This window comes from Gasterosteus aculeatus, chromosome 2, assembly GCF_964276395.1.
Source record: "Gasterosteus aculeatus chromosome 2, fGasAcu3.hap1.1, whole genome shotgun sequence".
Classification (NCBI taxonomy): domain Eukaryota; kingdom Metazoa; phylum Chordata; class Actinopteri; order Perciformes; family Gasterosteidae; genus Gasterosteus; species Gasterosteus aculeatus.
The window spans coordinates 12076991-12198127 of NC_135689.1; the positions used below are offsets into that span (position 1 = coordinate 12076991).

The 121137-nt window shown below is 48.1% G+C and overlaps 1 protein-coding gene across 7 annotated transcripts; it reads left to right on the plus strand.

Annotated features, from left to right (window-relative positions):
- Positions 1–1233: 1233 nt before the first annotated feature.
- rerea (arginine-glutamic acid dipeptide (RE) repeats a) lies at positions 1234–107887 on the plus strand. 7 transcript variants are annotated; one of them, XM_040192439.2, is made up of 23 exons: positions 1240–1584; positions 24301–24375; positions 47108–47609; positions 54466–54536; positions 77244–77349; positions 78190–78286; positions 79607–79711; positions 83340–83388; positions 84214–84338; positions 85414–85513; positions 86192–86290; positions 91737–91817; positions 100140–100302; positions 100391–100483; positions 101015–101214; positions 101420–101581; positions 101676–101789; positions 101882–103260; positions 103870–104092; positions 104182–104902; positions 105282–105455; positions 105573–105753; positions 105853–107887. In XM_040192439.2, exons 3-23 carry the CDS (start codon positions 47252–47254, stop codon positions 105884–105886), a joined length of 4635 nt encoding a protein of 1544 aa, XP_040048373.2. In that variant the 5' UTR covers positions 1240–1584; positions 24301–24375; positions 47108–47251; the 3' UTR covers positions 105887–107887. The 7 variants fall into 7 exon arrangements, with proteins under 7 accessions (XP_040048372.2, XP_077949188.1, XP_040048373.2 ...); XM_040192438.2 differs by lacking the exon at positions 24301–24375 and having other exon boundaries at positions 1234–1584; XM_078093062.1 differs by lacking the exon at positions 24301–24375 and having other exon boundaries at positions 1234–1584; positions 101679–101789.
- The last annotated feature ends 13250 nt before the right edge of the window (positions 107888–121137 follow it).

Genomic DNA, 121137 nt, shown 5'->3' on the forward strand with positions numbered 1-121137 from the left:
TGAACGTGACATGGTTGTTGGTGCCTGACGGGCTGGTTTGAGGACGTCACAAACTGCTGATCCACTGGGATCTTCGCGCACAACCGTCCATGTACAACCGTACAGAGGATGGTCCGAAAAGAGAAAATATCCAGTGAGCGGCAGTTGTGTGGACAGAAACGCCTTGTTGATGTGAGAGGTCAGAGGACAATGGGCAGACTGGTTTGAGATGGCAGACTGGTAACAGTAATTCCAGTAACCCTTCGTATCACTCCTGTCAGCTAAGAACAGGAAAATGAGACTACAATTCACACAGGCTCACCTATATTGGCCAATAGAAGATTGGAAAACGCTGCCTGGTCGGATGAGTCTCGATTTCAGCTGCAACATTCAGGCGGTCGGGTCAGAATTTGTCGAAAACCGCATTAAAGCGTGTGGACCGATCCTGCCCTGCATCAAGGGTTCAGGCTGCTGGTGGTGGTGTAATGGTGGGGGGGATATTTTCTTGGCACGCTTTGGACCCCTTAGTACCAATTGAAGAATTAAGGCAGTTCTGAAGACAAAAGGGGGGTCCAACCTTATATGCTTTGGGTATGTTTTCTTTTCAGAAAATTGGACATGAAACACTTATTGTCGTCAAAAAAAATTTCAATGAGATTGTCTTGTCCCAGGTGATAAAATGTATTTTGTCTATTGTTATTACTTAATTTTGTTATAATAGCTCTAATATTTAATGAATTTTTGTCATATATCAGTCTTCCAATTCTATTATTTGATCACATTTGATTTCATTTAAATTTTGCCTTGTGTGGTGCCAGGTCTTAACATCTGACGTCCTGGTGTCTTTAATTCCCCAGGAAGGAATTCTATTCGGCTCTCCTAATAAATCACATCCAATATATTTACTTTACATCCAATGCTGCAGTACACTCAGATCACCCGAGAGAGAGTTTTCTATTGTGTTCTTCTTGGCTCACTGACAGTCACTAAATATAGTCTCACACTATCACAGGTTTATAAGGATGAAGATAGACCAAGTGTTACAGAATAGACACCCCGAGGACTCCCACGCCGGCTCCTCTCCTCCCGTCTCCTCTCCTCTCCTCTCCTCTCCTCTCCTCTCCTCTCCTCTCCTCTCCTCTCCTCTCCTCTCCTCTCCTCCCCTCTCCTCTCCTCTCCTCTCCTCTCCCTCTCAGTGGATGTTCCCAGTTCTGGCCAGTGGGTGACGATATTTCACCGGTTGAACTTTGAGAACCCCCCAACTGTTCTCACCCCAAGATGAAGAGGGATGCTGTCATGCTGAGTGCACCTCACACACACTAGTCAGAGCATTCCGGCAACGATTACTCCCTCTTTATTCTCAAGTCCATCATTTATGACAGCATTGTGTGAAACGAGGTCCGCTCCGTTATAGGTAACGTACATAAAGAGAAGATACACAGGTGGCACTGCAGCTGCTGTGCCACTCTGTGCAACGTTAGTGGCGACACTTGGCTAACTAACGTTGGCTAATTGCCTCTTGCTGCTGCTGCTGCTGCTGCTATTGTTTGTTGTTGCAGTCGCTCATCAAACAAATCACAGATGTTGTAGATCAAGCCCTCTAAGGTAAGTGCTGTGAGCTCCAACCAGCCGTCTTCTTCGCCTTTAACGTTCACCAGTAAACGAGCGAGAAAATGACAAATATAAACAGTTTGGAGAAACGTTGGGACCGTTAACGTACACACTGGCTTGGTAGCTATGTGGCTAATTTGCCCATTAGCATCCGCTAGCTAGTTAGCTGCTGGACTTGTTTGCCCATTACTATTGCTGGTTGCCATGAACTAACGTTAGCGGCTAGCGCCAGTGACTAGCACTGATTGGAAATGCCAGCAAGGAGAAGGCTAATGTCTGGGTACCAACAGTTCGTTGACACCGGTTAGCACAGTGCACATGCCACACACACTCAATATGGCTTAATATTATTGAACGCTTTGTGTTTTTAACGTGCACGTACCCTCGCATTGCGTTACCCCAAAGCAAACGTTTTCCCATTTTTAAATCAGCCACTGTAGTAGCTCTTGTTCCAGGGAGTAGTCTGAGCCCACTCAGCTATTGTCATTAGCTCTTGGATACGTTAGCTGGCGGAGCTAACTTGCTGTCTTTGTGTGCTCAATTATTGTGGTCTGGTTTATGGTTTGTCGTTATTGACGAGCTTGCTTGGGGACGGTTTGAACATATAGTAGCACTAGATAACGGCACATTCAAGCTGACCTATAGAAACAAAGATGCAAGGCTTGTAACATCTTCATAGGAGGCATTTGTCAACAAATAGATTGGGCAGAATTGGCATGAGCACTTTTCACCTCTGGCAGGCAGAGAATCTCAACACATCTGAGCTGCAACATTGGAGACCACTTGGGTTACAGGGATAGTGCTATTTCTGGTGTTTCTACTTTCATCTGAGGCTTTGCGAGGTAATGTCCAAGTTATTATGAATTGTAAGTTTAAAAATAGTTAGGAAATAAACTACAGTCACACACACCCTGCATAAACTGCCCTATAAACAAGATTCCAAAGACGGTTTCTATTCATTCATTAATAGCTGTAACGTGATGCACTGCCATTAATAGCCTGTGATTTATATTTATTGAGCGCTTATGACTCCCTACTTGTGACTAGTGCTTTATGGGCTTTATAGCCATGCACAATTGTGGACTTCAACATAACTAATGAATAAACACTGTTCACAAAGATCAAATGCGTGAAACACATTCAAACACATTCCTTACTGCATTAACGCCAATCTATTTTCAGTTGAAAGAATGTCATTTAGTCTTGCATCAAAGCCTGCATTTCACTACTTGTCAAAGTGCCACAACATAAAGCTGATTATAACGTGTTATACATTATCCGATAACCTGACAGCAATGCATTTTGAAGTGCTCAACAGCACATCATGTGTGTTGTTGACTGTAAACAAGCTAACATGCAGAGGTTTGGGTACTTTGCAGTCATCTGCAGCACAACTCTATTATCTACTCCGTGATTGCCACCTGCTATAATGACATGACTGTAAGAGAGAGGTCATTGACCTTAAACACGTTCATAAACACGTCATGTAATGTTTGTTACGTGTGCTATTGTTCAACAGTAGAGGGTCAGGTAAACAAAATATCACATACAGCCATATTTTTACACAGTGTGTTGGTTATTTGGATGTATCCACATGGACTGGTGTGTCCGGAAATAACGTTTAATACAAGAAAGAAGATTAATAACAGGTTAGATCTCCTTCTTCCTTTGAACAAACACAAGTGTTAACAAAAATTGATTTTAACCTGCTTTAGATTTTGATGGAGATATCCTTATATCAAGTCATTGCAGTCCTCCACTCCACGTTGTGCTTTGTGCAGAGGGCACATCTGATGTTTTGGGGGCTTTTCTTGCTGCCAGATGCTTAGTGGTTGTGATTTTGATTTTCTTAAACTACCACTTAGCCTGTAAACTGACTGGATTAGGTTACAGAGGTCTGCCATTACAGGCTGTGCTTTGATTACTACTCCAGCACAGCGCCCACGGAAAAGCACCTAGATGTTTGGATTATAGTTTTTGTATGAAGATCACTTTTTTAAGTTCATCCAAGAAGATAATCTAAAATACCGGAAAACGAGACGTCTGTGGTGGGGTTTTCTTTCGTATACGACTGTGTAAAGTCCTTTTAAAAAAAACATTTTTTAACGTCATTATCAGGTTATCTTGTAGTTCAGGGGTCGGAGGCGGTCAGGCTGGTTTTATAATGTTCCAATTTGAAAGAGTTCTCAAGAGCAGCTGTGGGTAAAATTACTTTGACTCATATATTCAATGACACACCCCATCCATCGAATGTTAATCTAGCTGGGTGTCTGTAGTAGGAGCAGCAGAATAATCATAAGAGAATTGTAATAACCCTGCTATTTCCCTTTAATCACTTCTGTGTGTTTGAGCAATGGCAGCTCTCTGTGAGTGATATTGAGTGGCAAATGGAGGGCCACATAATGTTACGGAAAATCCCCTTTTCACTGCGCTCTGACACCTCTTTGTCGGATGATTTGTCAATACACATGTTCGGGAATTCAGTGTGTACATGCTGCGCTCGAACGGCTTCTGGCTCTGATTCACCAAGAAGCCGTCGCTACATCTTTCCGTCGCCGTGAATTGTCCTGACGGATGATTCCTCATAATAATGTCTGGGACTAGTCTCAGAGCTACTTCATATGATGTATGCTGAGGTATTATGGCATTGTGTTGCTGCAGGAGTTGGTGCTATAACCTGTCATCGCTGTGTCAAGTCTGTTTTTTTTTAAAGGGGGCATTTTACTCTCAGCAAGGCCATTCTGCTTCGAATAAATGTGATTAAGTGGATTTAGTGTGCTTTCTACTCAAGGATTTTATTCTCTGTATAATTATGTTAGCTGTAGAGGTAGTTACGCTAGTCTTCAGATCTGTAGTTAAGAGAAAGTGTTGTATTTAGATTCTACTGATCATGCAAAGCTCCTGCAAAGACAACACAATAGGTAAGCGAGTGGATGCACGGATTTGCCTTCTTCTTGTGCAGATATCCATATTTCGCTGGAAGATATCTGGCTATTACGTAGCAAATTAATGCTCTGAACAAAGGGGCAATGTTCTCTCTAAGACCTCTTGATGGGCCATTCAAGTGCTGTATATTCATTAAAAATAACAATCTGTCAGCACTTACTGACAGCACGCACAACAAGCCAAGCTCTCTTTATTGTTCTCCAAAGATGTTTTTCAGTTCCCGTGCCAAGAGGCGGGTAATTGGCTGTAGCAAAGCCTTGCATGTGTTGTTTAAAGATATTGGACTGACACGCACAGGGCACACCAGCAGAAATGAGGCGAAAGCGCGCCCCCACCCCCCCCCCCCCATCTCATTCCTGGCTTATACAAGTCAGAGGAGGCAAGATGCTCGACGTGTTTTGTGTTCTTTGACAGCTTCCCTTCACCTCTCATAAGAGCAGATCTAAGCTCGCTGCATCATGCCTCATCTTTATTTGATTCTGGCCGAGCTCTGCCGCCGCACAATTGTGCTGAAGAGATGGTATCGGCGAGCGCTACCCGTGTTAACAATTGTGAGCTGTCTTGCCACATGCTGCTAGTAGTATTTGATGTCCTGGATGTGATCAAATCTCTTTGAGCTCAGCCACGGCGAAGTCGGTCTCACTTCGGTCCTGGGTTTTTATTGCGCCGCGCTTGGCGTGAATCGCGTTTCAGCCGATCAGGCGCAATGTGTTGTTGTGTTCTTGCCAGCCTCTTGGCAGGTCCTAGGTACAGCAACAAGAAGAGAGAAGTTCTCTTCATATTTTCAATGTTCAATTTTGTATGTGCCTCAGAGATAAGTGTTGCAACTCAACCCGCATTTCAGTCTTCAGTCCGTGATTAAGTACACGAAGGGTTGAACAACGAGCGTGTGGAAATGGGAATTGGAGGCCGTGATAACGTTTGTTAAGAGTCGTGAGGCAACAGCAAACACAGAGCAGTGAATACATTTAAAAGGTGTGAGGAAATTGACTGCAAAGCTGATTGTCTTTTGTCACCAGTATCTGGGAGTCTTACTCATGGTTGGACGTCTCATGCGTCTCACTACTTATTAATTGAAAAACACACCACATCGTGCAAATGTTAGCGTACGTTTTCTTTTCAGCATTTGGGCAAGAAAGGCTAATAATAGCATTTACGCCAATTACAGTGCCAACGACCAAGAATGGAAAGTGTACATAAAAACAGTCAGCCATTTGCCATCTCAGTAAAAAGGGGGGAAATGAAATGGTGTAGGATCAGCTGGCTGGCCCCTGAGGAGAGGGAGAGAAAAGGGGGGAGAGTGATGAGGAGGAGTAGGAGTGCTTTGTGTGTGCGTGTGTGTGTGTCAGCGCTGATTAGGTAAGAGATTGCCTCATGTAATGACACGGCATGGCGCTCGTGGTGCAGAAACAAACAATGCATACCAGTGTTTTACTGTGCACACCCCCTGCAGCTGCCTGCCTCAAGATGTTGATATAGACACACACACTCTCCCCCTAGAATATTTCCACATCTTTAGATGATGCCCCGTTTTCAGCGTCACAAGCCATCCGCAAGCCAACAGCTCTTTTTCTCGCTGCGCTCTTTTTCTTTCTGCAGCACGGAAGAAAGATGGAGGTGATTAAAGGAAAGGAGCACAATGGAGTCCGCGCCGCACTCTGTCAGCGCGCATTGTTACTATCAACGGTTGTATTTCTCAGCACGGTGTTGTGTTGTTGAATAGGCCACGCAACCTGACAAACCCGCTGCTGTTTTATCTGAACCTTCAGCTTGAGGGGCACGCGTCACACACTGTGTTGTGCCTTTGTGCCTCTTGACTGTTTTGCACACAGCCGTGTGGAGATATTTCATTGCTGAGCTCGGCTAACAATAGATAAATAATGCAGGCTGTTGTATCTGAGACAGATGTTAACGTGTGTGTAAAGCACTGTGCTCCCTGTCACATGGATGAAGGTAGTCACTTTGCCGGAAGAATCAAGAGAGCCACCCTTGATTAGCAAGTCTAAATGATGCAGTGGATTTAATTGGTTGCTTTATAGATAAGACGTGTCAATAACAGCTGTCTATTGTCCAGGCATGCATACATCTTTGTCTTTTTTTTAATTAAAGCCTCTGCGGTGGCGCGTTTGTGCCGCATGGCCTCCGCGACTAATGCGAGCATTGCACTTATGTTGTGACTGCACGTCAGCGGGGCGCAGGATGTTTGCGGAGCGGCAGAACCTGTGACTGGCGTGTTAATGCAGGCGGCACACGGGCCAGCGGCGAGCTCAGGGGTTCGCGCCGCCGTAGGGGAAACGACCCCGGTGACATTGTGGCGCGCTCCCGTTCACGAGGGGCCTCCAGTGAACTGCGTCCTTGCTCGCCCTTGCAGGTGAGGCGCACTCGCCGAGCCTTCAGTTTTAGGGCGCTGGCACTCGACCACGGATTTAAGGGTGGACGTCTTGACTCTGCGCGAACCCCAGGTTCCCGCAGCCGGCGCGGAGAAAATGAGTTCTGAGTTCTGAGGATTGGGTTTGGATTTGCCACTGTAGCACTTCAACTCTTATACACTCTAGCTACCATCAGGGCAAGGCTGTCAGAGGCTGAGAGGAGGAGGAGGAGGAGGCAGGGAAACAGCGAAGCACAGCAGTGCTATCTAATAGATCAATTTGTAATAAATCTGTTGCCTCAAGCTGTTGTTGTTCGCTTCGACTCTGTAAAAGGTGTCTGCGTTTCTCGGGCAAGAAAAACGCTTGTCAGGCAGAGTATACCGAGCTATCAGAGAATGAGACGCGCCTAAAGCACAGTAAATCATTTTCTCTGTGCTCAGTTTACACGGGTCGAACACCGCGCTCTCCTATCAGCACATTCCGTCGGTCAAAAAAACCCAAACAACAACCCCGTTTCCAACCAATTGATCGGACTGAGCACCGGAATGAGGAAGTAACGCTCGCCTCACATTACATTTCCCCATTATTCAATATGAGCCATTAATCACGATGAATGAGCCATTGATTAGGCTACGAGCCAAGGTTGGTCAATTTATTTGCCGAGAGTCATTCCACAATGTGAGGATCTGTTGAAGAAGAAAAAAATAAGAAAATACCCCAGCAGCAGAATGGAAATGGCCCCATTATTATGACAACAGTTTGATCTTTAAGGTAACAAAAGAGCAAACCTCCGAAAGGACCACACGGGACCCCTCCTGCGCCTCCTCCACCAGCAGCCATATGGACTGTACTAATTGTGTTTTACGCCAACCATTTCACCCCATCCATTGGGGACTTGTGGAAGTGCTGTAGCTATAATGTCACCAGCAGTGGGCTGGCTCATGAAAGAAACATTAGCGAGCGAGATGGGAAGACAGGAAGGCAGTACACAGCAAGTCAACACAATTATTGATTTTATTCAAATGAAATCTCCAGCTCTCTGTTCTGAATCTGCTGTCAACGCCTCTTAAAGAATGATTTCTATTATTCCCTTTCCCAATTGCCTTTGACGGAGAGCAGCGCGCAGGTCTGTCTCACACATGCACTTTTTCAAGTGCTATAATCTCTAATTCCAGGCATGACGCCAGTGTATAAAAATAAAGCTAAATCGAGGAATCGCTCTTGTAATCCCATACATCTCCAAAGAGGTTTTATGAGGATTTGTTCAAAGAACTCTTCTGCTCTTGATTCTGACCACTACCGCATTTAGCCGGCTGTAATTGCTGCGCAGAGAAATCGCGTGTCTTCTTTTCTTTGTGACGACGTGAATGCTAAGATCCGGATGTAAATGTGACATTCACAGTATTTGCTTCGCCCTTCAGAACAGGGGCGGGCTGAACGCCGCGTGAGGTGTGACTGAGGACAATTGTTGTGTGTCTGTTTTAACGTTTTTATAATACGCAATCATGAAAAGGGCACATCTATGGAAATTAGATCCTGTGAAGGAGGGGGGGGGGGGGGACGCGTTGGGAGTGGTGACGTTAGAGAGAAAAAATAAGTGTGTGTGTGTGTGTGTGTGTGTGTGTGTGTGTGTGTGTGAGCGAGCTGTTCATTGTGTCCCCGCTAACAGCTTTTCTTGTAATTATTGAAATGGATGTTTGCGGCGACGCTATAAATCTGCAAGATCGCTTGTTTATAAAGCAGCCGAGGCAGCCGGGCCGTTGGGCTGCAAAATAAAAGGCAATCAAGCCTCCGACGTCCTCCCAACGGCCAACCCTCGCCCCCAAAATGAAGCCGCAGAAATCCTAATTAACTGAGAGGACGAGCAGCTCTACCCCGGCGCTCGGCTACAGTTAGCCGCTGTACGCTAATGGAGACGCTCTGTTTGCCGCCTGCTCCCCCCCCCTCTCTCCCTCTCTTGCATCCTTCTTTCCTTCCAGCACTCCCCATCCGTCTCTGGCTGGCCTGAGGTCTTTTCTGCCCTAAAGCTCTTCTCCTTTCCTCCTCCTTCCTCGTGAGGGAAGTTATGGATGTGACTGTTGCACTGATGGAGTGAGCAATGCTTTGTTGCCCCGGAGGTGTCTGCATAGGAAATCGGTGAGCTAGATGATGGCCTCTGTGATGCTTGTTGCGGCTTATGTAAAGTGCTGCGAGAGAGTGCGAGAGGCGGCATTGATCTCCTCCCATTGATTTCATGGATCCGTTTTAAGATGACAATAAAGTTGTCTCTTGTGTCATCTTCAAGTGCTCCCATTTCAAATCGGCGATGTGGTAAATTACTCCTGTCGTCAGCCGCCCGTTTTCCAGCTGCATTGTGTGATCATTTGAGGGGCTGGAAGTCAGTTAAATGTTGCTCCGCACACATCCTTTTCCACGCACCGACACCGCAGGTCTTTGAACGTGTCACGGTCAGGTTGGTAATTAATGTGCAACTGCTTTGGTGTTAACCAAAGCTCTTCAAATAAGTTGGTACGCTTTAATAGCAAATAAGATCTGCCCAGTGAAGTGAGTGCTGTGTAATAAGCCGCGTCTTTGTTGTCGCGGAGTGAGTGCTGATTGATCGTTAGAAACCCGAGCCTGCCTCAGCTCCCCGCCAGCTGCCCCCCCTCACTATTTACCTGCATCCTTGTCCTTTCTGCTTTTGCTTTGTCTGTGGATGGCCGCAGAGCTCCCTCTCTCTCTCTCTCTCTCCTCTCTCTCTCTCTGTGGCTTCTCCCCCTCTTTGTTGTACCAAGCAGCCCAAAGGCCTCTGGGGATGAACAGACAAATAGACGACAGCTAGTGAGAGGTGAGGCTCGGTCCCCCCTCCCACCCCCCCCCGTTCGCCCATCCATCCTTTTCCCTTGCGAGCACTCTGCCAGACAAGTTTCCAGGCACTCAAAAGCAGCAAATCGACTCACTGTAGGAATCGCTGTCACTTAGCCGAGCCGGGGCAGAGCAAATCCTCCTCCTCCTCCTCCTCCTCTCCCCATTTCACCGCCTTCTCAAATGAAGAAAATGCCATTTGGCACCGAGGCCTGGTTCTCTGTGCTGAGGAGCTTATTCCCCCCCCAAAAGATTATTTTGTTCTGCCTCCTCAGTTATACATCACTGATGTTACTGGGTGTTACTGATGACAACCTGATTAACTGCTTGTGGAAGGGTTGGGGAGCAGCGGCCCCCCCATCAAGGGTTTCAGTGTCCTCCTTTTTCAATGTATTTTATTTTGTATTCTTGGCACAAATTAAATGATCTGATCGCCAGACAGCCAGCGCTCGCCGCGAAACCCCAAGCGTGGAAAGCCGAGCCGAGGTGGCTTTGATTTCATAAGTGCACAGGCGCTTTGTAATGAAAGCCCAAACAATTCTCCTCGCTGCTGGAGTTTAGATTTTCCTCCTCAGTGCGACGACTTTGTCACAGGGAAGAGATTCGCTGGCAGCCCTTGCCTCTCGGCTCCTTGTCCCCCTCTGCATTTAGCGCTCTGTCTTTTCTGTCTAATCAACAACGGGCTTGAGGAAAATATCTACATGAAAAATTAAAAATTAAAAAAAAGACAAAAATCCTCAGTGCTGCCTTTCTTTCTGTCTCCCTCTGCCCGACTCTTCCCCGGAGTGTTTTTTTGTCTTGCCTGTGCAGCTGCTGCTGTGAAGAGATAGACAACAGGCAAAGAAAAGTAGAAGGACATGTCGTCTTTACCACCTCCACCCCCCCCCCCCCCCCCCACCACCCCCTTTCTCTTTTTGGCTCCTCTGTAAGCAGCTGCTTACATTACACAGGGCGCCTCCACCTCGTATTTGCTGTTGCAGAGAGATAAAGACGATGAAAGTGGGAAATGCGTGTGACTTTCCCAGGGAATTTAGCTTGTAGGAATGCAGTGGTACGTGTTGGTGTAGGTGGGTGGGTTGAGGGGGGGTGGAGTGGTCTTTTTTTTAATTGTTCGTGACTCGTGAAATGAGAAACAATGGCAAGTGACTCGAGGACCCAGGAGATTACAATCCGGTCAGCTGCCTAAAGGAGTGTCAGAGAGAAGCATTACCGCATCTCCGTCTGCCCCTGTGAGCCACAAAGCACTCATGAGCATTTAGCCAGCAGTGATTTCTCCCGCGCTCACCTCCTCGCCCTGTTCCCGACCGATACCGCGGAGCTGCTGGTGCAAAACCTCCCGGGCTTCTTGAATGAAGCCTCTTTTGTGTGTGTGTGTGTGTGTGTGTGTGTGCGCTTGCATCCCTGCAAATCTCTGCAGCACCACCTGATTTGACTTGGTAATGGGGCATTGATGAGACTTTGGGGAAATCGGGAGTCGGTTGAGCACAAAACCAAACGGCAAAAAAAACAAACACTGAGGTGGTGGTAAATACGGCGTCAGGTTTCTCAAGAGCAATTGACAAAAAAGAGAGCGAGAGAGGGGGGGGGGGGGGTAAAAATGGAGGACTGTAAAGATAGCTGTCATCTCTTGATGCCCACGGTCGCCTGCTCTTCCTGCAGCGGGAGAAGAAAAGGAAAAAAAGGAGCTTAGAGGTGGAGATGGGCTTCAGCACCCGGGCTTCAGCTGGATTCTGTGTTTTTACTCTACTGAAAAAGCCGGCTGACGCCATGACGGCAGGTTATTTACATCTTCAGAGCTGAATATTGCGCTCAGCGTGCAGGACATAAAAGGTAGCCGTGCCAGGAGGAGTAGTAGTAGAAGAAGAGATAAAAGCAAGATGGCTTAAGCACTCTGTGTTTGGAGCACACGTCTACTGCTGTGGATCGAGCCACTAGACTAATAATTCATCTTGCCTGTTTTTTATCACCCTGTGCACGTCTATGCTCCCTCTCTCTCACACACGCGCCCACCCACACACAGTAACTACTCACAAACACAAATCCCCTTTGCCGGCGAGGTTAAGCCAGCTCTAATATAAAACAAGCGATTCAAAGATGAAATGCTCCTCATTCTGCAGCCTCCCCACCAATGCTGCCTTCGCACAGCTCCCTCACGGGGGCATCTTGTCCGTGTTATCACTCCAGCTACTGCTGCAATTAATATTAATGTGCTTTAGAGCACGCTCCAGCAGCCCTGCCTCCCTTTCTCTCTGTCTCATGTGTGTGTGTGAGAGAGAGATTCAGGAGGAAGAGAGCATCTAGGGTGGATCTCAGCGAGGATAAGAATCTAGGCAGGATATGACACTCCTCATGTCAGCTGTCTAAGAGCTGGCGGGGTACGTGGGTAAAGACCAGGGAGGAAACTGAATCCGAGGCAGCCAGGCGGGCAGGTAGCACGCCGCGTACGGACGTTTTTTGGGGCGGAGGCTGTGAGCGCTCACAGTTGCCCGGCGGGCCGGGGGCCTGTTTATTTAGTCATGTTGTAATAATGCTTTGACCTTTCCCTTCAAGTCCACGGCCTGACCTTTAGCACCTTGCTCCCTGGAAAGTGTGCGTGTGTGTCTCACACGTGCACACGCAGAGAGGGGAAAGGAAGGGCTCCTCTGCAGGGAGCTTCATGGTCTGCCAGCTCCAGGAGTGGATTGTTCCAAATTAGTATGCATTAGGTGGTTAGTGCAAAGCATTTAATTATGCGAGATGGCACTAAACTGTCTATGTTATGATTAGCCCAACACGTTACATCCTTAATCTCTTCATCCCCCCCCCCCCCCCCCCCCCCCCCTCTATCTGTTTCCAAGGGTGGGGAGAAGGTACGGGAAAGGGGTTGGGGGGGGGGCGCGGCAAGGAGGATGATGCGGGGGATTGGTACAAGTATCCCCAGTATCTCTGCAGCCAATGTTTTCTCCCCCCGAACCCTTCCTCCCCTCCTCCGGCAGCGCATGCCCCCAGATACCTTTTCAGACGATATTAAATCAAGTCGCTTCCTCTTTACGTGCGTTAGTACACGTCCCTACTGTCTGATTTGCTTTTCAAGGTAGGCTTTTTAAACCTCGGTGTCTGAAGCAGCCCGGGCAGAGTGTGAGCGGAACAGGCGGTCAGTCTGTCTGTCGCTGCAGTGGAGCCCCGGCAGCTCCCCGGAGGAGCCCATTATACAGGAGAGATATCAAACCATGAATCATTTACTCCCTCCCTCCCTCCCCTCCCTCCTCCTCCCCCTGGCACGCAGCATTGACGGCCGGCCGGCCGCCTGCTCGCCCGCTGTCTGCATCTTTAATGAGTGATTATTGCATTTCATAAACATGGGCTGGAGTAATTAAAGCATTATCGATCCTTCCCATGTTGGCTCCAAGGTGGACAAACATGTTTTTTTTGTGATCCACCTCTTTACACTACATCCTTTTTCTGCGACACTTGTGCTGGATGGAAAAAAAGTCCCCCGAGGGACATCAGACGGTGATTTAGCCTGTTGGGAGTTTGGTCCTTGGCTCTGTCTCACTGTCGCGAGGACTGTGTTGGTGTTTTGCTTAAAAGAATTGTGGGGAGACTGGGGTTAATGCGGTGGAAAAGAGCGATTTAGGTCAGTGGTCGTGTCTGCATCTGTCACCCTGACAAGCCGCCTGACCGGGTGAGAGACAAGTGAGGGGAGCGCCGGCGCTTTCAACGTGAAAAGAGGAAGAGGCAACAGCGACTGTGATTCTCGCCCTCAGCGATGGCCGCCGCGTTCCTTTATTAAGGATCATGGCGGTTAAAGTTTCTGCAAATAAGTGCACGTCTCCTTGCCTCCCTCCATCTGTTTTTCCCTCTGCGCCCCCCTCCCTCCCCCTCTCTCCTCCCCCCCTTGTTTTTGCTGTCTTGTCGCTCTGTGTTTATATTTCCCTCATCCGGTGCTCTCCTCCTTTTTCAATCAGGAGTGCACTTCAGTTTCTGGGTAAATATCACAATCACTGGTGAGGGGGGGGAATGTGGGACTAGAGGAGCCATTTTGTGTATTACTTATTAATATGTCCACCTCTCTTTTGCTTAGTTATGGATTGTTTCCTGTCATACGGGCAAACCTAGAAATCTATTTGTAGCACATTTTGACCTCCTGTAATGGTTCCAATGAAACGAGTGTTACATTTTGATGGGATATTGGTCGGACCTTATTATTGTCTTTTTTTTGTTTTTTCTTCCTCCCTAAGAATGCGCTATAATATCACCATGAAACCATATTGCTCATCCACCGATCGCGTAGATGGAACCATTACAGCTCGGCGATAGCCCGTGTGAACCAGCCCGTGCTGATTGCGAGCTTTCTCGCGCCGCCCTGTGCCGTGTCCCTTTTGTCTGCGAGCCACATGGCTCTCAACAGGGCTTAGTCTAATCAGCGCTAAATATTCAGCAGTAGCCCCGTATCCTAATCAGCTGCAGCATAATCATTGTCAACCAATTGCATTCCTCTTGACCTCCCAGATGGAGGTAAACTGCACAGCCTCTCCATAGCGCTGCCTCAATTACCGAGGCAGTAACGGTGATAAAGAAGAGCACAGGCTCAAATGAAAATGGCTGATTGATGTGGACACGCATGGCTTATAATTGGATTATAAGGTAGGACGTTAATGGTGTTAGAGGCGTCGCGGTGGAGCGAGCTCCTAAACACGGACCAGGTATTTAGGGATTGGCGCCTAAAGCCCAATCCTCTTGTCCCACCACCTTTGAATGTCAGGGGTGAATGTGTGTGTGTGTGTGTGTGTGTGTGTGTGTGTGTGAAGGTAAAATGCATATGTGTGCTGCCAGTGACAGCTGTGTGATCAGAACAAAAAGCTGTCTTATTTCCAAAGCTGCAGCAGCAGCCCCTCTTTCTTCTGTCTATCAAACACACACACACTCTGAATGAGTCACTGTGAGGATTTGGGGAATTGAGATATAAGTCTATTGTAAATTATTTGCATTGCTGGACAAGGCCGCAAATACATGTTATTTTTGTTATTGTTTTGATGACTGATCCACTGATGTTATTTATTTGGGCTGACCAGCACTATAAACACACCACGAAGGACATGAAGAAATATCCCCACATCTGCTAAGCACTAACTGGGCACTGTATTGTTCTTCATAATTACTTTATTATTATAAAATCCAAAGGCCATTTGCTCATAGTCATCTCTGTAGACGTCTGATTGCTTCGTCAACAGAACGAGAAGCTGTGGGGGCGGTTGGAGCTTTGCCCCCCTCCCCTCCCCCCTCGACCCCCACCTCCCTCTTTACCCTAATGGAGAGCGATAAGAGATGGATGTAATTAATTGACCCTGGCAGCTCAGAGGGGCTGCGTTTGGAGTCTGGGGGCAGGTGCTGACTGCGCTGCCCACCGTCCCTTCCACTCGCCCTCCCCTCCCCTCCCCTCCCCTCCCCTCCCCTCCCTGCTGCCTGTCCTCCCCATTGGCTCTCTGTAAGTGCGGCGCGGCACAATACCAGCGAATGCCTGCAGGAGTGCTCTCCCTGTTCCCATCTCTCCTCGCCCCTCAGCTGAGTGCCTCCCCTTTTCTCCTCTCACGCTGCTCTGCCTGGCAGTTTATTAAAGGGAACACTAGCTTCTGTCCCCCCCCCCCCCCCCCAACACACCTGCGCGCGCCCGGCCGTTTGATTTCGACAGCGGCGGAGGCTGTCGCGGCAGATAAAAGGCAGTGGGCCCCCAGAATTACGTGGCATACGGCATCTGTATTTACTGCGTCATTCTCCCCGACTCTGACAAAGGAGGAGGAGGAGAGGGGGAGAAAATGGAGGACAGGCTGCTGCATTCATGTGTCTTTACATTGACATGTCCCATCAGGGAGAGGGGTGGACGGAGCGTCCACGGTGAAGCCAATCCAAGCCGTCAATCAGCCCCTGTCAGTACGCCCGTCCAGCACACTGTAATGCTCCCACGTAAAGACGGGCAAAAGACGGCCTTATTGCTACTGCTGACATATTTATAATCCCCCTTCTCGGTTGGCTTTGTCAGAGGGAATAAAATAAGAGGTTGATTGTGGTGCGCTGGCTGAAAATGTCAAGAAAGCTGTTTTTATTAATTTTGCGAGTGAGGTGGTATGAATTGCTAAAAAGGTCGGTGTATAAACCGATACAATCATCATAAATGTTTCCCAGTTATGCTTCTGCTTAATCGTATAACTGAATTGTGTTTCCTCCAAGTCTCGCCTTGACGGGGACTTAGCGGAGGGATCTTTTTTTTTCCTGGCTCTTTTGCTCACTGAGTCCGTGGGTCATGCTAATTTTTCATCAATTCACTGAGCTTTAATTAACGCAACAAGGATTCTGTGTCCTCCAGTGCCATCCACTCAGACAGCTAATACCAAGTCATTAGCCTAACTCCCAGCGACTCTAAAACAAAATGTTATTATGCTGTTTTCCTTTTTGGTATATATTACAATTGATTATGTTGATGTATTCATCCCCACGAATTAGGCTTTTTCAGATGATCTCCTGTAGGCCATTTCATCTACTTAGTGCCAGAGGTCTAAAACGAGCCTTTAGTTACATCACAGACACAATAAAATGGGCTTCAGCAGCGTTTCCAAGCGGCCAGCTGTCCGTCTTCTTCGTGCGTCTCCGTGCCGCAGCCTGTGGTGACAGCGCAGACTAATGTATTCATGGTGCCGCCGCGGTGAGCCGCATTACTTTACCTTTGCTTAATTGAGGGGAGCACTCCCCTGACACCTGCTTAACACAGCACTGGGCCCGGAAAGCGGCCAAACTCAACCCCGGGAGCCCGGTGCCACTGAACCCTGACAGCGAAATAACACAAGCCGAGACCACCCGGGGACCGCCGAGGGGAGAAATGATTTAACAATGTTGATGAGTTATTACACCAGCCCTTCCTCCACCGTCTCTCTCTCTCTCTCATTACTACTTACCTGGGGAGGTGAGGCGGCTCTGACTCTGTGCCTGAAGGTGTATTTAGACGGGGCTGCTAAATATTTCACACCCTAAAGACGGACAAGCAAATAATGTGAAGGAAGAAGTCGACGAAGCCAAAAAGAGGAGCGAGGGCAGTGCAGAAGGTTTTGACATGGATTGTAGAGGGAGTGTAGTCAAGGGCAGTCAGGGCAAGCCTTTAATTGGCCCACACCAGAATATAGCTGTATGTCTTTGTGCGTGTGTGTGTGTGTCAGACAATATAGACTGAATACTAAAGGGCCGGGAATATTCCTCCAGCCAGACTGCATTGCCTTCAGGTGTGTGTGTGTGTGTGTGTGTTGATATGCTGCGAGTGCCCTGCACCACAGTGAATGTTGATCTCAAGCACAGCAGACGTAGCATATTATTTTCTTTGGGCTCCAGTACCAATCCCCCCCCTCCTGTCCCACCCGGCCCCCCCGCAGCCCCTCAACTCTGCAGCGCTACCAGCAAGGTCCCATATGAGACTCAGCACGACAGCTCCTCTGAGCTCCTGCCTCGTTTTCCTTTTAATTGTCCCGTGCCCCAGGGGCTGCTGGGAGCTAGCCGGGTGGGGGTGAACATTTTTCTCCGGGGAGGGAGAGGGGGGTGCGAGGTGAGGTGAGGTGGGTGACGGAACACTGGCAGTGTCAGCTGCAGGTGCGGGGGAAAGAGATGGAGAGGTAGCTGACAAGCTAACCGCGGGGAGCCGTCTAGTGGGAAGCCACTCACTCGGATTGGAGAGGAGTGAGAGCTTTATGTAAGAGGAAGGCACACGGGAGGCATCCATCAGCCCGCTGCACTCGCTGCTACATATTATTCGGCTGTTATCGGCCGCTCCATTAACAGACGCCGCTGCTGGAAATGTATGCAAATAACACCGCGTGGCCTCAGTGGTGAAACGGCAAGAGATGCTTTTGCACTGCGAGCGATGGGCTTTTTTTAATACGTGAGCGGGGAATGAGAACGTGCCCCTCTGGTCACAGCGAATTCCTTGCGCTTCAGGAAATAGGGATTTTTATTTTTGTCTCATAACAATTATGCAGATTACATTCATTAAAAATCCAAATAATTGCATATATAGTTGCAGGATTTTGGTTTTATTATCAACATTTGCATGCATCAATTTTACAATTTACCTGTTTGTGGGAGTTACTAATTCACATTTAAAAGCAAAGCGGCGTAGCCCAATAATTATAGATAAATATATATATATAGACAGCTGCTCCACACTATGTTGCAACATCAGTTTCCTTCCTGTCACCAGGTCCATACCACATCTCCCTGTCGTGTTGTTGCTCTTCTGAAGCCTTTGTGTGGATTCCGGAATAGCACTTGCTGAGGGCTTTGTACTATTCATCTTGCAGCTGCATGAAAGCTGAGTCAGATGGCGTGAGCCTGTTTTATCAAGCAGGTAGATTTCTTAAAAAAATACTGTCGAAGCTGTGATCATGATTCACCCTTCCATTAAGGTGGATCTTAAATGCCGCTGAACAAAGCCATCGGAAGGCTTAGGTCTTAATGTCGTTATGCTTTCTCTCGATGCGAGAAGTATTCAGGTTAGGGTGATTACAAAAGCATATCCACACGGTCATTTATTATTAACAGTCCCAATTGGGCGAGATTGTTGAGGAGCTGCGGCTCTTGTAAACAGCCTCTGAGCCGCCGGGTCTTTTTTCCAGTAAAACGAATAACATCCGATCAGAATGAAACGGCGTGCAGCCGAGGGGAAGCAGTGGCGTGCTGTCGGAGTCGCAGAGACGTGGTCTGCGCCGCGGTCAGAAGCTCTGGAAATCGCCTCGGGGGGATTCCGGCTGCAGAGATGGCAAACCTGCTGTTTCACCGAGAAACGCCCAGCTGCTTTGGATTGTTCTGCAAAACCTCACGCAACGGTGATGTAGGGCCAGTACACCTCTGGCTCTTTATCTCTCCCAGCAGACACACACACGCACACAGACACGCACGCAGACACACACACAGACACGCACATATGCTTACTCACACCTGCACAAACAAGCGTGCACGTACTTGCAGCCATGCACAGCGTCACAGCATTTAGGTCTCTGTATGTGTATGTTTTTCTTTGCACGTTCAGATATACACACACACACACACTAGTATGCAACCACACACACCGAACCAGATTATGCTGTCACCACAAAAAGCTTTGTAGCTACAGCGCAAGCAGGGTGTCTTTTTTTTTTTTTGCAAACGGGTCAGAGTTGACTGCAAATTACAGCTGGTGGCTGACCACGGGCGTGTTATGGATCTCAATGCCCCCCCCACCCCTCCCACACACACACACACACACACACCTGCAGCCCAGCGAACGGGAGAGACGGCAGCACAGCCGAGAGCACACAGCCATTTTGTAACACCTCGAGGAACTCTCTCTCCTCCCCCCTGTATGAGGAATAGATGAGGTGCTGCCATTAAGTGAATTTGCTGTTATTTCCCCAGGCTCTTAGCTGAAGATGTCAAACCTCAGCCGGTGAAGAAGCCAAGGATGACTGCCGGCTCAGGCAGACACACACACACACACACACACCAACTCTCTGCCATGCAAATGATCAGCTTTCATGCTTCTGTGTAATTTATCAAATCGCTTGGGCATGTGATGAATGGGCCCAGATCTCAGAAGGAAAAAGACATTTAGTTTGCATTAGGTCGCTGTCATGCCCGCGCAGCAGCTCACAATTTAATTACAGTAAATGGTAAACATCGTATTCACGTTTTACGAAACAATAATTCAGTAGGCCTAATTGCTTTGTAGTTTCACCGACTTAACACTTGAGCGATTACACAAGTGGAATCGGCTTGTTAAACAAAAACGGTTCAATCCCATTACTTCTACGGACTGCTATATTCTCTTAGCGTGTGGAATGAGCAAGTGGGCTTAATGCGCTCTCCTTTTTCTCCCAAATGCCCACACTCACACATCTTCACTGTGGAAGGGGTTGGTTCTCTCCTGGTGATTTGTCACAGTTCCTCTTTGTATTACACACCACCTCTCCTTCACACTCCACACCCCCCACCCCGGACCCCTCCCCTTCCCCTCTCTCCCCCTCTCCTCCCTCGCTTCCTAAATCATTTTTTAACATGTGTGTGGGTGCCCTCCCTCGCTGTGATCCTGATACTTCATAACGGCAGGAGGAAATTGAGCTGACCTTGAGGCTGCCGAGCTCCTTTTATAATGCTGATGTATGGGGGCCGTGGGCGCCGGCAGCCAGTAAGTGAGAGGCATGTTTTTATTTGCCGGGGAGCAGGGCCCGGTGTCAGGACACATAACGGGGTTCATTCCTCGCCCACTTGAGCTGGCTGGTATGCCGGGAAGCTTAGTGTCAAGCAGTTGAGTCCGCGAGGTGTGATTTACCTGCATTAGCCTTTGTGTACCTGAATATATATTACGTCATGCTGCCCCAAAGCCTCGAATAGATTCAACCCTCAGGATAGATTGGCCTCACTTAAATTTGATTTAGATTGTGTTGGCGAGTGGCAAAAGTGTTACGGTGGTCGATGCTGTTAGCTCAAGGTTGACTAGAGATTCATTTCAACGGGGTTGTTTCCGGCCGGTTTGCATTCGAGAAAGGGGCACCGGGCTATCGTTAAGAAGGAGATAAAGTCTCTTTCACTACCTCGTCGCACCCCGCCTGTCATTATTTTTTCAGTGTGGATGGCCCACTTTCTTCCCTTCGGTAGCTCTCTGCTCATCACGGCAATCAGCTCCCTCCTAATGCAATCAGCATGCTCTCAAATGGCATGATTGGGACCAAGTCGGTCGCAGGCAAAGACGAGAGCGCTTATGATCCAAGCACGAACGCTGTTCAGGAGGTGCGCTCGAAAAAAGGGGTATCTGCAAATATAATGCAATCCAATGGGCCTGCATGTAATGGCCCCTCTGTGAGGCTCGGAAGATGCATTTTACGAGAGAGGTGTTAATTCAGCTGGATCACTGAATCTGAAATGTCATTAAAGGGGTTATAAGCCCATTAAATATTTCTTAGATCCCGTTGGGACATTTACAAATTGTTTGCTTTGTTTGGCCAACAGTCCAACAACCAAAGGTATTTAGTGAGAGAACACAAAAAAGCCCTAAAAGCTGAATTTATTTGTTCTATTGTCTATCAACACATTTTTTAAATGAACATTTGTTAATAACCAGGTTTTCTCTAGTTTCACATACACATACAAATATCACTTTTTGCCTATTTCAGAATTCATAGATTTCTATGCAATTGGTCATTTTAAAATAGCTTTGTGGGAAATACACAAATGTCACTATGTCTCGCAATCCTAAAATCCCCAAATCACTGAAAAGCTGCTGGAAGAATCTTCATTTCTCAGATATTTTCCATTTTCCAGACAAAGATGTATTTCCTTCAAATACTTCTTTCAACGTGAAATGCAATCTGCCTTTGCACAGCATGTAACTTTCAACACATTTCTATTACTACTCGCAGGCTTGTTGCTGCTTACATGCTTTTCCAAACAGAACCTCTTTGATAGTTCGGCGCCGGGAGATTTTCACCACGACGAAAGGGAAATGGAAACGGTACACCGGGATCCGTTTTCACTTGTGCGTGAGAGATGTTAGAAAGCCATCATTTAGAGCTTTGTGGGTAATGGGTAGTGGGTCCGGTCGACATTAAGATGAGAGCAGGAAGCTCTTCAGGCAGCCAGTCGGGCTCACTTGTCACATGGCACAGATCCACTCGCAGAACCCCTCTGAAAACAGGCAGCCGCCCAATTCATTCACAGCCTGTCCAACAACGCGTTGACTGTGCACAAAAATATGTTTTAGCGGCTTCACAGAGGCCGACTAATCAATTGATCCAAAGTTCTGCCGTCCATTGATCTTGGCACGGCCTGCACCCAGAGTATTACCCCACATGTGTACTAATGATATCATCGGCAGCCCCCCGGACGGTCTATCAGTGCGGCGGAAATGCTGATAAAAACCACCAGAACCATACACGGAAACATTTGCACTGCCAAGTGCTGCGGTGAATGGTCCAAATCTGCTTTACTAATGCCTTGCTGTCACTCTAGCACCCCCCCCCCCCGCCCTCTCCCGTTTCCCTTCCCCACCTCATCGCAGTAACAGCGTCGTGGCGGAGCGGCAGCGAGCCGGCTGGTGCTGCTGACTGGCATTCTGTGTGGTGATGAATGTGCCGGCCCGACGGCTCAATGTGCTTACCTAACAGGAGCGGCTCTTCTGTCACACTGAGTTTCTCAGTATCTCTCTTAAAAAAAATATATATATATATATATCTCACCAGTCTTTTCTTTTTCCTGAGGTAGTAAGGAGAGCGTTCCACTTGGCGAGACTCTGCAGCCTCCACACTGTTTCTCAAAGGTTAATGGAGCCTCCTCACACTAATCACCGCTTGCTAGGTGGAAATTAAGGTCAGCTGTGATGACCGATACTGGACTTATGGACGAGGGAATCAGGTTTCCAAGAGTTTTAATCTCGACCAAATTTCTCCGGTCATAACGCAGTGGAGGTGCAGCACACGCCATCTTTGGCGCCCTGGTGCTGTGTTATGGAGGCGTTTTGGCAGTGGTCTTGGTTTAGAGAGGGGATTGAGGTTTGGCGTTTGGGGGAGACTTGCCGTGGGAGGAAAAGGTCTCTCGGGGGGGGCGAGCGTGTCCTGAGCGCATGCATATTCACTCAAGATGAAGAAGGAAGGGCCAGTTTGTCTTTGTCATCATCCACGTCGCCCCCAACGTCATCACATACAATAACCCTCAACTCGCAGAGCACGGAAAGCATTTTGCTCTCACATGAGCGCACTAGAATATACGAGTGGACATTTCTGGGCCCGTGGAGCTCGTCTTAGTTGCTGGACGGATGGGTGGTTTGATGAATGCTGTTGCGTGCCATTTGCCATTCGGATACAGCTTGTAGGGCCGAGATACGAGCAGATTAGACTGACGACGGGTTTGCCACAGACTGATTGAAAAACAACGACCGGGAGACGGACGAGTCGGCGTGGGCGGGTCTTTGGTGGCCACGTTGTCTCTCCCCGCGGAAATTCCAGAGTTACTGAGGGGGATTTCAAAAATGAATGGAAGCTATTCATACGTGGATCTAATCCTCAGATTTACTGCCATTTAATCTGTGGTTATGGCAGCGCTCTTGATGGCTCTAATGCCGTCAAGCAGATGTCCCGGCTCAGCCGTCCAGGTCAGGACACACCTGGCGACACCATTGAGCCGCGGCACTCTGCGGCCCGGCGCACATTTCACCTTCTCCCCGGGGGCCAACTATCGTACAAAAACGCGTCTCGGTGCGTCTGAAAGAAACTTGAGCCAAATGTTAACGTCAAATATTTTTGAACTCCAAATCCCCTTTGAATTTGGATCTTGGCGCGAGTATAAATTGTTATGTGCTCATGTGGAGGGTTTCCGTGTGTATTTGTGCTATTTTTGACAGTGCAGCCGGCTCGCCGTGCTGTTTGAGACCGGATGGAAAGAGATGCTTGGATTTTATTCACTGCACACCTGCCGTTCTCTTCAGGAGTTCAGGAAGGGAACAGACCATTTCACTTCGATACCCAGGCGGCGTTCAGGAGGCCTATTGCAGTATGAGTAGCCAGTGAATACTAACAAGTTGAAGTGTCATTTTGTACTTCTGGTAAATATCACCGATCAATTTTACCATGAAGAAATAATTGATCAGGAAACTAGCTGCATCCTCCTCTCGAGAGATGTCCGTTAGTTCCGCTCATCAATCCTGTCATCCTGCCGTTCTCGCAGTATTCAGAGCTTTATGACATGACATAAAACAAACACATAGGTTGTAATATTTTATTCTATATCTATATATTTTAAATCATGTAGAAATATATTCCCATGTTGTCCTCATCGTCATTAATTTTGCAACCAACCAAAAGGTGATTTGATTTGGATGTTGTATGTGACTGCGGGCACAAGCATGACCTGAATCCACACACGTAATACACCTCTCCAGTCGGTGCGCTATTGAAATGTAGCAGATTGATAGTGTGTGTGTGTGCGCGTGTGTGTGTGTTTCTGGGTGTTAAAGAGAGTTAATGCAGAGAATCTCCTGGTGTGCCGATGCTGAATGTGAAATGTCAATGTTATTGAACAGGTGCTGCGAGGCAGAGCTGTGATGTTTTTATTTCCGCGCTCTTGTCAAGCAAGGCAGAGAAGAGAGGGCTCATGGAATAAGGGTGGAGGTTCAGGGGGGGGGGGGGCGACTGTGTGTGAGTGTGTGTTTAATAGTGTGTGCAGCAGGCACGAGTACCTAGATCTGTGTGTATCCAGAAAGGTTTATTGTAAAGAGGAAAATGAATATGGGCTCAAAATAAATGTTCACAATCTCTTCATGAAAAATGTTAACTGCACTGTGAGGGGGCATTATCATTTTTTTTGTTCTTGCAGCGGCTTCGTTCACCAGGTGTTCAACGTGATGCCAAATATGGCTGCTGCCTTTATCTACTGTCAAGCTGTTATCACCTTGTTTGTTCCATTTGCACGTCATTTATGATTTTTTTTTTGTATCCCCCTTTCCTCTCTGTGTGTGTGTGTGTGTGTGTGTGTGTGTGCGTGTGCGTGCGTGGTCTTCCCCTTTCAGTTTTGTCGTTGCAGATTGTCGTTGTGTCAATACTTGTTGAGAGGCAGTGTGAGCTAAGAGGTGAATGCAGTCAAGGTTAGTCAACAATCCTTCGTGACACTGCAGCACCCACTAACAGTGTTTTCCCCTCTGCACAAACCCCACTGCCCTTCACCCGAGATGTTTCTATTCCCCAGCCGCTGGACGTTGATCATGTTCTCTACCTGCCCTTGGTCCTCTCAGCCTTATATCTCTCCATCATCATCAGCCCCCCCTCCTCCCCTCATTGTGCTTTGTCTTCTCCGCTGTGCTCCTCCTCCTCCTCCTCCTCCTCCTCGCAGCCATCTTTCTCACTACTTTCTGTTCCAGTGGAGAGAACAGCTCAGGCCTGTCAGCACTCATTCATCCCTCAACTGCTATCTCGCGCTAACCCACTCCTGTTTCTGTGTCCCGATGCATCATTTCCTATGTTTTAGCGTTAACCTAAGCCGCTCCTTCCTTTGTGATACTGGCATCAGCGTGTCTTTAAGCCGTCGATCTGCAATCGGCATCACTGCCGTTTCCTTTCCGCGTTGTGCTTGTATTTCCATTGCAAGCATGTGAAAATGTAATTACTGTTTTGCCATTTATGCTTTAACTCGTCCACCATTTATATAAAAGAAAAAAAGAAAGAGGGAGAAGCGGCAGGGAATCCAGTCATGATACGGGGGGGGGATGGTGGCGAGTGGGGCTGCAGTTCAAAGCCGACTAGCAGGTTACTTAATGAGTTTTGGTAATTGGCTTGCGGTGGCCTCCTCGCATCCCTGCCCTCCTGCTGCTGATGTATGCAGGAAGAGGGAGAGTGCTCTGGCTTCCACTCCCTGTCTCAGTCCTTCCTTCCATCACGCCGCCCATCCATCCAGCCATCCCTCTTCCACAAGCAGCCTCATGTAGACAGCGTTTCACCAAGCAGCCTCTGTCTTGTGTTAGCTTTCCACTCTGCTCAATGTCAAATATCAATGGCGTTAGCCCATCTCCCATTCCCACAGTCTCCCCCATCTTGTTTGCTGTCTCTCACAGGCATACTCCCTTCATAGCGCGCACACGCGCAAACACACACACACACGCGTTCTACGCTAGATGCTTCATGCATTATGCAGAATATGTGCATCCAAACAAGCAATTTGCAGAGTTTCCAGCTCACCACTTCTGAGAAGTAATTCTCTGTGTGTCCACAACAGCGTAATGCGAAACACATTTCCATGCTCAGTTGATTCATACGTTCAAACAATAAAAAACAAAGAGTTGCGGGATCGCCATGTAATCAGGAATGACACCGAACATATAATTCTCAGATTTCAGCACATTATCTCCTCTCCAGAGACATTAAAGGGACAGTTCTTCTTCTTTTTTTTAATCACTAGAGGAAAAAAACGCATCTAATCTGGTTTGAATCTCATTAACTCAACGTATAGCGATAGTCGTAGGAAAGAAAATCTTGGAATTGAGAGACCTTTTGCTTTTACTGGGGCTTGTTTATTGCTTTGTTTGTGTATAGCAAGCTTGTAGATGTAGTGCCTTTGGGGACCTGCACTAGTGAGGCTAAGCTAATATATGATCTGGCTAATGAGCACGCTTCCTACCTATTCCCATTAATTTCCATTTTGTACCTTTTTTAAAAAACCCTAAATGAAGCCGTTAGCAGTTGCAAGACTGCTGCCAAGCTTTTTATCTACTCCCACAGTTGAGCGGTTGATTCTGAGCGCTTTTGGGGTCGGGAGGCCAAAGCACAGCTAAGTGGCTCCTCTTGACCCCAGCACTGATCTCCCAACTGTCTCCTCCGACGGCACACAGACCGATTTTACCCATTCGCTCACACAAAAACAGTCCAACATCATAAACATAACCTCCGCGTGTCTCTTTGAACGACGACGCACCATCTTCTCGCCGCACTGTGTGTTGACATGCCGACAGCACATTTGCCTCCTGAGATTACTTCTCTGCTGTAATTCAGGGCCAAATTGGAAAGAGAATGAATGCAAGCGACGCAAGATGGAAAAATTCAAGATGTGACAAATTAGCTTCAGTGACTGGAGACTTTCTCAACTATAATGGATGTGCTTATTCTAGTTATCACTATGTATCCGTAAACTAGATGGAAGGATCATTAGCGCACACGGAGGGGCAGCCGAGTGCGTCCGGGGCAAAGTAATTGATTTCAGAAAAAAAAACACTAGAGATCCAGCTTTGTGGCCCATACGGTGCATTTTAACACGCGCGTTGTGAATTATAGCGTAGGGAGCACCTCATTTTTTCATTTTGTTCACAAGCCTGCCCCCTCCCCACCCCCCCAACCCCTCCAACCCCCGTCCCATCCCCCTCTTTTTAGCTCAGCAACAGCAGAGAGCTGCGCCTCCCCCGCGTGTCCATGCGGTGGCAGTGTGCGGAGGTGAGACGGCCCGTGTGCTCCACTCGCCGAGACGAGTAACCGCACAGGAATCACACACCCCAACCGCCACTCTCTCTTTTGTCCTTTACACTTTCATGATCCCGAGCCCCGCTCCCTCCGCCGGCCGCCGCCGGTTTTCACCGCGCAGGGATAGAACTGCACTAACTGCATCCAGAGCCGAGCTTCAAACGCCGCTTGTTTATCTTAGCCGGGTTTTTGTTCACAAAAGGGAATTGCCTGAAATGTAAACTTCCTCTTTCTTCGCCGCAGCCTGCGCTCCTTTCTCTCTGCTGCCCTCTTGGAAACGAAGTCTCATTCCTCAGAGTCGGTCGCCGGTGCAGCCGTGGCCGGCTCAACTGCTCTTTTATTCCGATGAATGAGGCCCTGTTTAGCCCCGAGAATCAGACGGACACAGACGGTCCGTGTGGAAGCTGGAAGAAAGTCCGTGGGAAATCGGGGCCTTTAGGGAAACGCCATCTGAGTTATTACACATGTGCACTTGTTTTCACTTTCCATGCGTGTGACCCCATCAGCGTACGTGACTTAGGTTTTTTTTCTTCTTCTCTTTCTTCTGGTTCATGAGCATTTAACGCGCAAACCTTCTCTCCCCCCCCCCCCTCCAAGCTCTCTGTGAGCCGCGGTTGTTGACAAACCGTTGACAGTGTGAGCTTTTATTAAAAGCAGTGGTTTGCTGTTCAAAACAGGCTGCATCAAAGCCTGCAAATCAGCACTCAGGTTTTGCTGCACTGTCAATGCTGGGATTCATCTCACTTAACATGCGATCAGTCTGGCTGCCAGGTGGCATTTACCTCCATCTGGAATAAGGTGCACTTGTTTTCATATAATCCCAAAAGAAAACACAACAGCAAATGCAATAGTTTCACCAAATGGCAGCTGCACGCTGGTTTCACTCTCTTGAGTAGCTTGTGTAGCTTGGCAGAGAGATTCGACATATGCAGCCTACAAGTGTCTTGGTTTTCAGCGATGCTGCCAAATGAGACTGTGAATAGCTCTGTAAACGAGATAGCTGTGTGAGGCCGGAGCCGCGAGGGCCTAAGGTGAAATGCCTTTCCTCGGCTTCTTTGAGGAAAGATCACAAGTGCGTTAATGATCACAAATAAAGGCTTGCAGGTTAATCACTAGCTGCCTGTCTGGATCGTCTCCAGAGGACGTTGTGGTTTTCAGTTAGTCTTTTGTCACCACAACGGGGCTTTTTGCTTGCGTAGTGAAAAGTGCAACCTCTTTCCTTTTTTTTAAATTTTTTTTTTATGGTGTCTGTTGTTGTTTTTTAACTTGTTTCCTATTTTCAGTCTGAGAAATGTCACTGTGTTGAATTCTGATCTTCTTAGCTAACGCGGCGGTCCTCGAGTCTACACTTTAAATACCAGCGTAGTTAAGCATATTTAGTTGAGTCATTTCCTTGAGTTGCTTTGTTGGGTGATTGGAGAAGGTTGTTTTATTGCTTCCCTTTCTCTCAACCCCCTCCAAGCAAAGTCTGCGTTTTAATTAGTCGTGTAAGACCCTATTTTCCCTCTGGATTCCCCCCACTTGTAAAGTGCTCTCTTAAGAATCCATGAAGGCTAAAAAGGCCACTGAATGATTTGAAGTCAGCTTTTTATTTCTCTCTCTCTCCTTTGCTTGCCTGCCAGCAGAGGAGGGGCGGGGGGGCGGCTATCAGCACTTGCCGTCAGTATGAGGAGCAGTAACTTCAAGCAGCAGTCAGGGTCTTTGTTCATTATGGATTTAGAAGGTGTGATGAAGACAGAGTCGCTGCTTTGAAAGCCGCATCTGAAAAAGCGCTGTTTGCTGTTTTTAATTTGAGAAAAACTGCCCCCCCCCCCCCCCCCCCCCCCCCCCCGCTCTTCTTTTTTCCCCGCCGTCCTTTGTCTTATGTCTTGGCACCAGGGAAGTTCGCCTGTTACACCGTAGAGATTTAGTCATGTGTTAAAGTCGGGCTTCTGAAGAACCGCCATCGCCCCCCCCTCCTCCTCCTGGTGTACGAGTCTGTTTTCTTCTCCGGATCCCTTTTTTCCTTCAGCTCGTCTGCTCATCCCCGGCCAGCGCATTAAATGAAGTTACTAGATATGAGTGCTTAAGAGGCCGGGGCCCTCCGAGGCTCGCCAAGTCATCCGTGTCACTCTTTTCTGTTGTTTCAGCTACCGGCTCGCGAGCACTTTCTCTCCTTCTCTCCTTGTTTGCTGCCTCCGAGTGACTTGTGTGTCTCTCTCTCTCTGTGTGTGTGTGTGTGTGTGTGTGTGTGTGTGTGTGTGTGTGTGTGTTTCCTCCCTCCCTTCAGTGTGGAGAAATCCGGCTAAAGCAAACAGTGTTTGTCAGGCACAGCTTTTGTTGAGGATTCATTTTTAATGAGTGCAAGTGGCTACAGAATCCTATAACCCATAAATGGTCAGACCAGGGGGGGGGGGGGCACGTTGGCCTTTAAGTCTTTTTGTGAAGTAACACTTGGACTGTTTGATGTGGACAATGAAAGAAAATGATAGTTTGTGGCGTTTCTTTTCCCTACACTCTAGTTTTGTTGGCCATTACGAGGAGTTGTTTCCCTTGTTTTTAACGATCTGTGGGGTAAAAAATTGCTGTCGCAGAAATGCCACCCCCCCCCCCCCTCCACGATTCTCGGGCGGCGCGCGGCTCTGTTTGATTTCATTTCTTCGGAGTACATAAAGAGGCACCAAATAACCGTTGTGTCGGGATCGAAGGCACTGTGGCTGCAGGAGCGGGGGGGGGGGTGTATTGTGATAGGCCCCTTGAATGCTGAGCAGAATTGAATAGACACAGTCAGCTTCCCAGATACATGCCTCGGCCTGTAGAATGCCGAGTGCTTTGCTTGTAACTGCACCGGTTGTCTCCTTTCATTATCGGTTAATGGTGCCCAACTTGACGGAGCCATGTGATAAACAGAGGAGCTGTGAAATCCTGGAGGTGGAGTTCTCGTCTGCCTGATAATGGGATCTCATCTGCCGGGGTGGGGGGGGGGGGGCGAATTCAGAGAGGATTCACCGCACACTCACCCTTCTCACCCTTCAGTGCTGCCTCGGCCCCCCCCCCCCCAAAAAACAACAACTGTGTAGCACATCTTAGAATCCAGCATTGGAGCCCGATGTACCGCTGCAGTGCTTTACTTGTGATTGAGCGTGAGATTCAGGGGGAGGTTTGTCTCAGTCACCTCAACCAGAACCCTCTGGATGTTTGTGTAACCCAGGAAAGGGCTCAGACTGTGTGTAAATATCATAAACACTGACGTTGGGAAATGTATACACACGGCGATAAGGGAGGAGCTGTGGTGTAGGGTTACTGTGTGGAGGGGGAAGTAGGACTTGTCAGGGCCGTTGCCTCAGGAGCTTGAACCCCCCCCCCCCCCCCCTCCCCTTCAACCAAAACCCTGCTATTGAAACGAAGACGACCGACATGGTTTGTAGCACACTGAAAGACCCCCTGCCCACCGCCCTCGACTCAATTGCTATTGATCCTTGCTCTCTTGTCTCTCCTGCTGCTGGTGTTCAAGAACCCGACGCTCAAACAATTTACCAACGTAGATGTGTGAGTTCATTGGAGGCATTTAGATGAAGAGGAAACAAATGATTTATTTGTACTACAAAATGATTACAGACCGTAGAAAATTACCAGGACCGTATTGGATCCCCCCCCCCCCCCCCCCCAAATATTGCTAATGGACTATTCTCATTGTCATCCATGCCTTTTTTTTAATGGTTGGGGGTGACTAATTAATTCATTATTCCAAAATGCAAATGAGGTGCACAGAGCCAGATCAGCCTTCGGTAGCTTTCCCTCTTATGTATTTTCCCGCAGATGGGCACGGTTTTCCCAAATACATCAGCCGCCTTTATTTAAGAACATCATTTATTTGTGTATTAATCAATAACACGTGCCATCGCTGTATCAAGCGCGCACACACACACACACACACACACACACACACAAAGATAAAACGTGCTGTGTGCCATTAAGCCGCTATTAACAAGGCACTGCCACTACTAGGTGGCAGGGCTGCAGTGTTTCAGTCACATTCCCATAAGCGTCGCCATTGATCGGCTCATGGTGGCAGTAGGTCACACACACACACACACACACACACACACACACACACACACACACACACAGTAGCTACACGGCATCAATCACCCCCCCCTCCTCCCCATTGGCACCCTTTTGTCCCTGACGACTGTTTGAATCCAGTCCATGTTTTTGTTTCGCTCGTTTTTTCTTTCTAGATTTCTTTCTCTTTGCTGAGTGTGTCCACTTCTCCCTCAGTGGTGTCTGGATAAAGAAAGAGCAGGTCAGCCATGTGGATGCGTCTGTTCAACAGCTGAAGAGGAGGAGGAGGAGGCGGGACGGGAGGGGGCGACAGGGAGAGAGCGTGGAGAGTGTGTGTGTGTGTGTGTGTGCATAGGAAAGAGAGACAGGGAGAACGCGAGCGCGTGAGAGAGAGCGAGTGTGCGCGCGCGCGTGTGTGTGTGTGCGCGCGTGCGGGTAAAGGGAAGCGCAGCCTGTAAGCGGTGAACTCGCTGGCTCTTCTTTTTTTTTTCTTTCTTCCCAACAACTCACAGCGCGGTGTTACTTTTCATGTGGACGCTATCATCGACTGCAACAACAACGCGGCCAGAAGGAATACGAGATTTTCCGGAGACGGGAGGGGGCACCGGGGGGGGGACTACCGGTTAACGCTATTGTGCCTTCTTCGCTTGGAGATTTCCGACGCGAACGAACGCGGCAGACAAATCGGTAAAAGTGAAACCGTCTTTTGTTGAAGCAAGTGCTCGTGCGGGCGGTGTGTGTCCGTGCGCGCGCGTGTGTGTGGAGGGGGGTTTAACATATAGAGAGAAGAAGAAGAAGAAAACCCCGTGCGGGTCCCGGGTCATGGATTTGGAGCATGCTTAAGTTCCGCGTGTCAACTCGGGCGAGGATCGCGTTTTGAACTGGTTCGCAGAGGTCTCTGGGACTCCCAACAAGCACCAGACTGGCGGGTGAGTAGTTGCATAAAAAAGGGAAAAGATTGCAGGTCGTGGTTGGGGGGGAGAGGGGGGGGGGGCACAACGTGTGGCTGGTAAAGAAGCTGCTGGCACTGCGAGCTAAACGTGTGGTCCTCTTTGTTTATAGTCGGGTGGAAGTTGCCTGCGTTGTGTCAGAACTCTGCTCCATGTGGACGGTGGAGCAGAGAGGCAACCTCCGTGACCCGGGCGGCCTGGGACGGGGGGGGGGGGTAGAATAAAGTGGCGAACTCATTCAGAGCGTTGCTGCCCAGGACACTTCATCCAACGTGTAAACAGTCCCAACAGCCGGCTGTGCGAGTGTATTCGAGCAATCGAGCAATAGTTTGAGGAGGGGAAAAAAAGTTGATTTCTTTGTTGTCTCTCCACACGGATTTCCCCGAGTTTAAAAGCATTGGTGTGTGTAATACGTTAGTTATTGGACTGTACTAATAGAAATACGTCTAATGTTCTAGAGGAAAAGCTATGTTAGTGGGTCTTTGTGCGGGAGACCCGACTGAGGCAGCAAACTGTTGAAGGACCATCAAATTAACTTGACCCCCCCCCACACACACACACACACACACAGCCCTCCTTCAGGGCACCAGAGGCTATGAACTCTGGCCCAAGCACATGCTGCTCTCACTGTGGGAGGAGGGGGGGGGGATCTGTGCCTGTTGTTGAAAAGAGCAAGGGGGGCTTATGTGTGTGTGTGTGTGTGTGTGTGTGTGTGTGTGTGTTTATGAGTTGCAGTTTTGGATTTGAAAGCAGACTACAGTTATTTGTCTGAAAGGCAGATTATGTCATGTTTTCTAGTTATAGTAGAGGGGGGGGGGGGCTTGTTTACTTAAATGGCGTTCATGTTGACTCATTCACGTGACTGCAGTCAGAAGCTGAATCCACTGTTTATGTGGCCACATAAAGCTTCGGCCCCAAAACAAGATATCAATTTGTGGTCAGCGGGAAGCTGTGATTGCCACTGCATCTCCGCCATGTAAAAACGAACCCCTTCCTGAATACCCCCCCCCCTACCCTCCACCCCCGCTGCTGCATTTTCCACAGAGCTATAACGCAGACTCAGATGTTTCACTGCTAATTGTAAGGAGCTAATCTCCCCCATGCTCAGCTTCTTGTGCCATTTATTTTCCCCCCTTCCCCCCACACGCCCCCCTCCTAGCTGAGAATTGACCTCTAGCTTAATGATTCAGATGTGATTAATCCACTTGAGTTGGACAACACCGCATGCGGGGGCTCTACCGCTGCAGATAAGGGATGAACGTTGGAGCAAAAAAGGACCTTTGCTTTAAACGTTTTAGGCTCTTTTTTTTCATGTGAGCATGGTATATTTTTTTCGTCTTGAGGGACTAGTTAAAAAGTCAACAGTGCTTGTTTTTGTCTGTGCTCCTAGAACTCTTAACTAATGCTGAACTGTGAGCTGGAGCTGCCTAGGCGTGTGTGATGATTGATTCAGGTGTCACGCTTTGCTTTCCTGTCCTTTTATTGATGAGTTTCAGGAGGCGTCACTTGCAACGTGAGTTTTTTTGGCCTTAAATAAAGCTGGAGGAAACAACACAACGTTTGACATTCCTGTCATAAAGGCAAAAGGGCCGTCTGTGGTTGTTTCTAGCGTTTAGAGGGTACACATCTTTTTCTGTTACTTGGTTGTCACCGAATCAAGTGACAGGCCCGTCTCGTAAGCGGTTACTAGTGCAGAGTGACACAAGTATATTTCTGAAAACAGCTTGTCTTTCTAACCCTAGAACACATTCAGAAAAGGCCTCCGCCTCACTTCCCCGGAGGTTAGGGGATCCATTTAGTTCCACTGCTTGTGGAGTGTATGAAATAGGAAGTGGTCAGCCCTCTTAATGGAGTCGTCCACAGGAGCAGTGTGGGATTTGTTTGGGACGATAACACTGACGGTCTCACGGTGAGGCGGCTATCCGATGAGAAAACCTGGAGTCTTAATCTCAATCACGCGCTCTGGCATACCGGTGGCGGTATCATTTCACGTCATCTCTATTTGCTGTGCTTCGCGCCACCTTTTTGTAGGAAATTAAACCTGATGTGCAAATTTGATCCGAGTCCGCGGCGTGCGTTGTTGCGTCGCGTAAACCAAGGGAAGCGGTGGGAGTCGCCCGCTTTCACAAACACACACACAAGCCCCCAACGCGGACAAGGCGCCGAGAGCCGGTAAAACATTCAGCTCACACACAGCACGAGTGTCACCTCTGAGGAATCTGAGGGGCGATATCCGGGATGAAAGAGGTTGTTTCCCAGCATACAGAGAGAGAGAGAGAGCTGCTTCATAGAGTGAGACTGCAACGGCTGTCTAGCTGCTCGGAGGCGACTGCGTGTTTGACGGGGCATTGGAAAAACGTTATTTAACCTGCTCGCATGACGGTCCTCGCACCATGCTGCGCCTCTGCCCCCCCCCGTTTGCCCCTCCCCGTATCGGGATGATGGTGGCTATTTACTGGGAGAAAACCCCTCCCGAGGTATTCCGTTTGTTTGTTTTTCATCGGCGTGATGTAATGCATAAAGAATCAGGGAAATTGTAATTGATGCAGTGTTGGCGGGACTCTAATTGTCTTTCTAATGAGCAAGTCTGCTGTGGTCTTGATATCTTTTCCATTGGGGTAATGGTCTGAATGACTCAACTGTATCCATTGTAATTACAAAGAAATGACCCAATTGTTATTATAATACGCTGCATAAATGAAAACAGATGCAAGGTTTGACCCCTTAAAGCAAGATGTAAGCTGCTGATCAATTGAATTCAGGTAGATTACAACTCTAGCCTGTGTGAATGTGGCTCCGTTGCTTAATGTCTCACCGACATGAAAGGATTTTTCCTTTTTCTCAACAACAAAGAAAGGCAACAGCAGCCTTTTCCTGAAGCCAGATGTAAAATCCAGGAGAAGTCATGTCTGCCATACCATTGTTATTACCCTATCTATCTTATCCCACTACACCAAAGCAGGCTCAAGGGTTTGAGGATACATCTCCAGGTCTTGGTGAGTTTTCACATGGGTCTCATTTCTCAATAGAACAATGCATCTCCACTTCCTGACCTGCTGTGGCTGCAGATAGTGGTTTACCAGCGACGCCTCTACAGTATATCATATTATATTACAGATCGACACGCATGAAACCGTGGCGGCACTGCGAAGGAGGTGGTACCCTCTGGTGGGTGACTTCTGAAATAGGGAGTCATAATCTGGGTCCTTTGCTAGTTCATCCGAAATGCCATCTAATTTGTCGTGTTCACAGATGAAGGGGCCAACAAAAATCTAATTAACATAACCATGGGAACCAACAACGAGAGAGAAATTAGGATAATTGAAAATAGGCCCCGACTCAACCCCCCCCCCATCCCTGTCTGTACATCCTTAAAGCAGCTGAGCCCATCGGAGGGCACTTTCGCACATGTTAAGTGGTGGGGACATCTGGCCTCGTTAATTCAGTGCATGGTAAAGTGGAATGGCGGCTCCCCGCAGCGCCGTCGGGGGCAGTCTGCGTGTCCTCGTCCCCCCCTGTTGAGCTGGACGGTCAACGCCAGCTCTGGGACTTCCAAGAGACATTTTTGGGGCTTGAAGAACGCCGGCGGTAGTAGTGTCGATGTCGCCTTAAACCTTGCTTTATGTTTGGATGTTTTTAATGGTTTTATTTGAAACACTTTGAATTGCCTTGTTGTTGAAATGTGCCATACAGATAAAATTGCCTCAACCTTAAACAGTCACCTACACAGGTGCAGCTTATCACCACACCCATCTACCCCCCCCCCCCCACACCATATAATGATGTCAGTAGCATGTGTCCATTAGGTGTACCTGTAGTGATGAGTGCGCTGTCAGAGTCAATATTGCAGTATCCACCTTAGAGCGCTGCAATGGCCACAGAGAAGCGCTCGTGCTGCGCTCTCATTTCCTATTTTAGCAAGTAAACATTTAATGTGTTTAAATGTATCACAGCTTTATTTATGCATAGAATCTGCTGGTAAGTCTGAATTATACATTAGCCAATGAATAATGCATCACTGGCATTCCTTAATGATTACTTGCCAGGCAGCGAATGGTAATATTTGCTGATAAATTTACCCATTGATCTTGCTTGTGTTTAACCAGGATTATATTTGCGATGTTGTGGAGGTTTTTTTTTTCTTTTCTTTTTTGTCTGGGATGTGACCAAAAGCCAGCTAATTGTCAGTTTTATTTTAATAAGATGTCTTTTAGAAATGACAACTGAGCCCCAAGGAGTTGAAGCCCACAGGACACAGTCTGAATCCTCCGAGCACATACTGCTGAGTACTTGTACCTCTCAATGCGGCCTTGCGTCTTCCATCCCACAAAGATTGGTGTGTTTACACAAGGCTTTCTTCGCGGCTGCTTTTAGGATGAGTTATTTATCCGCAGACCTTGACAGATCAATGTCCAATTACAGTTTTGTCTTTGTGGGCTTGTACCCATTACTCTGCAGAGCGTGTTTGTCTGAAGTACAGAGTCTAGACCATGTCTGGTGAGATGGTGATTTCGCCCGTATTCGGAAAAAGGTTGTCTTTGGAAACCTCGTCCTTATTCACGCTGGTCTTAACATCCGCACCGAGTCCGATTATTGGCACATTATCCGCATAATGCTGCGAGTAGCTTTGGCTAAGCCTTGAAGCGCAGCCCGTTATTGAGCAGATATATTGCTTGTCCACACAATGAGAAAATATTGACTTGTTGTCACTCATTCATTTGATTAGTTGTGCGGGTGATTCTGCTTTTCATTTGTCACCCTGGCAACGCAAATGGGAAAAAAACAGCAACAGCCTCTTTCTATCCAGTAATGAAGCACTGGAGCAGTGCAGACTATCACATCTGGAAAACCTCTCTCTAAGCACAAATGAATGTCTTTATCACTCCTGTCGTATCATTGGCACTTGTCAGCCCGGCTAGTATCCACCAGAAAGCCTACATTTGACAGCTTTCTCGCTGCAGAATTTGCAGCTGCGTGGGAGGGATGTACTCCAACAATTCCCCTTTTGATTTTTACAGCTTAGTTGTGTGAGATTTATCCGCAGTTACAGTGTTGGCGAGATACTCCATTTTCTTTTGTCTGTAGAACGAGCAGCTTAAAGCAGCCCGCCGCTGTGTGTGTGGGCCCGGTCACAGAGAGTGCACCTTGCGTTTAACCCAACAGGACCCATCAGCGGCCTCGTTCTTCCAAAAAGTAATGAGGTAGACTGTACGGACGGCCCCGGGCTGCATGTCGGGGGATGATCTCTCTGAACCGGCAAATCATTTCTGTTTTTTGAATGCTAAAAAGACAGGCGGATGATTATCCTTGATGTGTGTCAGTGCTTTAAGTCCACTAGCTTTAATTCACAGAATGTTCTAATGGGCTTGATTGTTGAGCAGAGGCAGTGGGTGAGAGGCTCGGGCTCGGGTGGTGGGGGGGTATAATTGTTTCTTTTGCTGGCGATTCTCTCTGGAAGGGATGACTGCACAATCCAGATATGTCAACCAGAGGAAACTAAAAGGCAATAGGCTGATAACCTTGTCCGATCAACCTCTTTGCGGATTCAATTTGGCAGCGGTTGCTTTACCAAGCCGTATCTGCGTGTAAATCATATGTGAGAAAATCTTGGGGAAATCATTAGCTGTGACGGCACGCCGACGCAACACAGAGACGGAGAGCTGAAGACAACAGATGCTCAAAGGGTTTGATTCTGATTATTAAAGCGTAACACTTATGTGGTGCAGGAGAGCATCGCATTGCATTCATGGAAGACAATGATGCAGCCGTTTGTTCTCCAGACGCATTCGCAGTGTTCATTTCATATATGTTTTTCATTTGCTTGAGCCTGGTGTCGTTTGTGGAAAAAACAAAACAGAATCGGGTTGCTTGTTTGTCCGCACTAGACGGCTCGTAATGTTTATCAGGCTGAGGCCGAGCACACTTCCAACCTCTTACCTTCCATAAAGAACAACTCCGCTCAGCCCTGTTCCGCTCAAGGAGAAAGGTTGCTACGACAAAGAGAGCCGACTCTATTGGCCAGATAGAGATCAGCCGAAGGCCCATCAGGAAACGGTCTGCAGTTGGCAAACACACGTGTTTTTTCGGGGCGAGTGTTTGAGTCTGTGTCGGGGCAAGACTGGACATCTGTCTGCTAGTGATCTATAACGCCCACAATCCCTCCCACAGACTGTCGGCTTTGGCACCCTAGCAGTGCACCGGTTGCTGTGGTGCACCCAGACACCCACAACAGTGGCTTATCTCTGGCGCATAACAGTACCCGGGCCTAACAAAGGGGACGGAAAGCAATAGGACACGCGGCAACAAAGGACCTTTTTAGAGCGCCGGGCCGTCAAAACTCCACTTTAAAATGGGGACCTTTTGTTCTGAGGTGGTTGGAGAGGACATCATAGCGAGGTAGCAGCACATCTTTTTTATCCACAAACACACTCGCTCCCACTCACTCAGTCAGGCTGTCAGTGAAGGAGATCCTCGGCCAGATAGGGCTTCAAAGAAAGGTATTCCTCTGAGACGGTTGTTAAGGAGGATATAGTCCTGCCATGCGCTGATTAAAGGGATACTTGTAGATAATCCTTTAGAGAGAAAAATAGCTCTCTATTGAGGCAGCGGTGGAGTGGGATGAGGGGGAGTACAAAAGCCCAGATTTAGATTTATTTAGCGGTTTTCACCTTGGTGTGATTGGCAACTCTGTTAAGATAAATATTTAATGACGGGCGGGCTGAAATAGAGCCGTTACTGACTGCTGCTGAGAAATGGCGCTCCTATTTAGAGCCCGTACTGTTCGGTAAAGTGGCAGCGTTGGTGGACAGCCCAAGGTTATTAGTGCGGTACGAGAAGTGTGTGTGTTTGCGTGTGTGTCCGTGGGTCGCTGCAGGTTTCTCCCTCCTTTCTTACTGCAGTGGAATCAAGTACAGAAACGCGCAGTGTTTGCGGTCGGGTTCTCACTGGTGAACTCTCGATGGACCGCGCGCCTCCTGAACAGCGCCAATGCAAGACAGCGATACCATTGAGGCGCACTTCAGTTGAACTGTTTCTTCAAGCAAAACAGCTGTATGTTTTGCCCTTTTACTACCTTAGTTTGTCTTTGTTTCATTTCACATTCTCCCTGCCCCCCCAGGTTCTTGTTCGATGTCATGCAAAATTGATGGCGAAGGCATGCATAAATGCTCCCCGCAATGACGTTAGCACGGTGTAAAGATCGAAATACCTCGATTTTTTTTCCCCCACGCAAAACGTGTATTTTCAAATGAATACCAGCCTTGCTTTTAGATTTCTGGCTTGGATTATTAAGTGCGGCCATGTTGGGATTTGAATGCTACCGCACTCATTTAAACAGTGATATTGGCTCCGCTTGGCTCATCCTGTTTACTCATTACATGATCGCTACGGCGAAAGCAATTACTTTCAGCTTTCAAGCACCTTCCTTTTGGTCGCAGCGCGACTCTCATGTCACCCGAGCTGCCGATGCCCCGTGGCCACCGATTGGTCCAGCGAGTGGCGGGCATTAAAATATTGCCTCTTTGTGTAGGAAATAGGCGGGTAAACAAGGCAGAGTCCTTGAAGCACTTCCCATGGCTACTATTGCATTACCCAATGCCTTTCCGTGTCTCATCTGCGCACATGAGTGCCAAGATCAATGGAGCTCTTAGTGCAGAGCTAATTTGATCAGGACTGGCTTTGCTGCTGATCAGAGATTCTGTTTTTTTGTACGTGAAACAAAAACTCAATCAAGTCGAGCACATGTCCAATACCCCTACCGTCCGTATTTTAAGCCGCCAATTATGAAGCGTTTGATATTCATTATTGAGCCGTTGAGCCGGCCTGTTGGGAAGAGGTGTGGAGATGGATGTAGTGAACCACTGCGTAAAGTGATCCGGCCAGCTTTGCTGAGTGTAGCAAGAATATGCTGCTTTTCTCCTGCCGAGCGACTGGCATCATAAATAAGCTACGAGCTGTTTTTTATTTAAGAGGGATGAGGTGTCTCCTGCTTTGACGGTGACCAGAGAGAAAAGGGTTGAAGGGCATATTGACCCGTCTTGTTCTGGAAAGCGAAAAGCAGAGGCTCCAGTGCCCCTTGTTCCCCATTAATTATTGTTTGATGCTAATAAAGGAGGGGGGGATGGGGCATGTTATGAAACATAATTATTCATTGCAGCATTTCCCCCTTTGACAAGCCCGCCCCCCTCCTCCCCACTCCCTCCCTCCCTCCCTCCCCTTGTGCTTAGCGAGGAGGCTGTCAGTTGAGCACAGCAGGCAAAGATGTCCCCTCAGCCTTTTAAGGGGGGGTGGTGAAAGGGGGGGGGGGGGGGGGGGGGGGGCAGAAGGGAGCAGGGTGAAGGGCGCCATTTGCCCGAGTGATATATGAGGAGAGACAGCAATATATGTAAGGAGCTGCTGGAAGAACGATAGAAGGTCAAGGCACATTACACTCCAGCCATTTATTGGCCGTACACATAGTCTGACCTGCACGGCAAATACATTTGGTCAGCAGCATCTTTTTTGGTTTTGTTGATATACGTTTGTGTGTTCTTGTAAATGTGCGTGTCAATGGCTTACACTTTGTAGATTGACGTGTGTGTGTGTGTGTGCGCACACTTCTATGAATGCTGCACTGTAGTGAATATGCTCTCGGTGGCTTTTTATAAGCTTGCAGATGCAGTGGGAAGCTATTTTAACCCGGCTGTAGCTCCTCAGAGGTGTCCACTCGGCGACCGCGATGGCAGAAGCACCACTGGAGGCTGATCTCCTATGCATGAGCGCAGCATATGTCACCCTATCCCAACGCCAGCGCGGGATTAGTCCACAGTGTTGTCTCATAACGTTGTGGTGAGTGAGCGCAGGGCAAACGGTGATTCCAGCAGTAGATATTCCTCCTGGTTTTCAGTCACCGGGCCTCTGCTACTGGCACAGTCAGACCTGAGTTTCATGAGTATTTTCATGAGTACTTCCATTGTCGTTAATCACAATGGCCCAGCGGCGAGAGGAGAAGTCGGTGAGACTGCCACGGTCACAGCCTAACATTAACATTCCCAGAATATCTGAGGCTTATTCGCAGCAACTCAGCCGCTCAGCCGGCTGCATTCACCTTCAGTTTAAAAAAAGTCCACAGGCCAGCAGTCAGTGTTGTGTTGGCTGGTGTTTTTTTTTTTTAAAGGTTTTCTGGGGAGTTTTTTTCACCTTTCCTTGACAGAGGACAGCGTACAAATGGAGGGAAGGGGGTGGAGGGGTAGGATATACACCAAAGGTCCGAAGGCCAGAATTGAAACCAGGACACTTGCAGTTAAATGGCAGGCGCTGTGACCACTTGGCTACCAAAGGCACTCCACGGTTTTTAATGTGGCATCGTTTTTGCACAGCGAGGGATGCAATGTGCGATCTAATATATTGCAGTTGCTAGGTGTTTGGGAGGATTAAAAAAGAATGCAGCTTGTGTTTGCTTTGCAAACATTGCACACTATCAGTCGGGAAACAAGTCTCCCATTTCACACATGAACAGTCAGAGTTGATCTGTGGATCAGTGCAGTACACTGTGTAATATCCAACTCCTATTCCCATAGTTTCCCCTTAAATAACATTGTTTCCCCCCTGCTAAGGCTTTTATATATATGGTGTGTGTTTATTTTGGATAATTCTCAGGTTAAGACTTAGTATTCGCCCGTGGGGCCTGGTAGTAAACCCCGCGACGCTGACTGCTTCAGACTCTTTTGAATGAATGGTGTGTATTTGCAACTCGTGTGTGTGTGTGTGTGGCCTGTGTGTGTTTGTCTGTGGCAGGGCGCATTAAATGCCACTGCTGTAAGCGGCCCAGTCCCAGCTGCTGCATGTTTTATGAGCTGTCCTCAGAGGGTATGGAGCTCTGAGCTCAGATCCCGGTGGTTCCAGCAGTGTTTCCATCACTCCTGGCCACTTCCGCCGAGATTTAGTTTCTCTCTTCTTGACGAGGGAGAGGAAATGCATCCAGTATAAGGAGCACAGCCCCGTCTGCGTGGAAGCCCCATAGAGCCGTGATTCATATTATTCTCCCATGCGCAATGCAGAGGGTGCTTCCCCCTCCGCCTGGATCACTGGCCTACACGACTGAGATGGTGGATGACAAGGCCAAGACCCCCCACCACTGGCTGCTTGCTGAAGCCGCCCCTTTTTCCCTTTGAACAAACACATTTGCAACAGAAGAACGTTTGCCGACGCTGTCTGTTTACAGCACATTGACCCGTGACTGACTCCTGGCTCGCGGTCAGAGACGACGCTGAAATGATAAAACGGAGGCTAACAAACCTAAAGGGGGGCGTTGTGCGTAAAATCCTTTGTTGTGTTCGTTTGTAATCTTGCGGCACTTGGGTCGTGTGGCGGTCGGTAGTCAGCGGAGAGGCGTTTGCATATGAAATAATCACCCTTCCTAATTAGTTTTAATACCATCCTGTGGTATCTAGAGTTGGAGGTGTTTTTTTGGCTTGGATCATCATATATAAGACGTTGAATAGAGGGATGCCCCCCCCACCTCCTTCCCACCTCCCCCCGCGACCATCTGCTCGGAAAGAGAGCGGCGTTTGCGGGTTGTAGCTTAATAATTTAGCTGGCGAAATTGGTTTTGTGTACTGACCTAATGGCTTTGTTTTTCGGAGCGGTTTCTGCAAGACATCCTTCACTGCGCCGACAGTCTGAAACCTCAGAGCCGTCACTATCTGTCACTCTGATCTATTCATGTTAGTTTTTTCCTCCGTGCTGGCACATCGCACCGTGTGGCATGCTGATTACAGTAGCTGCAGGATGTAGGGCAACCGTATGAATACATTTCCTTCTCACCCACGCTCATTTAGACAACCAGTCGGAGTTGAGCTGATGGGTACGATCGTTAAACTGATGGGCAGATCTTAAGGGGGAGGGGGGGGGGGGTTGATTGCTGGATATCGGTGCAAGTGGTGCATGATTGAGTGCTGAGGTATTAAATTCTCAAGAGTCCTTTCATTCCAGCCGACGACAAAATCAGTGTTGTCTCTTTTCCGACATGAAAACGTCATGTGCCCCCCCCTCCGCCCCGCGATATATTTTTACGTGCAAGTCAGGCCTGGATGTGTCCCCAGTGCATATTTATACCCCTGCTGACCTCAGTTTTACCTTTGGGTACATTTCCATTACAACGGCATATTCACCCAAAAATTGAATTGTGTAAAAGACACAAGAAATCCTTTTAAATCAGGCACTTTATTCACACAACAGACCAATCTTTGGGGTAAACTCAATCAAGAGACGCATTCATGATAGCGCTGCCTGCCCGCCACATACCTCGCATTCCCCCGCTTCTCTTATCAATGACACACTGGGAGAGGTCCATTACTGGCCTGCTCACAATTATATTTCTCAAGAGTGCCTCATGCCGAGGAAAGGGGATGGGCGACAATGGACAAGCGAGGCATTTCCCCCAGGAGCCGCGTCTAAACGCGGCGCCCGGCGGAGCGGCCCGGCTCGGGCCGCGTCGGGAAGTAGCCGCCTATCAGGCTGCGAGAGCGAAGGCCGCTCGCAGACCCTGTGGATAATGGACATCTCGGGTTGTGGAGCCGCCCCCTCAGGGCCATTTGGAGCTCTTGCAGAGTACAAATGGAGAGACTGGCTCTCGCAGTCTGATCCTGTCTGTGGGTGAGCGTACCTGTGGACTGTTGGAAAGAGAGAGCTTGTTTGTATTGGTGAAGAAAAACCATCCATTCCGTCGCCATCCCCGAGGATCCTTTAAATCCCCTTAATGTTTTTAGACAGTGTAGTTTAATGCTGCACACGGTGTCATTTTGCCCGAGAATGCGTTCCTGTGCAGCGGCGCTTTGCCTTTTGCCATCGGAGTCTCGATGCGGCCTTAAATGTTGGAAAGCCCCCAAGCTATCTTTCTCCAGCACGGCTTTTACCTACTAAACTAACCCCGGATGCCGACTAGAAACGGGGCCTTTGTGAGCACAGTTTGAGCAGAGGGAAGAAAGGGGGGGAAAAAAGAGAAAAAGGATGTGGTTACTCATCTGTGAATTGAAAAAAAAAACAAGTGGAGCAGACAAGTGTCTTTACCCTGCCGATGTGAGCTAAAACAGAGAGGGCCTCTGAGAATAAGGGAAGCCATGATTGCAGCAGGTAACACAAAGCAGGCAGCGCAAGGCGACCACAGAGAATCCCTCATGAAGTGGCCTACCCCTCGCCTCCAGCTGAGCCTTTCATTGTGCTGTTGTTTCTAGGGGGGGGCTTGAATGGCAGCTTAGATTAGATCGCACTGAGTAATGGATTGGAGCTGACGAGAACCTGCTGCAACATCGCCACAGCTCGGATCCGTCCAGTGCTCTGGATCATGCTGGTTTATTCGGATCAACTTGAGTCGCCCTCATTGTTAATAACGCTGTGTATATTCATGCGAACATTGTTCTCCTCTAATCTGTATTCATGCGAGTATTTCATTCAATCCCTTCGCAAAGCCGGCCCGAAATCCTTGCCAATCACATTTTGTTACTTCAATTCTCCAATTGAATACCCCGTGAATGACTTTTTCCATCTGTCACCCGAAACGGAGCGGATGACTTCGCTGGTTGTATTGTGTTTATTTTCAATTTTTCATTGAAACGTAGAAAAATTCCGTTTTTATCAAATTCTCTGTACATAAAAAGTCCTCCCTTTGCAAATTTGCAATCCCAAGATATTCAATTAAAAAAATCTGGTGGAATGAAAAAGAAACCGCACAGCTGTAAAGCTACTCAAGCAAAGCGTGTTAATTTGGATGTTTATCCACGAGGCGGGTTTTAAAATAAAACCACGCAGACCGAGCGTGGATTTGGGTAAATGTGAGCGCAATTGGGATGGATGAAACATTTTTGTTTCATACGGCTGTTTGTAGGCGGAAGGGAGCAAGAAGAAGAAGAAAAGAGCTGTTGAGTAACAGAAACCTGCTGTGTGGCCACTGTTGTGTATGATGTGTTAATCGAGGCACAAGCGGTGTGGTTTTTCAGTCCAGAGGTCTCATTTATACGGCCTCGGAAAAAAAAAGAGATGTATTTTAGCCGGCCGCTAGTCCTCGACTCCGCTGCAGTAATGTAAATGGTGGATTAGGTGACGCTGGCTTGGACGCCCCTCCACTGCCTCCTCCTCCTTCTCTTTTCCATTAGGACAGCTGGTATCTTTCAAAGGGTCCCGGCCCAGTGATTGATGTGTAATAGCTGCAAGCCTCACCTGCCCCCCCATTCGCCGCGTTATTCATCGGCCAGGCAGGCGGCGCTGCCTTCTACCGAGCACTTTGTTTTCCCGGGCCGTGGGTGGAGAGGCGTCCCCCTCGCTGTGCCTCTCCGTCTCCCTTTTCTCTTTCTCTCCTCCGTGTCAGCCATCAATACGTTATGACTTTTCATCGCCGCCGTGTTACTACTTCACACTGAATCACTCCTCTTTTCCCTCGCTCAATTCGTTCCGCTTCAAATTGCTCATTTATCTGCGTCCCACTGCAGCTACGTGCTCGCAGCAAATGTAACCACGGACACATTGTTCTTTTGACTGGTAAAAGTTTGAACACAATTACGAGCGAGCGCATGTTTGCGTGGGGAAATATTTTACGAATAAATGCAATTATGTTAACGTCATCAAGGTAATTGGAGACCCAGAGTTTGGAACGAGGCGGTTGTGTGTAAAGCGTAACCAGATGCAAACTAATAGCACCGAGATTGTTAAGACACTTACACGGGCTTATGGCGGCCCACGACATCAAAGGAGAATGGGCCGGCCCGCCATTTGCAACAGTTCAGGCTCCTCGTCGCTCTCGGTGGAAAGGCCTTATGTTACTGATTAGAGGAGAGTAGTGCTGCTCAGCTCACACACACATCGCCACTTAGAGCTGTGCAATCCAACGGTACCTTCATCAATGTTTGCGTGCTCCTCACACCTCTGCCACGTACCGCTGGACACGGGCACAGGAGGTGGCACCGTATGTCTTTCGGCACTCCATGTTGGCCGCTTCAACTTCCCCCGACGACCTCGCTTCCTGTGCCCGCGCTAATGTGTTCCCTGTGTGTGTGTGTGTGTGTGTGTGTGTGTGCGTGCCGGCAGCCCAGTGGTCGCCGTGGTAACTCATCATTAGGTGATTAATGGGGCTGTGACGAGGCTGCGGTTTAATCAGGCCCGGTGTTTGTGTAGAAGCCGACGACAAGAGCATCTGCCCTGTCAGTTGGTGTCTGCTCATGAGATGACAGCACCCGCTGCTGAGGAGCGCCGCTGTCAAACACGCTGCAGTGTGTGTGTGTGTGTGTGTGTGTGTGTGTGTGTGTGTGCGCTTCACACTCTCCCGCCCTTACAACAAATGCACTTCCACCCGAAGCCGAGTGTGCTTTACCTGGCTCAATCTTTACCCTTGCCTAATTTGTCCCCCTGCCCCCCCCCTGCTATCACCACCATGGTAACGCCGGTGCTGATTGCTTGTTCTGATCCCTCGGGGGGCCGTAATAACTATTTCCAGTTAATTTGTTGCAGTGGGGGTGGAGGGGTAAACACTGGCAGCAAATGAGAAGCCTCCTTTGTAGGGGCAGCGTGGTGCAGACAGCGTGCTGCTTCAGCTTTGCCCACTTAACTGTTTATGGAGGATTTCATTATGGCATGACAAAGTGGTGGCTGAGTTCATTTTATTTTGAGTGAACAACAGTAGAAAATGGCAGCGGCACGTCAAACGAGCGGCTGAGCCTCTCTTCTCTCCCTTTCCGCACCCGCTGGATTGCTGTGTTTGTCCCTCCAGAGCCGTCGCATCACATTAACACAGCGGCGTCTGTCGGACAGGGCAGAGGTGGGGTGTTGTCCAGTGAGCCAGAGTACACACACACACAGATGAGTAAAATTCAGCCTGGTGTCATCACAGATGGTCTGTAGAGAAGAAAGCCAGTTGTCTGTCTTTGAGTTGTACGCTGCGTCTCTCTCGTGGCATCGTCAGCGACCAGCAGCGTCTGCCCCCTCGACACGTCACCTCTGAGGAATTCCATTGGCCGCCTGCCTCGTCCTCAATGCAGCACCGCTTCTTCATGCGTATTCAGTTACGACTCCCCTTAAGCTTATTGTGTCACAAACACTGCATGTTGTCATCCTGCTTCTCTTTTTCCCTTTTAATAACTCTGTTTTACTGCCTTTCTGAACAAATGAAAATATCCTTTAGAGGTTCGACGCTTTGATGGAGCTGCTCAGTGCTCTCTAGAGTATACATGATTGTGGAGGGGAGTGCCAACAATTACTGTGCTGTTGAGAAGAGTCAGCACAGCTGCCTGATCTCTAGGAACTGATCATGTTTTTCTCCCCCACTCAAAACCATTTTGCTCAGGAAAGTGTTGCTTCCTATCGATAAGGATGAAATAAGTTATGCTAATTGTCCCTTTTCTTTTGTCCACAGCTTTTCTGAAACACTGGGGTTGTTGGTGTGGCCAAATTTTCCCTGGATTTGACTGGTAAATTCAGAAGACTGAAGCCCAGGCTCACAGTCTACCTTTCACGGAGGCCCAGCCGTGAGAGGACTGAGGAAGGCACGTGGCGGATCATGACGGCCGACAAAGAGAAGGAGCGGGAGAAAGAGCGGGACAGGGACAGAGACAGGGATCGGGACAAGAGAGAGTCCGGTAAGTCCCGCCGGCAGGACGGCGACCGCGAGAGCGAGAGCTCCAGGCCCCGGCGCAGCTGTACGTTGGAGGGCGGGGCCAAGAACTATGCAGAGAGCGAACACAGCGAGGACGAGGACAACGACAACGGGAGCACAGGCGGAGGGAGCGGCACGGCCGAGGAGGGCGGCAAGAAGGGCAAGAAGAAGACGCCGAAGAAGAAGTCGCGCTACGAGCGCACGGAGAACGGCGAGATCACGTCCTTCATCACAGAAGACGACGTTGTTTACAGACCAGGAGGTGAGTCCTGAACGCGGCGAACCCGAGCGTGAGCGCGAGTGAACGCGAGTCGATCCCCATTCATCAATTTCCTCAGCTGACTGATATTTAAGAACCATCTTCTTAACATCATTCTCAATAAGCCGTTGAGACCCATTCTAAACGAACCAAAGATAAATGCCGCGGCCCTTTTTTAAAGAAGCGGTCGTCTCTGTTGCAATACGCTGCAGGCGGATCGCAAATTCACCAGAGTAGCAACTCTCTTAACAGCAGAAGCACTTCCTCGGGCCAATACGTCATGCAATCAATTCCAAGTTGACCCACTCGCTGCTTTGTCTTGGCCTAAGTCAATAAAACACAAAGTGGTGCTTCAGTAGATGATGTGATAGTGACGACAGCCACGATAATGATTTCATCCCAACACCATCCGACTCACTGAAAACACGCAGTCTCCTCTGGGGCCAAAAAGGTGCTCTGGTTTCCTGCAGAGAGGTTTGAGCTGCGCTACAGTGTTTTTATTACGTCTGATGCAAAAGGCTAAAAGGGGAACCGACCTTTTCTGCAGCTGTAAACATGGCCTCTCTTTCACCTACTGTTTAGAAATGTGTTTTATTAGAGAGGGCGGGGGGATGTCAACACTCACTATCAGAAGGAAGCCAGACTAGCTAGACGTGCGTGTGCGTGTGCGTGTGTGTGTGTATGTTATCCGCCCAAGAACTGAATCATTGCAGCCGTGCGTTTTGGTTTATCCAGCAGATGACAAAAGGTCAAGTAGTGTACGGATGGAAGGAAATTACCAGCCGCGTGTCGTTGTGTTGTTACAGTCTTCTCCGTCTACCTGCCTATGAATACATCCGCGCTAAACACTCAAATACTAAAGAGACAACTTGAAGTAGGGGCAGTGGAACGCGCCGGACCTCCTCCCCCCGCCCTTCACTTACCGTCTAGCTTTCTTATCTTGTTGGCTAAATGATCTCTGTCTGCACTGGTACCAGTAGAAGTTGTCTAGCGAGCAGTAACCCGGGTCTCTCTGCTCCTCTAACTCTCTGCAACAGACTCCGTTCAAGCACTTTTTTTTTTGTGCGCTGCATTTCATGTTTAATAGAGAGAGCACCAGCGCTTTGTCTCATACTTAACCATGCGGATAGGGGGAGGGGGGGGGGGGGCGAGTGGGGGAGGAGGGCGGAGGCGAGTGGGGGAGGTGGGAGGAGACAGAAGCAGTCAGTCACATCGATGAAACATTCAAAAGGCACATAAACAAAGTCGACCGTCTCAGTGGATTAGCCCCGACGAATATTTATATTTCCACATCCGAGTGCACAGCACAGCCAGTGTCGGGGTGATGGGGAATATTTATGTTTCCTGTCCTCTCCCTCAATTAGTCTGACAGGTCTGGAACAGAGCGGCTCGAGAGTCACAACCTGCTCCCTCCAGCGAGGCGGCGGCTGCTGTTGGTTTGGTTTCAGATTGGGGATGAGCCCGGGTTATGTAGCTGGTGGCCCCCGGCACCAGTTCGCTAGTTTGTAATTTACCTCCCATTGTCAAAGTAGAAGATCCTCCACCTCAGCAACTGACCTCCTGCTGTCTCCTCTGCCCATTGTTCAAGTGATAAGCCCTGTGTGTGTGTGTGTGTTTTTCCTCCTCCTGCTTGGTCATTGGTAGCAGCCTTCTTGCAATCAGATTTGATGCGTGCAGCTTAGGCAGGCACAAAGCCTGCCATGGATTATGCTTTACTAAATGTTAAATCCTTTTATAGCCGTCTAGTGACACACAATATGTAAAACTAACCACCCCTGGAGAGGGATTTGCTCCGCCCCAGACATGTGGAGGGGGAAGAACCCGTTGATGGTAAGCGGTGCAGAATCGGAGAGAACTTTTGACGCGGGGAGCTTTAGAAGCATACAGGCCTGTGTCATCATACAATACATAATTGGTAAGCTGGTATTGAAACCGTCAGCAGCCACCTTCCAATCTCCCTGCTCAGCCTCTCCATCCCTCGGAGATGGGTTCGCGTGGCTTAGATCGATTGGAAGGGTGTGCAATTGGCCGGTAGCTTGCCCCGCGGCTAACTGTAGCTCTTCCACTGCTTAAAAAAGGGTTGCAGGAGTGTGGCCGGGGGACTTTGTCCTGGGCCGTCGGCGTAGTCGGCTGCCGGGGTGAGCGGCCTGGCGCGGTGCGAAACAGACACGCCGAATCGATCCGTGTCCTGTGGCTGAGCTCTCACCTTTTCCCGAGACCCGGCCGGACGCCTCCAGAGCCGGTTCTCCTCCACACTCGTCCACCAGCCCCCACCACCAGATTACAGATCCCCCCCTCTGGAGATTATGCACACTGCCATAGGGGGGGATCAATAGCAGACACCCTAGAAGCACACAAAACGTGTCGGGGAAGCACACATGCTTGGGACCCTGTTAACCAGTATTTCTGTACTGATACACAGGCACACACCAGCACGCATCCCAGTGCGGCTTTTTTTTTTTACAGCCATAGACCTCGTCCCTATCGCTCAACAGCACACTCCTGCAGCTCAGTGGAACGCACACAAAGACCCAGCGCTATCCACACTGCTCAGCGCTTCCCTCCGCTGTGCTGGGCGCTGCGGGCGGCGCGTCTCCTCCCTCCATAACCGACCCGCTGGCTAGTCTGTTTTAAATGGAGAGCGCTAATGGAAACCACCTGCCTCCACTCCTTCTGCCTTTCTAGCTCAGTTTGTGTCACACAACATGGCTGCTGCAGCCAAGAGTCGCTGATTTGCATCGCCGGCGTTATGAATCGTTTTGATGCAAAGTGTTTGCAGGCGAGAGGTTCCCCTTTTCCCGGTGGTCTGTTCATCACCGACCCACTTGGTAAAGTTCTTCTGCTCTGGAAATTAGTTGGTATCAAAGTTAATGGTAACAACTGATGAAATAAAGAGAATGTCAATTTGATCGCTGAGCATAATTATAATAATTCATTCTGTCAACTTTATATTTCACAATTGGACTATTTTGTTAGGATTTAGATGTGATTATAAAGCCTTTAAGACTCTTGACATTTTTGGATTAGGTACCTTGAAAGTGCTGTAATTTCATTCTTAACGCGGCGTGAAGCCCTTTTCAGATATATTTGTCCTGCACTTAATTAAAGTGCCCTGCACAGAATTCTATGTATGAGTTTCACACAAACAACATTCGACACTAGGGATCCTTTGTAGAGTTACCAACTCAGGCCGAGGCTCGATTAGCATCGCACATCCCCTGCGGCGTGGAGAATAGCTGCCGATCAGTTTGGCGGTTTGCAGACGAGCCGACGTGAGGGACGGGGCCCCGCAGTCGTCTGGTATTGAGGCGTAGCAGTGCAGATCTGTAGCCTGTCGCTAACGGAATAGATCTATTTTTAAAAAGCCTTCTCTGCCTGCCCATCTCTCCGCACGCTAAAAACTCTGGGAAAAGGGCTTTTTTTAGAGAAATCAAACCACCTGCCGACCGCTGAATGAGAAAGCGTGGGCTAGCCGAGAGCGGGGGGGGGGGGGGGGGGGGGGGTGTTGTCAAAGAACCTCTGTTCTCCCCTAGGAGCTCGGTCAGCTGCAGGCCGGCCCTGTTGCAGAGAGCTGATGGTATCGCTTGCCAGGTATTTCCCACTGCTTTTCCGGGGGAAGAGAAGGGAGAGTCACAGGGCTCATGGAGGGCGGTAGGGGAAGGAAAGTGTGTGTGTGTGGGGGGGGGGGGGACAATCAAAGTGTACCGTGCAACACTCACCGCCCGCGAGCACGGCCCGGGCAAATGCTCCTCTTTATTCAACGAGACTGCTCGTGTCCTCAAACGTGCTCATATTATTGGGTGTGTTCAGCTGATCTCATTCTACAAGTGCACCCCCCCCCCTCTCCCCCCTCCTCCACTGTTTACAAAACATTGGCGCATACGACTGTGTTCACATTGTGACTTTCCCCATTGTTGGCGTCTGGTAAAAGAAAGCCCGGGCTGATTTTATCTCCAGACTCCCCTTCCCCCTCCGCTGAAATGCTGCGGCAAATTACACCGCATCTTATTTGCTTGATACAGGGAGAGGAGAGCGCAGCTTTTCTCCGCCGAGGCTAGGTGTGTTTTAGATTAGACACGCTTGGCGGCCATTAGAGAATGGCTGGTTGAACAATGAGCTACAGCTGAGTAAATTGCCATGTGTATGCATGTGTGTGTGTGTGTGTGTGTGGGTCTGTACGCTCAACGACGTTGAGCCTGAACCCGGCGGCGGCGATACAACCCGAGGCAGCGACCGCCCGGATCAGGTTTCAGCGCCGTGCCCAGGTCTCGAGAAAGCATGCTCGGTAGCCTCACGATTATCTGCCAGTGTCGGGGTCTTGAACTTTTCCCTCGCTCGCTGTCCTTCTGGGTGGCGTGGCGGCCGGCAGCGGCGTGTAAGGGGGGAGGAACTTTAACTTAACAGCTGCAAAGGGAGTGAGAGCACTCTGCTACAAAGGCCCCGCTGTGGTCCTCCCTCCTACGGCGGAGGCGACATCCATCCAACGAGCACACACTTCAACCCCCACACAGACCCCTTCTCCCTCACCCCCCCCCCCCCCTCTCCCGCCCTCCACAGCTAAACCTCTCGTCCCTCCCCCTTTCCACTTCCCCACTTGAGCAGGGAGACCCACTTCCAAGTGCACAAAATGGCAGGAATGTTTAACGCGGCAGGCGGAACCCCGGAGGAGCCGCGCGGCCTTTCACTCCGACGAGCCCCAACGCCTCCCCCCACCCGACTGACGGAGGAGTCCAGAGCACTAACCGGGTTTTAACTTGCACGTTCATCGAGAATCGCATCATCGGCGCTCGCATATGAAATGCCCTTGAGGGAGTCAACTTCTAGTGCCCGGCATGAATTCAAAATGGGCCTTTTGACGTTGGAAGAATAGACTCGCTTGCTGTCTGCGAATGATTGAACTAGATCCCCCGTTCTCCCTGCGCCGATCCTTTTCCCTCCCGCTGTCGGCTCTTCCTGCCCGCTGACGTCCTCCGGGGTGCAGACGCGGAGACCTGGCCCCTCTAAATGAATGTGCCGGCGAGGTGAAGGGACACTAAACCCTAATTCCCCCAATTTGACTCCTCCGAAACATGTCATCTCATTCAGATTAGACTCTTTTGTTCTCGGCCCTCCCCCCACTCCCTCCCACTCCTACTCTCCTCCTCCACCCGCTTCTCCCTCCCTCCCTCCCTCCCTCTCTCTCAACACACACTGTTGTTCACAGATCACACAACAGCACTGATGGATATTTTCATTCATGTTATCTTGTAAATGACTTCCAGGGAATGGTGTAGAGGAGGGAGAAGACGAGGGAGGGGGGGGAGCGAGAAGAGGCCAGTAGTGAGAGATATAATGCGTCACTCAGAGCCGGCGAGGAAGATAACCCCCCATCCCCCCATCCCCCATCCTCCTCCCTCCTCTCCCCCTCCCCTTGGAACAGCTCATTCAGGCCATAGCAGATAACAAGCCCACCCTGGGGTTACACACACACACACACACACACACACACACACACACACACACACACACACATACACAGATCCTCTTAAAAAAACAAAGCCCATGACGTCGCACTCGTACACACCAGCGCCTCTACAAATGGCATCTTGGGTGTCGGAGCCATTTAATATCTTTGCCAGCCTCCCTTTGCTCTTTAAGCGGTAAGATAAACCACAGTCAGATCAATAACTCACTGTTGACGCAAACAAATAAATAACAGATTCGTTTTGCGTCCGTTCGTTTTGGTGAAACGCCCCCCCGATACTGCAAGTCTTACAGAGCTGCACCATGTTGTCCGTCTTTGTGGCCCGTGTGTTGATGTTGAGGCGTGGGGGCTACGCTCCGTTGCACCAAATGCCGGGGAAAACCATCTTGGGGAGGGAGGGGGGGGGGGCAAATAGCTTGTTGCACTGCTTCCGTTCAAACAGAAGGTCAATTTTGAGTGTGTGATGTGTTTTTTTAAGTTGAGCAAGTAAGATCTGCCTTTTACTGGTTGTCATTTAAACCCAAATAAATAGATTTTCTCCGTTGGATCACACTGCTGGTTTTGCGGTTCAGCTAAAAGCACAAGGTGAACGGGAGACTATTATGCTAATTGGCCTTTTGTGGATTCAAATCTCCTTTTCTCCCATAGTTCTAACCCCCGTTTCTGGAAAGTACTGTGCCAGGCTTAGCCGTAACCATTAGCCATGTCCCCCCCGCCTCCTCCTCCTCCTCCTCCACCTCCTCCTCTCTCTCCACAGAAGTGGCTGTGTGTTTTTGTCCTCTGCAGCGTGAATGTTTTTGTTAAGGAGATGAGGGTTCGTGACCCGGCCATACCACCAGTCACATCCAATTTAACAGCACGGCCGGGCCAGGGCCACCTCCTCACACACAAAGTGTGTGGGGGGGGGGGGGGGGGGGGGACGCCTTCAACACTTGAGGGTTGTGTAATTTGGCTACTTTTTAAAACTTGAAAAGACAGAAGGTGTATTTAGCTCTCTCCCCCCCTGCGCTGTGCCAACACACTGTTAACTGGACATTTATCAGTGCAATGACAGGAGTTGTCATTTCTGCAGGAACGCGTCTCAGTGAAGACTACTGGAGTGAAATGGGGTTAAAGCCAGTGTTGCTCACTGGTGTATAAATGGAGTGGAACAATAACATAATTCCCCTTGGGTGTAATGTTTGCTTTAGAAAGGCAACCTTGTAGCGCTCCAAAAGTCCTTAATCCTATTACTCGCGTTCCAATTGAATTTGACTCAAGGAGGAAAAATGTCTTTTCAGCCGAGGTAACAGCACCCAAAATAATATATTACTCTCTGTTGGCATAAAACATGAAAGCTCTCGGAACGTTTTTCTCCAAACTCACTTTTCTGGTTTCTCTTTCTCTCACTTGCAGATTGTGTCTACATCGAGAGCCGGCGGCCCAACACTCCCTACTTCATCTGTAGCATTCAGGATTTCAAGCTGGTGAGTAGATTTTCACATCCTGTCCGCTCCGCCGTTTCTCCTCGCGTCCTCACGCTGGCCCGAAGTTCCCCACTCATCCGCCCGCCCGGGCGCATGTAGGTGAAGAGGTGCACATTTTGGTTACACACTGGTAGTCTGATGAGGACGGACTATAAACTATAGGGAAATACGATTTATAATCAGTCATTTATAATGCGTCTGGAAGTTTTCGAAGGGTAATGTGGAATACAAAGAAATCCCTGTGAGAATGAGGCTTGAATGTTAAACACAATGCCTCTAATGGAAATAAAGATTTTTGTCAATGCACTTTATTGATTTAATGAAACCATCGCCCGTTTTTAATAGATTTTCTTGTTTTTTTAACAGCCTGATGTGGCCAAATTGCCTCTTTTGCTGAATAAATACAATTATAAGTTGTAATAAGTAATAAGCCTTTGAGAAATGCTGATTCATCCGACTGAGTCGGTTTAGTAAAGTGCCGCTTGTTCCTCTACTAATTGATCGAGTGGAGGATTGCGTTTGAGTTCAGGTTGGGTCGCTGGGCGCTCCGCGCTGACGCGTAAAAAATAAATTCTTCCGCCCGCCGCAGAGCAACGTCAGTTGTTATGGCGTAACACCAGTATGAGCGGCACGTGAGAAACTCGTAGCGTACGGAAATCTTATACCGTTTGAACCGGTATACCGCCCAGCCCCAGTCCTTGGTCAGGTTTTCATCTGCCATATATGGAGCGCGGCGCACATTTTTGGTGCTGCATCAATGTGCAGAGGCTACTGGAATATGTAAGTCATGGGTCTATGATGCCACATAAACCTGCTGCAGTCTCTTAACACAGTGTCCAGAAGGCTCGGTGAGGGGCGGCCAGGCCCCAAGGGGCCAAAGAAATGGCTGCCAACAGCCAGGGTGATGATGTGAGGTCAGCTCACAGCCCACCCACAACCCTTCTGGAGAAGGTGGACTAGTGTCTGCGTGTGTGTGTGTCTGTGTACATATGCATATACTTTCGTGTATGCATTTGAGGTAGCGGAGTTGCTATTTAACTTTCATGTGAATACTTTTAGCGTGGGAGTGGCAGTTGTTGTGTGAAGAAGGCGCTTTAAGGTGAGCTGGAGACCTTTTCAGAGGGGAGGGCAGCAGTGGCTGTAATCGGATTGCTGCTAGAGACTGCTGAGGACGGCAGGAACCCTACACACACACACACACACACACACACACACACACACACACACACACACACACTAGCACAGGAAAGCCTCACACCTGCACCTTGATTAAGAGTGCCAGAAGAGGTCTGGGGCAGACAGAGGTAATTGTCCAGGGAGAGAGAGAGAATACTGGGTCCATTACTTGACCTCTCTCTCTCTCTCTCTCTCTCTCTCTCCCTTTCGTCCTCTCTCTTTAACTCCCCCCATCCATCTGTAATTAATGAACAGCCATCTGCATGCCTGTGTGTGTTTGAGCAGACTGTCCCCGTGCCCTCCTATGTTAGAACAACAAGCCCTGCTGGCTCGCTAAAACAAGTACAGCGTGTTGCATCGAGCTCATTTGTCGCTGCGTTGGGCACTGCGGTCTTTCTGTACTGGTTCGGGATGATGGCCGATTTAGCTTACAATCGCATGCCGTTGGTAAAGAGTACCATCCGCCCTTCTCGTAGGACTCAGACTGGTTTCCTTGATCGGGAATGAAGCTCAGCTTAATCTAATTTCTTTCTCTTGCCACAATATATTGAAACGGAGAAACAACCGGCAGCTTGAGATCCATGCAAGCGTATCACATGTCAACCCATTCCCTTTATTTCCTTTTCTCACATCCCTCCTTGCCTCCGTCTGCAACCCCCACCTTTTCTTGCTATAAGGATTATTGATCAACCCCCACCCCCTCTGTGTGGGGGAACAAGGCTTTGGAGGCGCAGCACAGGGGGAGGAAATTTCATTGGTCCTGAACCCAACAACCTTATCAATACTGCCCGTCTCGCACCCGTCTCCCTCCCTCTCTCTCCCTCCCTCTCTCTCCTCCCTCAAGTCTTTCGGCTGTATCAGTCTCACTCGTGTACTTTATCTAATGACCTGTGAATCCAATTAGCGGCGTATAGAAATCCTGAATGCAGCTATCAATCTCTCCAGCGTGGGGACGAACAAGAATTGAAGGCTGCCTCCTCGTGTCTCCATATCTTTTTTTTTTTGTTTTCCTCTGCATGTCCGTGTGCTTCCTTCATGCTTCTGTACACACGGCGCAGTCCTCCAGCAATAAGACGCGTAGAACAAATAAATCCCACTCGGCAGCATTATCAAGGGTCATTTTGAGCATTTACTTTACCCAGTTTGTTTACTCAACAATGGTGCCCCGTGTCACCTCTGATACGTATTGATTCAGTCGTATGGATTTCAGTGTCCTAGCGTCCTCCTTAAAATGTCTGCCTGGTTACAGTGGTGACCAGCAGGAGGCCATTTTAATGAATTGTTAGAAAAGGAAAACATCTAATAATAACATATATACGAACATTTGCATATTTGAAGCATTAAAACAAGGACGCTGTAACAGGAATACTGCATATGATGGAACAATTTAATGTTAAATCCAAATTTAAGAGAATTGGGGTCTAAAATTGCATCTATGGGTCTAAGTGCACACAGAACTAATCAACGTATTGTGTATTTAATCCGATTCTGCCTCTTCTCCCTTCTGATCCAATCAATTTACGCCAACAATCCTCCGGCGGGTTTTTCCCACAGGGGCGAGTTTCAGTTTACACCCGGTGTCGTGACCCCGTAATTTGTTTACAATCTATATTTGATGAGAGTAATGCAATGAGCCTGCAAACCATTGACGTGTGTGTGCGTGTCTGCGCGCATACGTGGTGTGTTTGTCATTATGTTAACGTGCGACTCGCGTGATAAACACATCTGCATCAACACTGTGAGCTTCCTGTTGCTTTGAGGGGGAGCCCTGTGCCATCTGCAGCCTTTGACTCTGGCTTCACACTCCATGCTTCTCCTACCTAGATTGTCTCCTTGGTCTCCATTTCTCTCCCTCTCGCTCTCATCTGTCTGCTTCTACACTTCACCCCCACCCCCCCCCCCCCCCCCCCCCAGCCCCTCCCCCCCACACTCCTCTTTATCTGCTGTCAATCACCTCCCTCCCTCGCGCCTCCCTTCCCATGTTCTAGTCATTGTGTCCATGTCTTCGAAGCTCATTGACCGCCCCCCCTCCTGCTTGTATCCAACCTCATTTGCTGTTATTGGCCAAGTCAGCTGTGTTCCGTCCTCCCTCCCTCCCCCACATCCCTCTCTTACTCCCTCTGCTTTCTAACAGCATCCTCGTCTCTCTCTCTCTCTCTCTCCCCCTTTTTCGTTAATGGAGTGATTGCAGCGTTTGTCCCTTTGGGAACGCAGAATTGAGGAGCCCAATACGCCAACACACACACACACACACAATGTCTCCCGCACACATCTGTGGATCTCCCTTCTTATGGACATTTAATTAGATGCCATGTACGATGCAATGATTGTTCCAGGAGTCCAGCTCATATGGTTCAGGCCTGCTCAGCTTAAAAGGATGAGGGATTTTCTTTGCAGTCAGTATGTTTGTGTGTACTGTATCCAATGCTTATCATCATGTGTCCCGCATAACGGCATCAGTTTAAAATCACATTGTACGGTAATCACCATCTCAAGGTCCAGTGTGCTCTGTTCGCGCTGTGAGTTGTGTGCGAGCAAATCTCTGATGGGTTTTGCATTCGCGCTTGAAAAAATGCTGCGATGGAGTTTTGTTTGCGTTTTCAGCACTGTCGTATAACTTCTCATCACATTAACTCTGTTAACTGGAAACTTTTAAATTCATGCAAAAAATAATAAATAATCTTACAAAAAATCTCAAGCAATTAGGATTTGATTTGATTTGCATCCTGCTCAGACAGCCAAATACACGTAGCTACATTTAGCAACTGCCTGACATTATCTCTGTTTGACTTTAACTTTTCTGGGGTTTTGGTGAGAAGACGTCACTTAATTTATGTTTCAAAAACTTGGAACCTAGAAATGTGAAATCCAATACACTTAATTAGCAGATAAGCTTGGGAATGAATGATTAAAACCATTCCTTACATTTTCACTTAACCTAGCAACATTTTCTTGGGCTATAATAGAATTTGCAGTTACATTTTGAAGATGCAAAAACTAAACAAACCCCGCTCAATTGATGTATCTGTTTATTTGAATACAATCCAGACTTAAAACAGTGGTGCAAGATTCAAATATCATACAATTTCTGTTATATATTAAAAACAACCTTGATGTGATCACCATAAAATGTGTTATTTTATTACTACATAATGTCTCACCAGATCCTATTTGCCTTTTTGTGTGTACTAACATGTGTATTATAATGCGTGTTTGTGTTTGATGGATCCAGCAGCAAAGCTTTCCCTGCAGGCACAGGAAACAACATGCTTACACCTCCACATCACAGACACACACACCAAATGTTAATTGTATCCCAGACAACTGCATCTTGATGCCTTTAGCTGGTGCTTATTAATCCTTTAAAATGCTTCCTATTCAAAGCCCATCATTAAAAATGTTTGATAAAGATGCTAATATATGTGCATAAATATGGCTGCTCTACATAAGCAGTTATTAGGTTTTCTGTGCACCCTGAGTACAGTCCTAATGGAGTCCAAAGTGCCGAGAATTAGCTTAACAATGAGACCCACTAGCCAATTAGCTTGCGGCTAACCTGTCTGCGCTTATTCAGATCCATGCAAAACATCTCTCACTGTACAATGTGGCATTAGTAAGTAGAGTTCCCTGCCATCCCTCTGATCCTGCCCCAGAATTCCTCCCCTTATGTAAAGCCGCAGCAGTCCCAATGCGCCCTGTGATGCGTGCAGCGAGTCGATGAAAGGAGAAATGTCAGCTTCCAAAGCACAACCTGTGCGTCTCTTCCACCAAAACGTCTCTGATTGGTGCTGAGCCATCAAGGCGATCGCAGAAGGTTGACTAGACAGGCATCGCTTGTCTCTTGTCACTGCCTAGAAGGCTGAGTTCCCTCTTTTTATCTTCACATTTTCTCCCTTCACGACCGACCTCCACCCCCCCCCACCCACCCCGTTGAACATTTTGAAATGCAATTATGGATCAGTGAGCACCGCCATCAGTCGCACTTCTTGTTAATATTTATCGAGTAGAGCTCCAGCCGCTGCCATCTCTTGAGAGTGGGGCGCTACCCTCATTAGGGGCAATTTTGTGTGTGTGTGTGTGTGTGTGTGTGTGAGAGAGAGAGATCCCTGGCTCTTCCTTTCATTCCACGGTCCACTCAGCTGCTTTAAGCGTTCTGTTACACTTTCCAGACGTGAACATGTGGAGGTGCAGCCCTTCAGAATTGCGCGTGCGGCTGTCTTAAGTGTCTGCTCTCTGTGAAGAAGCGGCTTTGACAAGGGCATCTGTGGACACGGCCGGCCGGCTGAGCCTGCTGCAAGCTGTTTGAGTGAAGCATTCTGCCTGTGACGTTCCCCGTCGAGGAGCAGCCTTAAAGCAATAGAACCGGGGCAGAGCCGCCGCTAAACCCCCGAACGGCTGTTCTTTGACACCCGCCTACAAAAGGAAAACAGACCAGAGGAGGCTTGCGGATTTTTATACATCCTAACTGGGGTCTGCAGCAGGTTAACGCCAGAAGTGAAAAATTCATTGAAAAAGTCCTGTTTGGATTGCATCCATTTATTTGACAAATGGCCCCCCCCTGTCCCGAGTGCTGCTTCGGCAGTATCAGGTGACTTTCGCCATTAGGATAGCGTTGATTAATGACCATTGGGTCATTTAGCTGAGGTGTCGGGGTCACTGGCTGCAACAGTTGCTCTTGCGACGCAAGCAGGTTCTTAAGCGGACACACTGACTGACAAGTGCTGGTCCTCCTCCGGCGTCACGTTGCAAGCTCGGTGCATTTCTCAGATGAGACGCATGCCGGCGCGCAGCTCTCAAACAGCCACGCGGCTGCGTCTCTCTTCGGGGAGGCAGGTATGATCGATTGTCCATGAGAGCGCAGTGAGGAATAAATAAAGCAATGCAAATGGCAACACTGAGATAACATAGTTCACCCACTGCAGGAGGCTGCATTCAGCTCTGCTTGTGGATCCAAATCCAGACCCTCCCCCTGGCTCCTCGCCTTTTTATTCTCCCCCCGTCTCCCCCTCTTTTCATCTTTTTGGACAGATAACGTTTTCTTTTTTTTTTTCTTCTTTCTTCTCACACCCTCACTGCCCTCCCTGTGCATTAGCTAAATGCTGCTATGGAAACTATTTGCTCAGCCAATAGGAGGATCTCTTTCTCTAGGATGGAAGATGGGAGGGGAGGGAAGCGGAGACAGGCTGAAATCAAAATGGGGGTTTTGTGTGTGTGTGTGTGTGTGTGTGTGTTTTTATGAGCGCTGATTACCTTCCCAGACGTAGAGGGCGCAGCCTCCGGAAAGTGGGGGTTGCTCGGCCTCCGGGGCCAGGCTAGCGGCCATAGCATTTTCATAAGACTTCAAAATCTCAATCAATAGCCAGCTCTTTGACCCACTACTGCTAAATTATTCAGCACAGGAGCCTTTTGCCCACTCTCCCCCCTCTGGACTTCCATTAGTTGAGCTTTCTTTCACCAGCTTGGATGCGTCTCTCAAACAAACACACACACACATGCATTGAAATGCGTTGAGTCATTTTTCAGTGAAAGATGACATTTTGGGCCTTGCATATATATCCGAGTGCTAATTTCACCCGTCGCCGCTGACTTGTTGAAAAATTCAGTGGCTCCATTTTTATTCTGGCACATCACAAGTGAAAAATGTCCCGTCTGATGTCTTCACCAACATCTGAAGCAAATGCACTACATTTAATCTTTAAAGCAGTAGAACAAACAGCACCGCCTGCCTTGGCACCAGTGCTGATGAGAAAGTGGCGAAACAAAGACGTCAGAGAGAATCAAGAACATTTGAAGCTCTAAAAACCTCAGGACTCCCAACCTGGTGGTTGTTTATGAAAATAATGACAAGGGCTTTCAAACTACCTGACCGGGTCTTCCTTTGAAATGAAAGCAGGCGACTCTTCCATGGGGGGGTTGCACACTAAATTAGAGGTTGAAAGGTCCTTTTGAAGAGCACAAATGCTCATAGTGTCTAGCAATCATGGGGCTGGATTGCACTCAAACACATTCCTTGTGTATGTTGGTGTGTGTCCTCAATGCTGGAACGAAGCGGAGGACATCATGCAGTCTTTTTTGTTGTCTTTGTATAGACTACAGTCATTTGTTTGTAGCCTTCCTTATAAGCAAATTAGTTTTCATGAGCAATTCATGTGATTACATTGGAATTTGTAGACCTTTTTCGTTTCAATAAAAAGGAAATCCGATTTTTTGTTTGTCCTCTCTCAAACAACTATGGAAAAGTAAAATACTTACAAGCCCTCAGCGCTTTAAAATGCAACAGCACCGCTTTCTTTTTTACTCATAAACAATCTGCTGACGTAAGAGAAAACATTTCATTTATTTTTTTACTGGCTGACTGGTGAGAAGTGACTGACACATGCAAAAAGAACGTCATTCACTCCCTCCTCCTCTGTGTGTGTGTGTGTGTGTGTGTGTGTGTGTGTGTGTCAACCTGCATATGTGTGCTTATGTGGGTGAGAGATTGATAAAGCTTGAAAGTTTGTTGGCTCGTAGCTCTCGGTGACGTGATTGCTGGTGTGCAGCTCAAGTCTGCACGCACACAGTGAGGTTGAATCCACACACACAGGCGCACGTACGCACACATGTTGTCCGTGTTCTTCAGTTCTTCAGATTGCAATTAGTCATAGCTCTAAGTCCAAAGTAAGCACCGAGCACAGAACAACCCTAAAAACATGTGGAACAACTAACTTAATCGGACATGTCTTATGTTGTAATTCCTCCCCGTGCATGCAGAGTCTCTCACTAGCTCTGCTCATGACAGAGCTGAGGTCCATCATAACACTATCAAGATGTGCCCAGATCTTGTTAAATTATTATGGCAAAACCTTTTCTTTATGGAGTTGTATTCACAGTAATGAAATTGATATCAAAGTGGGAATTATGGCCTGTTTTGGTTCTTCACATCAACTATTAATGTCAAGATTTTCTTTACTCAAAGCAATTTATCTTATCTTTTATTCCAAAAGAAAACATTTGACAATTGACAATAACAAAGTAAACGTCTAACATTTATGATTTTTGACGTGTGCACTGGTTGTTTTGTAAATGGTTTCTTGGACAACTCTGTGACAATAACTAAAAACACTTGATGTAATATTCATGTAGCATAAGACTCGGAAAAGAAAATTGCGGCAGGCCAAAATCACAACCGGCAAGTCAGATGTGATAAAAATCCCAAATGGGACACATCAGTGCGCCTCCAGTGAGTATGTCAGGCAGTATCTGAGAATGCGCACCCGGTGTAGTAACCAGACACTAAACACATTTGCGTGGCTTGGTCAGCTTTAATTGGATTGGCCTCAGCTTTGAAAATGGACGGCTAATTTTACCCCACCTCCTTGTCCTCTCCCACTTTACATTTCCACTTCCCTCCTTGCTGTTATTTTTCTCCTCTCCATCGGGCGCTATTCCCCGCTCTCTCGGCTTAAGTGGGTATCTGGCTCGCTTTGCCGCTGGTTTCGCAGCTCGCCTCAGTGTAATTTCCACCTTGTCCAATGTGTGACATGCCAATAAAAAAAAGAAAAGAATGAAGGGGGAAGAGGGGGAGGGGCCAAAGGATACCGCTGTGGAAGTGGAGATTTACAGTGGTATCGAGTTCACACGCCTCCACCGGGGGCCCCTCTTTCTCAGTTAAAGAACACATGGTGCAAATTAACTCTCACCAGTCGAGAGAGCACGGGGAGGAAGGGAAGGGGGGAGAAGGGGGGCGAGGGCGAGGGCATCGGTCAGAGAGAGGAGCAGACGCGGGGAGGAGGACATTTCGGAGATCGCCGTGAGGTTTGAGGAATGCCGACACTTTGTACCTCGGAGCCCGCTGCCTCGCGGCGGCCCTCAAAACAACAGGGGCCGCGGGCCGGACGTCTCCAGCAGCGATCCGCAATCTCACCCAGACCTCCCGACTCTGCGCGCGTACGACCGCTTGACTCGCCGCTAGCTTTATCTCCCCCCTCGTCTCGAAGGCTTGTCGTCGTGACGCTTTGATGGTGAAAAGGGGGGGAAATGTCTCTCACGTGCCACAAAGCCGTCCAGTCAGGACATAAGAGAAGGAAACCCTTTCTGTGATCAAGATTTTGACACTGGAGGGGCCTCGCGAACAAAGAAAGCGCAAAAATGTGGATTCTTTCTCTGAAACTACAAAATACACCAATGCCCCCAAAGATTTACTCAGCCTCGCCCTATTCTCTCTATTACCGCGGTTGAAATTTGTGTTTTAAAAAGCAGCACAGACAACTTAGGACGTTTTGGGGTTTTTTTGTCCGTGGGACACAAGAGGACGGTTGTGTGTTGTCTGCTGGGTGCGTCACATTTCCGCCCTGCGGTGTCTGCGACTGGTGATGCGCGTGCTTTTGATGGGCCGGCCTAAATTGTGTTTGCCTGTCTGTCTCCACCAATAGATCACATGGGCCGAGGGAGGCGACCACAGCAGTGGGAGGCGAGGGGGGTGGTGACGCTTCACTGCACATGCGGACACGCTTAATTTCTCTTCTGTGCAGAGGTGTTTGTCCCGTTTTTAAAACCACACGCATCAACATTACACACTTGATTATTTCTTGCGTCGTGTCCCCAGTTGCGCTCACCGCGGAAAAAAAAAACCACCGCTCCGAAACCTCAGAAACTCTCCACCGTCGTCTGCCGTTTCGCAGCACATACCTCACCCCTCCCTCCGCCCGCCCCCCCTCAGCCCCGATTCTTTTCCCCAAACATCATCTCTGCTGAGGTTTTCGCGCTGCCGCCATTTATTGTTTTTATTGTTCGCTCGATCTTAAACGGCACCCTGCGAAGCCGCATAAACACCATCTCGTGATAGTAAAGGCGCTTCCTGGCATCAAAGGGCTGAGCTGTGCTATCCCCTCAGTAGCTGTATTCATTTCTGCTGCCGCCACGCTCAGACGCTCTTTGTTCTTCTCTTTATAGGAATGTACTTAACAGTTTGGCAGTGTTGTGTTTGTGAACAGAGCCGCCTTTGTTCCGGCTGGCAGTTAACACTCCTGCACGGAGCGGAGGGAAGGAAAGTCTGCGTCATTAAGCCTACTGTTAAATTAGCCTGAGCACTATATCTTAATGGAATGATTAAGAAAATCCACACCTCCCCTAGAAGTCCCCTGTTATTTATTTTTTTGTACAGTTGTCAAATCCCCATGTCTATTATCTAGCGACTTCCCCTCCAGCCTGCTGGCCTACTGTTAAGGCGTCCTGCTGCCGTGCAAGGCCATCCTAGTCTCTCTGGAGCTCATTGAAATAATCAAAGCATTGTTCCATTTCTTTGGAATTCCAGATGTTGCCGGCTCAGTGTTTATGGTCGGACTAACAGTCTGCTGCAAAGGATTTCACTGCAGCGTCACAGCCCCCTCCCCTCCCCATCTGAGGGTGAAGAACTCGTTCATAGGCTCCCGTCATTTGCTCTTTTCATATCTTACGCCATTCTTCACCTTCTTGCACCTTATTTCTCTTCGACTTCTCCTCTGCTGTCGGGCCGTTGTGATGAATCTCCAGGGTCGAGGCATTGCGGGATGGGTGGGTGGGGGCCCATTGCTGATGTTTGCACAGCACGTGGCCACATCTGTACCGGTTCACACGTCAGCTAAAGGACAGTCGGGTTAAAAAAAAAAAAAGACGCTCCCGTCTTCCTCCCACCGTGTCTCGGGTGAAATGGAACGACTTCACGCACGGCCCTGTCGGATTGGGTAATAGTGTTGGCCGATCATCAGCCGGTGGAAGGGTGTGGGAGGTGTCTGTGCGGTGTGCTCGGCGACCTCTCGTCTTCTTCTCCCTGCGGGGCCCAAGATAAACACATTTACTCAACGCACAGCCCATTTCCTCCACGTGTGTGTGGAACTCGCTCCTCCGCTCCTCTACAGCCGTGGACGTGTGACAGGACCTGGAGGGGCCTGATGGAGCTCGCCGCTAACACATGGCTGACTGCCTCGTGTAATACTTCCACGGTCCAAAACGCCATCTCTACGGATGTCTCCCCGGGTCATTACAGGGCTTTTCAGACGGGCTTACTCTCAGTGATAATGAGACATAATGTTATTTATTTTTTGTCAAAGCAGTGCTTTGGCTTCTTCGAAGCCGCTAATTGAGTGTGTCACATGAGTTAATTTAAGACTCGCGTCACGTCACACAAATGAAGTAAAGTCACTTTGAGCCCGTCTAAAAGGTTACGCTGCAGTGCAGTTCAGATACAATTCAAACATTGAAGGGTAGGGGGGGGGGTATTGATTGCTACTATTGATCACTCTCACACTGTCCTTGCTCTCACCCCGTCTTTGTGCGGCCTTTTAACATTCATTTTTTATCAACATTCACATCCAGTCCACCTCAGCACTGAGCATAAAGGCTTCTCAAGAGAGTCGATATAACAGCGCCGCTCTTGTGTGGGCGGCTGTTTGGGCCTCCTGCTTAACTCGGGACACGGCAGTAGCCGGGCATAATTAGGTGCAAACTGTTTTTCTGCACACTAAAATGACATTTAAATGCCAAATGGCAAGTGAGGGTGTGAGCTCATCGGCGAGGACGCCCCCACCCGAAACCGCCTGCACTGAGGCTGTTGCCTTCTGGTAAACAAAGAGAGGGTAGCTATTTAACTAATTCTAATGCAGGTGTGTGCATGCGAGGCAGTGGCTCCCGCTGCTAGCTAGTGTGTTTAGTGTGCAAATTCACGCGGGCGCCCATGAAGCTGTTCACTTTCTTTTAATTCCCAAACCTGCGATTTCCTGCAACTGTACACAGCTCATTCTGTCCCTTAGATCAGTGGTCCCCAACCACCGGGCCGTTTGGTACCGGGACGCGCCACAGAAAGCTTTTTTTTTTCCTGAAAAATGTTTTATTTTGAAAATTGACCGGATTTTCTCCTAATTATGTACGCTCGTCCCTCTGACATATTCCCCACGCGTCACCAGGTGTTTTTCTTGTCCTTTTACCGTGCACGGCAGTTTCGCCGACCAGCGAACACAGAGCGTGGGCGACTACTAAGGTTTGCCTTAGATAACGAATCATGTCTATGCAGCTCCATAGAACTGCTCTGACTTCAGGGGGCGGGTCTCGTGCTGGTGAGCAGGCCCTTATAAGGCGTGAGTATCGCCTCCTGCGGGGCTCTGCACAGAATCACAAGGTGTCTGGAGCCCACCTGTCAGGCCACCTTTTAACACCAGCCTGACAAAAACCCGCCAGAGCGCAGCCGGCTGTATGCCAGCCCGCCGTGCTACGCTAGTGCATGCTATTACAAAAATATTTACGATGGCGACACGTCATGCAAAAACTCATTGGTTCCCGCGAATGAAAAGGAGCAGTGTTTCCACGGGGCTGGTGCAGCAGCCGCTGAGCTTTATGGCCTTTAAAGTGAAGCAAGGATACACATTCCTATCAATAAGTCGTGTGTGTGTATGTGAGCCACGTGTTTAATCACTGCTAGCCGGTGGGCTCAGAGGGAGAGAGGAAATCAATGCACTGGGCTATGATGAGAAGAGAGGGAGAGGGGGGAGAGGGAGGGAGGTGATCAATATCATAGCAGGGTGGGGTAATATGCGCTCCATGCAGCGGCACCACAAACCGGGAGGATTGTGGGAGTGAAGCCGGGGGGGGGGAGAAATGAGCAAAGGAAGAGCGGGAGGGGCAACGGTAAAAAGATGCAAATCTCTGGGGCGCCGGTAAACAAGAGGCTTTGTGTCAATCACTAGATGAAGTGACACATTTAGCATTCTCCTCTTCCCCTCAGCCGTCCCAACGCTGCCGGGGGATTGTTTGCTCAGCAGCTGCCCGCCCATTGGTCGGGCGCCGGTGGCGGGGCGTAGCCGCGCGGCGATAATGTATGGGCTGCCATGGCAATGATACCCACCTTTTTAAGAGAGCCATCAATAACCCCGCCCCGCTGTGTCCCACAGACTGTTAGTCAATGTGAGCCGGATCGTTCCATCATCAGCCCATCATACCGCTCTCCACACACAATCTATTAGAAGCATCCACCCGGTGACAAAGGGCCGGCTGTAAGAACACCTAATCACCCTCCACCCAAGGACAGGTGGGTGTCGATCTCACCGTCACAATAGGGGAAATTCATTAAGTGCCGACAAAAAAAAACTTGGAGCAGAGTAGCTGCAGCTACGTGAGGCTCTCGCTACGTGCCACCGCAGCGGCAAAATCTGATGCTGATACGCATGATACGGTGAACTGTGTCTCCGCTCGGTTTGACTTCAAAGCCGCGACTGGGCTGAGCCGCGCGGTTCTTTGCATCGGCGCTTAGAGCCGGGGGACAGGATGTGATGGCGGACATCTGAACTGTGCACTGTAAACGGACACTTCCTCTGTGGTCGGGAGGAAGTCCCAGCCAAATTGTACGGTCACGCTGGGTCACACGGATCATCTGCGTGTGTGTGTGTGTGTGCGTGTGTGCGGCGGCCCGTTTTCTCTCTTTGGCTTTCTGAATTTGTTTATGCATTTATTCCACTGTTTGTAGTAAAGTATCTTGCCCTGAGCGTGCTGTTAGGGGTAATTCCATTGACTCTTTGCCTCCACATACCGCACAGACATATTTAGAGACAGATATGCTGGTGTGTGTGTGTGTGTGTCTGTGTGTGTGCGCACACCAGCATATCAGGGTCGAGTGAAGGTTGAAAGTTGAGCAAAAGGTGACCGTTGAAGGCCCGGCAGTGACTTCGCTGTCTTTTCACTCTGCTTCCTTTTGTTGTGTCTTTCCTTCCTTCCTTCTCTCACTAAACAGTCACCCTCCTTTCCTGCCTGACTGAGTGAGCTGAGGCAAGTAATTCCCCCGTCTGCAGCGGAATCCTTTACCTCCACCGGCCGAGTCCCGGGTGCTGCGACACAAAGCAAATGTAGTCGGAGCTTGTGTGTGTGTGTGTGTGTGTGTGTGTGTGTGTGTGTGTGTGTGTGTGTGTGTGTGTGTGTGTGTTTACGTGTGCATGTTCAAAGTGTGCCTTTTGATTTCCCGGCGCACACACACGGATAAATGGGCGGAGACGGCTTTGATGTGCGTCAGTCGCAGAGTGGGGATGTTGATGTTTTGTTCAATCTCTCTCTCTCTCGGCCGCTGTGAGTGTCTGAGCAATAACCAACGTGTTTGACACACTGAGCTCAACATGACACCCTCTTTTTTTTTAATGTTCTGCATTAGTGAGCGATTGTTTGCTTGGCCATGCTGCAGTTTGGCAGTGGAGCGGCGTTTGACTTGCAGAGTGCCTGCTGTTACATTTAGGAGGGATTAAAAATCAAGACATGATATTTTATATTTGTCATTTATTGATCCATTATGTTGTCAGCTAAGCCTGCTTATATTGTAATCGAAAACAAAGAGTTTAGAAATAAAAGGTTACCATAGATACGTTCTATATTCCCACCTTTACCCTGCTACCTTCAAGCTGTGAAGGAACTAAAGATATGCAAAGATGTTTCGCATAATTATATATCATGGAGGATTTCAGCAGGTGCTTAAAGTCTTGAAAGAGTACGTGCAATAAGGTTCATTGTTCCACGTGGAAATGGTGGTCGTGTTCACAGCACTTCTGTTCGGTTAATGCCACCATGATGAACACGGTGTTTTATTGTTTTCAGTAATAATTTAAACCACCATCAATTAAAAACAACTCATTTGTTTTCTACTTTCTAATGATTGAATGCAAGAAGCAAGATGTTGAGAAAATACAGTTTTACTGGTTGAGTTCAGAGTCTTTGTGCATGTGAATGTTACAACATGGCGGCTGTTCTAACCGGTCTGCACTGGGAGTCATGCAGTACAGGTCCTTCTAGCAGTGGGCCAGCCTTGTTATTGCAGCTGTGTTGTCTACAATACATCTCTTGTTGCGGCACAGCAGGAGGCTGCTTGAAGCTTCTGGCCCGTGTGTGTGTGTGTGTGTGTGTGTGTGTGTGTGTGTTCCCCAGCAGTCACACTACTGTTGCTTTGAGAAGCCCTCTTGATTGTATTGGCTGTAACTGTATTTGACGAAAAAGGCCTGTAACGTCTTCTCATCTTTTGTTTACCACACACACCTGATCGCCTACTGCATTTGCATCCACACGGGTATCTCTTTACACACGGTGGGGAGGTAATTTGCATGTGATTATTTGCATATTGTACAAAGCCAGCGTGCCTGACAGACCACCCACTGCTCAGCTAGTGTGGCATCTGGCTGATACACAGCTTACATGATGTATTGCTGATAGGGCCTGTGTCGGCACGGGAGAGCGGCCCGACGGGCAAGGTCACCTTCCGACGCACAGATAAAGCGCGACGGAGAGACGGATATCCTCCGAGGCATACAATTAAATCACTAGTGGTTGAGCTAATGGTGGTACCGAGGCCATCTGCAATGCTGCCTGTCCGGTTTCACATGCGGCGTTAATGCGCGCTCGCCCCTCTTACTCTCCTCCTATTTGCCTCCATCCCCGACTGAGTATCGCCACTCCCGCCTCTCCCCAGGGTGTGTGTGTGTGGGTGTGTATTTGTCTTCTTACAAAGAAGCGGTTGCCTCTGTGTGTTTATGCGGAAATGAGCTTTGCCGTGTGTGTGTGTGTTAGAAGGATAATGAATATGCCTATTAGCTGTATATGGGTGTGTGTGCTGACTAGCAACACACACAAAAACACTAGAAGCCTCTGGATTTCTCAATATCCATGTCACTCACTCTCTCTCTCTCTCACACTCACACTCACACTCACACACACACACACACACACACACACACGCTCTCCCCATAGACACACTTTTCATGGCCCGACAGCTGCTGCTCCGTCGAGAAGACCTCCCAAGCATTCTGAGAAACGCACACGTAGATACGCTCTCCTGTCCTACCATCCCTCTGAAAGCACACACACACCCCCATCGGTCTTTGAAGTGGCAAACATCCAAAACACCGACGTGGCTCCCCAGTGACTACACTCGCACACAACCTGTCCACCCTCCACACACATTATCAATGTTATTTGGTTTGCACTCTTGCTACCGCTGCATTAACCTAAAGGTACGCCTGGAAGTTAAATGTGTATCTGTGTGTGTGCTGATTAGCATCTCCTTCTCTTACCGTCTCCCATTAAAGCACTCAATCAGCCCACGTCGCCTTTGCCCTGCTCGAGAGGCTGTCGCTCGCACACACACACACACACACACACACACACACACACACACACACAAGCGGAGTCTGGATAAGACTTCCTTGGCAGACGTCCAAATCTGACACAGACAAACCCAATATTCATATCCTTTCTGCACAACCCGCTCCTCCTACACAGCGGTCGTCCAGTCAGTAATGCTAACATGTCTCATTAGCTCACCAGGCTGTGCTAACAAGGCGATGCTAACACAATGGATCACAGGCAAAGGGCCTCGCAAACAACAACTCCAGTCTGCTGAAACGCTGGGCGACACAAAGGGAAGCCTGTGTAGTCCAATAACACCAGTACTCCGCAGTGACTCTTGAGTCCTGACTCATGGGTATTACCTTGAGACCAGACAGGTTCCTGCTCTCAGGAGAACGTCCCGGGCTACATACACTCAGAGACACACGCAAACAAACGCGCTCACACGCAGGGGAAGCCAGGTATCAAAGCGAGATGGCTTTGAAGAGGCTAAATGAAAGACAGAAGGCAGAAATTACCATTTTTTTCTGGCAGGCTGTAACCGTACACGTGGCTGAGAAGGAGGGCCTGAGAAATAAAGTCAGTATTCTGATCTGAACACCCAGATGAGCTCTTCTAACAGCCTCTATCTGTCCCCGCTCAAGTCCCCTTTAGATCTGCCGTCTACACCTTGCTAGTTCCGCAAGGATTTCCGTCTGTGTTCACCAAAATAGGAGAAAGAGAAAGGAAGTGCCTGTTTATTTGTGTGTGGCCTTGAATAACTGAACACAACTTGTCACGTCCCTGTGGCCTGCGGATAATGATCATCATTAGTGGATGCATTTTTCTTTTTATATACCCTCTCTCTCCTTTTGCCTTTCATGGTGCGGCTCGCTGCACCGTCACTTGAATCGTCTCGCATTTCTTGGCTCGAGCCGGCGTGCAGCAGATGAGCGTCGGAGGCAAAGACAAATATTTAACTGACGCAGCCCGGCGATTTTATGGAGCGTGCTGCAAAGGCCCAGTCGACCTTTTTTTCTTTGTATTTCTGCCACATTAATTTACTCCCTCCCACTGGCACACAATTGAAATAAAGCAGGACGAAGCTATCGGCCCCTATCGGCACGGGGGCCTTCCGCGTGTGCTGCTTGTGACTTTCCAGTGTGTAACAGTGTGCGTGTGGTTGCCAGTGTCAAGTCTCAATTAGAATACGGTGTGAGAGCCGCGTGCCGCGACCCGTCCCTGCACTGGGCGACCCGTTCTGCCTCTCGCGCGTGTCGCTGCATGGCCTCAATCTGTACAATGCGGCGACCAGTGAGTCCCTCGTAAATGGGTTTATGCATGTCTGCTTGATTCCTTAAAGTAATGGGGGGGGATTAAATATAAGGCAGGTGTGGGCGTTGTACTTCAAAGGCACACACACACACACACAAAGAGCAACAGGAGCAAATCTGCCCACTTTGAAACGACTAATGCTCATCCAATCCAATATGGAGCCGGGCTGACAGATGGGCCCAGTGTGTTCAAAGCCGGACGGCGATTTAATATCCAAAGAGGTCAAGCCAAAGAGAGAGAGAGACACACACCTGAGTAGGCACGGCACAAAGGTCTGGCCAGCACAACCGCCACCACCGCAGCTGGGACTCACCTCGCCTCCCCCCTCTGCCTCCCCCAGCATGTCCATTCCTTCTTGTTGCCAGGCGGGGGTGCAGCCGGCTGTGTGCAGCTCCTCGGCACAAACATTTTTATAATCTGCATTTGTTTACTGTTATTATATGTGCCTTTAGAGAATGAGGCTCGATGGGCCGGTTCTCCTCCCCCTCCGCCCCCTCCTCCTAGCAGCCAAGCGCTGGCTGTGGCGCCCACGAGGAGAGGGGGGGTTGCAGAGTGGAGTCCTGCTGCCGCCGCTGACAGGCTGATTTAGAGGTGCTTTTTCATACCTCAGACACAAGAGTCCCAGCCTGCCCGGGTTACTGCAAGGTTGGGAGAAGAATAGTGGTGCTTATCCTGAAAGCCTGTTTGTGCGCGTGTGTGTGTGTGTGTGTGTGTTCTGGCCTTTTCTTGTTTAACATCCTCCTTTGTCACTGTGTAGTAGATTGCTTTAGCACAGCAGATCTCTTGCGCCTCGTGTTCTGTCGGGCAGATGGAAGTGCTTACTGAGTGCTGGTGCGCTGGCAGAAATCTCCGTCTCGAAGAGAGCGGCAGAAAATATGGAGGAGAAAGGAGGGAAATGAGGAAGAGGGAAAACCGAGTGGAAAACCCTTCCGATCAGATCTGTCATCTTTGTGTGTGTGTGTGTGTGTGTGTGTGTGTGTGTGTGTGTGTGTGTGTGTGTGTGTGTGTGTGTGTGTGTGTGTGTGTGTGTGTGTGTGTGTGTGTGTGTGTTTATGCCAGTGCGTGTGTGATCTTCCCAGCCAGCTCTTCCTGCCTACCCTCTCTAATCTTATCATGTCGGAGCAGCAGATTAGTCGTCCCAGATCCCTTCTCCGCCTCCAAATGCCACAATCAGCCTTTTGTTCTCGGGCTGTGCTTACTCTCCCCTGGCGGCCGGCGAGGTGAACGCTCCCACAGTCCCACAGTCCGCCCTGCGTCCCGCTTCCAGCCTCCGCCTGTCAATGTCACGCCGCTGCCAGCCCCCGATCCGCCATGCTTGAGCCTCCCTTGCCCCCGGGGAGGTTGGCTAACTGAGCTGTTAGCTCAGCGGCCTGCTAGCCGAGCTGAAGTGCTTGACATTCCTTGCTAACACCCGCCCCCCCCCCCCCCCCCCCCCCCCCCCTGCTTGCTTGCTCTTTGCCGTCTCCTTTGTCTGTGTCTTTCCCGTCCTTCCTTCAGGCTGCCACCTCCTGAAGGAAGTCATAGATCCTGTCTGCTGATGTCACCAGTGAGGAGAGGAGGGAGGCGGGGGGGCCGGGGGGGGTATAACTGGGTTAGCAGAGGAAGAAGCGAGTGTTTGAAAAGCAGAGAAAATAAACAGAGGTTTCCTGTTAACGAGGTGCACTGGGGGCGTGTGGTGTGGGAGCGGGAGGGTCTGGTGTTTGCAGGCTGCCCGAATAGGGCATCGAGTTTGAGGGTTACAGGTTGTAACATCAGGCTTTTCTGTCACAACTCGGCCATATTTGACGAGGCCACAGTGAACAGATGTGGGGGGGGGGGGGGAGAACGGCGTTCGTGTTGTCTTTGGTTTTTCCGAATGAAAAGCCGTATTGATTTCACACTCTCTTAGCAGACAACATGGAATTAATCCCACACTCAGTCCATTATGCGTACGGCGAATGGAGCTGGTTTATTTTCTCCTTTTTTAAAGCCTGTTCTCGTTAAAAGAAAAGTCCTGCCCTCAGTACTTTCTCCTTTACCCGGGTCTTTGTAGTAGTGTGGTCGTACACAGGGGCCCCAGCGCCAGAGTTGACTGCACACACATGCAGCCACACAAAGAGAACTGCACAGCCATTATGGATCCAAGGGGCCAGCCACCTTCAGCCAGTCGGAGGGAGAATTAACCAACTCGCACAAAGCCCGGCTTGTCCTGGCTGCTTTTGGAACCGTGATCAATGCGCTGCATCGCCATTTGTTTCTGCATTCATAGCGAGATATTTTAAATTTGTTCTACAGTGACAATACTATTCAGTATTTACAAGGAGGCCGTGTCACAAAGCGCTTCACAAATACAGTCAAATAAATAGAGTCGCCAACATGAGGTCGAAACAAAAGTTCTACAAACAATATGGTGCAGACAAAAGATGAATTAGAAGAAACCAGTTAAAAATCCAGGAGTCAAAACATGCCTGAAAAAAACTATTGTGACCCGACCCGAAGAAAGAAATGACCGTACATTCTTATAATATTCCCAGTATATAATCATCTGACTGCCAGCCCCCGTGTGATGAGTGTAGCCATGAATGCCACAGGCTGAGCCACTGAAGGGAGGAGGGGTCCCATTGTGCTCGGCCCCAAAGCACGGCTCTCCGATTTATATCTCCTCCTCGCTGAATGAAGGGGCAGCCTTGTGTCCTGGGGGGGTTTCAGTCGAGCGGGAGGAGGAAAGCTGTAACTTTAAATCTGAGGAAATGAGAAGGTCTTGCTCCTCCCTACTTTAATCCGACCTTTTCTCTCTCCTCATCTCCTTTGCGCTGCTTCCTTGCACTATATCTTTTTTTTTCTTCTTTATCCGGTTGTTTCGTTTCTTTCCCTCAGTAGTGGGTCAGTAAGTCTTTTGGCCTCTCCGCGGTACGCAACATTCCCAGGGTTTAGGGCCCAGGAGGAGGGAGGGCAGGGCCATGTTTAGCCTCTGGCGGGACAGACAAAGATGGCCGACGGCGTGCGGGGCTCGGCTCTCTGCGGGCAGCGTGGAATGTCTCTAATCAATTCAGCATTTTCGTTCCCCGCACATGTTCTCCCTGTGATTTCCTTTGGCAGGAGAAAAAACAAATGGGAACACAATACAACTCTGGTTTTGTGTGGCGAGCCTGAGCAGTCGATCATTCCCCTTGATTTTCTCCTGGTGTTATCTGCTCATTTCTTCCTCCCTGTGTGTGTGTGTGTGTGTGTGTGTGTGTGTGTGTGTTTAGGATTGTGATAATTGAAAGCTGTGCTTCTCTCCCACTACGCGCTGCATATCTCTCTCTCTCTCCTCTGAGGGGGCTTAACGCCGCCACGAGCTTCTAAACAGCAATCTGCTTGCAGCAGCGGCTGCTGCTTTGTAGTGACGAGGATACCGATGATCGCACCCCCCCCCCGTGCTTCGTCTCGTTCCGTGGGGTTAAAATAACGCAGGCCTCGTGAATGAGCTGTGAAACCTTCTCCGTCTCGCATCAGACGCCGTGTCCCCGGGCCCTCTAAAACCCCTTTGATTTCTCGGTACCACCGGCAGAAAATGACATGTTCAGGTAGCACACTGCCAGTGTTTAACAGTCGCCTTAAAGTATTAATTATGTATAAGTGGCGGATAACTACTCGTTGTGATGTGTCAGGCCTAGAAGGCAGCAGTGTCTGAACACCGGATAGAAGAGAGGTTGGGATGGGTGGTAATATGGCGGGGAGGGGGGGGGGCATGACGTCATTGCACACAATCCTCCACTCACACGGCACATGTAGGTCTACGTGCTCGGAGGTCCGTCCACATGTATGGCTCTCTGTTGAATCACAAGCAAAGTGTGTGTGAATCCAGCTGCTGTTTAATACGTCCTGGCTCACTTACCCAGTCATTCCACCTCCCGGCTCAAGGTTGGAGGAGGGGAGGAACGGGCAGGAAGAAGAAAAAACCCATGGTATCGGTGGGGTTGGAATGAGAGAGATGGAGGGGGAGGAAGGGAGGATGGGAGGGAGGAATGGAGGGAATGGGAAAACCAGAGGTGGGCTTTGAGGGTTTAGGGAGGTGATGATTTGCTTGGCTGCGTGTGCTCAGCCTCCTCCCCAGTGACACAACCGAACAATGTACTCTAAAGGCTTTAAATATCTTGACTCTGACCTCATGTTCCTACAACACACACGCGTGCGCGCACACACACACACACACACACACACACACACACAGATACAGTTAAGAGCCAGGAAACAGGGGAGGTTTGACTGTCTGTTTTAGATTTCCGTAGACCCCCGCCTTCCTCTGTTTTTCCAAATTGCTCAATTCTCCTTTTCTCCTGCGAGTGGTGCAGGTGTCTCAGTCGGTTCGTGCAGTGCAGCGTGGCAGAGCCCCCAATACAGACGGCTAGGAGTGTGTGTGTGTGTCTCTGGACTGAGACACACACACACACACACACACTCCTAGCCGTCTCTCCCTCGCATGTTCTTTCAAACCACTGTGACGATCAGTTGGGCTTTTGTGAAGGCACAATAAATATTTTATAACATGGAATGAAAACGCTAGTTTGCCCTTTTCATCTCTCACATTCGTGTTGGCTTCACTCCCCCCCCCCCCCCCCCCCCCCCCCGTTCCCTCTGCTGTTTTGTCAATGAGTGGCCCTGATGAAGCTCTCTTCTCACCTCAGTGCTGCCACCTGCTGGTCATCTAAGGGAATACAAGCCTCTGCTGACTTGCACTTTATCAAAAGCCCAGTGGGTGGCAGCACTTGATGATTTCATTTATGGGTAAACTGTAAAAGCTGTAAAAGTCTGGATATAAAAAAATGTATGATTGGAATATGTCACTTATGTCATTAAGGGATAAGAAGCATTGAACTCTCCCTCCCGCCTCGTTCCTCTTTCTCTCTCCACTCTCCCTCCAGCGACTGCTATCCCACTGTTTACTTTATTAAAGCTCTAAATGCTTCTGCAATCCCTTTTTAATTGACTCGGTCTCTCTGTGTGCTTTCTGGCATCAGCCTGCGTGAGTCATACCCCCCCACCGCCCCCCCCGACACAAAATCAAACAAAATGATGTCTGTTTATCTTAGCGTGGGATCGCTCTTTGTCTGCTGCTCACTCGCCCTGTGTCTCCGTGTGTCGCAGAGTAAACGGGACCATCTGCTGATGAATGTGAAGTGGTACTACCGCCAGTCAGAGGTGCCCGACTCCGTCTACCAGCACCTGGTGCAGGATCGCAACAACGAGAACGGTGAGGCTGCCTTTTGTTTGTTGAAACACATCCGTGCATGTGCACCTCTACTGTACACACACACACACTGACACAGTCAATACACTTTCTTCCCCAGTAACACAACACTCCTTCACAAACACACCCACACACACACCTGCCGCATCGCTCCAGAAAGCCGGGCGAGTGGGGGGGTGGGGGGGGTATAAGCGTTAGCTGTGAATTGCATTTCAAACAGAAGCCGATGTCCCAGGCGACCGAGCCAATCCCGCGGCTCCAGCGCCGTTCCCACGGTAACACTCCTTCAAGCCAGACAGAAACGCTGTCGAGTGTTAATAACTCACGATGTCATGTGGCCTTTGAGCGCTCTCTCAACACCATCGGTGTCTGTTGGCTCATCACACTCCAACACAGACACGCCTCCCTTTTGTTTTAGCAGCTGGAGGTCAAATCCTGATGACAAGAAGGAAATCTGACTCTGCATCCACTCGTGATAGTACATAACCTGCTCAGTGTGGTTGCTCAATGTCCTGTGTCAAAGTGTCCCTGAGCAAGACGCCTTCATGGCTGCACGCAGCTCTCACTGTGTGGGGTTAAACGCAGAGAATAGTTTCCCAACGAGATTAATAAAGGATACTTGGGTCGTTTTTTGAAAACTTCTCACTCGGCATCAGTGAAAAATCATCAAAACAGGATATTCAATGTTTGCATCAGATGTCTCGGTCCATAATGTGCCGACTGTGTGTCGTCCAAGTAATACCGACTAAGGTGGAACATCGTTGCGGTTCTTCCCACGTTTGTCTTCAGCACTGAATGTCACATAGGCACATTGTCACCTCTGTGTTTCTGCTCTTCCTGCAGACTCTGGCCGGGAGTTGGTCATCACAGACCCGGTGGTCAGAAGTCGAGAGCTCTTCATCTCCGACTACGTGGACACTTATCATGCTGCTGCTCTCAGGTAAACAGACATTTGAATATACTTATGCCCATGTGCACGCACACACAGCTTTATAATCCCAATGGTAGAACATGTACACCTCTAAATATCCAGGAATAAAACTTCTCTGGCAGTTATTCTGCCAGAGAAGTTTTATTCCTGGGGCTTTGTTGAGTTAATGGTTAATCTCTCTTATGTACCTGTAGTTTGTTTTTTTACCACATGGAAAACTGATGTAAACTTGTTGTCAGGTATAGTAATTCATGTAAATAATATACTTAGTGACCAGTTTTCCGCCATCGTGCACTTAATCCTGTTATAAAGACTGTTGTCACAGACGAGATTAATGACCTACACCATCTGTGCTCCAGTTTTCACTGTTGTAAAATACTCACCTGCTCTGATCCAGATTCAGGAGACAGAGGAATGACTCTTTACTACAATCTGTATTATTTGACTAACTAAATAGGAATAATTCAAAAATGTTCATAAAACCACTTGTTTTTCTCTGACTTCATCAACTCCCACTTGTGCGTGTGCACACACACACACACACACACACACACACCTGTCAGAGTCAAACGGATGGCAGTCACTCGGCAAACAGACGGCATCACTTTCTTGGTCTGAATTTGGTTATTCTGTTGCCGTTCTGCATTAGTGCCTCTTCATTCCTTCCCGTCCGACCACCTCTCACCTCCTCCCCCTTCTCACCATAACCTAAACCACCTGAGAGTGGCACAGTCTCCCAGACAACCACTGATTTCAGGGCAAATTAGCTGCAACTTCCCCTACACACAGCACCCTTTGATCCCACTGGTTTTGCAGGCCTCGGATGAACGGGAGGGAATTCCAGCGGGATGGTGTAATGCTCTCCAAAGGCCGCCCCGCTTAGCGCCCTTTAATCTCTCCAGAGGGAGGAAGATACAGACACAGCGCTGCTCCATATGCTACTCAGATAGAGTACACCAGGTTGCTGAAGACAGGAAATGGTATCAAGATGTGGTCAAAGTCTCGGCCCTCTCGGCTTGTAGGAGGGGGGGGGGGTTGTTAAAGGAAGGAAGGAAGGAAGGAAGGAAAGTGATAGGTTGCATTCCTGTCCAGATCTCTGCAGCGTCTGTCGGGACTGACATGTTCAGCTGGTGTTTACGGGTTCAGTAGTCAGCAGGCACCGACAGGCGCTACATACCTGCTGCTGGATTTGTCATCTCCGATGGATGAACCATAACCCCCCCCCCCCCACACACACACACTCAGAGCTTCCAATTAGCCACTCCTTCTCAGCTATCATGTTGTCATGTAGTTGTTTTTTTCTAATAAAGGCTGTCTCCTCTCTCACAGGGGGAAATGCAACATTTCCCATTTCTCCGACATATTTGCTGCCAGGGAGTTCAAAGCCCGCATCGACTCCTTTTTCTACATCCTGGGATACAACCCCGAGACCAGGTGAGGGGCTTTCTGTCAAGTTGATTCCGCTGATCCGGCCTCGTTCCTAATTCTCCTACAGGTCACAAATGCTGGCTCATGTTTCTGTGACCCCTATACATTTTTTGTTTATATTTAAAACAATTATTTTTGTCTTCAAATTTGCTCGTTTTTTTTTCTGATCAATAACCAGCACATATTCAGTTCCTATCACAAAAGACAAAGGAGAGCAGCGCGATGTTGAAAAGTTGTAACGGGTCATATTTAGCAATAATAAATTATTTGAATAATGACTGATTATTAATTATCAAAATAGAATACTCAAAGGCAAGTTATAGGTTAAAGTTCAAGTTTTACTACCAAAAACTACCCAAGCAAACTGAAACGATGTTTGCCTGTATCGAGGGGAAAGCATTGGTTGTTATTTGTCAAATGACATGCTAAGCTTTTTGAGTTATTGAGAAGAACAATCTCTATTAGTAACTTAAGCGTTTTGTTTATGATGAAAGGCTTTTTTTTACTCAGAAGACATTGTGACCTGTTCCAGTACAAAATCACAGGTGTGAATTCAGTTTAAAGATGGCATCATTTTGTGTAGCTGCGTCAGTGTGAGGATCCTGGGTTTGTGCACGCTGGCTTAATGGGAACAAAGTGATTGGGTTTTTTGATGTGATGTTCTGATGTGAGTGCGCCAGCAGATAATTCAAATGAATACAAAAGTACACAATACCATTTTATTTCATCCTAATTCTTCTTGTTAGGAGCATGGTCTATATCTATGCATATATTTTTTTGTTACTTAATATTATTATTTAAACATTTCGACACATCATGTCACAAATATTTCGCAAAAGTCATTAAGCGCCGCGAGCCATAACTTCAAAGTATTTGTGCTAATCATCGGACCGGTGGCGTCATGAGTCACGTGTTGCAGTGACGGCTGTCCTTGTTGTCGGGACCGAACGGGTTGCCAGTCGGGAACCCCCTCCTCCAGGGCCCCCGCGCGCTCTTCCCCTCCCTCCCCCGCGCGCGCGCGCCGCTCGGTATTCTAAGCGGGCTGTCCGCAGCCTCGCAATTTCACTCTTGTTTATTATGGCGCAGATATACGAGGGGAGATGAATTCCGTGTCCCGCACGCGTGCCTTTCCGCCTGCGTGTGTGAGGTCGCAGCACATGCTCAGTGAAAACCTCTCCATTTTGAGCACCTGGAAATAGGTGGCGGAGGGAGAGAGGAAGAGAGAGAGAGAGGAGAGGTGTGGGGGGGAGGGAGTGTGTGGGAGTCAATTCCTACGAGCATTACACACGGTGTCACCACCCGACCTTAGGGCTCGATGTCAGACATGGACGATTTGTTCAGTCCCCGGAGGTAGGTGTGCGCTCATCTTCTCGCGCTTTCTCAGTCGCCTCATTTTTCACGTGTCGCGTCGGTTGCCGTCCGGTGTGTCCGCGGTCGTGGTGGCAGCGAGTGTGCACATTGTGTCGGCTGCCTCCGCGGCGCGCATGCTGTCATCGCAGAGCACGTTTACGAGCAACAATGGACGCGCCGTCGTAGTCGCGCCGCCCCTCCGAAGTCCCGATGAATGCTTTGTTGTTTTTCTTCCCCTCCGCGATGCGAGCCGCCGGCACCGAGAGCGCACACGTGCACACGCGGCGTGTGCTCTGACAGACGGGTTAGGCGACGCCGGGGGAAGGGGGCGGGGGGCACGCGCGCAGCTAGCTCATGCTGGTTAAATACCATTTCTGCTGTGTGGCAATTATGTCAGTGTGCCATAGACTCGCGCCGTGATTGGCTGGAATTGATGAAGGGGGCGCGGCTACGGTTGATTGCCCACACACAGCAGAGCTGACCAGACTGTCACGTTGTTGTTGTTGTTGTTGTTTAGGTTTAATAAGTAAGCCTGTAATTATTTGGTTGGACGATGTGCTCAAAGAGTAGTTTCTTACCGTACCTTGTTTATTGTGCTAAGCAACAGGCTTTGTGCAGCGCATCACTTCCTTTGGTATCAAGAGTCAGAACATTAAAACAATCGCTTCTGTGTCATTTCTTTTTACAGATCTGAACATGGGTATATTTCCTAAAAATAGAAGAAAGATAGAATTACCTAGCTTCGAAAACATTTTTTTCTATCACATGTTGGCACTTTCTGTTGGCTGTTTCTGTTCAGGCGTACCTGCAGACATAATGGAGATGCATCTGTACTGTGCCTTCTCTCTGAGGACCCAGACTGCATTCCATCTGAATGCCGACCGCCTGCTCTCAGGATTTGCCTGAGTAAGACATGGCGGTCCACGGACGCCCTTCTTGTTCTGGTCCACGGGTCCTCATCCGTCATCCTTACAGCCTCCTGCCAAACAAACCTGGCCGACCGCACGTTGTCTGGAACACATATTGTACAACTTTATATATGTTATAACCGTTCGGCGTGTGTCTGTATGCAGGAATTTGCAATTATACTTTTTTTGTTTGTAAAAAGCAGGATTTGTATCCCTGTGTGTTTATAATTTGTTCATCTCTAACACCAATGAAATAGTTGGTTAATACTGCTTAAAATAAGTAATATATCATTTTTTTCCCCGCTTTGTTCTCTAATCTGAAGTGCTGCTGACGCAGGAAACACAGGAATCATATTTGATCTGTTCATCACTGGGAGCTTCAGTTCGTATTATCTTCCGAGGAACGTTTGTAATAAAATTGAAAGTATTTCAACATGTTCTGGAGCAGCAGGCGATCCTCGCCGGCCGGAGGTCATTTACTGCAGTTGAAATTCAGTTGTTGTTTTTATTGGGAAGGGGATGTCTGTGCCCATGTTGTCCGTGCCAGTGCTTCTGTCAGCACATAGTTCACAACAGTGCGGTCTGCTCCTCTATTGTCGGAGAGGAGATGGAGGCCTGTTGAAGGAGCGGAGTTGGGTCAAATATGTACCCGTCAGTGTTTTGTGTTTGGCTGGCTGTAAAGGGACCAGAGGGCTGTGGCCTCTCGGGTTTCCGCCTTGTCTCCGTGATGGACTGCCGGCTTCTCCGGGTGCAAATCACGCTGACAGATTCTGGGCCGCCCTGCGCTCGCCTGTATGAAAATTGGCGCCGTTACCTAGGCAACAGAGGGGAAGGCTTTTCAGAAGGAACATCTTGTCATTTTCTTTAATCCACTGCAGCTGGAGATTCGGATCACTATTATTAAATTGCAGTTGCCATAGCTACCCACATTTGTACCAGCAGCAGTTTCAGAGGCACTCGCCCTGCATATCAAGAGCCCCCCCACCTCCCCCCTCTTGCCTCCTTTTAGGGGGTTGTGTTTTATTGCTCTATCCACAATATCAGACCTGTAAATGTGCCCAGCTCTGCTTGCTGTGCAGGAGCAGTCAACCCAGTAATATTCTCCTGAAATCTTTATTTGCTTCTCAGAATACAAAATGATTTCTCCCACCTGTGAAGGCCACAATAGAGCATAAAGCCCTTGTCCCCTCGCTCTGTATTGGCTCTGGCCTAGGTCATGTCCTTTTGGTCACTAGTCGGTTGTGATACCCAGTTGTGACTTTGTAGTTTGCGTGCAATTGTTTAGCTGATTCAACAGGCACAATGCCTTCGACTAACTTTGATATGTTGCCAAGTCAATATTTTTGTTTTAATCTGCCTTTTGTCTCTTTTCTCAGGCGACTAAACAGCACACAAGGGGAAATCCGAGTGGGACCCAGTCACCAAGTAAGTCATTGTACAGCACGCATCACCCAGCTGCTGACTTGAGAGATTTGTTTGGTGCGATCGTTTGCAGCCTCTTTGTTCCAAAATGTTGTTGATGCGTTGTTTTTATTAAAAGATAGCCCAAACCAAACCACTTCCCCCCCCCCCCCCTCCCCCTTACCTCAGAGATGACATTTAGTCTGATTCACGCAAGCACTCGGCATCTAAAATGTGGGAGCATAATTTTATTGTCTTGCCATTCGGTTTTAAACCAATTTCTCCCGCAGAATATTTGACGCAGTTGATAACAACATGGCAGTTTGGTTTTCGCTGCATTGCTGTTCCCTCTAGGTGGATAATGGCGTTAAATGCGGCACATCTAGAATCTAAATGTTAAATCCAAAATAAAACTGCAATTGTATGAGCTAGTCATGTGAGTGTAGAACAAAATACACTTTATTTCTGTCCTACGGGAATTATGATCCTTTAAACTCACAGGTCAACATCTGCTATAAAACATATATTTGCATGCTAATTTTATTGTAAAGTTTGCATCCGTCCGAGCTGTCGTGTCAGGTGCACAAAACTACAGCATTGTACAACTGTGAAGGCTTCTAAACACTTCAGTTATGTATGTTACGGGCGGCTGCTCCATCTTTATAGAAAAAAGGAAGTTATTTGTGTATTGCATTTCTGCCTTGTCTTGAGATATTCAATCATTGTGCTGTAAGCTGTCCCCACCCCGCGATGACAGGAGGAGGTTGAAAGCTGATATTTTTTTAAAGCTTGCTTGCTATTTGTAGTGTGACACGTTCCGTCCCTCTCCTTCTCCCCGGACCTAATTAGGCCAAGCTCCCCGAGCTGCAGCCTTTCCCTTCTCCTGCTGGCCAGGCCGTGACGGAGAACGAGGAGCTGGTCTGGATGCCGGGGGTCAATGACTGTGATCTTCTCATGTACCTCAGAGCCGCAAGGTGAGACTGGAGATCAGATCTGTCAGAGCGCCAAATACACAATTCCAAACGGTTCCTTTTCCCTCGCTGCATTGATCAAAGCGTGATTCAAGTTTAGTTCGTTAAATTATCGAGATTTTGCTAAATCAGTGAATCAGTGAAAAAGCACATCTACAGGACCGCAGTGGTAGAGTTACACAGTTAAACTTTAACCACCACGTTGAGAAATATGACGATTGTTATCCGCCAATATTCAGTAAGATATGCAATCTGCACTTATGTTTTCCTACTGGCCCATCTCTGATAATGTGACATAGTAAACAACCAATCTGTGTTTGAAGGAGATGTCAACAATATAAAGATGAACTATGAACGCAACTATAAGATGTAAACAAGCTGTGACCTGTTTACGCGAGCTCCAAGCAGACTACAATGGATCAATAAAAACTAATGACATCTGCTTTAACTAATGGAAAGAAAAAAACACATCCAAAATTACTAGAACAAAGTAAAAGTTTTATATTTTTAATGGTATAAATGAGCGATTGAATGTATGTTTGAGATGGTGGAAAATCAAATAAATATAAAAATAAATAGTCTGTATAATCAAACGACAAAGGGATCTGAATCTTCTCATATGGATCAGAAATGATCGGCAACTAGCATCGCCGGCAGAAAAACACTATCCGGGATCTCGAAAAGTTATATTTGCTTCCCTTTTTTTTCTTTTTGGCTGATCTGATCTGTGATCCGATCCCTGACTCTGGTCCGTGTTACGATCCGAACCGTGAGTTTTATGATCCGTTGCACCCCTAATGTATACATATATAAAAATAAACAGATACATACATAAAATCAGGGAATATCAAATGTGCTTTTTAAAAACGTCGATGCCGCTTTTTCATCTGTCGACTTGAAACATGCCATTTGTAACTTCAGTTTGAAGGGGATATTATTGCAAGTGACTTTAAGATGTCCTTTTCATCTCTGAAATGCTTGTGAGATTTTTTAAATTTTTTTTTAAAGAAAACTACAGGAATATTACAGTCACTTAATGGAAGTGTGCGACTCTTTTAACGCTGCTTTGTGTCCACAGGAGCATGGCTGCCTTCGCAGGGATGTGCGACGGAGGCTCAACAGAAGACGGATGTTTAGCAGCCTCTCGAGATGACACTACATTAAACGCACTTAACACTGTGAGTAACCCTGCAACAAGTCTAACAACAAAACCAACTTCAAGTATTGGGGGGGGGGGGGGGGGGACATTTCATTTCCAATTCAGTGATTCCACTGATGCGGCAATGATACGGCCTCTGAGCCAGCAGAGGAGCCCCCTGTAGTAAACCCACCCTCGGAGGTTTATGATACATAAGACCTAATGAGAGATTTGTCAGTCACATTGACAGTGGGTACCCGAGGAATCACACACAAGAGAGAGATGAGAATCCTCATAAACAGGGCATTTATATTCCAATCTCAAAACTGGGAAATTAACATAGCGGACAGGTCGCTGTCTCTCGACCTTCCTCTCTATTTGCAATTCGAATGAGTAATGCTTGTTTATTCTCAGAGGAAGAGCTCCAGCGCGGCCTGTTTCACCCAATTGAATGTGACACCATGCTTAAAGCTGCACGGCGATTGCTTTTGCCACCGGTTTGTTTATTTCCAGCCGGTTTTATCGGCCTCTTAAAGGTTCAGCCACTCTTCTATGTTAAATCTTTTTTTCTAAAAAGAAGTCACCTCCTGTGAAATGTGTCAGTGAAGCACAAAACGTCCGTACTGGGTCACTGCAACAAAGGAAGAGACGGCATCCTAGTTAATATTCATTTTAAATCAGAATTTTAAAACTGACATTTTGTTGTGATCGTCCGCAGCTTCACGAGAGCAGCTACGATGCAGGAAAAGCTCTCCAGCGTCTGGTGAAGAAGCCTGTGCCCAAACTGATAGAGAAGTGCTGGTCTGAGGATGAAGTGGTGAGTGCAAAGTGCTTTTGATTTTGGAACTGCATTTACAAAGATTTCCCACCTGAAAAAAGACTATTTGAAAGGGAGAGTTTAAAGCAGGGCTCTTGGCATCAGTAGGAACACTCTTTCCAGCTCCTCCGAGGGCCAAGAGCAGCTGCATCCTGTTTATCACCCACACAATAAATCCCCAGCAAGTCTGCGAAGGGAAAAAAAAGATTGAGGGCTGGTAATGTTAGCCTCCATTTGAATTTAGATAATAATTTCACCACAGCTGTTGAATTGCTAGAATCAGCAAATGGCCCTTGTCCCCGACTGGGAAGGTAGGAAAAGGGGGATGAACCCGCTGGATAGAACCACGTGGAAACAACCATGAGCCACACCACTAAAATGATCCTGTTAGTGTCTTTCTCCGCTTCGATATTGTTGGATGATGCAGAAGCCGGGCGGTCGTTTGTTAAGCTTTTGATTCCAGCCACTCTGATCCACTGGTCCACTGGAACGGGTGTATTTGTCTTGTAATTAAACATGATGGGCACATTTGAATAAAGTTGTAGCCTCGCGGCAGGACAGCAGCACATCAAATTAATTCAGCCATTCCTTTTGTGGACGAGTTACGAGTTCGCCTTCATTTATGTGCCAGCTTAACTGCGCCGATGAGATGATCAGAGCGGGCGCCGGGCTTGTTGACGGGAGGCCTTATTGCCCTACACAGACACACACTACCAGAGCAGGTCCAGACCGCCTGTTAAAGAAGCACAGCAGGAGCTGTAAACTACTACATAGACAAATAAGGCGATCACCTCAGCAACTCACACTCGTGGCTCTTTTTAATTTGGGAAATGTTGCTTTGCAGTGTCGTTCCTCCTCAATAATTTACCCTCATGTATTCTGACTGCCGATGTGTGGAAAACATCCGGCACGCTGCGTCCCGTGGAGGAGGCGCTCAGCAGCCCTGTTGGCGCTCCACCTGCCCCTCCGTGTCCACGGCCTGGGGAGGCAGCAGCTCCCAGTGACCTCATCACCGGTCGTGCATTTTCAGCCTTGAGGGACAGGTGTAAATGTAGCACCAACCTTGGCACCCGCCCCGCTGCTCTTCATTTATTTATCACCCCCCCCCCGAACGAGCTTCATTATTCCTGTCTGCTCTTTTTTTCACCCTGGCCGGGGCGTTGCTTTGGAGATGTGAGTAAAAGTGACAGCAGAGGTCGTTGAAATGACAGAATCAGCCTGTCTGCAGGGTCACTTGTCACCCCCCCCCCCCCCAACCGAACTGCCCCTCTCCACCTCTCTGCTGTTGCAGCTGCTGCCATAAACATACCAATAATTCTACGCCTCATTTCAACTCCCTAACTATAGAACAATATTAATAATCTGTCCCCACAGAGAGTTAATACGACTGTGAGAAGTGACAAGGAGTTTCGTTTTTAATTGTATTGTCATCACAATTTCTCACTGAGAGATTATCAACTTTAAAGAAAGTCTGTCACCTTGATGTGAGCGGCACTCAAACTGTTTGGTGCAGCTGCAGAGTGATGACTATAGATTTGGACCAAAAGAACATATCAAATGGTGTAAAGTTATTTCAATATTAAGCACACACACAAGTTTTCAGTGGAAACCGGTGGAGCAGTGATAACAGAAAAGACCAATGCATTCAGTTCTTAAGGCCAGACCACCTTAGACATGCAATCCCCCCCACACCACTTCTTCATGTGAGCTTCATCAGAAGCACCTCGATGCTTACTGACCACTCTCCTCCCACCCTTTGTGCAAAGAAATAAACACTTTTATAGCACTAATGCAATAATGTAGTAACCCTGACATCTAAATCCCCAGTGGTTGAACAACATGCAAGTGAAAGACGGATCTTCTTACAGATTACTGATTATTTATCAGTCGAACAGGCGGCATCGAGCTACACAGTAACCGTACATTTCTAATGCAACACTAAAGAATGTCCCCTTCTTCTCCCGCCCCCACCTAAAATAATCCCTAAAGTAACAATCATGTCAATAGTAATACATTTATTCTGTTCAGTTAGTTTAGTGTGGTAAAATAATCAATGCAAAAACAGATATAATAAATACGTCTAGTATGTCACACAAATATTAAACGTTAATCCTCACCTAGAATCAAAGGACTCTGAGTCAATATATTGAAATAGTTTCCTTGTGCAGCCGCCGCCGTCTCTTGTTGTAAGTAAGTGGTGCTAACAAAGCATCGGCCGACAGGAGGTGCCACATAAACGAGATAGAGCAGCAGCTGTGTTGTTGCCGCGACGGAGCAGGCTGATCCGTTCCTCGGCCTTGTGCCGCGGCTCGTCTCCGCCCACGCGTCTTCAGCTGATGGATGACCGGAGCGGGCCGCCGGGCCAATCCCCTCCCCAGCGCGCTGACAAAAGCCTGCGGGCCTCAGACACCGCTGCTCCACCAAAAATCAGCAGATCCTGTTCAAGTTATGGGAGCAGCTTCGCAGAGCTTGTACCCCGTCTGCAGCAGTCCAGACACCCGCGTGGTGCCAGCGGGGCTTTTTAGAGTTGTTGGGTAACTAAATAGCAGGATGGGTGTGTGTGCTGGTATTTCCTGCCACCTTTTGTCTTCGTCTTTTGGTGCGAGCGAAAGGCTTTGCCTGCTAAAAGTTGGCAGCAGATTGAGTTTTTTTAAAGTATTTTTTAAGGAGGCTCCTATTAAGTGTACGTAAATATATACTAAATGTACATATATATATATATATATATATATATCCTTTGGCATCTTTGTACATTTTTCTAAACATGGATCTTTGTCTATACGTGTAGTGTCGGTGCAGGGAGGGGGCGGGTAGTCTGGCGTCTGTCACAGAGGTCTCCTCTTCTCTTTGAGCATGTTGTGATTTCCTCTCTGCACCTCTTGGCCATTTACTAGCTGATATTTCAGAGCAGACGGCAGTATATTTTTCCCTTTTTGCTTTTGCCTCCTCAAATGATTGTCCTCAGCCCTCCGGGTCTGTGCACCGCGGGCATTATAAGGTCAGCCTTTAACAACAAGTCAAGTATAACGACTCCATATTGAGTGAAAGTGGCTTTGTTTGCCGTTGGACGGCCTCGCGTCAGTGTTGGAATGACATCTAGCAGGAGTTATGTTCAATGTCCGCGGCATCACCCTGCCGTCTTTGTGCCTGTGTCCGCATTATCTCAACCCGTTATACAACTCCCAACCATCGAGTCTAGAGCAGGAAGTGCGCACACACAAATAACAATGGGCTATTGAATCGTTCTTTTCTTGTTCTCCTCCTCCATTTTTATGTGTCTCCTCTCCGGCCTCACAATGGTGCTCTGTTGGCCTCCAAAAGGAAACTTTGGGCGGGTGCAAAGCGGCAGTTCTCTGTACACTCGGCGGGAGAAGCCTGTTGTTTCTGCACAGCGGATGGCAATTTAGTAGCACTTCCAGCTCCCTCCCTCCCCTTCTTCTCCTCTTCTCTCCCCCTCTCTGCCTCGCTCACTCTGCCCCTCCTCCACCGCCGTGTTGCCTAGCAACGGAGGGCCGGAGCAATTGGAGCAGGGGCAGAGCGATTCAGGGAGCAGATTGGCGGATGATTTATTAGCCGGGCTGGAGAGCAGTGAGCCCAGGCAGCTGAAATGGAGCCTTAAACTGGAGCCGATGTGCAACGGAGGGGAGGAGGGAGCCAGCGAGGGGGGAGGCATGCACATCGCTCCTCTATGGAGTTGGAGGGTCTATGTACATACTACTGTCAGGGAGCATAGTTAAGGTGACATAATTAGGACGCACGCCGTGCGGTCAGGTTTCATTATTGACTAGTCCCGGCCGTCAGTGCGAGGAAGCGAGCGCAGCTCCATCTGCTGGTTCATCAACCGCTGCACCTTCGGCCCGATTCATGCCGGTGAACTGCTGTCTCATGCCACCGGCTCCATTTTACATGGAGCTTTTGGTGGCGTCGTGTTTCGGTTATTCAGCCTGGTTTAACTCTGGAGCTGGATACCATTTGAGTTTGTTTGCGTAGTGAGATAAGTCATCCTTCCATTTGCTGAGACGAGTCTTATCACTGATGTTCCCTCCTTACGGACGCTTGTGCTTTGCAGCCGGCTGTGTCACCTCTGCAAATGTGTTCCCAACCAAAATCTCGGCGTGTAAACAATCTCTGGTTACATAACACGCATGCCATGGAAAAATGAACTCCCGCCACCCGGGGGAGGGAGGACTCCGTTTCGAGTTTTCCCTCCCGCCGTGTCCAGGCGCTTCCTCCGCACCAATCCACTCCGCCTCCGGAGTTTGTGCCTCCGTGTGCGCGCGCGCTCTCCCCCATTTAGAGGACTGCTCCTGATAACCCCACAGTGGCGTAGCTGTCCCTGCGTGGGAAAGGAGGGGAGGGGGGGGGGGGAGACATGAGCCTCGCCCGTGACGGTTTAGAGGACCGAGAACCGGCCGCCACGCGCGCCGTGCCCGGTGCCGTCGCGAGGCTCCGGACTCCGCTCCGGGTTTTGCAGCCTGCCGCGAGCCAGAGGCTCTCTTGCAGAAAGATCACATGTAAAGCCTTCCCCTTTGTAGTGGAGGAGCACCGAGTGACAAGCTATTTCTTGCTTGTTAAAGAAGAGGAGGAGGAGGAGGGGAAAAAAGAGGAAGCAATGTACCGTTGGAGACGTTGTGGTGGCGGGTTACCTGTGGCTGGTGAGGACTTTTGGCTGCTTTTCTCTGGAGTTTCTTGGTGGAAACGCGCGGCGCAGATCGCAGAGGAAACGGGCTTCGCCTCCGGAACGAGAAAGTAAAATCTGCTGCTTGTCTGCGTCGCTGCTTGTGAGTGTTTTCAGCCTCCGCGTTTCTTTTCTTTTTTTTGTTGTTTATGGCTCGCGGTCCGTGGCTCTCAAAGGGGAATAAATAGATGTTGGTCTGTTTGTTGTCTTCTATTTGTTTAGTTTCTGACGTCGTTAGTGTGACACGGAGGAGAAGCTGCTGTGATCGCGTTGACGTTTCATGTGTGTTTATGAAGAATCAGTGTGTCATCGTGCCGCTCATCTCCCTTCGAGAACAATTGTTAGTTTTAAATGGTGTCATTTGACAAATGTTCAAAATGAAAAATAAAACACCCCCCCCCCCCCCCCCACACACACACACACACACACACACACACGCAGGGACGCGTTTTGCTTTACGACTCACAAGTTTAGGTTCTGACTTCAAACTTTTCCCTCTTCACCAACAGAACATTCAACACGGACTCATGTGTAGATCGGATGATTTTATTTGTTGTAGCTGTGTTTTCTCTCTTGTCATTCCCTCTTGTTGGGCTGTTTAAAAGGCAGAAGAGATTTGTAGTTGAAAACTCCCTCACTAATCACAGACAACTTAATGAAAGCGATGTTCTTTTTCGTTGTTGTGGTGAGCCCTTAACTTCATGCGGTTAAACTCTCAGATACTAACTGCTCTTTTTTTCTCTCTCTCTTCCCTCTGAAAAATTGCAGAAGCGCTTCATTAAAGGGTTGAGACAGTTCGGCAAAAACTTCTTCAGGATCCGAAAGGAGCTGCTGCCCAACAAAGAAACGGTGAGGCGATTTTTTTTTTTTTAAAGCTCTCTGCTTTTCAACTTGTGTTTTTTTTCTGTGTGAAACGCATCAAATGAGCTGTGTGGGATTCGCTGGTTCCTAATGGAGAGCAGGAGCGATAAAGCCTCGTTGGCGTGGTATTTTGAGCGCCGAGCCCTTATTGATAAGAAGTTAGTGCTTCCTGCCAACAACGGAGATGCAGTTCTGTCGGATCTCCCGTCGGGGGAGGGAGGGAGGGAGGGAGGGTTTAGGAGAGAAGGCCAAATGTACTTTACAGACGACCACTGGAACCTCAGCAGCGACACGCTGCACACGAATTATCACGCTGTGTTCGTAAGTCGTGAGCAAGTTGTGCAGATGTGGTGTGAGCCGCTGGGCCTGCTTCACGTCACGTCATCTCTTCGTGACTTTTGCTTTCCTTTTTTCAGCTTTTCTTTTTTACTGTGAAGTGCAACATACTGGCTTCCACCGAGATTAAATTGCAGGTTACGGCGGGAGCTTTTCAAGTGTACGGCAAGCAGGGAAAGTCCTCAGTAGTCGTGCTTTTAAAGGAAAGTATTTCAGTTGGTGTCTCAAAGTGGAAAATTGAGGACAAATGCATCCCTCAATGAATCAATTCTTTTTAACCTTAAAAAGAGATATTTGTCACATTTCTAGTTCAAGATGTAAAATCTACTTTTTGTGTATGTTTCATTCTCAGCTGAAAATGCAGGTTGGTTTGATTGTGTAACATAAGCAGTGTCAACAAACCCTTTACACTATCAGACAATATTAAGTTGCTGAACTAGTTTCAAAACTTGTGCTCTTCCGTTGCCATGTGAGTGCATTGTTTAGTCTTTTTACTGTTTTGAGGATTTAATATGCTGCTGCTTTATTGCTGGTTTTAGGATCACTACCCAACATTTGGTCAAAGGAGACGATGTGATTTAATGAGCCGTCCTTTGAGGAACTGTTGTAATTGTTTATTTACACAGGAGTTCCTCTCTTCCGTGTGTGAGTGTGCACGATAGTGAATGTGTTAATCATTAGCGCAGGACTGTGTGACTTCTTCCTTGTTCCAACCGGGTCAAATCCTGGACTAACAATGAAAAAGCAACAGTCAACCTTCGTAAATGTGATGCGTCGTCTTGAAAACAAGACCCAGTAAGCACTTTGTTGTTCTTCTTCAAGCTGACTTGCCGCATATTACCGTACGTTTCTCTCATTATATCGGCACAAGTAAAGCTGTGGGGGCTTGAGATAACAGGAACATGCTGTACATGCACATGTTGCTTCAAAGTCGTCCACACCGTCGACCTAGCTGTTAAATTATTCTTAGATGTGCATTTTGATTCACCAAGCAGTGCAGACCCGGCTCTTTCTGCCAGGCTGCTCCTGCTGGAAGTGTGCCGATAGAGTGCTGACACAGACGTCAAAGGAGAATCAAAGGGGTTTGTCATACTTCCCGCCGCTTAATTTCCTTGTCTGCTGCGGGCCGAGGATTTGTCAGCCCTGCTGCTCAAACGCGTCCAAAGTATCACGTTGTGTATCAGCGTCACCGCCGCTCTGCTGAATTTTTACTCCTCAAAACCAATTTGAACCCCTCGAATAAGAGATTAAAGTCTATGAACACAGTTTCCATCACGGAGGTTTCTTCAATTATTTCCACTGGTTTTGAAATATACGACCGTAGTCCAGTTGATTGGCTACAGAGGAGGTGTTAATGCAACTCAACCTGGAGGGGGGAGTCTACTTGGCAGGAGAGGTAATGGACCTCCTCCAGGATCCAGGCCTTCATTTTCCCCCTGCGAATGGAAAATAAACTGCCCCTTAAACACGAGAAAAGAGAAGGAAACGACTGGGAGAGCACGAGGAGGGTCGCCGCGGTGAGAGCGGGCGTCAGCTCGATAGAGACACTAAACAGCCGCGGCCCGTCGTCGCACGGGGAAGAAAACAAACGGTTTGCGTGTGATCGAGCGGAGCCACTTGATACTCGAGATTTTTTTCTTTTTCCTTTTTTTTTTTTTTTTTCTTTTTCTACAACAACATATTTTAGGTTGTGCAACACAACAAAGGTTTTCCCATTATCTCCAGTAGCTGGCTTTCATGCCGAGCCATCTAAAAAAAATTAAAATTAAAAAAAGAGAAGGGACGTGTTGGGAGTTATTGCTTAGGTCCTGGCCCGGGACCACTGTTGCGGAGCCGGAGTGCCGAAATCCAGAAGTCCAGCACAGTGTGTCCACCGCTCACCGCCTCGAACAGCCAGCACCGAGGGTAAGCACCCGGCTCTGTGTAAACACACCAGGCCTGGCTAGCACTCAGGAATGCTTTATATAAAGTCACATAAAGGGCCAGAGGGGGGAAGCGGGTGTGTCGTCTGACCGCCTGCAGCCGGCCTCGCTCGCCACCATTTCCTCCACCCAGAGAGGGAGGACGTCATGGAACCTGAGCTCGCTGCTTCCAGTGTAAATGTGCTGAAATGGCAGCTCCCGGAGAAATCTGCTCTTGATATTTTCACCGGCGGGGGTTTTCATGGAAGTGTGGTTACAGAGGATTTCGACGCCAACGTATTTGCTGTACGCGTTCGTGCCGGCTCGAGCTCTGTTTGCTGATCAGCTGAGGAATTGACCGTGTAAAATTAGATCCAATTAGAAAGTGTTGACGTGTTTCCAAACCGTTCACTTGCAGATAAAATGTGAAAATATTAAAAGTGCAAATTTAGGGAATTAAGTAAAACACTGAAACTGTTCATGACACTTTATTCAGTACATTTTGTGTGTATTCAGGGAGTTATACTTTAAATGAATAACAACAATTGTATTTACTGTGTTTCATAAAAAGGTTTCTCATGTGAACACAGAGCCACTATAATCTAATAAACTAATTATTTAGAAGAACGAAAGCTTGGTGTGTTTAATATGTTTATCAGTTTATTTTTACCTCCAGGCTCCATTCCTGCATCCTTCAGTTTAGTGTCTCTGGACTGTTGTTTAATGTTGAAGTGACTAGCATATAATTAGTACTAGTGCCAACTCACTTAAGTAATAAAGTACAATTATGTATGAGAATTGAGATATTAAAATAAAAGCAGGTTTATTTAAATTAATCTGCTGCCGTTATACAATCAGCAAGCTCGTACTTTCACAGCAAAACACCAGCTGCAAGTCCTGGAAAGTAATGGGACATATCAAATTCAAACATTAAAATATTGCATAGCAACATTTTCATGCCGTTGGTTCCTGCTTTGTTTTGGCAGGTGGAAACACAGATGCAGTGTAGCAAAGGTTAAGCCCCGGGTGTGTTGTCGGTCTTTGTCGTCATCGCAAGTCAAACACAAGTACTCTCATTCCAACAGCTGGGCGGGTAGCAGCAAAAAGTAATACATTATTCTCCATAGCTTTTGTCTCTTTATGTACCAGCCTTCTCGTGGTTTGAGTTTACTGTTCATTTTTGTCAAAGCCGGTGAACCAGCAGCAAAGCTTTGGCCGTGGAGCATGCTTATGATTTTAGGAAATGTGGGCCGAACGCTACGGCAAATGATGATCATTATTTTTATTTTTATTTCAATGCTGCCCCGTTTGTGTCGACACTCGCGGCATCTTGCTCTCTCTGAGAAACGAGCACCCCCCCACTCCCCCCCCCGGGCCCTGTCATTTACCGGATGCCCAACAGGAGAACAGTGTTCTCAGCCCAACCTGGCAGCAGATGTTTGCCCTGGTACAATCTGTACAGACGTCAACTTGAATTCATTGCCGTGTCCTCAGCTCAGCAGCCAGAAACCTCGGGGATGACTGTGATTATAAATACTTTTGGTTCAAACACTAATTAAACCAGCTACAAACTGCGGGGGCCCGGTCCAGTTGGCAGCAGCTGTCACGAGTGTGACAGAACAGCTTTGGTGTTTGGTAAATGATACGACTTGTTTAGGCGGCGGATGGAAAGCTCAACCAGCGCGTATTGATGTTCTTTTAGTAGACCACAGGCAATTCAGAGCGCAGGGGCAGAAATCCTAATAGCTGGAGAGCGCCACGCCGGAGCTCCCTGTGTAATTGAGTTCTCTGGTAAGCTTCATGTTGTGTGTTATTTTTTTGGGGGGGGGGGGGGGGGGCAGAGCGGCACTGGCTTATCAGCAGTACATGCAGCATCGGCCCTCCGGCGAGAATGGCCTCGTTCGCCATCCAATCTGCTGTCATTGGCGAAAGCGCTTGCAGCCGGAAAATCACCCGTGCTGATTCTTCAGCACGTGCATCCCTGACCTGTGACAGCAGAGCTTATTCAGTCGCTCAGGCCGTCCCGTCTAACCGCCGTTTAACCGCCATTCCCCGCGCAGTCTGCGCCACCATCCGGGGGCCTTTGAATAGAGTCCAAAGAGGGTTTTAATTTGACTGAGACGTTGTTATCTATGTTTTTAACATTTAGTTTCAAACGTTTTGTGACGTGAAGTTCACACTGAATGTTTATGTCAGCCAGTATGCGGATGATAAAATAGGTCAAGCACTCACTGGAATGATCCGCTGTCCCGTCCAGGGAGGAACACCCAGTCTGGAGGTCGACCACATACAATATTAAACCGGGGTTTGATTTAGCGATGAGAAATGGAACCGCTGCTCACCTCGCTGAAGTGAATCGGGGAGCCGTCCTCCCTCCTCTGGCTGCAGACTGGAGTAAGCAGGTTTGTGCTGCACTAATGGATGTTTACACAGCCCGCTATCAGCCAGCAGAGCCCAGAAGTCACATGCTCCTGCCGCTAAACGCCCCCCCCAACAGTTCTAAGCAGAGATTTTTTATTTTCTGAGATTTCCTTTCCTTTTTTCTTTTTAAAGGAAGGGCTGTGGTTGGCTTCAATGTCGATTGTTCATTGTTATCCTCCCCTGGCTCTTTCTTCCTCCCTCGGTTCTCGTCCACACTCCCCCTCCTCGACCCTCCCCCGTCCTCCCCTCCTTGCCTCGCTCCTGCCAGTAACGGCCTTAACCGCTTGGCTCCTTGTCAGAGCAGAGGCCTTTTGTGGCTCCGTCACAAATCTGCCAGGAAAAACAGAAACCATCTGTTCAGACCGGTGCCTGAGAGGGGACGCGGGTGTAACTAAACGAGTTTACCCCTCAGCCTCAGCCCGGCCCGCGCTCGCCGCCCCGCCGAGCCCGGCGCCGGATTCTCCTCTGCCACTCGGGCTCAACCTGCACCCCCACCTGCAGCTCAACGGTGATCTCCAAAGTCTCCCCGGCTCACCTGTTTCAGCGTATATCTGGAACATAAGATGGTTGACTCCACAGTCAGTAACCTGTTGTTCTAGCACAGAGTTCTCTAGCTAAAATCTAACTAAACAAGCATTTTGACCACAAACCTGCAGCTAATGCACACACACAAATATTAAAACTGTATATATGCGCCAGCAAAAGCTTTACTTTAAAGAGTTCAGGTTATATTTAGCTAATTACAATAAATTGAAGACGATGACTTGTTTGTCAAGAAAACATCCTTTCCGTAATCTCAAACCCATTTTAAGTGGCGGAGTGTCGTGATAGGAGGGTAAGCCCTTCACTTGTCGGATAATCCACCGGCCAGAAAGCTCTTGCAGATGGAAGCAGCCTCATAGGCCTTTATAATGCTGAGCTTATGTAGTCTCTGTCTCATGTACTGCGGAGCGGCCGCACACTCCGTAGCGCCGCAGTGATTTACAGCAGCGGGGGGGGAATTATGGTGCGGAGGCCTGGGCCCGTCCAGATTTATGTTTCAGGTATTTCCATGAATTTTCTAGTAGCTGTCGCTTTAAATTCAGGTTCATGGAATATTTTCCTCTTTGCTGTCACCTCGGTAACTTTCCTCAATACTTTCATAAAATCCCGCTGACTGAACGCTGTGAGGTGATACAGCAGCACGTCAAAGGGATTTTAATAGAGAAAAGTACACGGCCGGTGTGAGAGGTCGGACATATGCGACTTCAGGGGCACCGCACTTGACGTGCAGCAGGCAGAGAGTTAATCCGTCAATCTCCCTTTAATGTAGCGCACAAAGCCTCTCAGCCACATGCCGTGTTCATGTTCAATGCACGTGACTATATTCTGAACGTGTATTCATAAACTCTTAAAGGAAAATATATTTTCACTGGTTTTACAAAAAGAAAATTCCATCTGTTTTCTTTTCTTGGCTAGAAGTAACTTTTCATCTTGGCGAGTTAAAAGGAAAAGCCGCTCCTTCTTTGTTTCCCCCCTTTTCCATGTGCGCCCGTCTGTACCAGTTTATCAGTGCACCTGTTAATTCCCCTTCAAAGGCCCCGGCTAATGTTTTCATTAGCCGCTGCCAAATGCAGCGCTACTTGACACATTGTAAGTGATGGGGGGGCAGGCTGACCTTTCCCCGCGTCTGCCAAGCTATTGTTGAGGCCGTGTCGCTGTCAGCCCCGCGGCGAGGAGGCCGTGAGGCGCTGCTGAGAACGGCCATTAAGCGCGGAGCCAACGCTCGGCACCACTCGACACTTTTGATCTGCGCGTTTCAATTAGATCTCACATCGGGACGCCTGCCCTCCCTCGGTCAGCACCTGCGCCCTGCGTGGCCGAGCGCGCTGGGGAGGCCAGGTGCACGGCGAGCGAAAGCTCCGCTACCAGCCCCAAACGCATGGCGGCACAGCGGGGCTTTTCTTCTGCTGACATAATCCTCTGATGTCATTCGCTGCTCCTGTCTTTGGCACAACAGAAATACTGTTATTGATATAACAGAAATGACTTTAATAATCCAAAGATAGAGGCTTGATTCCTCCTTCTTGACTCGTTCTTTATTATTGTTTTATTTGAAAGGAGTTCTACTGATTTCTCTGCTGAGCTTCTGCATGTGGAATCGTTCCCAGTGCTCCAGATGTGCTCATCTGCACCCGTCAGTAGGGGCTATGAAGCCTGAGCACCAGCTGTGGGGCTTGGGACAGTTATACTCTGGAGCACTTGCTTTGCCATAATTTACCCTGAAATGTGAGCGGTTTTCATTGAGCTCCAGCTCTGCTTTGCCTGATAAGACGGAGTCCTACAGCCACTAGTGGAAATACATTTCCCCTAAGAACCACATGAAGGGAAAAGTTATTAACCAACCCTAAGCCCAGAGAGTCCAGCTGTTTGTGCCAATCAAAGCCAACACTCAACCTTTTGGTTTTCTTACAACAAACAAAAAAATTGTTTTCTACGTCGCCAGATAAACAAATAAAAGCGGCAATTCCCTTGTTTGTTTCGGTTACTACCATAATATTGCACTTCTAAATTGCTTTGATGGCCTTTTATTTCCTCCTGTTACAGGAGTTGAGTGAGAGCCTTTTTAAAGCCACTTACAGGCGTCCACCACTTCATCACATCCTTTCCTGCCATTGTTTGTTTTAAAAAACATTTTGATAGAAGTTTTGGCTGAAAAGCTGTTGATGCATTTTAGAGAGAAATGCATGTCAAGTATCTCCGCTGCAGCGTAGAAGGGAAAGCGGTCGGTAGCCATTAAACCCCGGGGGTTTGTTGAGCAGCAGTGTAGCAGACCTCAGAGCGTAGACGGCAAGATTACAGGTGACTCGCTGCTCGGCCCGACGATCGCTCCACACCTTCATGAATTTGTTATGGCGCCAGCGCGAGGCCGCTAACAAGTGAGGGGTCCGTGGTGACGGAGAACAGGGCAAAGCCCCGCAGGAAGCTACATAATTGTGACTGACTCCGGTCTGAAAATTGGGTATTATGAGCGCGGCCGGAAAAACCCGCAGTTAAAATGCAGCCGCTGCCTCAGCAAAGTGCTTTCTGATCCATGATTGCATGTGTTAATGTTTCAGTTGGGTATTGATTTCCTGGCCGCCTTTTTGTACGCCGCATTTATCCGCCTCGTTATTTTGGCGAGCCCGACTCTGAATGTTTGATTACAGTTCAATTGACTCTTCCAGTGGTGGGGCGAGGAGCCATTTCACTCCCTATTTGTAGCGCCAAAGCTCTGCCTGACATGTGCCTTTGTTCCCATTCAAGCTCCTGCCACCCAGGCAGCCACCAATGCACTGATCCTAATATCCCTGCATTCAGTCAGCCTCCTCTCCTAATCCTGGGACAGACAGGGCCAAAGCACAAACACGCCCGGCCAGCACCAAATCCTGGCATGGATTTACCGGCTCCCTGGCCCGTCATAACTGCTAATGTGTATTTAGCACATATTTTATCCAACTAGCTACAGAGTTTTTTGGCAACTTGGACGAATTTACCGTTTTAATTCTGACACTTCTTTGCTCTCATTGATTGCTCCCCCTCACTCCTCCTCCTCTCTGAGTTGTTCTGATATATTTATCAGGGTTTTTTAATTTTTTTTAACCAATTTCTTTTTTTGTGTGTTTCATTTCAGGGAGAACTTATCACCTTCTACTACTATTGGAAGAAGACCCCCGAGGCAGCAAGTTGTCGAGCCCACCGCAGACACCGCCGCCAGCCCGTCTTCCGTCGCATCAAGACGAGAACCGCTTCGACTCCTGTCAACACTCCCTCACGCCCCCCCTCCAGCGAGTTCTGTAAGTACATCTCACCTCTTCGGCGCAGGAGATGACCCCGTGTAGGAGACATTTATAGGAAGGGTTTTGTCTTCTCGCTCACTTGCAGTGGACCTCAGCTCGGCCAGTGAAGATGACTTTGACAGCGAGGACAGCGAACAGGAGCTAAAGGGCTACGCCTGCCGCCACTGTTTCACTACCAGTAAGTTATCCCGTTCTACACCTGCAGTCACGCACGCTGGTCATTTGGCTCTGGCTATTGCTGTCCTGGTCCGGACCGGTGTGGGTCTGCACACAGTGCAGCTGTGTGTGACAGATGGACATAAGAAGATGTTGGGACAAATGACATCGGATCAGACGTGAGCACAGAGCGTGTTGACTCGCTCCCCCGCGTTATCGTTACCCTTCTATCCACACAGCTGGCTCGCAGTGCCCGGCTCCCATCTGGTTACTGCCATGACAGCTATGGTGTGATAACTTTGGCTTTGCATTGTTATGGCATATGGACCTTATTAGTTTACTACAGAAAATGTTAATGCACTATTTATCTGTTATCACTGATTCATGAAAATGTTTATCTCATTAGATGTTAAACCATGACACTACTTAATGGCATTCTCTATATTCGACAATATTATTGCAGTTTCTGAGATCCTTTCTGTGTGATACGTGTGCTTGCTATTTAATGCCTGTGAGAATCTGTTATTTCACAACTGTAAATGGCTTCCCTCAGCCTCCAAGGACTGGCACCACGGGGGTCGGGAGAACATCTTGCTGTGCACAGACTGCCGCATTCACTTCAAGAAGTACGGTGAACTGCCTCCCATTGAGAAGCCTGTGGACCCGCCGCCATTTATGTTCAAACCTGTCAAAGAGGAAGAGGATGGACTCAGCGGGAAGCATAGCATGAGGACCCGACGGAACAGAGGCTCGGTGAGCGCTTTCATCCATCCCTGTATTTTCACCTTCAGGATTCGTAGCCTCAACGTTATCCCTTGAGCCAGACCACGGAGCCAAAAGCTTATCGTCTCTAGACGTGCTGGGAAGAGTTCGACGTCCACAAATATTTTGACGGAGTTAGATTTGGGCTTTCGTATGTCCATCTCCAGTCAATGTTGACGGTGTTTGTTTCCATCAGATGTCGACGCTACGTAGTGGTCGTAAGAAGCAGACAGCCAGTCCCGATGGCAGAACCTCGCCTACAAACGAGGACCTGCGCTCCAGCGGACGCACCTCTCCCAGCGCGGCGAGCACGGACAGCACAGACAGCAAGACAGACTCCATGAAGAAGCCCAGCAAGGTAAACGAAGCGTGGACTGCCTGTAAATCTTCTTCTTCTAGTCACATGTCTCTGTGAAATGTACCCTAATGGCTCTGGCGCTTCTGCTCCACAGAAGATTAAGGAGGAGGCTCCTTCACCTATGAAGAGTGCCAAGCGGCCTCGAGAGAAGGGAGCCTCTGACACAGAGGAGCCCGAGAGGGCCGGCGTCAAAAAGTCCAAGACACAAGTGAGTCCCCGGTCCTTGTTCTCCCTGTTCGGAGTTTGAATGGAATGCACTTGTCTTATGATGCTCATCCCTTTCTTCCCTCCTTCCCTCAGGAGCTGAGTCGTCCAGACTCGCCATCAGAATGCGAGGGTGAAGGCGAGGGCGAGAGCTCGGATGGCCGCAGCATCAACGAGGAGCTCAGTAGCGATCCTAAAGACATTGACCAGGACAACCGGAGCTCCTCCCCGAGCATCCCCAGCCCCCGGGACAACGAGAGCGACTCTGACTCGTCTGCCCAGCAGCAGCAGCTCTTGCAGAGCCAGCACCCTGCAGTCATCCAGTGTCAGCCGGGCACGTCATCTGCCTCCTCTGCGCCGCCTCCGCCTGCAGCCGCGGCCCCCTCACTTCCCCCACAGGTTTCCCCCATAGCGGCCTCCACCTCTCTACCTCCCCTGCCTCTGCCCCAGGCAAGCCCTTTGTCTCTTATCCAGTCGGGCGCGTCCCTCCACCCTCAGAGGCTGCCCTCTCCACATTCACCGTTGACTCAGGCTCCGCCTCCTGGACTCCCGATACCACCTCAGTCGTTACCCAGCTCGCATCATGGGCCCATGCTGATGCCTCCCTTGCCACATCCCCTTCAGCCTGGCCCCTCACACATGCCTCACCCTCTCTCCATGCCCCTCCAGGGCTTCCCAATGGGTCAGTCTCAGGTCCCACCCCTGCCAATCTGTGGCCAGTCACAGCAGAGGCCGCACACTCCTCCTTCCCAGTCATCTGCTCAGAGTGGCCAGCCTCCCAGAGAGCAGCCCCTTCCCCCTGCCCCGATGTCCATGCCCATGCCCCACATAAAGCCCCCACCAACCACACCCATCCCTCAGATGCCCAACCCTCAGTCCCACAAACACCCGCCCCACGCGTCGGCACCTCCGTTCCCTCAGATGCCTTCAAACCTGCCGCCGCCCCCCGCGCTCAAGCCCCTCAGCTCTTTATCCACACACCATCCTCCATCAGCACACCCGCCTCCCCTACAGCTCATGCCTCAGGGGCAACAGCTTCAGCCCCCACCAGCACAGCCACCAGTTCTCACTCAGTCCCAGAGCCTCCCGCCGTCAGCCAGCCACCAACCTCCTCCAGCTCCTCCTCTGCCACCCTCCGCAGCAGCCTCACACTCGAGTGGGCCGCCGCAGCCACCGTTCTCGTCTCATCCTTTCAGCACAGTTCTACCTCCGACTGGCCCTCCCCCATCCTCATCAAACTCTATGCCTGGCATTCAGCCTCCATCTTCCTCTGCCCCGCCGTCCTCCATCTCCATGCCGCTGCCTGCCTCGGTCGCTTGTGCCGGCCCGGTACTCCCGCCCGTACAGATCAAAGAGGAGCCTTTGGACGAGTTAGAAGAGCCAGAGAGTCCTCCACCCCCCCAGAGGAGCCCCTCCCCGGAGCCTACCATCATCAGTACGCCCACCCATGCCAGCCACGCCAGCCAGTCTGCACGGTATGTCTGCAAACACAGATTCTGCCCAAACGTTCACCTGCGCAAACTGTTATTTATCGGTTGTCTATTGAGCTGCTTACTGTCTGGGGAAGCTGATTAGCTCTCCAACACGTCCAACAACAAAGAGTATTTGCCTTCACATTTTAAGGCTTTGATGTGAGCAACAATTCAAATGCCCTCAGCAAAGCAGGCTTCCCAGGCCACAATCAGCCCAGAGCTCTGAGAGGCTCATGGCGAGGAATTATCGGAGCTGAAGAGCAGGGAGATTAATTACAGCGAGATGCAAGTGAACTGAGGCATCTGAATATGAGTATCTGTAGTTTCCTTGTGCTTAAGTGGTTCTTACACTGCCAATGAATAGCAATGAGGGTTTTAATACATACTCTACTCTGCAGCCAGGTATTGCCAAAGGAGTTTGTTTCCTTGTGAATAATTGACCAGTGTTGGCTAATAAAACAAGCTGTTGGACATTATCCTGTCTTATTACTCAACCAAACCTGAATGTCCCTCTAGCTTTATGTGTAACAATAACCTCACATCTATATACTGGAATTTCCTTTATCTTTGATATTGAATAAGCATAAATATTGAATGTTTTGTTTCCACCAGGTTCTACAAGCACCTGGACCGGGGTTACAACTCTTGTGCTAGGACAGATTACTACTTCACTCCACTGGCTTCATCGAAACTGGCCAAGAAGCGGGAGGAAGCTCTGGAGAAAGCCAAGAGGGAAGCAGAGCAGAAACTGAGGGAAGAGAAGGAGAGAGAGCGGGAAAGGGAAAAAGAGCGGGAACGAGAGCGGGAGCGGGAAAAAGAAGCAGAGCGGGCGGCGGTGAGTGCTTTTGTTTGTCTCCCTTTTGCTTGCCAGCGTTTAATATTTTTTGCTTTACTTTATTGAACATTGCGTTCCTCTCCTCACAGAAAGCCTCCAGTTCATCTCACGACAGCCGGATGTGTGAACCTCAGATGGCTGGCCACTCCCACATGCGCTCACCCTATGACCCGCCCACCACTATCGCAGCAGTGCCTCCGTACATCGGGCCCGACACCCCGGCCCTACGCACCCTCAGCGAGTATGCCCGACCCCACGTCATGTCCCCCACCAATCGAAACCACCCTTTCTTTGTGTCCCTCAACCCTGGCGACCCGCTGCTGGCCTATCACATGCCCGGCTTGTACAACGCCGACCCAGGCATGCGCGAGCGCGAGCTACGAGAACGGGAGATGCGTGAGAGGGAGATTCGCGAAAGGGAGCTGAGGGAACGGATGAAACCTGGTTTTGAGGTTAAGCCTCCGGAGATGGACTCCCTTCACCCCTCCACTAACCCCATGGAGCACTTTGCCCGGCACGGGGCCATCACGTTACCCCCCATGGCCGGGCATCACCCCTTCGCCTCTTTCCATCCAGGCCTGAACCCATTAGAGCGCGAGCGGCTGGCCCTTGCTGCCGGGCCCCAGCTGCGGGCGGAAATGAGCTACCCAGAGAGGTTGGCTGCAGAGAGACTCCACGCTGAGAGGATGGCCACGGTGGCCAACGATCCCATCGCCCGTCTACAGATGTTCAATGTCACGCCACACCACCACCAGCACTCGCATATTCACTCCCATCTACACCTCCACCAGCAAGACCCGCTGCACCAAGGTAAAGGAGAGCCCTGTATACATGCATGCATGCATGCATGCATACATACATACATGCCCATGCCATATATATATAGAATTGATGATTTGTTGTGTGCAAGTTAATAAAGGAGATTTGTCAAGATTCTTGTGCAGTACTACTGACGACAGGCAAGAGTGAACCACAGGGACTTTGAATTAATAATTTCTTGCAACGATCTGCAACTCCACCACATATTGTATTGTCTCTGTAGTAACGCACGGCATTGTGGGCCCTGCCTCTGAGGGCAGTAACATAACGTAACATAAGAGCTGTGTATCGGCTGCCTCTGGCCCCGTCTGTGATGACCTATTGTGAGATGAGTGAACCCTGAACCTCAGACTCTGACCCCCCCCCGAAGGTGGCGGCGAATGTCTTGTGTGTCCTCCGGGCTCTGGGGGCCACCCCCTGGCAATGGATCCCCTGGGAGGAGGACCTCACCTGGCTCGCTTCCCTTACCCGCACGGCGCCATCCCCAACGCTCTGCTCGGCCAGAATCCGCACGAACACGAGATGCTGCGCCACCCGGTTTTCGGTAGGTTCACTGCCAATACGCACTCGCTCTCATTAACGGCAATATCGCCTCCAGTCCATCAGCCGTCAGCTTCAACTACATTTGCTTGATCGAACCATTTGCTCGCCCCTCCTCCAGGAACTCCGTACCCACGAGAGCTGCAGGGAGGTCTGCCCCCGCCCATGTCTGCCGCCCACCAGCTGCAGGCCATGCATGCCCAGTCTGCTGAGCTCCAGAGGCTGGCCATGGAGCAGCAGTGGCTCCACGGACACCATCACATGCACGGAGGACCACTGCCGGGTCAGGAGGACTACTACAGGTCGGACAAACCACAGAAATGGCACAAAATAACCGCCAACTGTGTGTGTGTGTCTGTGTGTGTGCGGCAGATATTAATATGTCGTTGTTTGCGTTTCAGCCGGCTGAAGAAGGAGAGTGACAAGCAGCTGTAACCAGCCAAGGAAGTTGGCGACTTGACGGGTGCAGGACGCAGGAAGTTGTTCATTCAGTCTTGAAGAACGGAAAATGCCAAGTGGATCGTCTGAGAATTCTTCTGATTTTTGTTTCTTGTTCCTATCAAGGACATTTTTTGATTATTATTTTTTGAAGACATAGACTTTCTTTGGTATATAGCCAGTAGTGACAACGTCCTCAAGACTCGTGCATGACAAGCTTCCCTGACATTTTTGTGTAGGTGCTAGAACATGACACTGTGCTTCACAATAAAAAAAAAGACAAGACCGGTCAGGCCGTTTTATGGAAAAATAACAAGTGCTATCTTAAACTCAACATTTATTTTAATACATTGTTGGAGGTTTTTCATAATTTTAAGAAAAAGCTACAGCATGGCGTTTTTTGAGTCTGTAAATAGTATATATAAACATATAATTATTATTATAATTATTATTATTACTAGGTGTGGACTCCGAACCAAGTCGTTTCAACCTCCAATATAATTGTTTTGAAGCATTATCCCTTGTTTCAGAGGGGAGCACCATGGCATTATATGAGCAGTTCCTGGGAGTAACGTTCCTCTGACGTCACTGTGTTTAGATTTAGTCCCACATCAACTATGTAACCCATAACCCCGTCACACCCACAGCCATCCGTCACGCACCCGGGACACGCCGCGGGTTGTGAGAATGTGTCAACTCAACGCGTTGAGTTAATGATGTGAAACTTGAAGAGGTGACACGGGAGTCACCGGGGTTTCTGTCGAGTGCACCCTGAAGCCATGGATTCAAAAGAAAACACGCGTTTGCACTGAGAGAGTTTGTTAAAGCTCCACTCGATTGCTTTTATCCTTTCACTTCAAATCTTTTAAGTCCACACATTTGGAGTAAAACATAACTTTTTGTTTCTACAGAGTTCAATTATGATTTTAAACATATGGAACATATTTGGCTGAGCTGAAGTTTTTTTTTAAAATATATATAACAAGGACCTGTTCACTATATCAGGAGGCCATCAGGACTTCAGGATTGTTTTAATGTGTGAATGGTTGTGACTCGGTGCTGGTTGTGTTGTGGTCGTCCCCTTTTCTTCAGCCGGTGCAGTCACCGAATGTTTGTTTCAGTCCGACCGAGTCGTCCTCCGACTGGACTGTAATAATGTTCACTGTGACACCAGAAGGGGGGTCTGCCGACACGTGATGACCAAGAGGTGGAGGGTCGACCGTGTGTGTGTGTGTGTGTGTGTGTGTGTGTGTGTGTGTGTGTGTGTGTGTGTGTGTGTGTGTGTGTGTGTGTGTGTGTGTGTGTGTGTGTGTGTGTGTGTGTGTGTGTGTGTGTGTGTGTGTGTGTGTGTGCGCCACTGACTGTTACAAGTTGTGTTGGCCTGTCATACCAGTGCACATGAGTTGTTGTTTTTTACTCTTCACGCCACAATGAGTTCTGCTTTTGTTCCACACACTAAGACTGTTTGACCTTCATGGACCTTAAACCCTACTTGCATTTAAAAGTGACCATATCCTCATATCTTGGAGCACTATGAATTACATTTGAACACTTGCAGAAATCGTCAAAATTTCCCGTTTAACATCCCTAAAAAAAGTCTTTGACAAGAACCCGTCGTTTTGTCTCGCCATCTCCCACCTGCCGTCTCTCTCCTGACGACGTACTCCTCACATCTTTGCCTCGTTTTCCTGACGATTCCCTTGCCTTTTACTCTTTTTGTGTCTCCGGAACCTTTGATGTTAAGTGTTGTCAATGGTTTAGCTTCTTGTTTCAAAGCGGCAATAGCAGAATGTAGATTCTGACTGCTAAGATTTATATATATACTGGTATCTTGAAGCTTATTGTATATATGAGTAGTCGCCATGGGATGACACAATGTAAACAAAAAGTAGAAATAAGAAAAATTGTGAGTCCTGTGTTCTCTCCATTTGAGTATTTTGTAATTTTTTTGAAAAATTTGTGGAATTAAAATAAACGACTAAGTTACACCACAAGAAACGACTTGACTTTTTTTTTTTTAATGCCGTGTGATACATAACTGTTTATTTGTTAAAGCTTGTTTGTATGCCGACGTTTAGCAGGCTGCTAAAATCCCATCAGCCGGCAAACAGAATAATCCTGTTCCAAGAATAAACAATTGTGATTGTTCTGCTCATTCACTGAATGGCAAAGAAAAGAAAAAAAAACTATTCTGTTTTTTGTTTTAATATTTGAAAATGTAATTTTCAAGCTGAGCAGACTGCTGCTGGGTCTGTTTAGATAATACTCAACCCTACTGGGCTCTTGAATAATAGAGTTTGGGCTTGGCGGTAGAAAAGCGCTACAGAATAGATGAAGCGTTCTTGTTTCCTATTTCATTTCAGCTTTCTATAGTCTCCGTTTCACAAACACGGAGCTTTAGGAGATCGCCAAGCAGCAGGTAGTAAATCTCACAGCTGAATATTGCACTGCCTGCGTATAATAACATCAAAGCCAGGCTAAGCCAGAAGGAACACTTACTCAGGCTGAGAAGCCTCGCTATCAGCGGGGGCAGGGCTGTCGTTTCATCCTGCGAGTGGGGGGGGGAGGTGGTAGACCAGCAATCTGTGATGGTGTGCTGCAGTGATGGCTGTCATTTTGAGAGGGAGCTATTATTCTACTGCTGCTCTCTGAAATGATGCTCTGTCCTCGGGAAAATCAAGGTTCCTGGGCTGTTCCATCCCGGGGCTGGTCATGTCATGTGACGGCGCTGCCCGTTGTCGCCGGCTCACTTCACCTCCCCATAAGACACGAGACGTCAGAGCCGAGTGGCGCCGGGTGGTTGAATAATTCATCTCCCTCCCTCCTCCACCACCTCCACACCGGCGATGGAGAGACTGTGACTTGTGTCAACTCAAATCCCTTTCATAATACTGTGTGTACCCCTCAGGCAGGCTCACAGGATACCCCGTCTCCAGGAATCAGCTCGCTCTGTCTGAATAGCAATACGTTGTGCCGTTCTCTCTCTGTGTGCTATTGTATCGGTTGCAGCAGGTTTGGACATACAGCCTCATCATCTTCTCCATCTTACCATCCTTTTCTTTCGCTCCACCGGGTCTGCCCGGTGCAGCAGAGAGCTATTAGTGCGTTCAGACGGAAGGTAGCCCTGTTTATATTAATGTGAGCCACGTTGGCACAGAAAGCAAATCTTCAGTTTGTGTTTTTTCTCATCCACAGGAGACAGGATGCTGAATGTATTTTATATATATTATGAGTAATCCCACAGTATTCATTCAGATGGTGCAGAATCCTCATTGGCTCCATCTTTTCTCTTCAAATCTGAAACTACATTGAGTCATTTAGAAAACAAGCAGCCTCAGTTTATGTAAAACTACTCAAATCCATCACCACTGTAGGAATTTAATGCATGCAAATATAGGTAATTAAACACATCTGCAATGCAAATGGACCCATATCAAATATGCATACATGCATTTTATTCAAAACAAATGTTGTCCCTGCACTTCAAACAACACACTATCCATATCAATGAAGCAACCTTCCTTTCCCAAGGAATGGTTCAAGCAGCATTTTCTATAAAAACACATTTTTAAAGTCTGCTATACGGTCAAATACTTACATTTGCTTTCAAGTACTTTCCCTGTGAAGCCAGGATAAAGGTCCTAAAAAGCAGCATGGAAACAAACACGCTGCTTTGTGAAAGACCGAAAAACATCCTCTAGATTTTCATATAATAGAACCCACAGTTTGTAAAGCGTCCCTGACCCTCTGGCCATAGACATCTTTCTCTAAACTATAAATACATTTATAAAATATAACGATACGATCCTATACGTGTTTGGCTTTGCTGCTTTTACTTTAAAGTTTGGCTTTGCTGCTTTTACTTAAAATAATTTAAATACTTCCAATAAATCCTTCTAATTTTCAGTGTGAAATATATATATATATATATATATATATATATATATATATATATATATACACACAAATGCCATGACATGACATATAACATGGTATAGTATCAAATAAGAATGAATGGAGCAATTTTTTAAATCACTGCACTTTTCAGTTGCTTCAAGAACAAATTAATTAATATCATATCTTTTCCATTTTAAAAACATGGCCTACGTTACCCGCAATGCAACTCGATGGCAGCCAATGTGGTCTCCAGAGTTTATGTAGTTTCAAATTGTCAGCCAGTAAAGCTGGTAAACCCCTTTTTTTCTAATCCCACAACCAGATTTTTCTTTGTTTCAGACTTGTAATCTTAATGCTAATGCTCACTAAACTAACATCACTCCATGGAGTTATGCACCTTTCTCTCTTGACCAGAAAAAAACCAGAAACAGACTTTGACGTGCAAAAGTGGTGGAATTTCCCTTAAACAATCAACATTCAAATGTTTTTCAAACAGAAAAAGGGGAGGATATTTTAGCTCTGCACACCACAGCACAACATTTCACGTCCAAGGGTCGGCTGCCATTTTGATCCACTTTATTATTCAGTCTTTGCGAGTGTGCTGTAACGCCATCCCGCCCGTGAAGAAGCAATGAACCTACGATCTGTTTGCGCTGCTGCCTGCTGAGTGTTTGCGGCCTCGGCTGCAGCTCCCATGTGTCTAATGATATCCTGCTCTCACATTCCTCTCATAACCAATGTGGATATTCCCCCTGGTCTGCACCAGCGGATCAACCCTGTGGAGCCACTGCCCCAACCCGAGCATTCCTCAGCCACACACACACACACACACACACGCCCCGGGGAGGCCTTGGTTTTGCAGACACCTACCACAAACCTCACACACACACTGTCTCTCCCGTCTGTTTCCATTGTGTCGAGTTAGATTTCAGGGGGCACAGCGTGCAGACGGAGTCGTAGGATCTCTTTGTTCAATAAAGCGTCGCAGGTTCGGTTGCTCTCCTGGCAAAGCGCAGACAATGCGAGGCTCACACGCTAGACTTCCAGGCTCCTCTTTAATGCGTTGTCATAAAACATGCAGCCGGCAGAGACTTAATGCTCAGTGGGTATTGCCCTTCCAGCTTTCCTTGTGGGCCCGCATGTGTCTCTCGTCAGCGTCTGTGCACCGTCAGAGTCACACTGACCTGACAGTTCAGATACCTCACAGCATTTCAATTAACCGTTTGCCAACTGGAAATTCTGAAAGAAATAGGGAGGCTTCAGTCCACAGAAATGTCCACTCCTGTTAGCTCAAACTATTGGGACAGTGGAGGGATGTTGCTTCATACAGTATTTCATTCTTTTCACATGAAAATAAGACTTCAAACTGTCATCGGTCCCCAATACGGTCCCCATGCAGCCAAGCCTTTAGAATGTGTTATTGAGTCTTCAAAACAAAAAACGATTTGTTCTACTCCTGCATTTACAAACACGTTTTGTTGATTCTTAAACCATAAAGTACACAACTAACCAATAACCAACTTGCACAGACACGGGCTGAATAATACACGTGTGATAGATATGCCTGTTTGATATTATGCACTTCTTTACCCACAGTAGTAGCATGCGCTGGTTATTCTACATTCCTTTCTGTATTTATGTGCATTGTGTATTCTGTGCATTTTATGAATACTTGAGTCTTTTGATGATCGCTATTTTTCTACAATGAGGAAATGGAGGTGCTGCTTGCAGAAAATATTAAAGCAAATATTGGAGGGTAGTTCAGGAATATCTCAGAAAAACACCTATGAAATAACAATTAACCTCTTGTCTTATTGTGGCTGCTAGCTGCTTTTTCTGCTCATTTAGCAAACAATATGTGTGTTGCCTGTACTGCTATATGAGAATTAACTTCTCCTCCAATTACTTCCATCATTAATTAAACATTTAGTCAGTAATATTATATATATATATTATTATATATTATATAGTAATATTATATGAAGTACAAATATGCTGTTTGCAAAAGACTAAGGGGACACTTTTGTATTTCATTTCCAACCAGTTGTCCAAAACCCAAAAGACCTACAGGAATATAAGGAGCATTGCAACAAACCGGCAGAAGCACTATTTATTTGATAGTAAATAATCGGACTAAATTGTTGTCAATTTATATTTGACCTATGGACAGTTTAATTAATTAATTGAGTACATATTCAGCACATATTTGCTTACATAATCCATTCTACTTCAGTCTATTGAAGTTTTGTCTTATGAATATTAAGGTTCCACATTATTATGTTTTACATGAAAAATCATTTTATTAAAGTCCAAAAATCTATTCTTTAGTCACTTACTTCAACATTTTAACACAATTTATTCTTTGTGGAAAGCAACCACACAGTTTCTCCTCACTGCGCTCATACGTTTTCCAATTACTCTGTAACCTAATTTCAGCGATGAGCACAACAGATCTGATTTGGGGATCAAAAGCCTGAATCATTAACTGGCTGAGCTGATGTTCTGCAGCTCAGCAGCTCCACACAGCCTCTCCTCCTGCAGATAACCCCGGTTTGACCCCAGCCTGTCATGCATGCTGCTGTGGCTTTACAAAGCCTGCCTGTCTCACGGCAGCAACAGCACCAAACCTAAATAAATCACAGGCAGGATGTGGTTCATACTCCTCAGCAATTTCCTCAGCCATCATCAGTCTCCGTGCCGCTGTCAGTCGCCTGCTCCTCTGAAATGGGCCCCGGAGCTGCTCTTCTCTGCGTGGCGACGGGTTGGCCTCGCCTCCTGCCGTTCAGACGACTAGGACACCGAGGGGAAAGGTGCTCACGGGGTCAACAGGTGGCTCAGAGGCGCCGTGCTGCAGATCGAGGGTCCAGAGGAGCGAAGCCAGCGCTCCGACCTTGTGTTTGTTGTAATGGCCGTCCCCGTGATGAATGGCGTCGCCGCGGCACACGCCTGCTGCTGCGCCGTGAGGCCGTCCACTTTGCCCTGACGCAGATGGATCGGCCTTTGTTTTTTACCCTCACCTCCGCTGTGTAATCAATCTCCATTGCGAGTGTATGGGAGGGGGCGCGCGCCCCGTGGGCTGCAGGCGATGAACTGACCGGCGGGTGGCAGGAGGCTGTCGAGGCCCCACGAGGACGAGCACCGCCATGGCGATGGGGCAAAGGAAGACGTCTAAATGCCCGCCGCTCCTCAGCCTCGCTTTTCAAAAGAAGAGGTGACAAGCACAATATTTGCCCCTGTTCCAGAGTACAATCTGTTGTATGTGAAAATGGCATCTGGTAGTGGACCGTCTCCACGCACCACTTCCAACACATGTTTTACACTTAGGCCTGTTTCCCTTTAGCTATTGCCTCACCCGCACCACATTCGCTTCTGCTCCATTTCGCAGAGCAATAAAACTATGGGCCAAAATGGCTGAAAGGTCATTCATACATGTTGCGATTTTTATTATATTCTTATTGAGTTCATCAGTAAGAAAACTTAAAATTGGCGATATTACAGTGGAAAAGATTTGCTGTGGTGTTACACTGAGATCCCGAGCTTAACCGAGGGAGACACACTCGTACTGTTTCTGCCAATGTGGTTGTATTACAACGGCTCCATGCAGAGACTTAGTATAAAGATGTAATGAAAATGAATGGTTGACATCTCTATGATGATAGAAAGCTTTGTGATCCAGAGGTTTGTTGATTTGAGAATAAAGAGGTCTTTCCGGTGCCGTAGTGGGCTGCTAGTCAGAGGCTGTGGTGCTGAGAGCAGTGAGGTTATGGACACACTGAAGCCCCCTTGAGATGGTGGTGTGAAGCAAATCGCTGAGCCTCGAAATGAGCCGAATGGAAACGAAAGTAGAAGAGGCACAGACTGCTTTTTTTTGCAGGGGAGGAAAGTCTTCATAAAGCTTTAATACTGTGCAGGGGGACGGGTCAGTTTAATGAGGTGATGTGAAGCCTGGAAATGAATAGTGTTGTGATATCCTGCAAACAGAAGCCCTGGGAGCCATTGAGTTCCAGAGCCGGAGGCGCAGGACCGCAGAGCAAACAGGCGGCGTGTTAGTCCACTAAAGGATGCACAATGGATGCTGGATTAGCCGAAACACCTCGTAAATTCTCCTTTAAAGGCACCTCGTACACCATACTGACTGCCTTTTCTGCAGTATAAACGATAAGAAATATACTGTCCAGGTAATCATCCCCCTTTGTGATCCAAACGCATGATAGAAATGATATTATAACAATCATATTTCAATTTAATTTGATGGATGTGGAAACGTCCTCGCGATGACAAACAGAACAAGTCGGGAATCAAGCGGGATGCAAAGTGGTCATGCTGATTATCTGTATTCATGTACTACACTTCTCTGGTGCAGCCCCGGAGGTTGCGGGGGAACAGTGCATGCTTTAGCAGAGCCCTCCTCCCTCCCTGCAAGCCCTCGACTCTGGTGGCTGGCTGCACGTGTAATGGGTGTAGCAGCTGTTGAGGAGCAGCAGTGAGGGCTGGTGGCATATGCTCTGGTTAGAACAGAGAGCAACGAGGACACCACACCAGCTACATCTGCTCGAGCAGAACGCAGCGCTGCAACAGACTATTTTACAGCTTGTGTTCATTCAATGTGTTTGATTGACGTTCTGTTGATCAGCCTATTAATAATGTGTTTGATCATTTCTTACCAATTAACAAAACGTTTCAAAGGATATTGTAGTTAAGGCGTCTTTTTATGTTTGCAAGCTTTGTAAGTTTTTTATTTTTACCGTGTGAGGTTTTAAAGGCACTTGACAAGGCCGCCCTCTTCAGGGAGAGCTGTAAACCCCCAGTAGTCCGCTGTCAATGTGCTCCATGGGGCTTTTTGGGTAGGAAGTGGAGCAGGGAGTCCTCTAGTGGAAATAGTTGCAAATTATTGTGTGGAAGGTTCATCTGTTTTTATGCAAACAAACCCAGTTTATTCCTAGCTGACATGTGCATTAGACGAATGACAACGTGAAGGTTCACTCTGACTTTTACCTTTTCAAAAGAAAAAGAAGTCCAAATTTGAATGAACTTCTGCCGCCGGTAAATATGATCCGATTATAAACTAAAAACAAATAAAATCAACGCAACTATGTAATCCTCAACGCTTAAATGAGCAGTAAAGTTTCCTTGTGAAAATTAGTCTGCTTTCTTGTATTATCCGTGGTATTTAACATGGCACGCAGTATTTCCTGTAAGCATGTAACACAGCGCAGAATTGCAGTGACACCTTTTCTACACATGCATCTGATCCGTGGAGTCTGGTTGCTTCTACAACTACCAGCTGTTGTGGACACACACACACACATGCTGATGTAAGTTGTATTGCAGTTTGCACAGTTGCTCTCTGCATATATGAGCTTCAACAGGCAGTGTGTGTAAACAGTGATAATGTTGTGTGCAATGTGTGCGCGTGTGTGTGTGTGTTTTGCTTGGATTGCTAACCGTTAGCAAACACGGTGCGGTGCCATGTTCTCCCGCCCACGGCTGATGGAACCAGCTCAGCGACGGTGTGCGTGGGAGTCAAGTGCGTCAGGTCCTCGAACTGTCTGTTCTCGGCGCGATGCAAACTCCCCATATCAAGGAAGCTGCTCTTTGTGTGCACGTGTCTCTGTAGTGCATGCATGAAAGAAGGCAGTGAGAGACGTCTCCTGCATTTCCTGCTTGCCCTCATTAAAGGCGTTTTGTTTCCCTGCACGAGCTACGCTGCCATGAGGCCGGAGCAGGGGCGGACTGGGGGAATAAAGGGGCCCCGGAGTTACTGGATCACTTAATGCATCGCAGGTATCGACCAGTCAGTGGCCTGCTTGGAACAATACCCAACATTATTAACTTAACATTATTTTGGATGAGTACAAAGAAATTAGATTACGTGTTTATCAATTTGCCTGGATGGACACATGGAATAAAGTGAGACTGGTTATGGTAACACTCCAAGGTAGGTCTTGTTTGCTAGGTGAACATGTCAGATGGTTATAAGTATATAACCATAGAATAGTATAACTACAGCGCCTTTAGGAAAGAATGCCGGCAGAGAAAGACCACACAACAAAGACACTGGAATCATAGGGCAGTATTAGTGTGAGCTATATTGTAGAAATGGACAGAACAGAACATACGATGGGGTGAGAACATCAGTGGTATCAGTAGTGTTACATGCTGGGTGTGTGTGTGTGTGTGTAGGGGTGTTGAAGGTGCACAACAAAACAATAAGTTATGCCACCAGTCGGTGGTTTACCAAATAAGTCAGAATGTTTTGAATATTTTGCTGCACCTTCCTTCAGACATAATTTTTCTCCACCTTTACAGGCTTTATGTTTTGGTGTCGGTGTTACGTCCCTACTGGTTGTTGAACCTACTGGTTATTGAACCTACTGGTTGGCCTCATTGATTACTTAACAGCAGCTATTTTCTGCCTCGGTTGCCTGATTCGTCACACAATCACAAACATATTGCTGAAAATCTTTAAAGTAATCACATATCCATTGCAGTGATTACGTTCGTATAAGTGAGCACTACATCATTGCCACGTAGGTAAGAATAGCTTGTAGATATTGGATCAGCCCAACCCTGTCGGCCCACCGGGGATCAAACTAAAGGTCAAAAGGTCAAAATTATATTTAACCCCAAAAAGTAGTTTTTTTTCAATACTTTTTCTTTTATTCTTCACTTTTTTGATATTATTATCGGAAAATGTATTATATTTTTTGTTTGATAATTTGATATTTTCAGATTCAAATCTATTATATTTTCAAGTTTCAGATCTTTTTTTGCCTTATATTTACAGGGAAATAATTTGCACAAAGATGTATACATCAAATCATATAGACACACAAAATGTAAGTGCTCCCTTCACCCATAATGAAAAGCAAATTTTAACGTTTAAAAGGTAATTCAACATTCAGTAAATGAGTATAAACATCCAGTCACTATACTTTTCTACCACGTTATGATCTACAAAAATGATGCCACCCAACAACAGTTGTCTACGTGAAGTAGCCAATACAAGAAAACTGTATTTAACCTGTAGGTTAATTCAGTCTATCCTGCCATTTGTTCCACTTTAAACTAATTTCTTGAAATAAAAAAACATTCTCCAGAGTATTTATAGGCCCATACAATATCATATATTTGATCTTGAACATTTTTTTTTTTGATGAGCAGGTATCAGCTTCCTACTTTTAAACACAGTTTTAATCATTTGAATCTTTAAATTTGAATTTAAATCCACCTTTGGTATTTTTTAGTAAAAGAATTCCTACGACATAAAAAGAATGAACAAAAAATGTAGTTTAATTTCACGTTAAAACCTGTGATTTGTTTTTCATTATTAAGGAAGATAAGTAAACCTCCCTGGAGACATGCCACGTACCAGCCTGCTTCAAGGCCTCCACCATCATCCCTGTCCCCAAGAAGCCCAGGATCACAGGACTCAATGACTACAGGCCCACCTCCCTGACCTCTGTAGTCATGAAGTCTTTTGAACGGCTAGTCCTGACCCACCTGAAGTCCCTCACCGACCCCCTCCTGGACCCCCTGCAGTTCGCCTACAGAGCCAACAGGTCTGTGGACGATGCTGTCAACATGGCCCTCCACTACATCCTCCAGCCTCTGGACTCCCCAGGAACCTACGCCAGGATCCTGTTTGTGGACTTCAGCTCTGCTTTCAACATTATCATCCCCGCTGCAGGACAAACTCTCCCAGCTGCACGTGCCCGACTCCACCTGCAAGTGGATCACAGACTTCCTGTCTGACAGGAAGCAGCACGTGAAGCTGGGGAAACATGTCTCAGCCTCTCGGACCATCAGCACCGGTTCCCCCCAAGGCTGCGTTCTCTCCCCTCTGCTCTTCTCCCTGTACACCAACAGCTGCACCTCCAGCCACCAGTCCGTCAAGCTCCTGAAGTTTGCGGATGACACCACCCTCATTGGACTAATCTCTGGTGGGGACGAGTCCGCCTACAGGTGGGAGTCTGACCATCTGGTGTCGTGGTGCAGTCAGAACAACCTGGAGCTCAACGCTCTAAAGACAGTGGAGATGGTTGTGGATTTCCGGCGGAACAGAGCCCCACCCTCCCCCATCACCCTGTGTGACTCCCCCGTCACTATTGTGGATTCCTTCCGTTTCCTGGGCTCCATCATCACCCAGGACCTCAAGTGGGAGCTGAACATCAGCTCCATCACCAAGAAGGCTCATCAGAGGTTGTTCTTCCTGAGGCAGCTGAAGAAACTCAACCTGCCAAAGACGATGATGGTCCACTTCTACACGGCCATCATCGAGTCCATCCTCGGCTCCTCCATCACCGTCTGGTACGCTGCAGCCACAGCCAAGGACAAGGGCAGGCTTCAGCGGGTCATCCGCTCTGCAGAGAGGGTGATCGGCTGCAATCTGCCGTCCCTGCAGGACCTGTTCGCTTCCAGGTCTCTGAAGCGAGCTAAAAAGATCGCGGCCGACCCCTCCCACCCCGGACAAAAACTGTTTGTGCCCCTTCCATCTGGCCGGAGGCTGAGGTCCATCAGGACTACGACCTCCCGCCACACGAACAGTTTCTTCCCGTCGGCAGTCGGGCTCATCAACAGAGCCCGGTCCCCCACTGCCTGACCATAACACTCCACCGGTCACTCCCCCTCATACTGCACATGCCACTTTAACTGCAATTCATCACTTTGTCACTTGTCACTTTGTCTCTTGTCTGTTACTTGTTTGTTAGTGCACTTTATGCTTAATATTTTTCTTTTTAACTTTTTAATATTTAATTTTTTTTAACTTTATTCCCTTGTTTTATACTAACCCATAGCCTTAGCCTTATTCTACTAACCCATTGCATCAGCATTTCATTCCACTTTATTTTATTACTTGTGCACTGTTGTCTTGTCTGTCTACTGTCGCGCACTAACCGCCAAGACAAATTCCTTGATTGTTTGACATATTTTGGCTAATAAATGTTTCCTGATTCCTGATTCCTAAACAACTGCATATTTTACATTGAAAACTAACCGGAAGTGATCGGCGGTGACGTTGACTGTCAGCAACCAATCACGTGCTGCTCACCTGCCCGCGTCGCAAAGACAATCACAACAGGTGTAGACGGTCCGCGTATTAAACGTCACCAGGGGAATAAAACGATGAATTCCCCCCGTTTCGACGAACGGTGAGTTACTACACGAATAAAACTCAGAAGAAACATTTTGCTCAATTTAAACTAGAAGCGTTAGTTTGTCTCAATCGCCGAACGGTAAAAATCCCCAATCGACACACGAGCTAAACGAGGGCTTATTCTGAATGGCTTGTTCGCCTGCGTGATGATGAGGACTGAAAATTACACATGAAATCACGCCGCAGACACACAGATTATTATATTATATATAATGTTAACGTAAGAGGTTTAACAAACCTTTCACAACATTCTTAGGAAATGTTAACGGTAAATTAACATAAAACCTTACAGGATGTGTGAGTGTTGCTCTATTCGCATAGATATCCTGCTACTGTAGCTAACTGCTATTCACACAACACTTGGTATGATTACGATTCTAATTAAATAGATGATTAATAACACGGTTTTATAACATTTCTTGCCTCTCTGAGGAAAGGGGAAATAGCCCAGTTTATGGATGTTGGCTGCTGAATGATGGGCATTCTGCCTCCTAAAAACCTCCCAAATTTACGGCCACCTTTTTATTCCAGAGCGTGCAGTGTTTATTTAACTCCTTGAGTAATAACTTTAGTGTAAGGTTGTAAATATAATAAAGTCACATGTGAGTATAATCACCATGTTTACAGAGCCAAGTTGGTTCCATATCTTGTTTAGCATCTTTTGATGGACTTGGATGTTTAAATGATTGTGAGTGAGACCATATTTCATTACAGATCTTGTTTCTCCACAAATGTGCATCCACAGCCGACATGTCAATATTGGTAAAACATCTTCGTCATCCCATAATCTTTCTAATTTAATTTCAGTAACAAAACAAGAAAGTTTGTGCAGCTTTTTGCAAAACTATGAAACCTCTCTCTCTACCGTATGTTGTTCAGACGCTCCTTATCCTTCCTCATAAAATAGCAAACACTGGTCAGTCTAATGTTTTGGGAGTCTGAGAGAAAAGATGGAAAATGTTTTTCTCTAATCTAAGTTAGATGTATTTTCAGGCCAGTCTGTTTTAATTTCTATTGTTAGTGTCTATGACCCTTTAACCCTTTAAGTCCCTTAAGGATATCAGCACTTATATTGTGTTTTTCTACACATTTATTTATTATGTACAATAACTATTTTAACTTGTATTCACAATATCAACGGTCACATAATTCAAACAATTTTAAATAGTTGTGGTAGTTTCATATCAGATGAGATGTCCGCTTCTTTCCACAAGATGGCGCGCTAAGCAAATCTTATTTCATGTGTGTTTGTGCTTGTGACCATTCGGTGTAAACGAAAACCAGCAAACCCTCGTTTCAGGATCGCAGCGCACAGAAGGTGGTGCTAGTGGTTCATCATCTGAGTGAAGATCCTATCAAACGCATAGTTAAGGGGCTTCAGCTATGAATCAGAGAAAAATTATAAATGTTTTTGTTTATGAACTAGAATTAGTTGGCCTGAATTCACATGACGATTCATCATCACCTTCATAAGCGGCGCGCTTCGTGGTTTATAGTCACAGCATGTTGGATTGTTATTACTGGACACACTTCAAGTGTTTTAACGGTACTGGACTTTCTGGTCCACATGTCAGTCGTAAACACAACCTCCATTGATGGAATTCAACTGAAACATTTCACCTATCCGTCCTCACCACGCCTTGCTCCTTTTTACTCAATGACGGGACTATTTGAATTCCATCGTACCAAATTCTGAAAGTAAAGACATTTTTTCACGTCATAGAATGTTTGTAACCGGAGGATTATTGTGTATTTGTCTCAAACAGATTGTAACAGGCTTCAATCTACGATCAGACGACATTTCAATGTGGCCACTTCAGTCACATGACGTTTAGTCAGAAAATCACCACTATGCCCGAGAGAGAATTATAGTAATTTCCACATAGATTAGACTGTAGGAGGGAAGCAGGTTGGAAGCTGTGTGTGTTTCTGCATGTTTATGTGTCTGATGTGTGTATGGGGGATGAGGGGATGGGGGGATGGGAGGATGGGGGGGTGTTATCATCATTGACATTCATTATAGTGAAGGCTTTGACCTTTCACCTCCCACAGGAGGAAAGACCAGCTGATCTGACCCGACCTGACAACTAAACCAAAATACAACATAATCCAGATGGCTGTTTTACGGTACAGTAATGCTCCTTAATGTATATTTAAATATGGTAACACTATTTGTTAACACAGAAGATATGGA

Bases quoted from the DNA above. Each gene is read 5' to 3' on its own strand.
- rerea (XM_040192438.2), top strand. From the start codon at position 47,252: ATGACGGCCGACAAAGAGAAGGAGCGGGAGAAAGAGCGGGACAGGGAC. The intron at 54,537-77,243 runs GTGAGTAGATTT...CGTGTGTCGCAG, and splicing joins GCATTCAGGATTTCAAGCTG to AGTAAACGGGACCATCTGCT. The intron at 101,790-101,881 runs GTGAGTCCCCGG...TCCTTCCCTCAG, and splicing joins TCAAAAAGTCCAAGACACAA to GAGCTGAGTCGTCCAGACTC.